Source organism: Amphiura filiformis, chromosome 14, assembly GCF_039555335.1.
Source record: "Amphiura filiformis chromosome 14, Afil_fr2py, whole genome shotgun sequence".
NCBI lineage: Eukaryota > Metazoa > Echinodermata > Ophiuroidea > Amphilepidida > Amphiuridae > Amphiura > Amphiura filiformis.
In genome coordinates this window covers 32790657-32932547 of record NC_092641.1, presented here as the reverse complement: position 1 = coordinate 32932547, position 141891 = coordinate 32790657, and the positions used below count along the sequence as shown (strand labels likewise).

The following is a 141891-nucleotide window of genomic DNA, read 5'->3' as shown; positions in this document are numbered from 1 at the left end:
TTCCACCACACCCAGGCCCGTAGCCAGGATTTTTGTGGGGTGCTGATTTTGAAAAAGTGGACTTTTTTTCCAAAGGGGGTGCAATTTTTTAGAAAAGTTGACTTTCTTCCCCAAATTTGGACCTTTTTTGACCAAAAAAATCAATAAAATCCAAAGCTAACGTTAAATAGGGCGCCTCCGTCTAATGCTCGGATTTTTAAGAGCTCTTGAACATAATTTTTTAGAAGTGGCTCTATACCTCAAAAAATTGATTTTTCTGATATTTTGTGTAATGATGCATGTTAGGGTGTTGACTACTTGTGTGACTAAAAAAAATTCAAAAATCGGCTCGTTGCCATGGAAACGGCCAAAACCCAGATTCTGTCATTTTGGGCCAAATTGGCAGTGAAATTAGTTAAAAAACATGTTATTTCAAGTGTTCGCTGCAACTAAGCCATATAATGCTGGTACATTACATTAAGTTCTTGTGAAAGGACATCTATTCATCTGATGATCAGCATATTTAGAGGTCAATAAGTTATTCTTAAGGGTACGTGCAGAGCCCATCTGCCAGGTGTATTTTCACTTTTCATAAAATGTCATTTTAGCACCTAAAATATAATCATGAAAATCAACAACCCGGTGTTGCCAGGATTTTATCCATTCTAGTGTGGGTAGTACAAGCTAGGTACTTTACATTTTAGTAAAAATCAGCTTGGGCAAGTGTTACTTCTAAATACAGTGTTGCCAGAAAAACCGGTATTTTTGCAAATTGACATTTTGTCAAATTACGCCTTTTTGTCACAATTTTGTGCATTTTGACAAATATTTTCCTTCAAGGTGAATCCAAACAACACTTTTTCGTCTTTGTAAATATCTAAATACTGAAAATTCAAAATTAGTGTTGCCAGAGTTCTTGATAAAACACCCAATATTAGTATTTTACTGATAGTATGATTTGTTGTTGATGTTTTGATTGGGAAATGCTTATTTCTAATTTTCATACATCGAATGTACATAGTATAGATTGTTATATGAATGTTTAAACACCTGAGCACAAAGTAAGTGTTGCCAGAATTCTTGATAAAACACCCAAAATCATAATGCCATGATCCAGTCCTCTCACGCTAAAGTTGACAACGTCAAAATTTGGTTTACTATCATCAATAGCTTGTCCTAAAAAGCGTATTCAAATTGTAAAAACCCCACGGTTCTAGTATTATCTAGTACAAAGTTATAGTCAGGGTAATTATGGGTATTAATTTTGTTCTTTGTTTTCTATTGAATTTTGAACTGGTCACTCAAACCTTACTGGACTGGATCAATAATAATCAAAATATTGATATCAATTTCAGCAATAATTAAAAAATATATAAATATCGTTATCAATAATAAACAAAAATATTATCATCAATATCAAAAATATTAACATCAATAATATCAATAATAATCAAAAATATTAACATCAATATCAATAATTATCAAAAATATTAATATTAATATCAATATAATCAAAAATATTAATATCAAAAAAAATAAAAAATATAAATATCAATTTCAATAATAATCAAGAATATTAATATCAATATCAATAATAATCAAAAATATTAATATCAATATCAATAATAATCAAAACTATTAATATCGATATCAATATCAATAATAATCAAAAATATTAATATGAATATGAATAATAATCAAAACTATTAATATGAATAATAATCAAAAATATATATCAATATCAATAATAATCAAAATATTAATATCAATAATAATCAAAATATTGATATTAATTTCAGTAATAATTACAAAAAATATAAATATTAATATCAATATCAATTATAATCAAAAATAATGATATCAATTTCAGTAATAATTTAAAAAAAAATATATATATATCGTTATCAATAATAAACGAAAATATTATCATCAATATCAAAAATAAACAAAAACATTGACATCAATAATATCAATAATAATCAAAAATATTAACATCAATATCAATAATTATCAAAAATATTAATATTAATATCAAAAATATAAATATCAATATCAATAATAATCAAGAATATTAATATCAATATCAATAATAATCAAAAATATTAATATCCATATCAATGATAATCAAAATATTAATATCTATATCAATAATAATGAGAAATATTAATATCAAAATCAATAATGATCAAATATATTAACATCAATATCAATAAAAAATAAAAAATATTAATATCGATATCAATAATCAAAATATTAATATGAATATGAATAATAATCAAAAATATTAATATCAATATCAATAATAATCAAAAATAGTAATACTAATATCAATTTTAAAATATTAAGATTTTGATATTGTTGATATTGATATTAATATTTTTTATTATTATTGATATTAATATTTTGCTTATTATTGATATTAATATTAATATTTTGCTTATTATTGATATTGATATAAATATTTGTGATTGTTATTGATATTGATGTTAATATTTTGATTATTATTGATATTGATAGTTTTGTTTATTAGTGTTATTGATATTGGTATTAATATTTTTAAATATTATTGATATATTGATGTGAATATTTTTGATTATTATTGATATTAACCCTAGAACTACGAAGTACCACCCCAAGATTTCTTATTCGTCATAAAAAAAAATGCGCGCATTTACGCCCCGACCTAAACTAATCATAGATCCATCCTTTGCGCTCATTTTTGTGTAAAAATGTTTACCAGCACATTACCTGGGGGTAGGACCGGCTGTCAAAGATGACAATAGAGGGGGTGTTGGTGAGGGCCACCAATGGTTTCTACAGTAAAATAAATTATTTTCATTTCGCTCATGTAAAATTATTATAAGCTATTGACTTTTTACTTGTTAGTTTGAGGAGAAAATTCGGTCAAATTCCATTTTTTGTAGAATTTTAGCCGAAAATCAATTTTGCCAATACTTTTGTAAATAGCTGAAATTTTCCAAATTTGCATGGGCGCCCTCACATTATGACGTCACAGCGACATTATATGAGAGGAATGTTTGTACTTATTGGTATCACTGGGGTAGAGGAGACCCATAGCTATACATTGATTCCAAATATAACGGTATATGACGTTTATAATTGAAAATTAGGGGGTTGCAACCCCCTTCGTAGTCCGTGTTACAAAATATGGCTCAGTAGTTCTAGGGTTAATGTTAATATTTTTGATGATTGTTGATAATGATGTTAATATATTTGATATTTTTAATATTATTGATGATAGTAAACCAAATTTATGTTAATACTTTTGATTATTATTTATATCGATATTAATAGTTTTGATTAGTATTGATAATGATGTTAATAGGCCTACATTGATATTATTATTAATATTGATGATAGTAAAAAAATTTGATGTTGGATCATGGCACATATGAATATATATATATGATTTTGGGTGTTTTATCAAGAATTCTGGCAACACTTACTTTGTGCTCAGGTGTTTAAACATTCATATAGCAATCTATACTATGTACATTCGATGTATGAAAATTAGAAATAAGCATTTCCTAACCAAACTGTCAACACAAAATCACTAAAATGCTAATATTGGGTGTTTTATCAAGAATTCTGGCAACACTAATTTTGAATTTTCAGTGTTTAGATATTTACAAAGACGAAAAAGTGTTGTTTGGATTTACCTTGAAGGAAAATATTTGTCAAAATGCACAAAATTGTGACAAAAAGGCGTAATTTGACAAAATGTCAATTTGCAAAAATACCGGTTTTTCTAGCAACACTGTATTTAGAAGTAACATTTGCCCAAGCTGATTTTTATTAAAATGTAAAGTACCTAGCTTGTACTACCCACACTAGAATGGACAAAATCCTGGGAACACCGGGTTGTTGATTTTCATGATGATATTTTAGGTGCTAAAATGACATTTTATGAAAAAGTGAAAATACACCTGACAGATGGGCTCTGCACGTAACCTTAAGAATAACTTATTGACCTCTAAATATGCTGATCATCAGATGAATAGATGTCCTTTCACAAGAACTTAATGTAATGTACCAGCAATATATGGCTTAGATACAGCGAACACTTGAAATAACATGTTTTTCACTAATTTCACTGCCAATTTGGCCCAAAATGACAGAATCTGGGTTTTGGCCGTTTCCATGGCAACGAGCCGATTTTTGAATTTTTTTTAGTCACACAAGTAGTCAACACCCTAACATGCATCATTGCACAAAATATCAGAAAAATCTATTTTTTGAGGTATAGAGCCACTTCTAAACAATTATGTTCAAGAGCTCGGTTCCGAAAAAGTAAATCCCCTCTAAGACATTTTGGTATAGTCCAAAAACGGATTGATCAATTCTCTTGTTCTAAAGTTTGGAACATAGACTGATATGCATCAAGCGAGCAGGTTTTTGTTGCTACCTTTTACCATCCTCATTGCAAAATACAGCCATTTATAACATTTTCGGCCCAAAAAAGTTGAATTTTTCTACATAGGCTTTTTATGCTTCAATTTGTGTTTGACCATTTTTTCCCTTTTAGTGAGTAATTTAATCAAAAAGGAGCATATTCAATTTAAATAAATTTAAGCTTTTCCTGATTTAGGTAATGATAAAAGATGACAACAAAACCCCGTTCACTTGATGCATAGCTATTTAGTCTATGTTCCAAACTTTAAAACAAGAGAATTGATCCAGCCGTTTTTGGATTATACCAAATGTCTTAAGGAGGGACTTACTTTTTTTGGAACCGTTTAATTCATACTGCAGTTACTGTTTATTTTCCTATACACAATACGCAGCACTCTCACCATTGACGCGTGATTGTGTATGTTATAGATATAAGGTATTGCCTAGTTAACGTCACTGTGTGAAAAATAACCGGCCAATATGTTTTGTACTTTCAGAAATTCTAGAAAATATAGTTTTGTAACATGTCCTAAATTTTAGCTAATTTAGATGTTGGGAAATATTCGCACTTTGGTGATTTAGTAAGGAAGGGCACGCATGGCCTGCAAAATTCCCTGTGTAAATCGAATGCAACTTTTAGTGACTATCACTCACTTGTGGACCGCTCTCTTCCAAAGGGCATTAAAGCTAAACCACTTGACGGATATTTTTTGTACTTAATGTCAATCAAGAATAATGTATATATTACATGTAGGCTAAAAACTGAGTAGGTGGGGCTTCTGCAAATGTTCGTACCTCCCTGATATGTAAGTGACAAATAAGAGCAAAAACAACTCCCATATCTGTCCATAACTTTGGTCAGTGGAGCGAGTCAGGGGATTTAAAGTGGGTGATTATTGATTGGCAAGTGCCATATTTGGGCATAAGTACAGTCCACCATTCAATGTGGAGGATGGGCCGCTAGATTTTATCGATTGATTTTGCTGGAGTAATTTCCTGTTAACCAGGTTTAAGTACTGCAAAGGTCGAATCATGTTTGCTGTGCAGAATAACTGCATCTTTTCAATCACCGTACTCACTCTGTTTGCTAGCTTCCCATGTGTCAGGGTTTCGCGATCAATAAACTGGTAGAATAAAATCAGAAATGTTAAGTAAGTTAGTCCTCATTAAATTATGCCAAGATATGTTACATTCGATAACATAATTTACTTTTACTGTCACCAATTATACACAGAATTTTATAACCATTTATTGAATACTTTACATATGTATAATTCAATTTAGTTCAACTGAATGCGTTCATCGTGATTAATAATATTCTTTTATTGATCAAAAGTCGACTTTTTACTCTCTCCATTATGACGGCTTTTTGCACGTGGGGCCCGGATCTGAAGCCAAACCGTCTGCACTGTTTTATTAGACTAACAAATGTGGATGTTTTGAGTATTAACTTTGAATAATGGTCCAATGAACATGTTATTCTTTATTCTAATCGTTTTTGTTTCACTTTGACAGGACAAAATACCCCATCTCTTGGGTTGGATCTGGGGATAATACTTGCAAGTGGTATTGGTGGTTTTGTAGGTCTGATTGCCTTGATCATATGCGGATTTATACTAAAACATCGCTGCAGTGGGTACGTGTAAATTTCAATAAGGCGACAACAGACTAGACCAAAATTTCAAATTTGTACTTATAAAATTGTTGAAGCATTTTTGAGTAAAAGCTAACCTAGCAATCTTTACTAATTTGGAACTGCTGAATTCAACAAGGTCGGTGATCAAGCGTTATTTTGAGTCAATGACCCTCAAAATAACCCGAAAATGACCCGATAGAGTTATACAGGGGTCAAAAAGTACGTGGATGCGCGATGAGTGTATATCACTTATATCATTGCGGACGTGGTAGAGAATAACGGATTTGTGATTGGTTGATTGAAATGAGCAATTGTCAAATGATCGCCTGACGACAGTCGATGATCACTGACCTCATAGGCAAGGGGCAACCGATTTATTTATTTAATAATCACACAAAAAAGGTACGGGGCCGGACAACCTATTTTGTTGCAAACGCTCTGCAGTTGCATTAGCAGATAAGCGAAGTTTTCTGTTGACAAGTGGCAGTCTTCCGTGAACGGCTCTTTTCAGAGCCTTTTACATTAGCGGTTAGGCGAGACCTGCTTGTTCTCTGTTGACAGGGACAGTCTTCAGTAAACGACTCTTAGTAGGCGAACTCGCTGAAAACGTACTAAACATTATGAATTCCGTCGTAAGGAGGATTACCATAACAATGGATCAATTTTTTAATCATTGGCCCGCAAAAGGCAGTCATATTTATCTGAGTGCTCTCTGATTTTTTTTCACATTCTTCGTGGTATGCCCTTCGCCACTATGACTATGCTGAATCAGCGACAATAATGTTATGGCAACAGACGAGAATACGAAATGCACCAATGAAAATTAAAATAAATACAAGTAGGCCTATATTATATCCAGAACATGACAGTTGGCATACTGTTTTACGTGAATGTCAATTTCTCACATAAAGGCAAAGTCGACAGTAATGAGGTTAGAAGTATGCCAAATCCACGATATCTTTAACAAAATTATGTTTATTATGTGTTTCCAGGGAAGAAAATACATTACCAACAACGCTTCACTGTAATTGCAACTGTTTTAACACAGATGGAGCCAGCCCAAAGGAGGAAATAGAAACCACAGGTAAGGCCCGAGACAAATACTTGATAGAAAAGTTCAATATCAAAAGTTATTTTCAAATTTACTCGTGTCATTTATTATACTCTCTTTTAGTATATTTTTAAATAATAGTATTTTCTCCCTTGACAACAAAATTTTTAAAAATTTTGTCAGAATGTTATTGTCAAATAATTTTGCAATCATTTTGGCTAAATATTTTGTCAACACTTAGATAATATGTTGGAATATTTTGCAGTTTTCAAAAATGTTTTTGGATGTTATGTTTTTACCCCTTACATGCATAACCCGGTGTTTAAACGGTTTCTGGCACTTGAGTTATTCCTTCATGCAATTTTACACGAAAATAGGGTTAGGATTCGGGTTAAGATTAGCTCACACGAAATAATTACATAAAGGATCAACCAAACCTTTTGCGATGTGTTTGATGGGGGTATTGGTCTTTCACTTTGTTGTTTGTTTCAACAAGTGATATTTAATAACTGAAACCACACTTAACGTTGGCTCTGCAACAAAATCGAATTTGAAGCGTTTGCTTCATAAAACATTTATGAAGCAAACGCTTCAAATTCGTATGCCAAATGTTAAATATCACTTGTGGTACACGTTTACGCATGCGATTTTCACCGGAGTTTACTAAGTTGAAAGTGTATGCCCTTTGCAAAAATTTCACAAGAGCAAAATGAAAACTACAGGGTTTAATCTAACCCTGGGTAAGGTGCAGTGGGTTTAAATTATTAACAATATTAAAAATGAGCGCAAAAGATGGATCTACGATTATCTGAAGTCCGTGTAAACCGTAAAAGCGTTTCAGTTGTTTATTGTGCCGGATGATAAACCTCATTGTGCACCCAACCCCTCCCCCTTCATGGTATGAGGCTTAACCCCGAAAAAGTACAACAGCAATGCTATACCACATTTCATTCCCATACTATAAATTGGTTTGTAAGAAATATAGGGGAGAGTGGGGCAAGTTGAGCCACTTTTTACATTTACTTTCACTACGCTCAAATAAATAAAGCAGGACCCAAATGCAGTGTTACAAATGAAACATATGTATGTTTACTTGGTTATGATACCACAAAATTTTAATCAATATTTTGCACTTTCTCACAGTGAGACGCCAAAAATCATTTGCAAATTGGCTCAACTTACCCCAACTGTGGGGTAGGTTGAGCCAGTCACGGGGGCAAGTTGAGCCACCATAGAAATGCACAGTATATGCCATTGTTGTGAAATTCAATTTTGCCTTTTTTTTAAATTGTTGTTTTCAGGTATATTTATTTCGAAAAATAGTTTGATATAGAAGTAGTTTAATCTAAATATTGCATACAAGTAATTTCTGACAAGATTTTACTTTGAATAAAAAAATTGGGGAAATTTCTGCAGGTTTTTCCTATGCTCAACTTGCCCCATGGCCTGTAGCTCAACTTACCCCATGTGACCCTTTTTGTCAACAACCAAGCCTCCCGCCCGCCTGACTAAAACTTGTTACAGATGTGAAAAGATTTCTAAAATAGTGTTCATATATTACATCCTCAATACCCAGAATGCCAGCATTTTAGCCCTTTTCTTTCTGCGTGAAACACGAAAAAAATTGGTTTTTGCCAAAAGTTCAACAAAAGTGCGAAAAATGAACTTTCTAATGCAGCTTTCTTACCCTATGTGCAAGTGATTCCATATTACACTTGAGAAGCCTCTGTTATGTCATATACAAATAAGTGGAACTGCAAAGTAAGATAAGTTTTTAATTTTCTTTCTAGAGGGGGTGGCTCAACTTACCCCCTGGCTCAACTTACCCCGTAATTACCAATGGATATTTTCTAATGAAATTAATATTTCTAAATAACTGAATGTTCTATTTTTGATCGAAGTCATGCATGTCATAATTATAGATTACGAGAACTTACATTAACCTTCGATATCATTCAATAATATATAAAATATTATCAAATTAGACGTTAGAACTAACAGACAGATCTCACAGATAATCAAAATACAAACATGACCTAATCATATCACATGTACATGGCGCGAAAATTGCAGAGGTCAACGTAACATTTGTTCATCTTTACACAATGATTTCACCGGGGGTTTTACTTCACTTCAGTTCTTGAGCGACGAATTTGGACCAATCGATTTTCAAAGCAGCACTCATTAACATACCTGGGACTTCATGAAACAGCATGCATGGTATATCATTTCTGATAGCAAGATATAGCTCACAAATTCAGCCTTTCTTTTAGGTCTAAAAACATCGTGTTTTTGACCAAAAGAGTAAAATTGCAAACGTTTTCACACTGGCACATACCAAAATATTCACCTCCAATATGGGCTCAAAAAGTCTGAAATTAAACAATTTTTTGCACACAAATAGTTCAGTAAAACCGGTATAAAACCCCAAACATGCTCGCCCTCCCCTAAAATGTTAATGCTTCCTAGGCCTACTACGTGCGGTTAGGGGTGTAAATTCACGTTTATTTGTCTAACCGTTTAAACGGACCACAATCCGGTCGGTTAACCGTGTAAACGTATGTAAAAAATCCACAAAAAAGAAGATTTTTAAATTTTTTTAAAAAAGTTTTGTTTTCCTTCCCAACCCTTACTTCATTACATACAAACCCACCCAAGCCCAACACCCTTACCCCTACCCCCCCCAAAGGGAACCCCAAAATCGTACATGTATTAGAAGTTTTGTAAATGCATTAACATATTAATAAAGTTTCAATTACTTTATTTAGCCCCATCTCATCAAAATGGCAATTTTTTATGGCTAATTATAGGAAGGAGAACCCTTTTACATAATTATGGAAATTTAAAAGAAATTCTAAAATTCTAAAAATACAAAAAAAAAATACATTTAAGTGCACAAGCTTTTTACTTCTGGGTAAGAATTTTTTTCTTGCATGCAACAGCGTTTATTAAATTTCTAACCTGCAAGAAATAAACTGTTGCATGTAAGAAAATAATTCTTACCCAGAAGAAAAAATCTTTTGCACTCTAATGTATTTTTTTGGTATTTTTAGAATTTTAGAAAAAAATTTAAATTTCAATGTTATGTGAGAGGTTTCTCTTTTATTTTGTTAGCAATAAAAAAAACCAATTTCGATGAAATGAGAGAAAATAAAGTAATTAAAACATTATTAACACATTCATGCATTTAAAAACATAAAAATATAGGTCCGATTTTCAGGTGAAATCAATTTCTCCCAAATTTCCTTTTGGGGGTTAGGGCAAGGGTTTTGGGTTATGTTAAAGGTTAGTTGGGCTAGGATAGGCTTGTATACATGTAGTAAGGTTTGGGGGTGGCTTGGACTTTTTTTTTACGTTTAAACGGTTAGCGATTTTTCTAAACGGATAGTGCATTTAACGGGCGGTTACACGTGAAACGTTTAAACGTAGACACCCTTACGTGCGGTACATGCGAGCAGACTGTGGATTGATTTTATGTGAGATCCACGTGTATAATAAAAGAGGTTGCGATTTGCATCGTCCCGCCCAACGCACGCACGACGTTGAAATTTTAGTTTTGTACTGCATCTCGAGGTATGATGCAACTACATGTATTTTCCCTCAAGAAAAAATATCATTGTGACAATAACGTTATTATAATTGAAGTGAAATATTTTAACCACAATAATGATAATATTCGGGAAGCACTGAAATACAAGCGATTTGATTGTAAGCGGCATGTTTACCCTGGTTCGGTCAACATCAAAAAGACCAGGAATAGACAGTTGGACAGTCGCCTTCATGTGACAATTATGTATGACCACAAAACCATTGGATTAGATCATACTCCTACACTAGCTATGTTTGTAATTAGGCGGTATACGTATGAATCAATGTTTGTACGAATGAACGGCCTTTAGCAGCCAGACGTATGGAACATTGCAACCTCACTATTGACTTTAATCACGATATAAATACCACAAGTTGCCTACTATTAGTAATCATGGTAATAGTGAGTATTACACAGCTTTTCAATGGAAAAATTGCCAATTTCTCATAACTTATCAGTTACCAATTTATTTTGTGCTAAACAACAGGTACCACTTTATGAATAGCTTGTCGGCAAATCAATTCAGCATGAAAGGAACAATGCGTTACGTAATCTATTGTTTATCCATGTTTATTATAACCTCCTTGGTCAGCTCTGGCAAGAAATTTAAATAAGAATAATGGTACATAATAATAATAATAATAATGGAGGGTTCTTAGTAGGCGCACAATCTTCAAAAGAACTCAAGGCGCACAAACAATAAAGACAAACAAGTTACATATGTGAATCCGGAAAAGCACGAAGAAAAAGATGCGTTTTAAGGGGGTACTACACCCCTGTGGTAAATTTGTGGCTATTTTTGCATTTTTCTCAAAAAATAATTACACACTGGTAATAAAAGTTATGTATATTATTGGGGCAAGGAATCCAATTACTACACTAAAATTTCAGTGACTCAAGACAAGTGGTTCAGTATATATGATAGGAAACGAGGTACATCCTAGCGGTACCTTATTTCTTATCATAAATAACAAACCGCTTGTCTTGGGTCACTGAAATTCCAGTGTAGTAATTGGATTCCTTGCCCCTATAATATATATGTACTTTTGTTACCGCTGTGTTATTAGTTTTTGAGAAAAATGCAAAATAGACACAAATTTATTGAAGGGTGTAGTACCCCCTTAAGCTGCTTTTTGAATTGAGTAAGCGAATGTATGTTACGGAGGCTGTTTGGAAGCGAATGAATTCCAAACAGCCGGAGCAGCGAAATGAAAGGAGCGCTCACCAGCCGATTTAAGATTAACACGGGGAGATTTCAATAATCTTTCAGTAGAAGATCGAAGTGATCGAGCTGGTTTGTACGTAGCCTACATACGTACAGAGCGTAGCAGACAGATAAGTTGGTAATGTATCTTCAAAGTGCCGAAAAGCAAGAATAGCTAACTTATACTGAATCCGAAATTCTAAAGGCAGCCAGTGAAGCTCATATATGACATGTAGGCCTAATATGGAATGGAATTTGAGTACATGAATGTAATCTGGTACATAGGCTACCTATTGCGATTGACTTAGGTCCGAATTTACCATAGGGCCAGATGGGCCCGGGCCTCAAGATCCAGAGGATAAATTAAAAAAAAAAATGAGTGAAACACTGGTTTGGAATAAGAAGAAATATATAATCAAGCTATTAATCATAATGCCTCTTATTTCTTTGTTACAGAAAAGCTTATCATCAGTATAGATTCACCCGTAACAACTCAGAGTAGCACTGCGAAAATTTACCCAAAACTTTCCAACTACTCATCTTCGGCTAATGTCTCCATCCAATACACTCTCTCATCCGATGGTTGTTCGACAACAACACAATGCACGCGTGAATATGACAAAGGTAAACAACATACCTTACGTAATATTCAATATGGAACAACAACAGTGACAGCGATTGCTAACGACAATGGAAAAAAATCGGAAGCTTGCACATTTGACGTAATTAGAGGTAAAGCGTGATCTTCTTGTGCTTTTTTCATTACGTTATCTCTGCCTGAAACAAACATTGCATTTTTACTTCACAACTTAAGTTCCACTTTTGGTTTCTAACTTACCACCAAGCTTGACTCCTGATGGGTCAACATAAGACCCGGTTTCATTTGCATACTTCCAACAAGTATACGTTATTCAATTCATTGATCTGTTTCCTATAAATCATGTCGTTTTTTGCTTCTAACAAATGTTTGTTGACGACAAATTATTCGCTATCTAATTCCTTAGCGGCGAAGAGTTTAGAATATAGTCAACTGTATTTTACTCAGCTCTGAGTAGCCACTACTGAGTCCTTATTAATGGTCACACACACACCAGTGATTTTACAGTTGTGGAAGGACAATATGTTGATAGCTATATCAAGTGAAGAATTTTGATGAAATACCTCATACTTTTTAATCTAGTAGCTTTTAGCGGCATTTTTCAAATTGTATATTTTATTTTGATACACCCTGTATTATTTCATAACATCGTTTTTTCTTCAATTTTAATTTACCATGCAGAACAACCTACAATACAGATCGAACCACAGGTCATTGAAACCTACACTGACAAGGCGACTGTTAACCCAATCATACCAGAGGAACACGAGCATAAATTTACCTCCGACGTTGATATCACCTACAAGTACAAACAAGAGGGCAATAGGAAGTCCTTCACGTATACGTATAGGGACAGACCGCACACACTCACAGGTTTCTTTGCTAGGGATAAGACAACTGTTGAAGTCACGGCGGAAGATTCAGAAAGGAATAAAAGTAAACCCTGCGAATTTGTTGTAAAAGGGGTAAGTTAATTACATCGCGGGAACGCAATGCTACCATGCTTTTATTATACACGGTAGAGCATGATGCAGTCATGTCTACAGTAGAATTCATCTCGACCTTTGCAGGACTTAAACCCCATTAAAAGCTATTAAACCAAGATAACACTCATTGAAGCAGCTCAACTGATTAAATCAGATCTTCTCTGGTTGTGCACAAGTGTCTGTTTTACATGTGCGACATCGCAATAAAGCTGGTATTATAGCTTCAGTTGGGTAACCGATTATAAAGGAAACGAAAGGAAACAATGGTATGTGTACCTTTGTTCACGAAATGAGACAATGGCCTGCTTTTTGTTAACCAGCATTCTTCAAAATGAGCAACATAATGATTGTTGACTTAACACGGTTTGGAAATAATTTCTTCATATTTTTGGTGTTATCTGTCGTTTACATATCCTTCCTAAAACACAAAAGTGCGACCCTCTCCAAACATCTAAATTAGCTAAAATTTAGGACATGTTACAAAACTATATTTTCTAGAACATATTTAGAATAGTTTAAATGTAGCTTGTACCGGTTTTTTGTGGCATCCTTCAGAACGGAGCGGTCCGTTACCAATATAGCTCAATATTTTCGGTCAAATCTCCATTCAATTAACACGGGGAGTTGGCTAGCTATGAGCTAGCTATGCTTTGCCCTCACTCATGTTCTACGAAAGTGCGACCCCTTCTGATCATCTAACCTAGCTGTAATTTTAGGTCATGTTAGAGAATTATATTTGCTAGAAGTTTGGAGAATAGTTAAAATATTGGCCGGTTATTTTTCACACAGTGATGTTAACTAGGCAATGCCCATATACCTATAACATACACTGTTTGTAGAGGTCACGCGTCAATGGTGAGAGCACTGTGTATTGTGTATAGGAAAACGGACAGTAACTGCAGTATGGATTACTTAACTGAGGCAGCGAACGAGGAACAATCATTTGTTTGATCGAATTTAATACTGTTTTCATCCAATAATCTGAGACATGAAATCAGTGCATGAAAATATGAGATCAAAGATATGTAAATGTAGCATAGAAAATTATTGCAAATTTAATACTGGTCGTCGTCGTCGATCTACTCATATCTGAGTATTCGTGACCTTTCTGATGAAGTTTCTCCACTCATGTCGATCTTGTACTTTGGTGTAACAGCTGTAAATTGACATTTTGGTTAACGAAATAATCACATCTGTCCACCTGAGTCTCTGTCTTCCTCTGCTTCTTTTCCCCTCAACTTTTCCGAACATTATCCCGGGACATTATCACTTTCTCTAGTTTGATTCCTTCTCGCCTGGCAACATGTCCAAAATACTGTAGCTTCTGTTTCATCACTGAGTTGACGAGTGAGACTGTCTCTCCTATTTCATGCCGAAAATTATTCACTTTTATAGCATTTTTATAGCTTTTGTGGATATAAAATGTATCTATTAATGACAAAATTGGTGGCGCTATTTAGTTACTGGAATTTACTCTTTCAAGCTTTTAATACAAATAATTCATTTTATTTTTTGATAAAATATGTTTATAAAATTTCCTTGTTGCTTGTTTCACCTATTCCAGCTGTTTTAATGGCAGTATTAATCACGTACCCCTTGCAAATAAAGAAATATCATTTAGGATAAATAGCGCCATCTATAGTTTGCATTTAGTTAATAATGAAGCCAATTCTATATACATCAAACAACCGTGTCTCATTTGTCCTTTTGGCGGTCCATGGGATGCATAGAAGTTTTCTCCAGCACCACATCTCAAACGATTTAACGGCAACCCTTCTCTGATCTGCCGCATTGATCACCCACGTACGTTTCACATGCATATGTTGCGATCGGGAAAATCAAAGAGGAGATGAGTCTACCTTGACTTGCTGATGCTTCTGTCCTTCCATAATTTGTGCATTGTGCACATTGATGTTGAGACAAAATGCATCCTTGTCTCACTCCTTGCTCGATTTTGAACCAGGTACTGTCACCACATGTTGTTCTTACAATTGATTCCTGATCGTCATAGTGTCCTAAGCAGTTCTACCACATGTTTTGGGAAGCCCATTGATACTAAGGTGTCCCACAGTTTTTGATGTTCAACAGTATCAAATGCTTTTGAATAGTCAATGAAGCACATGTAGACTAGACGGTTGAATTCAATAGCTTTCTCTGTAACATTTCTGATGTTTGCTATTTGGTCGCTTGTGCCTCTGCCTTCCATTTCTGATGTTTGCTATTTGGTCTCTTGTGCCTCTGCCTTCCATTTCTGATGTTTGCTATTTGGTCTCTTGTGCCTCTGCCTTCCACAAAACCGGCCTGCTCTGGGGGAATATCACGACGCATGTGCTGCCTGATCCTCTCAACCGTAATGTACACCATGGTCTTACTTGCATTCATTTGTTTAATACTGCTAGGCTAGTTTAAAGCCATATTATAACATTTGCTGAGGAGAACGCCCTCAAAAGTTTTTTAAATTCTGGTTTTTAGTCAATAAAGATACTATGCAAAAATCCGAGATTTTGAATAAAACGATGGAACCGGCGTTTTATTATTACGATGGAAATATTGGTCGAACACGTATGCACAGTATGTACATGGCGTGCCGGATACACAGACACACACACCCCGAGGATCGTACCGTGGGAGCAACATGCATGGGCGCTAGTAGTAAATTCCAATTTTCTATGCTTTACCTCACTTGTTCGGCTCAAAATTAAAATGGGACATACCTGACAGTAAAAGCTAACATTTCATGGAAAATAAATTATACTAATCTATTTTTACAGAATATGGCTTTAATATCTTCATTTGTTTATTACACCATATTGCGTTCAACTACTAGTACCAAGTGCATGTTACAGAGATGTAAGTAACAAAACAATTGGCATCTCAAAAATGTTCTGAAAAGCGTCACACATTTACAGTGGCGTAACTACTGTTGGTAGCGCCCAGGGAAAGAAACAAAATTGGGGGCCCTACCCCCCACCAGGGTTAACGAACCGCACAATAGTTAAAATGTTCTTTCAATTGATTCTGTGCTGAAATGCGCGAAATTCATTCCTTTCACTGCCATAACAGCTTATAGACAGTAAGTCTCAAAGTACCGTGACCTTCTACATAGCAAAGTGACCTTCTACATAGCGAGTGGTCTTCCTATACATTTGAATGCAAAGGCGGAACAACATGAGACTACTATATGCAGCAAAATTGTCTATTTATTTTGTGATTATATTGTAAACGTTTCCGTCGTTGAATTACTTTCAAAATGTTGTTTTTGATAACATATTACAAATTCGGAATTGCAAAATGTGTAATTTTGCAATTCAATTAAAACTTAAATTTGATGATATTTATCTACAGACTTCCTATCCCTTTCTGTATAGTGGTCAATGCGTGAGGATTTGGTCACGCTTGCTGGACTTGGTATGTCGTGCCCATGAGTCATAATTATAATTTTATATATATATTTATAAAAGCGCATTTATAAATATAACCGAAGTACACTGATGGATCGGAAAGCAAGTCTTTCTAATCTTCGAACCATTTAACGCTTCACTTAATGTAGTATTCCGTTCTATTCTTTATTTCGCTTGATAAGCTACACCCACACTCATCTCCATGTCACATTCTGGTGTGTCAGCTATTTCAACGGTGCTGTGATGGAGGCATATAGTGAGATATAAATCTTGGAAGGTATTGAGCCATTCCAAGCAATGATAAGACTTCACTGGCATTGATTGGACATTGCACATTCTTGATGCACCCAATCTTCTGCTGATCTGCAGAAAGACCATCTTTGCCCCATCCCCTTCAGATACATTCCATGAATTAAGATATTATGAGATTATAACTATTTTTCTTTTGATTTTCAGATTGGTTACGGATACTACTTGTCGGTGCAACCGGATCTGGGAAAAGTGCTACTGGTAATAGCATTATACTGTCGCAAAACGTGTTCAAATCCAGCTCTTCAGCGGGCCCTGTAACAAAAGTGTGCCAATGTGAAGAAGCATCCATTGGAGGTCGCCATGTTAAAGTTGTTGATACACCAGGCTTTTTGGATGCGAAAGAACCAAAAAAGAAGGACGATGAGATTTTGGTGGGTTTGCATTACATTAAACCAGGTCCTCATGCAATTGTACTGGTAGTAAACAGTACTTATCGGAACCCAAAAGGACATTCGGTGCCAACAGTAAAAGCGATAAAACACATCTTTGGAAATGCTTGTGCAAAGTATATCATACTCCTGTTTACCTGCATGGATATTAAAGTAAAAGAATTAAGAGAGGAGGGAATTGAGGGTACTGTCAAGGTTTTGCGCCAACGTGCAACTGATATGTACGTAAAAGAATTGAAACATGAAGAAGGAGAACAACAGGGATATACTGGCATGCTAGATGAGACTAAGTATAGATTTATAGGTTTCAACAACAAGATAGCAGAAGAAGATCCCACTAACGCAGACAATGTGGCCCAAGTTGATAAGTTACTCACAATGGTAGAAGAGGTTGTGAAACAGAACAATGGACAATATTTTGTAAATGATGATATTGAGAAGAATTATCGACTACTCAAGGAAAACGAACATCTAGTGGAAGAGAAAAGTCTCTCAAATGAAGAATTCGCAGATAGAGTTAGGGAACCACCTGAAGGAAAAGCTTCTGAAGAGGTTTATTTCTCCAATGAGCTGAAAACATGATCAAAGCAAGGTTCTCAACTCAAATGTCAAAAGAATGTTGTTCCACTAGCAACAGCTTAAGCCCTTTAAACTACATTTTTGGGCTATCTGGGGTGAATTAAGAGTACACTGACAATATATAAGCATCAAAGACAATTGGAATTACAATAATATCTTGTTTTTAATTCTGTGTTTTTACAGTTCAGCTTTGTATTGCTGCAGTACATGGTTATTCTGGTTTAACTCAAAATAAGGCATTGTATCTTTTTTGAAACCCTATCTAATATTTCTCTTTTTTGTCTACTCCACTCCCGATTCCAAAAAATAGTGTTTTTGGATTAAAGAGGCATGGTCCAGTTTTTCATGTTCTGTTTTCTACAGGGTTCAAAAGAAATACCACCCCCCCCCAAAAAAAAATTACAAAACAATTGTTTGCATAACTTGACGTACATTTAGTTGATCTGAAAAATTCAAGAAGCTGTGAGTAGAAGAATCATTTTGCTACCCTCCCAAAGTTGTCCCATTTCTGAAAACGATTTTTCTGGTAAAAAATAATCAAATTTTCCAAAAATGGTGCTTTCAGAAAAAGTTGCACTTTTCAACATCCTATACATGTAAACTACAAGGATTGATTTAATGGTGTTTTGGTTTTCTTTAATTTTTATGTATACGATAATCCAGTCACCCATGCAATCATCTTGCAGTATAAAACAATGATTCATTGACACGTATGGGGTTTTCTAGGTTTTATTGAGCCGGTGTTTCAAAAATGGTAAATTTAATAAAATATTTTGATTCCCAAAAATCAGTCCATATTTTTTACGGAATCGGGAGTAAGACTATAAAAACATGTGAAAAGCATTAATTTTCATAAAATGTATTTCTGTCAATATACATTATATACACACGTGTATGTTCAAATTCTTTGGAACATCTTTGTAACATGATAAATGGATCAATTTGGTTTGTCAGTTTTGAACATATATGAATTGTTCAGAATTGTTTATGTTATGCAATTTCACTCAACTTTGAACTTGCTCATTAACAGTAACACGCAACTTTTAAAGAATATATGCTACATTTCAGTTAAATGTACTTGCGCAATGAAAACACATGCCTTTAAGGGGGCACTACACCCCTGGCCAATTTTGTGCCTATTTTTGCATTTTTCTCAAAAATTATAGCTCATTGGTTACAAGTAAGATATGTATATTATTGGGGCAAGTACTACCCCTACTGTACTGAAAATAAAGCAAGTCAAAGCAAGTAGTTATTGATTTATTGATCAAATATTGGTTTTCCCTCATTTTTGACTGTAACTCCACAACTGTTGTCTGTGCTGAAATAAAATTTCCATTGCAGTAGTTGTAGTCCTTGCCCCTATAATATACATATCTTACTTGTCCCCAATGCGCTATAATTTTTGAGAAAAAAAAGCAAAAATAGGCACAAAATTGGGCAGGGGTGTAGTACCCCCTTAATCGGTTAATATGTTACTTTTAGTTACAAAATATGGGCTTGTTACACTAAAGAAATTATTTTTGTTCCTTAAGGGATCTAAAATGAGCGTTTATTGTGTTTTGACAGTATTTTTTGTAGGACATGAGAGCACCTCAGACCTATCGAATTGCATTCTGAATCTGAAGCATGTCTTTCTGATATCAAATAATTTTCATTTTTGAAAATCACAATATAATACAAATTTTATGACAAATTATAAAAATTTGATATTTTTCAAATTTTTGATATATAACAGTCCTCAAGTAAATTATATAAATCTAATGATATATTCTTAAAGTGTATGTAGCAGGGAGGAAAAGCCGACGGTCAATTGAAAATTTTGACCTTTCATATTGAAGATATGGATTTTTTTCCCAAAAGACCTAATTTTTGTTGGTGTTTTGGGAAAAAAAATCCATATCTTCAATACAAAAGGTCAAAATTTTCAATTGATCGTCGGCTTTTCATCCCACCTACATACACTTTAAGTATAAATCATCAGATTTATAAAGTTTACTTCAAGTACTGTTAAATATCAAAAATATCAATTTTAATGATTTGCCATAAAATGTGTATTAAATTGCAATTTCAAAAAATCAAAATTATTTGATATCAGAATGACATTCTTCAGTATTCAGAATGCAATTCGATATGTCTGATGTGCTCTAATGTCCCAAAATAAATACTGTCCAAACGTTCATACCCCAGCCCTTAATAATTTGCTTTGAGATTAAAAAAAAAAGTGATTGTCACTGCTTTAGTTTTTGGTGGCAAAAACTGTTTCTGTAAGCAGTTAACACCACAATTTTTTTCAAACTGTGGCAAAAACATGCAAACCCTGACCGCGGCCTAGCAAGCCAATTTTCTGTGCCTTAACACCGAAATTTTTGGCAACGCTGATCATCAGTTCATCTTAAACCATTGAGAATGAAGTATAATTTCTCTGAAATAGAAACTTGGTGAGCAGGGTTGTAGCTACGCCGGGCGGTGGCGGGCGGACCCGCCCGGCACTCTTAATTTCCACCCGGCACTCAAGTTAATTTTGAGCCCAATTACCCAGCACTCCAGTCTCAAATTTAATGAACAATCAGTACAAAAATTTGCAATTCTTATCAAAATTTCAATTTTTTTACCATTTCATATAAATTTCACCCGGCACTAAGATTTAGCTAGCTATAACCCTGTTGGTGAGTGCTGGAGACTTGTTTTAATCTTATCTAAGTACTTGAATACTGGTTAAAATTTTTACCATTAACCATTTCATGTTCATGTAGATATGGTTTATTTATAGTCTGTCAGAACAAGGTCAAAACAAACACTTAATTATTTACTTGCGGGTTAACAGTATGAACCCTGGACTAAAGTTTGTCAATATAACTTGAACCATCATATGATTGGTTACTCATTATGATACATGTATTACTCTGACCAATGAAATTTCTTCTTTTATAGCTAGGTAAGCACTTCTTTGCTGCATGATACTATAAAAGTGATAAGTCACATTTGGTCAGAAACACATCATATAAGAATACTAATGTTCAAATTCCATAAGCCATCAACCTATTTGGTCACAGACTTTTGAGGTCTTATGCAAAAAAGTGCAAGGCAAAATTCAAGTAGGCCTATAAGGCAGCATCCTCAAAAGTCTGTGACCAAATAGGTTGATGGCTTATTGTTAAATATGTTTATAATTTTCTCTATCATAGTGATCAGCTCATAATAGGTGGGACTCATTACATCCTGGATTAATATAAAAACGGTGTACACACGCATTGCTTATTGTGTGACTGACACATGCTTTTGTAAATGCAGGAATGAGGTTTGGCAGTATTGATACGCAAAATAACAAAGACTGAATAATTGTCGCCTATTACAAGCTGATCCTAGTATAGTTTTGAAATCTGACTTCTATGGCCTCATCACCATATGTATGCAATTTCAGATTGCAATACATATTTGTCCTGAGGAACACATACTCTTGGCAAACCGTAAATATGTATGTTAAGATGAAAGCAGTATTGCTATTGGTCAAATATCCAATTAAATATCCTTGTTATCCAATGATATGCATTGTCTCTTATTCCTTGTTCATTTGCATCATCCAATCAACTGTCTCTAACAGAAGATCCATGTTGTAGTGCCTATGATCAAAAAAGAAGGGAAATATGAAATATATAATCAACAATTCTGAATTCACCAATAAAGCAATAAAGTAAAATCATTTATTGGATAAAACCTTCATTTTGCCTGTAGAGAAATTTGAAGTGTAACTGCTTGAATCCCACTTATCCTGGGTTAGATTCTTTGGACCTAGTAGTGTGTAAATATTAAAGTGGAATCCTGATATTACAGTGAGAATTTCAAATGAATGAAATAACTCTCATTCCTACTGCATGCTGGCTTGTGTAATGTGCTGTGCACAATTTTGTAATACACTAGGTAATTATTTTGGTCCTCATGCATGACAAGCCAGTATTGCAAATTTTCCAGAGTATTATATGTGACATGATCTAAAGGCGGCAAATTTGAAATTGAGATAAAGGCGAAAATATGGAGTAAAGGCAAAAGTATGGAGCAAAAAAACCCAATACAATACCTAAGAAAATAGACATCACAAAACTTCATAACTTTAGAACCAAGTATGCTAGACATTTGGTGTTTTCTGTATATGATAGCCTAATGTTTGTATAAGGTAATAATAATTATAGTAACTCAATTTTTTAAAATGCCTCCTTTAGCCTCCATGGACCAGACCATGTCACATATACAGTTCAAAATCCCAAAGAGCAAATCCCATCTTACCTTGCTATGTTGCTGAATGTCTTCATTTTGTTGACAAATGTCTTGGATGCTGTCGTTGTGTTGAAATAACCCGCACATTCACAATGAGCAGCCATATTTGTTAATTTGATCTGAAAAACAAAACAAAAAATAAATAAATGACAACAGTTCTGTATTGACCCTTAGTTTAGTTTGGATCAATTATCACAGTGTCATCTTGATGATGTAATAATTACTTTGAACTTTTATCCCTATCTCTATCCAGGGTTCACACATACAGATTTTCAATTTTGAATGATTTTAACAATCCACACCAAGAAACAGGACAACACATGAGTGCAACAAAGCTGTATGTGCAATAGTTGCCTTTTTGTCATTTAAAGTGTGTAACACTGTTGAAGGTGTCGAGTCTTGAGTGTAATGGGACTTGAGATGCTTCCAGGAGCAACTTGAATCACCTGATGAGCAATCTTAAAACCCAGTGCCTCACGAGATAAACATTTGGCAAGTTCTGGATTCCTCTTCCATTTCCAAATATAACCTAAGGTAGGGACTTACACAATGATATGATATCATTCAATCTCCAACATCTCATATCATCTCCAACCAGTCTTCATTGAGCCAACCCCAACCTTGCCTCCCAATTCAATTGTACAAACACTTTTGTCCCTTTTCATTTCTGTCATCATTAATTTTTTACAAACTCATTTCAACAACTTTTCCATGAACAAAACCAATATTGATATTTCATCACTCTTTACTTCTTTCTGTAATTTCATTGACCGAAATCAGAATTTCTTGACTTTCCAAATCCCATGGAACCCTGTTTATCCAAACTAATTTAAGGTTAAATGCAATTGATTTTCAAGGCTTGATTCCAGAGGGGCGGAAGTTAATAATGGAAACAGCCATGCAGAAAAGAATGAACTCACAGCGTACAATAGTGTATCAATCTGAACTAGAACACGGACAAACCACGGCTCGTGAGTCATCCTATTGCAGGGATAGGGAAGGGGCGACCATGATAGGACCATTGTGGGCAGCCGTTTTCGGCAATTTTCCTTTGGATTTTCTAAATTTTCAATTTTTAAAATTATCCTGGATGATACCGGTATCTGTCGTAATAAATCAATGCTTCTATAGGCTATAATAGCCCTAGTATGCCTATTTATACCCTGATTATGCAATATATAGGCCTACAACAATAACTACAACAACAGTAGGCCTAACAAAACCAACAACCAATATTTTGTTAATCTAATTTGTAAAAATATATTCATAGGCCGCGCCTAGACTAGTATAGCCTAAAAATTCCTGAATTATATAATGAAAAAAAACGGGCAAAAACAATCAATCGCTGCAGTCAGAAAGAAAGAAACGAACAAGAATAAAGAAAAAAGTGAGAGAAAAATAAAATAAAATAGATGGAATGGACCACATAGGGACTCGAACACGTACCAAAGTTTCCCAGCTCAAAACTATAGAATTATATAGTCGAACGTGAGCCCAGCCAGCGCGCTAACCGATTGAGCTACTGAGTGATCTGTGAAATCGATTGATCTCAAACTGACTATTATGGAATAGTGCATACCAGGCTCTTATGATAAACAATCTCATCACCGCTGTAAATGTCGGAGGTATCGATGGCGAAAAACCTCGATTTTTGCAAAAGTAGCTTAAATTTGGAGTGAAATTCAAATGGGAAAGGAATCGACATCGTTTTGAGAAATAATGTAGGCAGTTAGAAATCAAAATTAATGTTCCACAATCCAGATATCGATAATGTAACATAACAGTGTTTTGTGGTACAAGATTCTCGAAAATTGTTCCCAAAAACGGGCTAATAAAATTTAATCGGTACTGTTTTTTGGTTCTTCCCCATGGCAACATTATTTCTTTGGTCGATTTGTAGTTCAATACAAAAAAGGAGAAAACAATCACTCGGCGTAGTTTTATATGGAGCGAATATTTGAAAAAAACTGCATGGAACGTGTTTTTGATCTTGTGAACACGGTGCGTAAAAATGATTTAAACGAAGGATTTTCAAACGGATTCTAAAATGTGTATAAAGACACAAAAATGATGTTAAGATACGTACATGCACCAACATTTGACTCACTGCGATATTTGATTGCTGAGAAAACGCGGTTTTAGAGAACAACTTTATACGTCTTTTATACGTTTTTTATACGTTTCTTCGTGTAACCTTAAGAGAATTCATGATCATGAGTTTAACAAAGAAACATAATCAACATTTGGCAGTGGCAAACAGATAGGGTAAAAACATGGCAACACACACTATTCCTGTAACATACCTGGTTACATTTGATACAGTTAAGATCCTGTAGTACAAAGCCCATTGATGTCCTCTGAGCTGCCTCTATCAGGGCATTCTCAATGTCTGCTACGTCATACTCACTGTGACACTGAATGCACTGCCACATAGCACTGTAAAGATACAAAGTATAAAGTGCATATTACATCTTCCCAGAAAAAGTAGTGTTACCTTTGTCTGCCATTTAGTAGCCCAGTTGGACAACTTTTGAAGATATTCCCTCAACTTTTGACAATTTCCTCTCCGAAAGAGTACTTTTATGGTTCATTTATCCAATTCTAAAGGCATGCACCACGAGGAGAGCTGAATTCTGAAATTAATCTATAAATGCTACAAAATAAATTCTTATCCCCCTCCCCACAAGCCAAAATCCCACTCCTCACAAGCCTATACCCCAGCCAAGTTGCCACAGCTGAGGATTAAACACAGGACCTCATGCATCAGAGGTGAGTGCCCTAACCACATGCTCTCCATACATATAGCAAAATGTTAATGTAAACTTACACAGCATTTCCATCTTGAACAAGCAGTGGGTCACGACACAAATCCAGATCTCTACAATGGTTACAGTTCTTGCAAATCACCTCCGGTAGAACAAAGGACAGACACGGGTCATTCCACTGTGAATCATCAGAGAATTCACTAATGCCTATAAGACGAAGCAGGTTGCTACGCAACAGGTTGACTTGGTTTGTCACGTTGGAGTCCAGTGACAGAACCTGTGTAGAATATATAAGTATTGTAGAATGTTAAATCATACAAATTTAATCAGGCAGAAATATGATATATATATGTGACACGATCAAGGGAAATAAATGAGTCGGATGTCGCTAATATTGATTTTGAGATATTGGCAAAGAAAGTGTTAAAATTCTTTTGTTTTATATTGTTTTCAGCGATTGATAAATTGATGTAACTTTGCAAAGAAAAGTCGTATCAACATGGGGTTTTCAGTTTCAGAAAGCTCTAAACGTCCTCTTTTCGACCAGGGTCGACATGTGACTCATTTCCCTTGGATCATGTCACATATGTCAGGGGTAAAATTTCACCATCGTTAAGTCCAAATCCATCATAACTTTAACATACAGGGTGTCCCAGAATGATTAGTCAATCCATGTGACCTGTTTCCATGGTATTGCTTAACTCTCTTCACGCTGGTGTCGACTGCAGATTTACACGTTTAAAAATTTTAAAAATTTAAAATTTCAGAAATTTAAATTTTCATGACCATATTTGGAATCGGCATGAAAAATGCATTAAAATGAGTATAAAGAAGCGTAGTCTTGGTTCATTAGTTGTTAAGAGAGCTCGTGATATTTTGAGAAAATATTTCAAAATTTTTTCCGTTTAAGCGCATGGCTAGCACGCAGAGCATTAAGTTTCAGTTGACCATCATACCCAGTGTATATAACTCAACATTCTTGATAAGATAGTTACAGTATAATAAGTTTACCTGGCATACAGCTTTGACAAACTCCAATGCAGGATTGTTAAGAGGCAGATGGGACCCAGGGAGCTGTGGGAAATCTACTGATGCATTCTCTGTGTTACGATTTCCGGATACTTTCTTCTGAATCTTCTGTGTGATGCTGTTAATAGAAAATAATGATCAATTATTTCCTGTGAATATTTTTACAAAAAAATGTGCTTGTCCCAAAGGCAGCTATAATTGTTTCAGTTGAATCTAAAATGCAGACATGAGAATGAATGATCATGATACTGATCATGAGCAGGGATGGTGTTAACTCAAGTTTTGGGGGTGAACCAGATTCAGTTCCAATGGATGCAAACATCTAAAAAAGTATTATTATCCACTCTCCCCAATACTACATTGTGAGGCAGGTGCAGTGAATCACAAAGGTCTCACAGCCAGTTTCGATCAGAGTAACACCTGGCTGTCTGTACACCCTACCCTGGGCATCATGGGAGAACATGACGATGGATGATTCACCCGTTTAAATAGGGACAAAAAAAAACCTAAAAAGAAAGAAGTAATCACAAGACTTGAATTTGCAATAAATGCTTTGGTCTCTCTCACCATACCTATTTTATTAATTAAAACAAAAATAATTCATTTATTCCACCAAGATGTGAACCAGTAATTTAGAGATGTATATCCAAGTCCTAGACACTATGCAACTGACAATTCTTTTAGAATACTTTAATTTGATTCTTAAATGGATACAGTAACTGAAAAATTGTCAGTTATATCAAATGGATATGATATGAAACGAATAGCAGAAAAATTAATTGTGGTACTGTAAACAAGTTACAGTGTAAATCTGCTATATGCATTTATTTAGTTAAAGAAACAAAGAAATGAACCACATTTTAGGTGGTGCATTTTGGACCTTAAGCTTGTTCTCAAAGCACTTTATTTGTACACTTACGCAAATAGTCTCTGCGACAGCTCTCCACTGATCAGTGTCTGTGCATACTGAACCGTAGCAGGCGTAGTAGTACTATCAGCTTCATGGGGTTGGCTGGCCTGGGTCTGTGTGTTACCACGACGACGTACTGGGGTGTTACCAGGAGTATGTTGCCGCTGCTGCTCCTGGGAGTTTTGATAGATTGCTAACATGTAACCAGCTATAATCATCTGAAATATTTTTAAAAAGATCCAATAAATGTGGTTAAAGTGCCTTAGTGGTATATAGTTCTGACACCTCTAACATGGTAAAAGTGGTTGGAATTTCTTATTACAATGTATACATGCCAGAGAAGATATCTCATCATTCCCAGAATCCTTTGCAACATGATGCATCACCTCATTTCATCAAATGACACTCCCATTACTTTGTGCATGCTCCCTTTGTTTTCATTTTAAGAATAGGCTGCATGGATCGAAAAAATAAACATCTTTTGCAAGATCTGGATATGTTGTTCATTGACTTACTTTTGTCACTATCAACCCATGTTGCACTAGATAGAAAATCAGTACAGGAAATTAAAATAGGAGAAATGCATTATGGGAAGTTGAAGATATCTTCTGGTTTCTGGATTAACTTTCTTATTTTATAAATCATCATAACTTAGAAATACATTAATTAAGGGCTGATATTCCAAAGGACAAACCCTAACATCCTATGTTGGTTTTATCTTGGTTGGCACTATTTCTTGCTCAGTAAACCTTTGCAGCCTCAAAATCTCTTTGTAATCCTGGGTATTTCTATAGTCTATATTTTTACTGTCATGTCCAAAATACTTACGTTGAAGTTAGTTTGACAGGCTGCTGCAGATGGAAGGTAGTGCATGAGATTCCAATTCATTTCTACTTCATTCTACAGACAATGGAAAAACACAAGAATATTCATTCCCTGTACTCAACATTGAGTATGTGTACACATGATCATTATGAATTTCACGAAAAAAGGAGTATTTTTTAGAGCAGATCGCAAACATTAAATGTTTGTGATATCTTAAAAATAGGGGTATTTTTCAACAATAAAATATTCAAAATTTACAATAATCTAGGAACACATCTAGGCAGTAAAATGATGTGCCTGTTTTTATTCATGCCCGGGACCACAAGAAAATCTAGCTGCCAGCAAAATGTCTTTTTTAATAATGTTCTTGAAATGCCAAAATAGGAGTAGTTTCTTGAAAGTGTTAGCAAAATATGGGTAGTTTTTCAACCCAAATTCCTATTAATTATACCTGTCTTAGTAAAAAATATGCGTAAACATTGTTCAAATTGTTCTTGAAATTTTAACCAATAGGGGTTATCTTGATTTTTCAGAACCATGCGTTACGCTTTAAATAAGGACTTAGAGGACCGGGCATTCATTGCACACTTTAATATTGAAATAATTATTTTAACCGACAATGATGACTTTAAATCAAACTTGCTCTGTTGTCCTAAAAACACAATGAATTTGGCTGAATCCAATTAGTTGGGACATGTAAAAACATAACAAATATGCCCAAAAAAATCAGGTTTGAAAAAAATTGGCCCAATTCATTTTAAAAGATCACACATTATGGCTTTAATGGGCTATTCCCCTTTAAAATCCACAGTACCCCTGTGGAAGATTTTGGAAATATCTTCCACAGAGGGAGTATGAATTTCAAATGGATTGAACACATTAGCAGCTCCAGTTGAAACTCACTCTCCCACAGGGGAAGATTCAGATTGAATCTTTCTCAGAGGTGTATGAAATTCAAACAGAGCTGCCTAATGTGTTCATTCCATTTGAAATGCAATGGAATAGCCCAATTTTTGGAGCAGTTAGGCAAACAGTTTTGAACAGTAAATCTTTGATAATCCATTAATTCAACTATACAACCATTTTGGACAAAAAAACTGAAATAATATATAGGCTACATTTCAGGACTAACCTCTTCCTCATCTTCCTGAGTAAGATCTTGTTCCTCATCACTTCCTTCCTGAGTCTGTGATTCTTCTCCTGCTTCTTGTCCCATCAATGACTTAGGTAAGCGACCTTTGACCCCTCCATGATTTGCCTAAAAGCAACATATTTGAAAAGGTAAGAGCACTTGAAAAACACAAAAAGATAGATTATGTTTTGATATTTTAACTTCATAGTAAAACAACAACAACAACAACAACAACAACAACAACAACAACAACAACAACAACAACAACAACAACAACAACAACAACAACCCAACAACAACAACCCTAAACAAACTAATATATTTTTGGTAATAAAATAAGATGATGTAAAAAATGTTGCATAATTATGATTTTGTTTGCTGTTGGGAAATCAGGCCTTAGAAAAATTATTCTTTCCGATTTGATTTGTTTGGGTTTGACAACCCTGGATAACTTAAGAAATCCGCTTTATGAAGCTTATTTCTGTTGGGTCCATTCTAACACAGGGATGGACTGGGAACAGTAAGGGGTTAACACCCTACTCTTCTCTAAACTGACTGCGACCTACATATACAGGTATACACCTAACTCTTAATGCACCTGAAAAATCTACAGATGTTGCCACTTTAGGTCAATATCACAGCAAGTGGGAATCAAACCTGGTACCTCATACACCAGAAGCAAGAATTCTAACCACTGAGCCACACTGTCCCAATTCTGTTAATTCTATATTACACACTCACCGGATCTAACCACATAAGCAGCTCCCAACACTGCTTAAACGTCAACTCAATCCCATGGAACAGATCTCTTCCCTTAATACTATTAGTGATGTAATCCATGTATGCAATGGCATCTACGATCCGTCGCTTCTTTGTGCAGATGACCATGCGACTGAAGTCGGCGTGGACGATGTTGGATCCGAGGCGCTTGAATTCAGCAATGAGGAGCATGAAGAGCTTCTTCATATGGTTGTGAAGAGTACGTCTTAAAGCTGGGTCATACAGCATGGCTGAAGGTGAACGCAACCATCTGGATAGAGATGGAAAAATTACATGTTTCAATAAGCCAGGGTTTTATACAGGGTTCAAAGGGAGTCTTGAACCAACCCTCCTCAAGCCCTTTACCTTGGTTCACCCTTCAAAAATATTTTAGGGCAACAATTTACCTTCTGTCCAAAAACATTCAACACTTAGGTCAAGATTCAGGAGCTTGGCGAGTGGTGGTTCTATGTAAAATCATGTATAAAAATCTACACGAGGGCAATGATTAGTCTGTGATTCTTTGTATGGTTGAAGATTCACCGCATCCGAAAACACATTGGTTCAAGAGTCCCCTTAATGGTTTTGTCTAGTAAGGTAAAACCCTTTTCCTTTTCACCAACAAAATGGTGAAGGCTTGAAGAAGGATTAAGATTCCCTTTGACTTTATTAGGACACAGGTTTGTAATGTACCACATTGATGAAATGATGAGCCATATTCCTATTTGCTCAAATTTCACTTGTTATAATTTAGGGCTGCAAAGGATTAAAAGTTTGCTTGTACTAATGTATAAGAGCCAGATGAAGAAATGTCAAATTAGTAAAATTGGAAGATTAAGGCACCGAATGTGTGTGATTTTTGGATCAACCATTGATGCGACTTTGATGCTTATCTATTAATTTAATTTGGCTGATTACACAAACAGCTATGTTAAATCTGGAAATAATGTTATCTTTTTTTTACCCAAAAAATCATAGAAACACTTGGATGACACTGTTCCAGAAAAATATAATTGATCAAATTTATTCACAGTGCTTACCTATAGAAATGTACAATCTGGTAGTCTGCAAACACATTGCTGTATGTTGTCACATCGCGTAACCAACCATGCACCATGCCTTTCATTATTCTGGGGAGGAAGATATATAAAACTGTTAATAAATGCTGGATCTTTGCATCACATCGGACTATTTCAATTGAAATCCTTAAGCCCCTATGGAAGACATGACTAATCTTCCACACAGGGGGTGTGAATTTCAAATGGAATTACCTAAATGGGCAACTCCATTTGAAATCTATGCCCAATGTGTGGGAGATTAAGGTCATGTCTTCATGGGGGTGTATGGAATTCAACTGAAGTAGCACATTTTCCAGACATGAAACTCCCCTAGATTCCACCCAACTTTGAGCTTGTCAAAATTCAAAAATTTTGATATAAAATTGGATCGATTGAGCCCATGTTTATTGGTCGAGCTATGAGTTTTAAAATATTTGACGAAACGTAGTCGAATCCAATATTTTAAAACTCATAGAGAGCCCAATAAATATTGGGTGTAAAGCAACCAATTTTATCATTATTATGTGTTGGATCCAATATTTGCACACACTTGGATTCATCAAAACATAATATTGTCTAAAATTGAATAATTTGTGTATTGATTCTTAATCTTTTTTAATATCTGCAAAATTGGGCAAATTATGGGGGTTGTTTTCAAGTCGCAGGGCAAACAGATCAGTCTATCAAATGATTGGACTTTCAAACAATATCTCTATAAATAAATAATAAAATAACCCTGATAGTTTTATTCATGTGTGTATTACTGCAAATGCCACTGTCAATGAAATATGACAAAAAAGTAATGATATTATTTTAAACAGAATGAAGCTATACCTAAATGCAACAGAGCACAGTGCAGTTTCATCATAGCTAGCTAGCATAGCAGCAGCACCAGCTTGTCCTGTGACCATGTCTTCCAAGGAGGATTGTGGGATAGCATCAAAAGCAATACTCTCTGCTCCGCCTTCTGCTTCACTGATGTGATGAGACTGACAGAAAATAGATGAAAAAATAATAATTAAATCATGCAGAGGGCTGTAAGTGGGCGGCAGAGCCTATCACTCAGGTTTAGAGCCCACCACTCTTGAAACTGCAATTTTAGTACTGGAAACTCAAAGGCCAAAATTGCCATTTTATTTAATTAGTCAAGCATTTGGTCAATTTTGGCAACGATTTGACAAATATGCAAAAAAAATTTTTTATTCAATCCACCACTAATAATATCTTAGCTGCAACTCTGATCATGCAGTGTGATTAAGTGACACTTACATGTAGTTATAGATACAGGGTGCTCCCAACCAAAGTGTAACCGCTGAAAATATTTTGATTCCTCTTTGGCATTCTTTTGAAAATAATCCACTAAATAAACTCAATATGGGTATTATATAAAGGACCATCTCATTGGGGATCTTTTATCAGACGACCCGAGTATTTTTTCAGATTTTTTCCTTATATATAGCTATAAAGTCCTACCTGTAATAGAGTGTTGACAGCTAAACTTGCCATGTCTAGCTCTATACACACGGTTTGAAAACACCCTGCTTGGTTCACCTCAATACTAGAGTTTTCTTCAAACTCTGTCACCAATCTGAATGAAATAATCAACATTTGTGGTCAAAATTTAACAATCACAACACCAAATGCTGAACTTGAATCTCAAAGGTTGACAAAAATACTTCACAGGTTTAGGTTATAATAAACATTGGGCTATTCCAGTTGAAATCCATACAGCCATGGAAGGCATGACCATAATCTCCCACACGTACAGGTGGTGTAGATGTAGAATGTAGATTTCAAGTGGAGTCACCCATTCAGGTAACCCCACTTGAAATTCACACCCCCTGTGTTATGGATCAAGGTCGTGTCTTCCATAGGGGGTGTATGGATTTCATCTGAAATATCCCAATTCCAGGGATGCCAGTTGCCTCCTGAAGTTGGGAAGGAAAATAATATTTCATAAAATAGTAAAGGCGAAGCGGAGCGAGCGTAGAGAGTGGAGCTCTCGCCCCCCACGGCGTGGGGTCCAGGGGCTTTGGTGGGGGGCGAGGGGGCGAAGCCCCCCGAAGCCAGACAGTTTCTGCACATGTTACACCACAGGGGAGGCTATTTTTAGGGGGAAGTTACATGTCAACAGATTAAAAATTAAAGCAAATAATTTACAAATATACAGCTAAAATTACAAGTTACCTATGGTTTCCTGGTATCTTGGGTCTTGTGCTTGTGTTTTTTGTGCTTATTCTTTATCTTCTGTGCACTACTTGAACATATGGTAATGTACATTCGCTAGTACTAGGCCCTGCTTCCTCTCTATCTGTATCTCCTCTCACAATAGCTTGCGATACACTAAACATGGTTGGCAAAGTTTGGTTTGACTTTGAGTTTAAAAGCTCGCGTTTTCTTTATGACCACCTGAGTTAGCATGTTTTAAAATCGCCTTATTTCCACTGCTAGCATACGAATATATACCCTGACAGTAAGTACATTTATACTTCCCTGCAGCATCTACTTTCCGTATGTAATCCGACAAAAACTGTCCTGCATCATCCTTCTGTTCCAGCCATTGCCATTAACCGATTTTTAACTCTAGCATCGATCGTCTTTTATATCTGCCTATCCACTTCCATTGTGATGATTGATCGCAAGATAAACAGCAAATCCGATCGTAATTCGGCCCGTAATTCAATACCACACACGCATGTTTAAAGTTTAAAGTTTATTAATATTTTATTGTCAAAACAAAACGCACGTTCATACGATCAAGGCTTCCGAATTTGCAGCCAACAAGTCACATTTTTCGTGTTTCCGCCTCATCCCTAGAGGTGTACAGCTACAACAAAAACACTGCGTATTGTACCATGCGTATACGGGCACATGCTCTTGAGCATGAGAGTGATTAGTTGACAAATAGTTGACAAAAGAGGGCAGTATATTTTATTTTATTTCTTTCAGAGCCGGGCGGACGCGACGGTATTTTTTTTTCCCTTCCAACCGGAGATTTTTTTTGCGACCGGAAATTTTGTAAAAAAATACGTGCGGTCCGGATTTCGGAAGACTGGCATCCCTGCAATTCTTTGAGACCTACCTGTTATCATCAGCTTCTTTCCCACCCAGATCTGGTCTTTCTGTCGGTGAGGCCCACAAGACATGGGAATGTTTCTGTAGATGTCTTGCAAAGAATAAATCAGCACCGAATATCCCAGAATCCTCTGGGAGGTTGCCGACGGGAACATGGAAGTATCTGCTCTGCTCTAAGTAGCTCTGTGTGAGAAAAAAAGCAAGACAATTAAGAAACTGTAAATATTGTATAAATGATACCAAATATAAAAATTATGACAATGGCATTACAAGGGGTGAAAGGTCAACTTTCAAAACATACAGTTGGACCCTTGTATATTGGATAAAGTGATTAGACTTTAAGTCCAGACTCTGCCACGTTTGTGTTTTACCTATGGAGGGCAATACACTCTATCCATAATCCTATGGATTCATTTACCATGCACCCAGCAATAAACTGCCTTTGGCCTGCTTGGATAATATCAAACATATTCAATTATAGAATTTAAGGGTGGACGAGGTATTGTTGGTCGAAGCAGCCAAAAAAAAAAAATCGATTTCCATTATCTAAATCAATATATTATTGAAAAATAACACTTTGATGCTTTGCAAACGTGTATTCTACAAATCATATACTTTGTAGAGTTGCTTGATTTATTGTTGTTAATGAGTTATGTACATTTAATAAAAGTGTTGTTTCAGCTCTCTTTACAACATAACTCAAGAACCACAGGACTTACACAAGTATATCTATGATATTTGAATTCTTCTATACACTCGCTATGAAATGATCAATGCATCTTTTGCCAAAGCTCACTACCATTCGCAAGATGCTGTGAATTACCAATTCACAACAATTTAAAATAGTTGTTAACCTTAAGTGTGGCACTTCAACAAACTATGGTGTGTGCGAATATGCAGTCTACATATTACTTTAAATGCCAGATATTGGAGTAGCATCAATTCAACTGTCTTAATATACTTACAAGTAAGAGATAGTCCACATTAAGGTAATGCTGTAGTAACCTACGTGAGCCCTGTCTCTGCCAGTCCAATACATTGTATAGGTTACTGCTATCTGTTACGTGAAGATGCACCATGGGAAAGTCATCCAATACCGGTATGTTACGCATTAGTTCAAGATTTGCTGTGTAGAAAAGGTAACACTATTGTAATTAATGGTGACGGCAATGGTGACATTGGCTTTCTCCGGGCAGGTCCACATATAAATCAACTTGCCTAACCAAAAACTGAATTTATACTCCATCACTAAGACACAAGCAATTGGTATTTGACCAATGAGGTAGCACGTTTTCCCTAAGCAAAATACTTTTGCATGGTGTGTTTTACTAAATTAAATTCTGCAATATGGCAAATATGGGGTAATTTTTCCCTTTCTTTATGAAAGTTCATGATTAGCAAATTTTGTTTCACTAAAAATCAGAAGAGGGCATATTTTTAAAATCATATCTATCATATCTAGCTGGTGAACAAAGTTATCAAGTGATTGTATGACAATATCGCATTGATTGATCGGTTATTCAGGCATATCGTTAGGATGCATTTATTGTCACTTCATGTTTGCCCATCAACCAGGGTGAACCAGTAGATCTCAACAGTAAGAGACGAGGTTGGTTTTTGTTTTTCAAAATGTTTTTCCCCATTTTTGTGCTCTTGGGGAAATTAATCCAATTTCTCTTTGTCCTAATAGGTTTAAGGATATGCCTATATCATGTAAAAAGCTCAACACAAAGCCCTGCTGCAGCAAGGCGTCATCTCCTATATGAATGTTGTGTCTGAGTGTACTTAAGGGTATACAAGGTATTGTTGATCGAAGCAGCCAAAAAAATTGATTTATTGTTATTAATGAGTTATGTATGTTTTACAAAAGTGTTACAATATAACTCAAGAACCACAGGACCTACAAAAGTATATCTGTGGTATTTGAATTCTTCTACACGCTTCGCTATGAATTGAGCAATGCAATTTTTGCTAAAGCTCACTACCATTCGCAAGATGCTGTGAACTACATTTTTTCTGCTGCATTTAGGAATAAATCCAGTTGGACATGTCAGTCTGTGATTTAGATTGCCCATGAGCCCTGCAGAAGGTTGCAGGACATGCATCAAACAACTCATCAAGCAGGAAAGGAGTGGCTCTTGGAATTTGGTCCAGTTCCCGTACTATTAATGATGCAGGACCAGCTATGCATTACAGGAAGATGTCAAAATACCAATGAAAATCACTCAAAAGCAATCAAAATCAAAATTTCTTTTCAAGCAAAGGTGACAAAGTGTCCACATGTACTTACACAGAGGTGACTGTACTGCAATAAATGTGGGTCCTCTTTTCTCATCTTTGTATGCAAGAAGTAGTCTATGAATTGCCTTGTGTACCTGAAAAAGAAATCAATTGACTTCTTGGTAAAATTGAACGCTGAAATGGGTTTGTATAGTGAACTGTTGGCAGTTCATTCAAAATCTAGAAGTCACTTAAGGGCTGGGGTATGAACGTTTGGACAGTATTTATTTTGGGACATTAGAGCACATCAGACATATCGAATTGCATTCTGAATACGAAGAAAGTCATTCTGATATCAAATAATTTTGATTTTTGAAATTAGCAATTTAATACACATTTTATGGCAAATCATTAAAAATTGATATTTTGATATTTAACAGTACTTGAAGTAAACTTTATAAATCTGATGATTTATACTTAAAGTGTATGTAGGTGGGATGAAAATGACGATCAATTGAAAATTTTGACCTTTCGTATTGAAGATATGGATTTTTTTTTCCCAAAACACCAAAAAAAATTAAGGTCTTTTTGGGAAAAAATCCATATCTTCAATATGAAAGGTCAAAATTTTCAATTGACCGTCGGCTTTTCCTCCCTGCTACATACACTTTAAGAATATATCATTAGATTTATATAATTTACTTTGAGGAATGTTATATATCAAAATTTGAAAAATATCAAATTTTTATAATTTGTCATAAAATTTGTATTATATTGTGATTTTCAAAAATGAAAATTATTTGATATCAGAAAGACATGCTTCGTGTTCAGAATGCAATTCGATAGGTCTGAGGTGCTCTCATGTCCCACAAAAATACTGTCGAAACGCAATAAATGCTCATTTTAGATCCCTTAATGGAAGCAACATGGAAAAACAAAAATAAACAAAAACTGAACCAACCTTAAACAATTGAAATGTTAATAATTTGATTACCTTTCTGATATCCTTCTCAACTTGTACTTCAAAAGTGTGCTCCTCTGGTGGTAAGTACTCCTCGTCTGTTCCACGATTAAGCTCTAAAATCAACATAATATTGACAAGTTAGAAGCTTATATACTCATAATATTAGTAAAGATACAAGTAGCTTATGTCATAATGGCAAGATTGGTACTACTGGAAACAGTGCTTTATCAATTATGTTGACATCGATGTTTACTAACAAAGGCAAGTGACTGGTATATCAATATGCTTGAGTGAACTGCATACAACCACTACTGTTGTGATGTGGACGGGAGTTATAAAAGCACAGCTCCTGAACATAACATGATGCGTGCACATACCGCTAGGCAAAGAATTAACAATGGCCATTGCAGACAAACTGCCTAGCAATGACAACCCATGTCAACTATAGGCAGGCCTTTAAAAAGGGCTCACTTCATTTCTATACTTTGTTTTATTTTGTTATGTATGTGTTGGAAGTTCGTCTTTAGCATATCGAACAGTTCCTAATTTTGTCTTTTTGGGGGCATAATATCGAAACGGTGGCCAAAACATCTGTGCAAAAAAATTTGCTTGCCCCCCTTTCAACCTGCCAAAAATGCTTGTTCCTCCCCATTTTGCCCCACCTATTCTCCGGGTACACATAATCCTAACAACCTGGTAGTTGTGCTAGTATAGTATATCTTACTTTGCAGCACGTTCCGCCTGGTACATGGTGCTAAGGTTAGGCATCTGATTGGTCCTTACAGTGTCGGAAGCAAAGATGGCTGCCTTCTTGGAAGTTGAGAAGAACAGCCCAAACATAGACTTGTTTCCTCTGTATTAAAATAATCAAATGAAGGAATATCACAGTTTTAGGAATCAGTATTATAACATGGACTATGAAGAATCCATACTATTTCTCTTGTGTGCCAACTTTATTTGTCTCCATACTTGATTGCAAAACACAGCTGGTCATGCTCCCCTTTGACCCACATTAACATTATTACAAGTTTCTGTATGTCTCTCAGGCTCTAAATCTAATGTAACACTAAATCAAGTCTTTGATATAACCAAATCAAGTTTAAAGGTCAAAGTTCAACTTACGAGATGTGATGATACAGATATATTCTTCTGAGACTTCCAGGCTCTAGATACGAATACTGTGCTAATGTCTTGAACTCTAATTGAGAAAGGTCAAAGGTTTCTAGTTCCTGTTGGGAAAATATGTGATTAATAATGTTAGGACTATGTATATGTATAACATGGTGGTCATTGAAACAACCTTTTGTGTGCTGGTTTGCAAAACTTCCCAATCTGGGACATTTTCTTATATTTTTTTATTTTTTTCCACATAACCCGGTACAGCTGAAGTGCATGGCATACCTGGCTCCCATTGTTACTTACCTTACCAGCTAGGAACCTAGCATGTTGTCTGCTGACTGTACAGATACAGCCCAGCTTCACCATTGCACGGAAGAGGAGTGGAACCTGGGTCTCGTACACACCTTCAATCTCTGGTGCTGACAGATCAGCATTCAGCTCACTAAAGAGAAAGTGAATCAAACAAACAACTAATAAAAGATGTTTCTTTTTCAAAAGTTTAGTACTTAACTGGTACATTTATGTTCAATTAACACTGATTTGTTGAATTTGGAGTTTTAAGAACGTACATTGTATAGGAGGAGATGGTATTCCTTTCTGACCGATGTATGCAGGCTTTTTAAGCACTCATGCATCCATTTTTTGAGCCAAAGAGGTTATGGGCTATTGCAGTTGAAATCCATACACTCACCCTATGGAAGATACATGTATGACCTTAATTTCCACATGGGGGTGTGAATTTCAAATGGGGTTACCCAAATGGGTGACCTCATTTAAAATCTACACCCCCCCCCACCTAATAAGATTAAGTTATGTCTTCCATACTAGGAGAATATGTATTGCTTGTGGAGGGGAAAACAGTGTACCTTCCAATTGTTTTGCCATGAATCTGCTTATTGTATTTCTAGGATGTGCACATTTGCAACCTGCAACACACACAAACCTTTCTAAAACTGATGTATGCCAATTCTTGCTCAGTTTTGGGTCCTTGCCGAAGGTTAACTGATTGTACATTTTTTGGTCCCCATTAATGACAATCCCCATGGTGGATTCCCCATAGCCTGACATCCGGGTAAAACAAAGTCCAGACTAAAACGCTTGGTGAAGAGCACATTTTACAGTAATACAATTTTATTGTGCACCCAAGGGTTCAGTTAACTTCGTATTCATTGTGGTAGCTTTTATAGATAAAAACTTAAAATCTATAAATGATTAAACTTACTTGGAATGTTTTTGGAAGAGGTCCTCTGGTACTGTATATTCATACAAGTTGAGTACTGGATTGGAACGAGGAAGGGTTCGGTTTACCTTACGCCACACTAACAAATAAAATAGAAGAAATTGATACTATTAATAATTGTTGTGATTAAGTATTTCCTGGAAACTAGAAAATGCTACCAACATATTGTTGGTAGCATTTAGTTTAAAGCAAATCAGATATACGGTTTTCATAATATATGATTTATATTTTCTTTTGTGCAGGTTGTAGGTGACCTTAGCCTGTATGCTCACAACATTGAGCTGGCTACATATTGTACCAGTACACACCTTGGTCTGGGGCGGACATTTTAAAAATGAATTTCGAAGAGCAGCAACGACATCACTTGCATTACATTCCAGATGTTAAATCTACATCATATGCAAAATTTGAGGAAATTCGCACGAGTCCATTTTATTTTAGGGCCATTTGTCTATAACTGGTCTTTACATGTAGCCCTATGGAGAGAGTGCCTGTTGAGGGCGCTATAACCCCCATTTTAGGAACCAAAATGTGATTTAAAAAAAACAGACTCGTGCGATTTATCTAAAATTTTCAGAATATGTAGTATGAACATGTAGAAATATAATTAAGTAGTTACCCTACCTGCTCTTCTCCGAAAAAATAAAAAGTCCTATACCTCAATGATAATGAAACCTAGGTGATATACATTGTATGTGTTGGAAAGTGCTTTCATCATCCTCTGCATAAAATAGAGCTTTATTATTAATTATTAGCTCAGTTGGTTATAGCCCTAGCTAGATACCCAGGTGTCACTGGTTCAAATCCTGCACAATACAGTAAGACAACCTGTACTTACTTGCACCTTCATTAGCTTCCTTTGGTTGTCTCTGGTTCACATAGAAGATTCTTGGCACCATCAGTTTAAGTCCATGGAGGTCATTGCCAATGAGAGCCCAGAGTCGATACAAACCTGGGTGGTTGGTTTCTGCAATCTATAACAGACAAAGCATTTCATTTTTTTTGTTCATTTGACTACGGAGTAGTGACAAAATAGTAAGGCGTTAATGTATTTTTAAGTCTGTCGGGACAACAGAATAGGCAATAACACATTAGGCAAGTGCAAGATAATATTCTGTTCTTAAACATTCAAATATATTACAGTGGTAGCATGTTCCTTGCCGAGAATCTTCAGATATTATTTCCTACCTTTACAGACTCTTCACAATCACCACACTAATTAGCTAATAGAGTAGAGCATGTGCAGATGCACAATAGGGGCAAGGGCAGCCTAGTAAAGATCAGGGTACCCATGATATCTAGGGGCAACCCAGGAGGGATCAGGGTACCCATGACATGCTGTTCTAAGCATCAACTTTTCTAGGCATTGTTGACACAATGCCTCCAGGAAGTTTCCTATTACTAAGACCCAACCTGTGAGGCACCCTGTATGTTTGAAGGTAAAAAACTAACCAAAAGGCATGCTGTTTTAAACAAACTGTTTCTGAGTTTGAACTAGTTTCTTTATCTCTCGACTTTTATTGCAATCTTCAATGATTAAGTAGAAACCACAAGTGCAGGTCAGTTGGGCAGGAAAAACCTGTGTCATTGGCCTCTGAACATGTTAAAGCAAACACCTCCTATGTAACCCCATGGCAGTTTTGTTTTAAACATGTTCAAGGGCCACAAGTACATACGATTTTTCCTGCCCAACGCAAAATCTTCTAAAGATTTAAGTCAGGAAAGTAACAAACCTGTATGATCTGCCACGGCATATCAAGAATTGACCTCGCTGTACGACGCAGGAATCCCCCAAGTCCAGTGGTTGGCCCAGCACGGATAGCGCCCCCACCAATGCTGTCACCATCATCTATACGTCTTCTCTTGTGTCTTTCTTGTCTCTGTTGTCTTTGTAATTCCCACTTCTTCTTGTGATATTTCACCCATTTCTTCAAAGATTTCTGGAAGAAAATACATTTAAATAATAATGAAGATGAAAAAAACAAAACAAATATTTTTCTTTTAAATATCACAACCAACATTACAATACATCCTGTTAAAAACCTTTACAATCCAGAGTTTTAATTTTTCACCATTTAGTTGACAGAGAGGGGTTGTGATAGGAATATTTGGTTCTCAAACCTAAAGCCACCTTTGCCAATTCTTGGTGGGGGGGGGGGGGGTGACAGTCACTTCCTCATACTTGTTCACCTATGTATGCTGCCATCTTGTTTTTTTCATGGTCAGAGCTCAAATCCCACTTTCACCAAAAAATTCCAATTTCATTAACCCTATTTGACCTTTGACCCATGACACAACTCCAAACTCGACCACTGCCTACTTGATATACATCTATGGTACGAAGATGTACACCCATACTTGCTTAGATTAAAAGATATTGTGTTATCGGGCGCACAGAGGGATGAATGGACAAACATACACACGGATGCCTAGCATTTCTATAGCCACCTTACCCAATTCTTGGAGGAGAACTAAAAATAACATGGCATAAATCTTTGATACATTGAAATAAGTAAATACAGGCTACCCGGAGCTTTTAGTTGTTGTTTTTTATTTTTAAACATACCAAGTTTGGTTCATGTCAAATTGACTTTCATGTTGTGCATTACACTTCTGAGATCATGAAAGAAAAAAAACAAAGCTTTTTCTTTTGTTTTTATTTCTTTTCATACTTGAAATAAATAAATTACAACCAGTTCTTTGGGGTTTAAAATAAAATAAAAGATCAGTTCTAATATCCCAGTTCAATTGTGGGAGCAGTGTGGCACACTGGTTAAGGTCTCTGCCTTTGGTGCAAGAGGTCCCTGGTTCAATTCCCCACAGGACCAAAAAAAATCTTATCCGCTCTCTCTGTGGCTCATCTGGTAAAGGCGGGGCAGATGACCCATGATAAAAGACCTCGTTACAATCGGTTCCAATCAGAGTAATAAAGCCGATTGTTGGCTACACTTGTCTGTCCTGTAAAAAATTGCCCGACCAGCTTCTACAGCGACCCCCTTCGTTCACCAGGTCACTTGTGCCTAAAAAAAAGTCCATTCAGTCACTTTTAGCATTAATCTGTGTGTCTACTTACTCTAGATTTTCCAATTTCAGGAGGTGTCCCTAGTATTTCCTGCCATGATCTGGTGAGATCCATGTCATTTTGTCTCTGCTTAGATGAATGCCCTCCATCATCATCCACACGTTTCCTCTTGGTGGCTATCGCCCTCATTGTTTCAGTACCTTTTGGCTTGCCTGGTGTGCCAAAGTCCTCAATGTCACCAACCTCAACTGGACTTCCATTTCTGGGAGGAGGTTGTTCTTCATCATCAGGCTGCAAAAAGTGGCACAATTGTATTAATTATGTTTTACTTGAACAAAATATCTCCGAGATACTTTTTCTGGACTGACTGTTTAGTTAGATTTACACTGAAGAAACAATTACCCATCATGCAATTTTATGCTGTCGAAGTGGAAGTTTCAACAAAGCCTTTCACCTTTTATCTAATAATTCTTTATAACCGGAGACAAAATGAAGTCACCTGTCAATCAAACTCAGAAACGATTTGCTTACGACGCTTCCAGTTGTCACACGCATGGGACCCGTCGTTACGAGACATTCCTTCCCGTCTGACGTCACAACATCTGACGACATCACATCATCTTCAATCAGATGCCTGACGAAGTCCGATGCTTTCGGACGCAACGTAGCAAAGTGAGTTGCAAATTTTAGTTCCAGTATTTGATTTAATTTACAAAATAATGATTTGCTTACGAGTTGTTGTGATGATTGAGTGTATGAACATGGTGGTAAAACAGCGTGCCTGATGGTTAATTTTCCAACTCCAAACATACTGTCTCAAAAGTCTTAATAATGGAAAGTCTTAATAACGGGTAACTCTTTCCTGAAGGCACCGTAAAGCCTTGTAAAGGTACTGTAATCTTTTGCCATTTTCTGCAATTCCTTTTCTCAGATGAAGGCACCAGATAAATCACCCTTCCTTTTCCACTCTTCTAACCAATGGGTTGTGGGGAATTTGATTAACAATGACTCAAATTCTGTCTCAGATTATAATTCAATTTGTTTTGTTTGGTTACGTTTACAAATACTTACATTGCGCCTGGGTGCTGGAGCAAACATCTCATTAATCCTCTTCTGCTTGAAGACATCATTCTTCTCCAACAGTTTCTTGTGCAACCAATCTGGATGACGTACACGGGGAACCGGGTTGGAAACCTGGACGGGGTAAAAATATGGACAAAGGTCAAATTTTGCATCGATTTCTTACAGAGTCCCTGATTGGTTAATTACATGATATAATCATCTGAGTAACCAATCAAAATAGAGCTTTTAGATTTCTCAGCAATTTTAAGTAATCTCCTTCAGCACTACTGACTTAGGCAACAGAAACCAATTAGTTTGTTCTTTCGATCAACCATCGAGGCTTGGTCGATCCTTATTATTTGTAAAATCAATTAATTACTATTGTTAATTGTGATAACATATATATCCCTTGGGATTTTGGGTTTTGTTTCCTAGCCCAGGGCCTAATAGTAATTTATGCCTGTAGCAATATTGACCAATATCAATTTAGCATTATTTTTGATTAATTAGTTGATAGTTCATCAATGACAAGCATTGAAGCAGCATCAACGGTCAATCCAATGCGAAGTCTCAGAATCTCCAACAAGCGAAGCCCGTACTCAATCCATGGGACTGCACTCCGAACTGTTGATGAGGCGAAGTATCTGGGTGTCACTATCCACCGTAACCTCAGCTGGAAGCCGCATGTTCAGAACATCTGCAACAAAAGCAACAGCACCCTCGGCTTTCTCCGCCGCAATCTGAGGAAATGTTCCCCAAAGATCAAGGAACTGGCCTACAAGACATATGTTCGTCCCACACTGGAATATTCATCTACGGTGTGGGATCCACATACGCAGGGCCTGATTGCCCAGATTGACATGGTCCAACGGCGTGCTGCTAGGTTTGTGACGGCCGACTACAACCAACAGAGCAGCGTAACCCAGATGCTACAAAGTCTACAATGGCAGACACTCTATGAACGTAGGGCCCACAGCAAAATCATCATGCTGTACAGGATAGTACATGGTCTTGCCGCCATTCCTGCTGCTCCACCATACTTGTTCCCATCTTCATCAGACCAGACTAGAGGCCACAACCAACAGTTCAAACAACAACACTGCAGAATCCTGTCTTATCAACACAGTTTCTTCCCAAGTGCCATCTGTATCTGGAATTCACTACCAATCACTGTGGTGTCAGCTCAGTCACTGGATATTCTCCGAACCGTCTGGGACCACTCACCCTCCGATAGTCTGCCACAGGGTCATCTTTTTACTTGCACCATGTTTTAAGTTATCTGCACATTTCGTTGAAATTTGTTCCCGTGACCAAGCACCTTTTGCACCCAAGTACGACTATACTCCACTACGGAGGGATGTACTCAATGGAAGAAGAAGAAGAAGAAGATCAAACAAATTTGTTTCTGGTGTCTTACCATATCTCTGATTGGCTGAATGCATGATATAACCATAATTTTAACTATAGAAAAATTATTAAATTCGTGTACATCGTGGAACATTCAACTACGCTTGTTACTCCGCGACTAATCATGCTAATACACAAGCGCGTATAACGCTACTCTCTGGCGTCCATATTATGAGGTTATCTGCGTACAACAGCTTACTACGCACAGCCACGCAAAGAGTATGTTCCACAATGTACACAAATTAAGTAATTTTTCTATAGTCAAAATGGTTCTTATAAACCGAATAGTGACCAAAGGCTTTTTAAGCCCTAGCTGTTTGAACTGAAATTATAAAAACATTTTAGTTGTTGCTTCATTCCAAACAAAACAAAACAAACAAAAAAGCAAATAAATACAAACATAGTGGGCAAAAAAAAAAGAAATTCTGATTCTACAGTACATCCACAAAATGGCAACAATTATTTCTATCTTAAGAGAAATGGTTTCACTTTCCACATACATACATGACAGCCAGGAAACAAGTCACGGACTATCAATGATTTGAACCTGGGACCTATTTTATCTTACTTGCTGTAGTGCAGCAGGAATGGTAATAATCTTCTGAATACAGCTTCCAAGTCTCTCTGTGTAGTACTCCCAGTCAAGAATCTGAAAGGAAAAAGAAGACAATGTCTCATCAAGGCCAGTGTTTCAAGTCAGAGCAAACCTTCGCTTTTATGGTTAGCCAGAGACAATTTATTGTTTGTCATAGCTCTCCTGAACTATAGACCTTTTCATATCGAAGTTTTCCGAAGTGATGACCCAGTTTTTAAAACGGGTCATCATACGCAGTTCTTGGGCGCCCACTTACGCCAGTTGTGCGTTTTTGTGTATTTACGCGGGCGTGTAAAGACACTTGCATCCATGTGATTATTTTGCGAACATTTCCGATGCAGTTTCACACGATATGAAACGGTCTTTTATCATGGACTGCCCAGCTGACTCCCAGCCATCATCTGTAGAAACATTCAGCCAAGTAACCTGCATCATACATGGTCAAGCATATATCTTCACTCTCTCCTGCAGAGACTCGAACCCACAATCTCATGGTTGCGAGACGAGCCTGCTAGTGCATAGACCCAAAGAGGACTTCAACATCTGGCCTGTGACATAACACACTTATATACCTTGGTGAATCTATAACAGGTAGAGGAATCTGCCTTGCCTTAAATTCAGGGACATCATAATTCCATATAAATTCCTCTTCTCACAGCCAGCTCTCATCCCCACCCTCAGAAGATCTATATCACATGTCTCTTTGTCAAGCAGTTCATTTCCTGCTTATTAATATGGTTAAGCCTATATATAGGAGTAGATATCTCTCTCTTAAGGGATCTAAAATGAGCGTTTATTATTTCGACAGTATTTTTGTGGGACATGAGAGCACCTCGGACCTATCGAATTGCATTCTGAATACTGAAGCATGTCTTTCTGATATCAAATAATTTTCATTTTTGAAAATCACAATATAATACAAATTTTATGACAAATTATAAAAATTTGATATTTTTCAAATTTTGATATATAACAGTCCTCGAAGTAAATTATATAAATCTAATGATATATTCTTAAAGTGTATGTAGCAGGGAGGAAAAGCCGACGGTCAATTGAAAATTTTGACCTTTCATATTGAAGATATGGATTTTTTCCCAAAAGACCTAATTTTTTTGGTGTTTTGGGACAAAAATCCATATCTTCAATACGAAAGGTCAAAATTTTCAATTGATCGACGGCTTTTCATCCCACCTACATACACTTTAAGTATAAATCATCAGATTTATAAAGTTTACTTCAAGTACTGTTATATATCAAAAATATCAATTTTAATGATTTGCCATAAAATGTGTATTAAATTGCGAATTTCAAAAATCAAAATTATTTGATATCAGAATGACATTCTTCGTATTCAGAATGCAATTCGATATGTCTGATGTGCTCTGATGTCCCAAAATAAATACTGTCCAAACGCTCATACCCAGCCCTTAAGGCTTCTTGTTGCTAGGTCTTACAACCAAGCATGCAACCCACCAGCTGCACAGTGTGCTTTATTCCCTGAGAAATTAATTGTCCTTCAATCCCAACACCAGTAAATACCACAAAATACCACAAGGATAACCGGGGCACGCATGCATCCTATGTGCACCAAGCACGAGCAGCAAAACCCCTGTGGCTACCGGTCGGTGATCGTGTGCTTGGAATTCGAGGAGACTAAGGTTCGAATCCCGGGGGTACCAAGAGACTTCTTTATTCATCTTCTCTCCTTTCTTCAACTTCCGATAGCAAAAAACAGTTTTAGTGTTAGGGTTAAAGACTTCAATAGAGGGTGTAATGCAGACAAAGGGCATAGCATATATCGTCGCTGGGCAGGAAAAACCTATGTGATTGTGGCCCCTAAACATGTTTAAAACAAAACTGCCGAAAGGTTACATAGGAGGTTTTGCTTTAAACATATTCAGGGGCCAATGACACTTGGAAGATTTTTCCTGCCCAACGACATAGTTTTACCTTTCCCACCCCTGAAAAAAAAAATTTCTTAAAACTTACCGATCTGATATCAAAGTCAGTTATGGAGGGGTGTTTGAGCCATTTCTTGAGGTAATGCCTCTTGACTCCATGTTCAGCCTGGAATATAGCAAGTGGAACAGCTCTCTCGGTTACAGGAGCACCCTCTGGTTTCTTTGAGATGATAAACTTGCAGGACAAGCCTTTGTCTTTCACCATCTGATCACCTAAGAACTGGGAAAGAATAAAATAAACTAGAATTTTGTGGTTCTCGTGTTGCGCAGTTCTTGGTGGTTGCAAGCATTATATTCAGAGAGCTTATTCACATACAGCTTATTCACATATAAGCAGCTGTCGAGTGGATTAATGATATTGCTTTTACCGGATCAGCCATCTGATTTTTGTTCTGGTCAAATACTTCCCAACACTTCATACGAAGCCAGGCGAGAAGGTACTTGTGCGCAGTACATTTGAAGATCTAGTTACTTTGAGCTGTGTTTTGGTAGAATCTTAGGATTTCTTTTTGAATGATTTTGGGTTTCTTTTATGTCGTCAAGTCTTTGAGGAAGACTCAAAGACATCTACACCATAACCCCCACACAACATATTGCTGTGAGGGCCAAAAATTATAGACAAATAATTCTATTCAATCTGGAATGCACAATCTATTGTTCACATTTAACCAATTTGGTTGAAGCATGTTATAAAATTACACAATGACCTACCTCAGCAAGACGCTTGGCCGTACTGATAGACGTTGACTTCTGTGCTCCATAATCTTCAAGTTTACGAGACATGCTACGATTCTCTGAGATCAATTCAAACAGCTCTGAGTCTGGTAAGTTGGCACCCTGTAAAATTAAGTAATTTATTCATGATTTGTTCATTTTAGTCCAGATCTTACAATGTTCTTAGCACATCGATTTAGCCACTGGCCCTGGTCAGTTAGTTTACTCTTTGGGCCAGGAGATTTTCTGTCTGTGGACCAGTTGGGATTTTGGCATAATTATGAATTTATGACATGTTAGAATATTAACAACAAATCTGGGCCAGTGGATTTCCCCTTCGGCTTCCCAGCTGGCCCTTGGACCAGCTGATTATTGCTCCTTATGTCTACCCCTGGTTTTATGCTGGTAAATAAGAGAGGAACAACATGTTTTAAACAAAACTTTTCCACCCAATATATTTGTATCACCCTGTACTGTATATCAACTTGCCAACTGGCAAAATTGTCTCACTTTCAGCTTGATGATGATATATGGTTCTGTAAGTTTCTGATAAACCTGAGATGAATTATAATCACTTTTGTGTGAAAGCATGTTTGTTTTTCTAATATTGAGTATATAACACACTATGCCCCAAATTCATAGGGAATGGCCCTGAACATTACTGAATGAAAAAACTTGTAATGCTTATTGCATATGATCAAATTGGTCTATTTATGCTAATTAATATTGATCATGGCTTTTGTTCCATTAAAGCAATATTGTAAAATTTCCATAAGAAATAGATTTTTATTTCTTGTCCACAAAATGTTAGTTTTCACTGTCAGATATGTCCCCCATTAATTTTGAGCCAAACAAAAGAAAATCACAATTTTTAAATTAAAATTAAATTAAAATTCCATTGCCTATGTTGCCAAATCATGCCCCCCCCCCCCCCCGACACTTGTGACCGAAGTCGGTCCTTTTAATGTGTTATGACCATCCCTATAGTTACAGTGTTATGGGCATTGCTTATGTGTTCAACTAATATTTTGAATGTCTAAAACTATGGGACATTGTTTTATCAAAAATCTCAGATTTTGTTATATACAGCACCTAAAGCCCTGATATTTGCAGGATATGTTAGTTTGTAAAAGTACATTACAATCATGTAAAAATCAGAATTTTGAACATTGAGGGCATCCTCCTAAGCAAATTTTTACAATTTTGCTTTAAATTGCCTTCAAAAGTATAATAGTACAAAAGCAGTTGGGTATGTACCTTACTGTAGAGCACATCCAGCCAATAGTCTGCCACTTTAGAAACTGATGCATAACACTCCTCCAATGTTGTGCCTTTCAAGAATGCTTCAAAGACGGAGGCTTGGAAGATTTTGATGAGCTGCAGCTCTCCTCTGCGCTTCACCTCAAAACCTTTCAACTCTGCTAATGATCCATCAAAATTGAATACAGCATATCTGTTGGCGAGTATCAAGAATATAGAATCAACAGGATTTCTTGTTTTTACTATCCTTTTTTGTGTCAGAAAAGATAGGCAGGTCCAATATATTAACCCTAACATGGGGCAGCGTTACTTGTGTGGCTACCGGTCCGTGATCATGTGCTTGGCATGCAAGGGTCTAAGGTTCGAATCCCGGACCCACCAAGTGACTTCTTTCTTCATCTTCTCTCCCTTTTTGTTTCTTCTTTAATTTCCGATAGCAAAAAGCAGGGTTGGGTGTTAGGGTTAGAAAACATGAATTTTCCTAGATTGAAGCCTATGTTAAGTAGTTGATGCAATAGTGGATGCGGTATCCACTACGATAATAATCATTAATTTCAAACAATCTTGCTTTTCAGTCATCAAATTTTGAGTGAGTCCCGCATCTAAAAAACTTTTTTTTTCGCCAACAAATGCAGCAATTTTTTTTTTCTATTTTAATGTGCATGTATATCCTTATGCAGAGAATTTTTTGTACTCATCAGTGATGATAATATTTCTTACCTCTTCTTCAGTTTCTTGCCTTCTTCTTTAGAAGCTGGTAGGATCATGGCTAGATACGGACCGTCAACTTCAAAGAAAATTGAATTCTCACTACGCTCTTCATAGGTTAGGTTGGAAGGGTCAACAAGCTCTTGATATTGATCATTAGTGTAGAAATCCTTGAATTAGAAATATACGGATAAATAATTAATATTGTCTATTAGTAATTTCTCTTAAATATTTTGTCGATCTATTCCAATATATAGCTCAATTTGTCTTCTCTCTCCGTTGTGTTTTTGATCAGAAAAGCGGAAAACTGTCCTTACCTTAACCAAGATATTCAGCATAGCACCTGGGTAAGACACAGCTACTTTAGGCTTCTTGGGGTTGGTGGTCTTAACATTGTAGTTCTCTGGAAAACTAGCAGGCATCACACACCAAATACCATCGGTGTCCAACTCAAGAGGGCGCCTGTCATAAATGAGAATTAACTGTTACAAACTGCTTACTAATCAGAAACGTAGAAGTAATTTGACAATATATTTGTTTTCAGATTCGATGGAATTACATTTTAGGCCTGGGTAAAATCCTTTCGACCTTGGCCTGTGCAAGAACCAGGTAATGCCATAGTCATGCTATGGGGCTTTGCTTGTTCAGTTGAGATTTCATGATGAGATTCAATTTAGATGTGAATCAATAACCCTAACCCCCCTGGATGCTACAAAACGCTACAGCACAAAGTGTTCGACTGTGAGCCCAAGCTACAATTGTGCAAGAATTCAAGCACATATATAGACCCAAATTGGTTGGCTGGCCAGGTTACCACACATGGCTTTGCTATCACAGGCAAGGTGCTCAAAACACCAGGAGTCGGTAGATCAAAATTGGGCAGAAAAGACAACAACAACTTTGCTCTTCATCTTCTTTTCTTCTTCCATCTCCCTTCAACCACAATGGCAATTAGGATCAAGGTCTACAATCAGTTTCTGAGTTAGGTTTAAGATAAACATTGGGGTTAAATTGCATCATAATTGATAAATGGTCAAGTCATAAAATGTGTGCACTCCTTGGACACCTACTGCAACACAACGCAATGTCAGCTTTCAGTCATTATACAGGTACAAATATTTTCGCAAGTACACTATACTATTTCCATAGATACCAGATAATTTAGGGCAATAATAGAATTACTGATGAGTAAGAAGCAATTGAAACATTTCTACAGTGCTTATAATGTAATATACACAGACCTGCCAACCTACTGAAGTCAGAAAAAGGGACATTGAGACCAAAACCTTGTACATGTACACAAAGCAGGTACCGAAAAAATTCAAAGACTTGAGGTGTGCAATACTTTTAGAATTCAGAAAAGGTTTTGCAGGTCTGAATTTATCACAATAGAATAGCAGATTTTAAAGAGAACTTTTCATCATTTTCTGCTGGTCTTTTATTTAAATTTACCATCACTGAAATTTTCAGAAAACAGGACTGTCCCTCATTTTCACTTTGGTAAACCCCAAATGAGGGACAGTCCCTCAAAATGAGGGACAGTTGGCAGGTCTGTATACAACATGCTTCAAATAGTTCAATGGACAAAGCATTCATCACATGACAATATACATTGTAGCATTGATGTGGACCATATATGCAAAGCCATCCAATATAACTGAAGGAGAAAAAGCTGCTAGTCATTATATTTTCTGCTTCCCCCACCCTTTCATCACTTACCCAATTTGTTCCACAAGCTCTCTTGCTCTTGTGATAATGTTGGCTCCTGTGAAACACACAATACCAGCCATCTCCATGGAATACCAACGGGCACTGGATGAGAACAGATAAACAGGAACAAAGGTAAGTCTGTTATACACATACACAGACTGGTGTTATACACTATTATATAAGCATGATAATACCATCACAATTATAGGGTCACTTTCTAAATCTGCTGCTTGAGACACTAAGCTATTCCATTCACATTCTCCCTCTCCTTTAATGAAGATTTTGGAATTCCAACCAAATTCAACAATTTTAGTGTGTCATCTTGTTTTAGGGGTGTGGCTTTCAACTGAAATTTAGCCCATTTTACAAACTTATAAATTTGGGTTCCTTTTTTTCATGCCTAAATACATCACTTTGTAGTATGTGTGTGTTACATCTTTGTGCATTCTTATCCTTTGCTTACACATTATGAATAGAGCAATCTGTATAAATACATCAATGTGCATCTATCACAGTGCAACTTACACCCCAAAATTCACATGTTGTGAAAAGACTTTAAAAGAGTTAAGCACCGGGAAAATGCGCGATTTTTGAGAGCAAATTTCGCGCACCAGTTTTAGAAAATTCGCGATTTGTCCATAATATTCCCAAAATGCGTGCATTTTCCCCAAAAAGTTCAAATTTGTAGTTTTAAATTTTTTTTTAAATGTCTTCTTTTTCTCCTCGGAAATTCTTTCCCCGGCAGGGGTGGAATTTCAACGCGTTTGTAAAATTTCGATTGTAAAATATATGCAACAATTGTTAAATATGTCCATAGGGCAGCTATTGCATATCTGTAGTTCCTTCTTACAGTAACCCCTCAATATATCTGTTGTCAAAAGCACCTGTGCATGTATGTTTATATTTCCAGATATCTTACCCTTTCCTCATGACATATCCATAGAATGAATTCAGAATACACTTATGAGCCAACTGCAGTGAGTCATACAACACTTCTTTACCCCTGGCACTCTTGATCTCTGCAGCATCACCTTTCTCCACAGCAGCTGTGACCTTTCTTTTCCAAACCTATAAAGAAATAGGAAGTTTGGTATAAATATGAATACTCTGTGCAATATTGATAGGAAAGGCTTTGGATCAGATGCAATGATATCAATTGACCTTTTTCGGTAAATCCCATGATTACTTGTGGTTAGACCAGAGATGTCATCATTTGAAGTCACGCTGATGCACACATCAAATGTCAGATGACTTCCGGGTTTAACCGCAAGGAATTATGGCATTAACCACAAGGAATTATGGGATTTACCGAAATGGTCAATCCTTTACCTTACCATGCTTACCAGATTTGTAGTTTTTTGTCTGTCTTGGGTACGTCAGACTTAAGAAATCATTTAGTCTGGGACACTGGGTCTAAGCCTGCCACCTCATACAAATTCAGGGACTGCCTTTTTAGAAAAGAGATGTAGAATGCTCTTCTGATCTCTTCAAGAAGAGCTTTAGAAGAGCTGTTTGCACTGTGGCCATTAAAGCATAATGCATTTAACTAGTCATCTAGAGGAGCTATAAATCACTCTTGCAAATGCAACTTAAGAAGAGCTGTAGAGGAGTGATTGTTCTCACTCCTCTCAAACGGCAGTCCCTGCAAATTAGTTTTGTACATATAAAGGGGAATCTTACTCAGAGCAACTTGGCTCCTACAAATATACAATTAGCACTTCTCTTCCAGCTCATAGCTTTCATTCATTTCAAACTGGCATCAACAGTTCTGCATTGCCTGCATGGGAAATGTAGATCATCCAAGCCATTTCAGTCAAGGTTGGCGATGCTGCCTCTACAGCAGGACATTGTGCCCACAATGACAGATTTAAATAGGCTGTTAGATCAGTAGCGATCAAATGAATATATGCAATGACATAAACTAAGGATGCCACACCTGTATTATTTGATCATACCTTAAGCAGCCCCTTGAATTCATATCTTCTATCTCTGAATGCTCTGACAGTGTCCACATAGAATGAGTTTTCTCTTTGGCATATGGTGGTTGTTCTTGGTTCTTCTCTGGTAACTTTGGTCTTCCTGTAGGCACGGCGACAGTATTCTGAAGGAGGGAAAAGCAATGGGTGACCCAAGTAAATATCACATACATCCAAACACGTATGAATGCTCATTCATGGATAAACAGTCTTGAATTTGTGTGATTTGTCAAGTTGAAACTAGCCCATATTGGTTTGTCACACTTGGAGACTGAAAAATTGCACCTCTGGCATTTATCGGCAGAAGTCCAAAATCCAAAGATAATTAGCTTCTTTTCGCTTGAGTTATACAGAGGTTTGAACATGTAGCACAGTGTTGGCACAATGTATTACCCACAGAATGCATACCTGCCAACATTTGAAACTCAGAAACTCCCAGCCATTTTGTATCCTGGCGATCGGCACTCTACAAAATGCAAAGTATCAAAAAAATGGGACAGGGACAAACCCATTTTTCAATGTTCGGACACACAGAAAACAGGTCAAACCTGGGTAAAATGACACAGTTGGCAGGTATGAGAATGCAAACATGAAGGCACAATAAATTGAAGTTTGCCACATGCAGACATGCATGTCAATTTCCAGACAACTCAAGTGTAATATCTTTGCACAGACTAGAAAACTTGACGTGAGCAACCAAATTATCTGGTGGTCATAGAAAACCTAAAGTTGGTACACGTACGTATAGTCTCTCATAAAAAAAATTTGGTTCTTAAAATTGATACAATCACTGTACAGAGTTTGAATTCTTTTTGGACTTACCTCCTAATCGTTTCTTTTCCAAATTAGCTTGTTCTTCTTTGCGTAGATGATGAAATACCCTAGGTGGGCCTCCTGGAAACTCTGGAGGATTCTCTCTGTCTCAAGCTGCTGTTTGATTCTGTAGTATTCACCCCGACTGGCTGGCACTGTCAAATAAATAAAAATCAGTATAAGCAAGTTTGATTTTTTAAAGCACTTTTAGAATAAAGCACTATATAAATTATTGATATTGTAACTTTTTGGTTAATTTTGGATTGGATTGGGTTGGGATGCTGGGATTCCCGAAAAATACCCCCGAAATAAAACACAATTTGAGAGACCAAACAATTTAATTTTCATTATTTTTTATTCAAACTTAGAGTAAATTTTCTCTAAGTTTTGCTCAAAAACAATGAAAAATCTGTACTTCTTCAATTTTTTTTTTCAACTGAAAAATTGAGACCTGAACTTATACCAAGAACCTTAAATTGCATAGTCCTAAACGGTATCCATATTCAGAGGCGATTACACATGGATTGGGGTGGGGGAGGGTGGGTGGGTGTGTCCATGCATATATATATTTTCAACTTACAGTAATCTCCTCTCCACATCCATGTCATTTGCCTCTGGCAATTTGCTCCTGGTTTATTGTAATCACACGCAGCACACATGGCCTCATCCACCATTGCTGATGGCTGTAGTCTGTTGGTCAAGATAATATTAGGATACATAGCACCTACATCCAGATGGTAGATGATGGGGTTCTCAAGACGGGCTGGAGTGTCTCGGAGAGCGGCTAGTTTCTCTTTGATGTCTGCACATATCTGTGAAATATTATAACAAAATATCATCAATATAAATTCAGGAACATTTAAGACAAGGAACATATCACTTTGAAACCATTTCAATGCGGGAATTGTATAAACAGATGATGTTTTTTTCTTTGTTTTTTTCCAGACAGTTATATCATACCAAGTGCAGTCTCATTGTAATGACAATGCACATCAATAATTTTACAAATATTTTTAAAAGTTTACACATTTTGCTTTCAACATCATTGGTTCCAGAGCTAATAAATAGTGAAATTCTTCCAAATCTAAGTCTCATTTAATTCACCCTGTTGGTCGTACAAAATGTTTGAACAAATCTAGAAACAGGCCGACTGCCTGAACTAATTGCCTGAAACCCTGTAATTTTGAATGAGCAATAGGGGTTATTAATCTGTATCTACATTTGTGACCCAGTCTGATCCACTTGAAAATGAGTTACTACCACTATTAAACTTGCTCAGTACCTGCACTTACTGATGTTGAATCCCCAGGTATCTTGAATACTTCGTTGCAAAGTTATGAACCTTTCATATGTCAATTTTCTTATGTTTTTCTTTTTTTTATGTTTTTTACTCCTCTCTTTTTGCCTATATCTCAAGTTTTATTATTGCCAACTTTAGCCTGATTGGATCAGATCTGGTCACATTTGTTAACCTATTCATACGACATGCATGTTTATGCTCAGGTCTAAATTAACACTGGCACTTTGGCTAAATACCCTTAAATGCTTAATATTTCAATGTTTATTTGTGCACTGATAATGGGTTGCATGTCTTTCTGAAAGCTGATGACAGAAGCATTCTTACCTCATCAAAATTGGTGACCGTTTCCATGGGAATCTTCTCCTCTACCTCAATAGTATGCTTCATTGCTCTCTCCACATCATCCATTAGCTGCTGGAATGCTTCAGGAACCTGCGAAAGCAATCAATCAATTCAAAACCACGCAATCCATCAAAAATTCATCATATTTTAAACAGAAGCATTAAATGATCAAATATTTGATCAAGTATTTGATTACAAGCAATCATCAATCACCCTGAAGTTAACAATGTTATTAAGTGTTTAATTAGCTTGGGAAAAAGTATTCGTTGTTGGGAAGAAAAAACCTCGTACATGTTTGTGGCCCCTGAACATGTTTAAAACAAAACTGCCAACCAATTACATAAGGGGTTTTGCTTTAGGCATGTTCAGGGGCCAATGGCATATAGGTTTTTTCTGCCCAACGATCGACATATTGTTTTAATGAGAAGTAGTGTCTGTTATTTTCAACACTTGCAATAAGAAAGAGTGTCCCAACATGTTGTTGAAGACCACTTAATATATTTAATTGTACCTACCAAATTCACACTGTTGTATTACAGCTAAATCCAGCTAGCTGTTTAAAACCATGGCAACTGCAGCTTATTCAAATTGTATTGATTTTGATGTAAATATTTAGAATACATTTGCTCAGAAAAGAAAAGATACAAAAAATTATTTTCCTTGATGACATCTTAAAACTATGAATAAGTTTTCAAACACAATACTCACCATACGGAATCTGCATGGCAAATCACTGCGGAATACTCCAGATTCCAATGCTTCAACATGGCCGCCAACATAGGTCTCAGTATCCAAGACATGCCCATCATCTGTCAGTTTATTATACACTTGCTCTTGTTTGTTTGGGAAGACTATGTTAGCATGGAAAGCCTGCACCATAAGAAGAGCCTCACAGAGGGTACCAGAACCCTTCCTTAGGACCTACAAATGGAAAATTACAACACATTCTTAGTCAGTAGTTATGCTTAAGATTGTCATTGGTTCCTGCATTTGTCTATCACACGGTAGACTGCAGTGTTCATGTCATTGAGGAACTCACTTGTCGAGGTGTGCACTAGCTGCGCATCTTTAGCATGTTGTAAACGCAATGAGTAATAAGAGCAGTTTTCATGACTATAGTTTCAGTTATTAAAATAATATTAACAGACTAAGAATGAGTATAAATTTAAGTTTTCACTATCCTCTACTGTGTAGACAACAGGCAGGGCCAATATTTTATAGTACTATGCATAATATTCTTAATTATATTACTCAAACCATTCAGTATACTGACCTTTTAAGTTGATTTATGAGGAAAATATTCATAGTTTTGGTGACAGTCTGGTAGGCTAATTGCTTTGGTTATTGAGTCCATAAAAAAATGGTCCTCTAAATGTATTTGTTTTGTTTTTTAAATTTTTGTCAATTTGGGGGCCTAAAACTTTGCTTTTTGGTCAAAAAATTGCATTTCACTATTCCAGTTGACACCTCTTATGGAAGACATTCAGGTAACCCCATTCGAAATTCCAACTCCCTGTGTGGGATATTATGGTCATGTCTTCCATAGGGGGTGTATGGATTACAACTACAATAGCCCAACCTTGAGCTTTTTAGAAAAATTACTTCATCCATTTAAAAGTCTTTTATGGTCCCATTTCTGAAATTCTAGTCTGACACACATTGTCAGAATATATCTTGGTCTAGATTATTCATCCAGTAGTTCAAAACATTATTTTGTAAATTAAATCTAATACTGGAACTAAAGGCCTATTTACATGAGGACTTTACCCTTGCCTACATAATAACCATAAATTTGATTTTGATAGATGACTTGCCCTGGCGATGCAATTTACATGGGGACATTTGTTTCCAGCAATATGATCTGAATCAACTATATCTGGGGCCCCCCTATGTGACCTATAAAACCATAACCAGGTAAATACATAACAAAAGTGTGCAAAAGCCATCAACATTCCAGAGAGTGTAGTACTGTCTTGAAAAAATAGCCCCGTTCTATTTTGAGGAAACTATGGAAGGTCAGAGGTCCAGAGGTATTGCCTGGCAAAATTATCAATATACACGAGGACTTTCCCTTGCTGGAAATAAATTTCCAGCAATAGAGTCCTCGTGTAAACTGTGCATAAAGGATAAACCCCCTAGAGACAAACAGTGCAAAATGTAGTGTACGGTATCACCTGTGCTGCCTCAGACTGTGACGACTCCTATGTAGGTGAAACTAAACATCCCTACGAGCGTGATTAAACCAACACAGACACCCAAGTTCCAACAGAGTTTTGAGCTTAAATGTTTGTCTCTGGGGGTTCTCTGAAGACTTCTATAATCCGGAAGAAGCAGAGTCATCTTTGATAGAGAGGAGACGTGGTTCGAAAGAGGAGTCAGAGAATCAATTTGGGAGAGAGTGGAGAAGCCCGCAGGGGGACTCCGCTTTCAGTTTGTCACACGCATGGTATCCGGAGTTACAAGACATTCCTCGCCATCTGACATCACAACACCTGACGTTATCACAACATCATCAATCAGATGCCTGACAAAGTCTGAAGTTTTCGGACGCAACATAGCAAAGTGAGTTGCAAATTTTAGTTCCAGTATTAGATTTAATTTACAAAATATTGTCAGAATACATTTACCATTACTTAGCTACAAGCAGCCTAGCATTAAGTTTGACTATTTTTAATCATTTGAGATAGATTCCTTGGTCCTTACCTCATCTGGCTCCATAGGAATAATTGTACACAATGCAAAGATGAACGGGTGCACATATTTCATGTACAGATAATACGTTGCTACCGCATCAGAGACAGAATAATTGGCCAGAACCTGTGGCTGCTCACTTGCCATACGACACATCTCTTCAGGGTCAAGTTCTATGGGGTCATAGCGTAGCTTAGCCTTGGTGGCTGCTTTCAAACCCTGGGATCCTACTGGCAGGTAACTGTCTCTCTTCACCCATCTGTGAATAATGAATAATGGGATGAAATGTAAAGTGCATGAAACGTTTGTTTAAAACGTGATTTAAAATGCCCTATGCACAGACATAAACCCACAAGCCTCTCGCACACTTGACATGAATTTCTGACCACTGTAGCCCAAGACACAAAATATAATCTATATGGCAACAATCGGGGACTTTCAGCTTAGAGCGCACCCTATTGTTACCACAATAAACCATCACAGCCGGGATCAGCTCCCAGAGTACTTGTACGGGTAACCAAGACAATAAGCAGTTAGTTCCTCTAGCCCAGGGGAATTTCCAGTTAGCTCAATTATATCACAAGAACAAGCAGGGACTTGGTTGGGCTCAACTCGCATTGCCAAACACCATTGCACCAGAGTCTAATGCCTTACTGATTTAGCTAACAAAAAAAAAAAAAAAAAAAAAAGATAGTTTGCTTGTCCTCCATAATTTCTTGGGTTGGTCGGTCGGGATTAAAAAAATATTTTTTAAGGTAATCATAGCCAAAACATGACATATGACTTTAATTAGCTTAATAAATAGCCCAAATAGTTGTGAATTGGGATATTTCTCTACTGTATACCACTTCATGTTTTAAAACAGTTTAGAAGTGTGTAGAAAACTTTTCAGGATGTCAAAAATGTTCCAAAGAAAAAAAAAATTCTGGAATTTCCAAAATTAGGGTCAGTAGGCCTATTCATTTGTACATTAAAAAAAACACCCTTTTTACCAGATTTTCCAGATTAGGGTCGGTCGGTGGAGGACAAGAACACAATCTTTTTTTTTTTGGCCTAATTTGACTGCTTAAATCAAAAATGTTTCTGGCTTTGTATTCTTCTTGTGCATCTTTGTGAAATTTTCGTTAATGCAACCATCACAGTTAATACGAACATGACCCCCTTACCTGTATGCATCCATATGTATACAGTTCCTGGCTTTGTATTCTCCTTGGGCATCTTTTTGAAATCCTATTTCATTGTACATATCAATGCCATGTACGGTGCAGCGAGCCTCTACAAATGGCCTAGAAAAATAATATCAATAACACAATTAAAATATATATGATAATCCATTACTTCAGAGTTTGTAACTCTTATATCAACTTGTCAAGGTGTTAACCAGAGACATGTCCACTCGTCTTTTGGACATGCAATTGACCTTTGTGGTAAATCCCATAAGCCTTTGCGAGTACACCTGAAAACTCGTCATTTGACAACACGCCGACTTGCAATGTGCAGTAACGTTGTTCAATAAACGATGTGCGCATCGGCGCAGATCAGCGTGACGTCAAATGACGAGTTCTTGGGTGTACTCGCAAAGGCTTATGGGATTTTCTAAAAAGGTCAATCTCATAAGCAGACAGTTGGAAAAATTCTTCACCTGTCTTATGGATAGGCACTTTTGGATAAAAATCCCTAATGAGATCAATGTATTCACCATTGTAGTGTGACATCAAAATCAAATAGTTACTTGGTCAACTGGTTCACACTATTAGTATTCAGAACCATAATCAAAATGATGGCAATACAAAGTCAATGGGTTGCTAACAGGTGTTCAAACCGCGTGTGAACCAGTAACTAAGGGATGACATATTCACTATGACAACAAATAGTACAAAATCTTTTTTTAAATCTCTAAATGTCTGTAAAACAGCAATTGCTAATGCATTATCACAGTTGGAGTGTACTAAAGTTTGTTCGGCTTATATAAGGCGGAAATTATTCGGCTTTTGTTGCTGCCCACATCAATAAAATCCCAATTCATGCTCCCGTAAATTCCCATAAGTGTGCGCCAGTCACGCATTACGCAACGCACAACTAACGTAAGTATTGCGCCCAACTGCGTGCCCGCCATTCTTTATCAATACACGGTGTTATGAGTCTTATTTTTTCCGCCTTATATAAACCGAACAAACTTTACAAACAGTTCACCATTTTATATTGCAAAATATGAATTTGATAACTGTGTTTCATAACCAAATAAAGCACAGGTCATCGGTGGTGATTGTGGCCTACCTAAATCCAAAATCTTGCCTGAATGAGTAAATGAATAGAAATGAATATGACTGAACGAACAAGGATGGGTGGATTAATATAAATCTAAACGACTGACTAAAACTTACCAATCAAAACTATCTCCATTGTATGTCACTATGATGTTAGGCTTCACTTCCAAAACATGGTCAATAAATTTCTGTAATGTTGCTTGTTCATCGGCTTCATTAAATATAATAAAAGGTCCCTCGTATTCCGGTTTGGGTGTGTACTCAAAGTCTTCTACATCTTCTGATACAATCTCACGATTTGTTATCAGATAGCCCTGTAAAAGATTAAGACCATGCAAGAGGTATGGTCACAGACTGAATCAAAATAATGGGCTATTCCAGTTGAAATCTATTCACCCCTATGGAAGACATGACCTTAAACTCCTATACAGGGGGTGTAGATTTCAAAAGGAGTCACCCATTCAGGTAACCACATTCAAAATTTACACTCCCTGTATGAAAGATTAAGGCCATGTCTTCCATAGGGGGTGTATGGTTTTCAACTGGAATGTCCCTTAAACTCCTGCACAACATATCTACGTACTCCCCTTGTATGCTGGCACTGGTACCCAATGTAACACTTGGGTGAATGACACAACAGTATTTTGATTGCTCATGTGGGAAATGGTGAAAATTATCTCCCCGAGATGATCTGGAAGCTTGGGTATCCTACCACTGCCCATGTTTTTGGCTCTCGGAAGGGTATTGCAACCTTAACTACACTCACCTGACCATCAATCATGTATGAAATCATCATCACGCTATCAGTCTCCGCATCAGGAAACTTCAGAGGTAGTTTAGTTGTCTCTATGTCGAATGCAAGAACTACAGGATCCTAGAAGGTAACAAGAACAATATATTTTAGTGTAAAAACCACAACTTACTGATATTGCAGATTGGCATTTGTTATAATTATCCATTATACATACTAAAACTTTCCCCAAATTGACAACATTATATCCACCTCAACTGTGTAACTGATTGAAAAAAGTATACATTAGGTAGTAATATGAATTGGTACAGCCCATTAGTTTGAATAGTCATTAGCAAAGAAATGCTAAAAGTTAGGGTTATGGCATTTTAGGTTAGGATAAGGGTTAATCAGTGGTCTTGCCACAGAGGCATGAGGGGGAAAATGTCCCCCAGTCAGAACTCTTTCCATCTGCTGCCCCCCAGTAAAAAACCCAAATTACTTAAAATTTTCACTTTTTATGGCAATTTTGGATTTGGATTTTGCCCCCCCCCCCATAAAAATATTGCTGGCACTGCCAATGGTGTTAATGTTAGGGTTATACAGGGGAAGCATACGATTGGTTTCTTCTGATCTGTGTTGCAGATTATTTGCTCTCCCATTCATTTGTGTATGGCCAGATTTAATCCAATTACAAACCCGTCAAGGCTTTCGTCCTACACAAAAATTCTGACCTGACTAAAATCTGAGGGAGTCCAGTATATGATACTTCGACCATGGGTCTTATTAATAAAGAAGAGCATGAATAGAGAAAAAGTAAGGAGGAAGACTTGATCAAGGCTACATCAGGGGTAGAGTTAGGCTAGGGCTAGGGTCAGAGTTAGGATTAGAGTCAGGTTTATGTTTAGGGTAGGGATTCCGTTTACGATTAAGGCTTACATCAAGGGTAAGGATTAGGTTATTTGGTTTTCGGACTTGGGTGTTGATTTATGACTTATTATTGACCTAGGGTAACCATATAAGTGGGTCTGATTCCAAAACATAAATTTGGTAGTAATGTGAACAAATGGTCCGTATCTACAGAACTTAGGACCAAAATCTAATTAACAGGTTGAATGAGCAAAAGGCTGAATTGATCATTTTTAAAATCTATTCTACTCAAACTAATATATACCGTAAAAACTTGATAGTTAGCATAATTATGTGCTTACTATCAAGCGCTTTTCATGCAAACATGAAGAGCCCCATCCACAAAAGTGTAAAGGGTTTTGAGCAAATCATTGATATACATAGTTATATACGAACAAGTAAACCTGCAAATTATGTGTGTCTCAACCCCATTAGCTCAGTTGACAAAGCGCAGGACTTTTGGTACAATTTCATGTTTTCAAAAGCGCTCAACAGTAGCACATACGCTAACTATCACATTTTTACAGTATTGGATTAATTAAGGTATCAAGATGCACACAACAAACTTATCATGCATCTGTTGGGCTATTCCAGTTGAAATCCATACAAGGCATAACCTTAGAGGGTGTAGATTTCAAATGGAATCGCCCATTTAAAAATTACACATTGTGTTGCAGATTAAGGTTGTGTCTTTCTTTTCCGAATTTGACGGTAATAGCCCAATTGTAGTGTTACAATTCCTTTTTGTGCCCGGTTTACACAACCTGATAGAATGATATATTTACCGGTCTATCCAAGAGATCGTCTCTCTGCTTGATAATGGGTGCCATGGATCCACGGCCTTGCACTGAATACCAATGACCCTATGAAGAAAAGAATAAAGAATATAGTCAGCGATGATTGATAAACAAAATTGACAGTATATAAACTCATTAACTACAGGGGTGTGATTCAAAGCTTGTGAAATATCCATTAAGTAATAGAAAATCCTAAAAAAACAGTGTAAAATTGGGCTAAAATACCCCCCAAACGGGCTGAAAATCAATAAAATTTTGTTAATTTTGGCCACAAAAAATCCAAGAAATCTGGATAAATCCTGAAGAATTACACCCTTGTTAACTCTCTCTCTTCTCCCTGCCTTCATCTCCCCATTCCTTCCCGCTCTTTCCTCCCCCTCTCTTATCAATCCTTGAAGCCTTTTACTTTAAATTGTAACATTAATTAGCTATGTAAAATCAGTTTTGCCATATAGCTCCACAAAACAGCTTGTGCTAAAAAAAAGATGTAGCACATGTTTCTGAGAGTGAGAGAAACTTGTTTCCCTTTGGTCTTACCACATGTATCTTTTCATCAATGGCTACTCTGACATGATAAGGTACATCATGTTCCCTGATGTCCAAGATATTGTCCATCTGGTCAGACAGCTTCTTAGAGGTCGATGCAGATGAGGCACCTTGATTTTCACCACCAAAATGACTACAAAGTTTGGATAAGAAACATAACATACAAAACATTAAGAGGATTTCTATATAAGACGACAAAAAAACCCTGTTTTAACAACATGACCGACCCAGATTTTGCATTTTGGGACATTTTTATTTTGTTAATCATTTAAAGCCAGCCATTTTTGCCCAAAATTTGGTGATTTTGACTGAACATTTTTAGAAATTCAGATCAAATATTTGCCAGATTTTTTCAACCGAAATAACAAGGTTTAGTGAATGAAACACCACTAGCTATTTTGCTGTTTAATGTTGAGTTCTGTGAGGGGGGGGGGGCTTAATGTCTGAATATGACATTATGTCCTGACTAACACCAACAAATTTGGCTGTTCCATTTACATCTAAGTTGGGACAAGTGTAAACATCACAAATATGCCAAAAAATCAGGTTTTAAAAAACATTAACCAATTTCATATTTTAAAATTGATATGTTAAGGTTTTAAGCATGCATGCCTTTTATTCTGATTTGCAATTTATATCAGAAAGTTGACTTTATATCAGGATTAGTTCTGGACCTGCCAGCTGATTTCATTTAAATGTTTTTTTGTACCTTGTAAAAAACTAGGAAGACTCATCAAGAGTTGGTCCTTGACATAAGAGGGTAAATTGTCAAAATAAACAGGAAATCTATTAAAAACTGTGAATTTAAAACTGTCAGTTCTGGCATGTGGCTGTCATCTTACACAGGTACCATATTCATTCCATTAACCGCCCAAGCCCTATAAATGCCCACCCAGTGAGTGACTTTATAACACGCAAACTGGTAATATTTACTGCCCATGTAAATCTGAATCATCGTCTGAAACATATGACACACTGATAATGATAGATGAATATTTTGGGCCTTTTTTACATCTTGTTGGCCTCAACAATATATAAAAAAAAGTGAACCACCCACAATGATTTTGTTAAGCGCCCTGGGCGGTTGATGGAATGAATACGGTTATTCTTCTTTTTCTATATCAGGGACAGTCTTTTGGAATTTGCAGGAGAGCATTAAATAGCTCTTCTGGACACTTCAAGGAGAGCTGTTTAGAGCATTTGCAATAAAATGTAAGGAGAGAGTGGTCAACTAAGGAGAGCTAAAAATCACTCTCCTAGATCAGATTTAAGGAGAGCAGTACTTAGAGAGCAATTGCTCTCGCTCTCCTCAAATGGCAGTCCCTATATATTACTCACCCCTCTCCTTGAATTTAACATTTCATTGGGATATTCCAGTTGAAATCCATACACCCCTTCCATAGGGTGTGTGTGGGTTTCAACTATATTAGCCCAAATTTAATGTCATAATGATCTAATGATCAGAAAAAAATCCTTTACCTGGTAAGCATAGATGTATAGGCATCATTAGATTTCTCGCGTTCTTTGTTCTTCCTGATGGATGGCATCACATCTCGTTTAGCTTTCATCAAATCCTTCTCACTGTTAAATGACAACTTAAGGTACTTTCTCTTCAAGCCGACAAGATGATTGGGCTGTGAAAACAGTTCAAATTGAGTGCAAAATTAAGAATTTATCAGCAACGTTGCAAAATGGTTAACATGATGAGGAGAGATTATTTTTGAACTGGGCCTTACCTTGACCAATTTAATAGTAATAATAATGAAACAGCATTTACATATAGTGCATTGTGAATTACAAATTCTTCAATGCACTTTACACTATTATAACTCTTATAACTTCAATTTCAGCACTGGAGCCCACCCCTCAGAGGCCAAAATTGCATAATTTTATTGAATTAGTTAAGAATTTGGTCCATTTAAGCAAAATATTGCCAAATATGCAAGATTTTCATCAAATGCAACCCAGCACTAAAAATATCCTAGTTGCAACCCTGTTAACATATATGCATAAAAAATAGCAGACCAGCGCTAGCAATAATCAATACTATAAAAAGATACACAGAGTTTCTTGATAATGTTGTTATGGCATGCAGGTAACAGTTTCAAGATTACTGATACAAGCTTGAGTACATGGTAACACTCTCTGACGATGAAGTGAATACTTACCAAATCCAAGTCTTCTTTTGCTACAGTCTCAATAGATGCCATAGTCCCAGAAAATTTACGAGTCAAGAATGCAGACACTTCTCTCTCACAATCTGTCTTTGTTGCCAGGTAGAAATATGGTTTGAATGGTAGAGACACCTGAAGGTTAATAAAACATGCATCTTTTGTAAGTAGTCAAAATACTATAAACATCATGGTCAGAGCCTAAATGTCCGAAACAAACAAGGTGCATCTTGATTGACAGATTTCGAAGGGCATATTATGCAGCATGAGGACTTCATGATGTACCTATCCTCTGTGATCAAATTATATTTTGTATTCCTCAAGAAACTACATTACTGTATAAAATTTGCATTAGGCTAAAAATCCATACACCACTGAACCTTAACCTTCCACACAGGTGGTGTGAATTTAAGGTTTACCTGAATGGGTGACTCCATTTGAAATCTACACCCCCCCCCCTTGTATGGGAGATTTAGACTGTGTCTTCCATAGGGGGTATGTGGATTTCAATTGGAATAGCCCAATGTCCCGGTACCCCAGGTCAACATAAAAAGTGGTAACCATGTGTGTTCTAAATTTCGCGGAAAAGGGGTATTTTGTTGACTGAAATCGCGGACCGCGAAAAAGCGAAAAAAGGGGGTATTCTGAGCATTGTCTCCGCGAAATTTTAAAAAAAGGGTATTTCACAGGTTCGTTCGATCGATGTCTTCAGCCCGAGTCTTCAGCCTCCATCCTCTGGCATTTCATTGATTCCGCCTCAATCGTCACAGCGAGAGCGCCAGAAGGCAGCTTTTTACTATTGGCACGGCGGTTTCCCGGTATAGTTGTCTAGTGGGTGTTGCACGTATGCTCCCGCACGTTTTGAAGAGAGCTGTATGAGCGACGCTAACATCGATGGTGTCAGATGTAACCGCTTTTGGCTGCCGTATACACTTTTCCATGTGGTGAATTGAAAACATTGCGGGAAACATTGGCAGTGATTGGAGCGAATTCTACGACCGACCGAAAGTGATATTTTTCCTTGGTTTTAATTCTGTTCAATTCTGATGCATGTAAGTTTTATTTTGTATCGTTGTTTCTCTTCCCCTGTTGCACTTGAAGTTTGGTGTGCGCCGGTTCGTTCGTGAAGTAAATAAATCAAAGTAAGCTTACCGGGGCATTTGACATGTGTCAAACTAACAAAGCTGCCGAATTTGGAACCTATCATGCAATCCGTGAGTTTTTTTCGAAAATTTCAAGCTCAGTTTTAAAGAAACACTCCACCCACGACACTCTGTACACAAAACTTCGAGGGATTGTTCCTCTTTGGTTCATTTTCAATTAAAATCAGTATACAGGCATTGTAATTACCCCAGTTAATAACACAGGATCATCTGGGAGTACAACAGACACAAAGTAATGTTCATACTTGCACATTTTGTACTTAATATATTAAAATATTTGGAGTCATTGAAAAGGGGTGTCTGGAAATCTTCTCATTGAAAACCTTGAAAAGGGGTATTTTTTACCCTGATTTTGTCAGTGATTTGGCAAAAAAGGGGGGTAAAATCAATGAAAAATCAGTGAAAAGGGGGGTTTTGAAAAAGGAAGAACACACATGGTTACCACTTTTTATGTTGACCTGGGGTACCGGGCCCAATGTATGATAAAGTACAACTGCAATGAGAGCACATTCAGAATATACACAATTACACTCCTAAACAGTTTTTTTTCTTTTTCGTTTTTTGCCGTAAAATCATGAAATTCTGAGACCAATTTCGAAGAAAAGTTACTTGAGTGGATACTCCCATTGTACAGATATAAAACAATTGATATTTGAACTTCAATTGTGTAAATCAACCACAATCTTATGCTGTGTACTCGCTCAAAAATGATATCTTAATTAAAAAGTTTTTAAAAAATTCAAAAAGGCATTCCGCTTTCATTTGTGAAACTGCTATGGACTTTGAGACATAAGTATTTTTTGCACAGAATAACCCCACAGATTAAGTATACAATTAGAGACACTTATTTTGAAAATATCCCCCCCCCCCCACCCTAAAATGCTCCATAATGTCCAACAACCAAAATTTCTGCCCACATTGGAGGCTCTTGGGCTACCGGAATAAAATATTGTTCAATATTTCTGAAAATTTTACAGGTAAGTTTTTTATCAAACTGAACAGTTCTAATCGAGCATGGTATTTTCAACATTTGGAAAATAAGAACCACCCGGTTACGGGCAACAAGTGATTGAATAGAAATAGAATTACTCCTCGAAATGAATGATTAATTGATTATAGATACTAACCTTGAATCTACTGCCATCATCCTGTACAAAGTAGTAGTCTACAGCGCTGATTAATTTCTTGTTTTCATCCAAAATGTCAGCCTACAAGAAACAAGTTTTAATACATGTACTTGCTATCAGTCATTCACTCAGAAAATCTAAAACATCATCAAAAATCAAATTTTTGCATCAATTTTGTAACAAGGATAGGTGCCAAGTGTGACCTGCTACCACAAAATGAGCATAAAGTCGTAAGTTGGTAGTTTCGAGACATGGCTGCTTCCATCTTGAAAAAAAAAGGGAACATGCCAGCTGCCGGTGTGGGATGGGATGGATGCCGTATCCATTAGGCTACCAGCTCCCACTGTTAAACGTTGGGTTTTGCCGGTCAGGATTTGTGTTTGTTTTCTTGTACTATAATTGTAACACTTTAGGTTGGTCATTAAAGTAAATAATATTCAGTTTCCTCTTGTAGCTAGCAATCGTTTCCCATATTGTGTTTATTGTATGTTATTGTGCAGGATGCGTACCCCGTTACCAAACTTCATCATATATTATACCATTATTCAGTAAATTGTTTACTTACTGGATGCATGTTAATCAACCATCCTACTCTCTCTGCTGGCTCCTTGTATCTATCAAACCCAAATCTGGAATCCAACTCATCACTTATTACCGCTCTCTGCAAACGGGCTTCAGATGAATCATCCGGTCTGATCATGAAAGAGAGAAAAGAAGAAATAAATATCAAAAGTTAGTTTCTTTCAGCTGATGACTGCAACCATCAAATGTGTGTCATTGGCACTAAGACCAGGGAAGTGATACAGATGGAAAGACTGCGGTACATCAAGTGAGTAGCTGCCATTGAATGTCATGAAAAACATGAATGCATACATGTATCTCTGACCCCTGTACCCCGGCCCCTGTAAGGTCAACCACATAGCGTCGATTCCAACCAATCCGATCTACCTATTGAGACCACATGATCGGGTTCATGAATATGAGCAGCTTGATACTGACGTCATGATACGCATTCGCTATTGCAAGGTTAAACAGTAATATCAAACAAGTTGAAGCCAAGGTTTAATGTACGGTATAAATGAGGGAAATTATGGGGTAAAAAACAAGGTTTTAAAAACAACTTTTTGAAAACGAGTGAAAACGGATATTCTGCTACTGCTAGGAAGTTTGTCTCAAAAAACAATTAATTTTTTTTTGAAAAGCAAAAAACATACCGTCGTAAAATCAGCATCACTTCCGTCACATTTAATATTTAAAAAAGATGATCAGATCAGTGGAAAGTGACAAAGAATTTGTGAAATGAGGGATCTCTGTAAAATCTGTCAAATGCGCTTGAAAATGCTTGATGATACGCGAACGTAAATCATCGTCAAAACGAGCGTACATAAGCTTTGCACTGATGGCTTGTGCTACACGCATGACACGAAGCCGAAGTGTTGGAGTACGCATCACCGGCGCTCACACCGGTTTTGCAATCAGCTCTTTTACGTCCAAAATTGCGATTAAAACATGGATTTTGGAACAAAATGAAGCTAGCTCGAGCTCGATGAAATAAAAGGTATGGTTGTATTGATAAAAACATGTTTAACCTTGACATGCATGACATGCTTGATGCGAAACCGAAAGTTTAATTCATAAATTCGTAATTTTAACCTTAAGTTATTCTCTCGCGTGAGTCTCGGGGGCCCGGGTGTTCACTCGCATACCAAAGTGGTATGCATGCTCGTCCCAGCACCTCAAAAATGGACCCCATGGCGTAAATCAGTGTAGAAAAATTTCACCCCTTATTCACGTAAGGCTATATAAATCTTACCCCGCGTAATTTGGCGTAAGAAACTAAAATGGACCTAATGGCGTAAACTATAAAACAAATCCATTGAAGTTGAAAAAAGATACCCTAAATAAACGTCAAAACTTTACCTGAAAAGCACCCTTTTTTCTAAAAACGTGTTAAACATTGACGCCGCCACAAGGTCAAAAATTGACCATTTTTCGACGTTTTTTGGGGAACGAGCATGCATACAAGTGGTATGCGACTGCGAGTGACATGCACCCCCGGGCCGGGTGGTCTATAATTTATTTATCATGTTTATCATTCATGCATTGGCATTGCATGACACTCACCATGCTCACGGTTCGTCGAATCGTCGACATTCACATTGTCATCATGACCATGATGAAGTTTTAACACTGTAAGCTTTACTTTATCAACATTCACAATCAACAATCATCATGACAATGCCAATCAATGCATGAATGCACACAGTTAGACATGATCACATTTTGAACATGTGAGGGCGGGCTTCATTAAGCTTACTTGTGATCCAAGATCCTGTCTTAACTGTGTAATCCAATAGGAAAATGAAAAAAATTTGGATTTTGACCCTTAAAACTCCAACCTAGCATGATTTTTAGAAAATCTGCATTTGAATAATATTTGATACTATCAAGTAATGAAAGCCACATTTCATGAAACATTTGCGAAAGTTTTGTAAAATGGCCCTTCGTGCTCAAAAATTTAGCCATAAAATACACACACCCATGTTTATGACATGATAGGAAGCCATTGATAATGCTGGGACACACAATTTGGCCCATTTCATGATTTTGGGACATTCAGGCGAGCATACTTTTCCTCATAACATTGCCAATTATAGGCCTACATACATGATTGACCCCTCATTTTTTAAGTTAAATGATTCTCTTTTTAATGAAAGCAATTTTAGATGAATTTATTAAATTTCAAAATTTTATGAACATGCCTAACACAGTCATGCAGTAACTCCGTATCGTGTCGTCGTGCATAAAAGATAGATTTTTCGATCAATTCACAATCATGATATTGATCATGACATGACATTGTGATCATGTTGAGTTGACGTTGTATTGCAACTTTAATACAATTACAATTACATGCTTGCTTAGACTTAGTAGGCTAAGCCAAAAATTTGAATGGATCGAATGAACAATAAATAATTTCGCGCTTACCTTCCCCCTTTGAAATCTGTCTCCTCGGTCCGATCGGCCTTATACCGACCACTATTTTGAAGCACCATTTTGTAAAGATCACATCAAAAATGACAGCAGCAAATTACAATCAGATGATCAAATCATAAGGTACTGTGCAGTGTGGATGTTGTACATTGAATCAGCTGGTCACTCGTCTTTTGGCGCGGAATCTCATGAAAACAAAATAAAGAAGTATTTCCGGGTCAAATTTACTTTTTCGGTCATGAACATGTGAGGGCGCTGTCACACACCGGACTTCGCTACAATTTTGTGTGTTTGTGTGTCGAGTAGGTGTCAAAAAGAGGTAAAATTTGGGTATTGAGATAATAGTTTATATAATCTATGTACATTTTCAAGGGAACTGGTAGTTCATGTATTTGTACAGGGTGCAACATTTTTCAAACTTCTGAGGTTTTTGTGTAAAAATACAATTTTCGGAAAAACATGATCGATAAATTTTAGTGAAGTAGCCAAATTCGGAAATCGTGCATATGCACATGCATGAATCATGATCATGATTTCATGATGCATGTTTTTAACATTTTTATGATTGCACTTTTTGCAGCAAGCACTTTTTATTATAATTTAGCCTACAGGTAAAACAAGTATTTCTTGGCCAAACTGGAACACTGTGTCTGAACGCTAAGGGCAAGGCCACACGTTTTGAACTCGCCATCCCAGGACGTTAGGGACGTACAGCTCCCGGGTACAGCTACAGTACAGTACAGGCATAAAAATGTCAAATTAATTCTATTAACATGAATTGTTGTTTATTGGAAGAGAGAACTTCTCAGAAACAATTTGACACCAAAACCAATCTTCTACTGTATTGCTAAGTGAAGTTATGATGAGACTTACCATAGGAGTGCATGGGGGGACTGTCACTTGATAATTTTTGTGCCCCCCTGTCAATTTTTTGTTTTCACTGTAATGCATTCGTCAATTGCAGTCCCGGCTCCTGGGTACCCGGGGCACTACGGGACCTAGCCGGGACATGGCGGGAACTCGTCAGCAATTTCCGCCCGCTTAGCCGGGAAGATTTCAGTACTCGTCATTGGAGTCGGAGGAGCCGGGTGGGGCCCGGGAACTTGTCGGGTACTTCGGCAGAGACTCGTAATCGGCAAAAATTTCGTTGCTGTGGTATAAATGATTTTTTTTTAACGTCATGATGACCGACGACCATACACCATTCTATGTAGGCAATGTGCTGCTGAAAATAGTGCCGTGATTCGTGAAGATGGAAACTTGCGAAAAAGTTCGCTTTATTCTTTTATTTACTCAATGAACTTGTCCTTTTAATATATAAATATGCGTGATATATCAGTTTGAAATATACTCACTTGAATAATCCAAAGTAATGGAATTTATATTCAAAATTGGCGATTTTTTTCAATCTGTCATTTGGATTTCATAGTACTGAACATCAAACCTTGATGACGTAGTAAAAGTGTAAGCCCTTTCTTATCAAAGTAGGCAACCCCTGATACTGTCAATCCATCTCGGCTTCAGGGAAATGCTACAAGAGCGGCCGATCACTCAATCGGCGAAAAAAAGTAGGTCCGATTCACTGCTTCGACAGTACCAAACGAAGTTCGCTGAAAATGGGAGGAGCAAGTTCTGTTCATTCATAAAATGTGTAGAAACTCTCAGGGCGGTGTTTCTATATAATTTATAGATGATTGGAAAGAGGAAGACGCTCGTCTCCAGAGGCCGCAAGACGAAACTTGGACAGATTTCGATGGTCCCGTGCGTGGACCCAATTTTTACAGACATCTATGTTTCAATACGATTTTTTCCGTAAACTATAAAAACCGGGGACCAAAACGTAAATCTGGCCAAGTTTTATGCTTCGAGCTCTGCTTTTCAGATTTGTGATAGATATTGTTAAACGATCCAAATTTGCAAAAGAGTGGGAGATGAGGCTGTAGATCATGAAGTGAAACATTTAATGAACCCTATCTATGTTATCAAGTGTTTTATTTGTTTCATTCATAAGACCATTTTAGGATACCGAAAGGAATTGTATACATATTGTCAACTCTAACTTTAATTAATTGTGTGTGCTTTTACAAAAGAAAATATCATTCCTGCCAAAGAAAATGTACATTTTATCTAAATATATGTCTTATTATTTTTGTATATTATATTTGCTGAATAAATTGAATTGAATTGAATTGAATTATAAATTCTGTACTCAAGTGTTTGTTATTTTGTAAATTTTAGAAGTCATTGTCCATAATAAACAACTTTGACAACAATTTAAACATTTTGTTTTGCATTTATACAAGAAAAGGAGGGAAGCAAGACTAACAAAATAATGTTATGTCTCAAAGCACATGTCGATTTCAAAATTGAATGCCGAATCCATTTTTTTTTCTCCTTTTAAAAAACTTAAACCTATATGAGCCTGCTAGGAAAAACAAGAATGTGCAAAAAGCTCTGAGACATAACATTTCATTGTTTAGCCTTATGCTGGTTTCATTGAGTGTTTGCCGCTTGCAGTGCTGCTCCGTGAACGATTTTACTGTTTCAAAGTTCTAACGGCACTCCCAAGTTGAGTTCAATTTGTATTTGGGTAATTGGCTTGACGCAGTCAGATTTTTTTTATGGCAAAGTTTGGCTTGCAGAGTTACTCAAAATCACCATCAAAGCGGCAGACAATCTGAGCCAGTATTTATGATCTGCGACTACTACAAGCATTGACTTCAGCTTGACGAGAACACTCAGTTTCTGGTACATATTCTTGGATATGTCATGCGGCAAAAGGAAAGCATTACTTCCTTCTTATAAATTGCCAGTCCGATATTTGCTTCAATGCTTAGTAGTAGTTTCGGACCTAAAGTTAGTGTGTTAGCGGCAAAGTTTGTGTTGTCCAGTTTTGACTTCAAAATGTCAAAACTACTACAAGAGTTCTTCGGGCAGTCGCACAAGACCATAATACGCCAACACTATCAGTAAACTCTGAACAAGCAAGTGCAAAATGCAAATTAAATGTGAAGGCAAAATTAATAATATAAACATAAAATAATGTTAGAAATTCAATTTCAAAAGGTGTAAAAAACAAACGAACAAGAAAATTGAAAAATTGAACTTGATTAATTTAAGACAAGTTTAAGGCAAGATTTCCCAAACATGTCCTCAATCACATTCAATTGTATTCATAAAATCGGCAATGCATTTTATCACAATCGGACATCAATCAATGTCAATACACATACTACGTCATTTATGCTTAAAACAAGTTGTAGTCGCACAATGAAATTATTGACATTTATATAGCGAATTCGCAAATATTATTAAACATTGAGGGCAGAAGGGGTTTGATGCTCATTTTCCTACCACCCAGTCTCTTTTTTCAACTTAATTCGACCATGGTGTGTCCACACAAATAAGCCAAATCGCTATTGTAACTTCCGGTTTTTTTAGGACACTTTGCCCTTTGACCTATCTGGAAAATTCGGGTTTTGTGCGTACAAAATATAATTTAAAACTTGTTACTAGAATAAAAACAAACTTAAAAAACATTATTATTAAATGAATTAATTATTTAAATATTTTTAATGATAACATTATGGATTTATGACAATAATAAATAAATTATTAATAATTACAGCAATTTTCCCGATAGGTCAAAGGACAAAGTGTCCTAAAACTGCAAAAACTGTCCCACAATGCATTGCAAACTTCTAATGCCGATTGGGCTTATTGTCAACAAACAAAGTTTTGGTGGTCACGCAACCTTTGACCTGTGTCTGAACTCCCCGTGCATGTTAGCCAATCAGAGCGCGATTTGCACGTGATCGAAATTGCTCCGCTTTTCCCGATTGACCTTGTTTGGAACTAGCGAAATATTGCTGGCTCCTGATCGTTTAAACATTTTATAGCTTTCTATTCGAATATGACAAAGCAGAATAGTTTATTGAAGCTGTGATAATCATCTCAGGTTTATTCTACAACTTTTACTTCAAGAAAATCCGTGTATCAGGCGCTGCTGTTTTGCTATTCACATTTTGTGCCCTTTTTTGTTATTTTTCTCGCTGAAATTAATTTCCAAAATCACATTTAAAAAAATCATTTTCAATTCTAATAACTGTTCGACGAACAATAACTATCGTACATGCAATTTATTTGCATGGTTTCTAAAAATATTTTTTCTAGGACTTTTGTGGGATTTCAACCGATATCCCATCTCATTAAATATTCATATAACGTGTGACACATAAATATACACAAAGCACACACAGAGCGTGTTATGGATGTTTGTCACATGCCGTTGACAACAAATACAGCTCAGAAACTCTTTTATCTAAAATGATGATGAGGAGTCGCTATCTAGCACGGTACTCACTGACACGTCGGCGGGACTTCGTCGGGAGGTCGGCGAGGACACGCACAATTTCCCCCGGGGTATAGGGCCCGAGACTTCGTCGAAACTTCGTCATCAAATATTGCCCCGCATTGCGGGTATTCAAGGGGTACTTCGTCGGGAAGACGTCAGTTACTCGATTTTTCGAAGCGAGTTGATGCCGACTTCCCGTAGTGCCCCGGTACCCAGGAGCCGGACTGCAATTGACGAATGCATAATTTAATCTAATTTTTGTTGAATATTAGGCCAAATAAAAAAATAAACATGTTTCACGTCCCCTCCCGCTTCCTTTTTTGAGGTTTCTTCAATTTTATTTTTATTTTTTGAAATTCAGTTATAACTTTTCAAAATATGTCTAGGAAGTAGAGATGCTTTCTATAGCCTTGCTAATATACAAGAAACACTTTTATAAGGTTTTGTGATAGTTAGAGGGGGCCTATCTCTCAGAACAACAAATAAAAAGAGGCCTCCTTTTTCCACTTTCAGACCAGACATTATTGTATACGCTAAAACAGCTCTTATTATGGGTATTTACACCGATTTTGCGATAAAAATAAAAAGTCCCTCTTCCTCCTTTTTTTTTCAAAAACCTGGACGTGAAACATGTTTGTTATTTTACTTGGCCTTATGTATGTTATCATTTTCAACACATCTGTGAAATTTTGTATGAAAATTCAAATTTTAACTAAGGTGGTAAAAAAGGGCCCATTTTAGGCAAAAACAATGATTTTTCCCAAGCGATAACAAAAAAGTGCTTTCTCCCAGCAAATAAGTAAACTGGAATTGTTATAAATGTGAAAAGGATGAAAGTTTTTGTCAAACCATGTTTCCCTTTTGTCAGAAGATGAATTTTGGGTCAAAATATAATTTTTTCCCCAAAATGCCCCTTCTTGACCCTCTTTTTTGACCAAAACGGTGATTTTCACCAAGGCATATCTCACAGAAAAAAATATTCAAAAGTGAAGTCAATGTTGCATTCTGCTTCCTAAAGCATTGAATCTGTTGTCAATGCAAACTAGAGCATCTGAAACAGATTAATTTTGGTTTTATTCATCATTTTCTCCAAAAATGGTGTTTTCAGTGGCACAAAATGGCACAGATTTAAATAGCGCCCTCGCTCAGATGTGCCTGTCCCTACCCAGGTGGTTTTGTTACCCTTTCAAATTGAGACTCGTTCAAATTGTTATATCTCTTGAATACAAAAGATATTGTAGCGTGTTTGGTGTCATTTTTTAGCTAATTGAGTGCCCTAACAGACCTCCAAAGGAGAATTGTTTATCAGCTAAGATAGTGGAGTTATAGTTGTTTGAGTTCAGAATGGCCGAGGTTGTTGTTGCGGCGGTGGCAGTATGTGCAAAGTCTATGGGAAATAAAGATTTTGTGTGTCTGCGCATTGAATCAACTGATCATATCTTTGCATCCATATGGGCTACAGACATGGTTAAGAGCTCTTTTGAACGATTATTAATTCTGCTAATTGTTTTTAATCATTTTGAACACTTTATGATTGGTTTAGTCTATAAAATACAAACTTTTACGTACCGGTACAAAACTACCCGTTTTCATTAGGCTATTGAAACTTGATGTTGAGTTTAGCGTCCCATTTTTTTCAGCTCATAATGAGGCAACTATTTCATTATTCATTATTTTCAAGGTTGCATATCAGCGGCCTTTTACCGATGCTAAATGCGCTTTTGTTCATTTTAATTGGGTATCGCCAGTCGCAATATAATGTCACAAACACACATAAAGGCGCAAGAAAGTCGATTCGAGTTTATCGTCCCCCGCCAGCGTCACTTTTTGGTAACCAAAAACACCCGCGTCAAATTTTCAAAAATGCCAAAATAATTCATTATTTTCAAAGTATCAGTGTTTTCACCAGTTTTAGCATTAGAAACATATTTTATTGTTTGTAAAACATATAAATTCATAACTTGGAAGCAAAATGAGGCCCTTTTCTAACTTTTTTAGTCCCTACCCATATAAAAAACATGTTTATAAATAACATGTATGAGTGTGGCTTTAATTCAACACGCATTTTGGGTCAATAATGAAATCTGATGAAATAATGAAAAATGAAAAATGAAAAAGTCACCTCACCAACCTGGGGAAAAAAAGGGACGATAAACTCGGAACTAACTTTCATGGGCCTAAAACATTTATAAAAGTATAATAATTTATCTTGCTTTTTGTTTTTCAAGTTTTAAAACAAACTAAATGTATTCCAAAGTATACCATGCCATTCTTCTTCACTCCAATTTGTACTAACCTCTCCATATATATATACATTTGGGGATAGAGGGAAATGGGGGAGGGGGGAGGATTGACTCATTTATACAAAAATAACAATCATGCAGAACATTATGAAATAAATTTTTGGCACCAAGTTGTCAAAACTAGTGCTTTTATTATTTACAACATCAACAATGTCCATCTGGTAAAAACATTTTGGCTAGGTTCTCTTCTAGTCTACATCCCAAAGGTATAATTGAAATAATTAGATAGAGCAAGGGTCAAAAACCTGTATATTTTTAATGCTAAAATATTTAGATGGCTTCACTAAAAAAGTTCTCAAGGCTTTCTATACAAAAAAAGGGGTTTAAAAATTTTGCAGAACAAATTTTCTTTCTGGTTTTAGTAGTAATTTGCAAAATAATGAATTATTTTCAGATTTTACATCTCAAACGCAGCACAAATTTCATAACGCGGGCGGTGGACGCTAAACTCAGAATCAAGTTTCAAGTGCCTTAAACACTGTCACTGAGGCGGATGTCTTCAAAATCTAAAAGTTGCTGTACATTTTTAATTACCGTATTGGTCCGAGTATAGTCCCACCCGTTTTTTATGTGAATATTTTTCACAATTGGGGGTGGGATTATACTCAATTTCAAAAAAAAAAAAAAAAAATTTTTTTTTAGGTCAACCATGAATGATCCTAGCATCTAGGTCTACAATCAAGTGCAAATTTCCCTGGGACACTTGTTCATATTTCGCGCCTCTGTTCAATAAAACCGGTCATATGAAGTTCACCATGTGATATTTTATTTGTATAGTTTCCAACCTATTTCAATCCTCCTCCCCACCAACCAATGTTGGAGCAAAAATATAGGCCATTTAAAAATGAAGCGTTTGGTATACAACATTGAATAAGGGGCGGGAGGGTCATTGAACTATGAAAGTGTCCCAGCAAATTTGCACTTGAGTGTATAGGGGATGCGGAAAAATAATCTATTAATATCAATAAAATCGCCATAACTCTCGAACGCGTTGCTCGATTTGCATATTTTTTTCAGTGATGTCAAGATAATTTCATTATGCATTACATGATTAGCCAATTTTTAAAAATGTATTAAAATAAACATTTTTTGAATATCAAACCCGCAATGCATGCATTTTTCAAGGAATATTTGACACATTGATTGCTTATATTAGAGTGGACATATAAATTCTCCTTTGGAAGAATTTACAAACATAATAAAAGCAAACCAAATAAGAAATTAAGAAAATATAGAAATAAATAGAACATAATCATGATGTTTGTCTCATCATTGATCTTTCAAACTCATTACCCTATTTCAAATGCTATTATCGGAATGCAAGTTAAACTCTTTAATATAGGCCTTCAACTACCCATCACAGACACGCTAATTCAACGTAACAATGTCATGCCAAAAAGTGTATATACAATTATATACAATTACACATTTTAAATGTGTTTATTATTGGTATTCAAAATAAAAAAAGAGATAAAGAGCAGGATTTAAAAGTAAACATATCGGCGACAATGAGCTTCGAACCGTAGCCCTCATGATCAGAAGCCAGTAAGGAAACCACTACACTATGGTAGAGCTGTTGTTATTCATGCGAATTAATTAATAACAAGGATAACAAGAATTAATGACGCAATAACGGTCTACCAGAATAATATAACTTAAAAAGTAATATATATTTATTTAACATTATGGTAGACCGTGCTCATTTGGCTTAAATGGAGGAATAATTACCAATAAACATATCAAAGTTAGGAAGGTATGTATAATGTGACCGTGTATATTCAAAATATACGTTAGATAAATGCTGAATACGACCAAAACATGAGTTTTAATGAATGATTTCATTGGATCGAAGCTCGATAACACGATACAGTAGCATTGCAATGATAGGATTAAATACGCTGAAATCGAGTGCAATTGTCATCAGTCTCCCGGTGGCATATAGTTACTGGCCTTGCTTCTCGCCCGAGATCTCGAGTTCAAACCATGTAATGCTATTTTTCTTTCTTTCTTTTTTATTCTTTTTGTCTTTCTTTCTTTCTTTCTTTTTCTTTCTTTTCTTTCTTTCTTTCTTTCTTTCTTTTTCTTTTTTCTTTTTCCTTTATGTTGCCAATTTACATTTACATTTACCAATGAACTAAAGGGAAACAATTGTTTTGTTTTATGTTTTTTTTTTGTTATTTCAGTAGGTATTTTTAACTGATTGTACTCTATATTTCCAATATGATTTAATTTTGATTAGTTTTAAATTGTTTTAAAAGTGAATTTTGAGATAATGCGCTTATAATAGCAATCATGTGTCAAATATGCCTTAAATAATGCATATATTACAGCGTTTTGATACCTACAAATATTTAGTTTAACAAACAATGACAATTAAAGTAACCAAAAAATGTGCAATGTTATTTGTTTTAAATTAGTGAAAAAATCATGTCAATCGAAAGCAACGCGTTTATGAGTTATGGTAATTTTACTGAAAGTAATAGATTATTTTTGTCTTCTTCAATACAATCAAGTGCAAATTTCCCTGGGACACTTGTTCATATTTCGCGCCCTCTGTTCAATAAAACCAGTCATATGAAGTTCACCATGTGATATTTTATTTGTATAGTTTCCAACCTATTTCGAATCCCTCCTCCCCACCAACCAATGTTGGAGCAAAAATATAGGCCATTTAAAAATGAAGCGTTTGGTATACAACATTGAATAAGGGGTGCGGGGAGGGTCATTGAACTATGAAAGTGTCCCAGCAAATTTGCACTTGATTGTAGGTACACTCCAAACCCAAAAAAAACTTCTAAATAAAGAAAAATTTTTTTTTTTTATTTATTTTTTTTTTTTTACAATTTCTGAAATTTTTCGAAAAATGGGGGGTGGGATTATACTCGGACGTGGGACTATACTCGGACGAATACTTACCCTATCATAGTAGGGTGGTCACATGAAAATTTCAAACCCACCCCTGGAATTACTTTTTCTGTCAGGATTGTTCCTTCTGCAAAATGATTCAAAAAACCTTTTGAATCAACTCAATCGGACAATCCGTTGCGAAGATACAGCCTTTTAAAGATTCACAAAATTGGCCATTTTTACTCCATTTTTAGGAAAATCCTGATTTTGTCATATATTTGCATATTCATGAAGTGATAATTGTGGGAATAAAGCCAAAGAAGGCATGAGATGTATTGTTTTTGTTTATTTAATGTTCATTTATGCAAATATTAAAAATCCAGGGTCAAAATTGCTATATTTGCTTCTTTACAGCATTTTTAAAATGGCTGAAATCACAAAAATAACTCTTTTGCCAGGACTTTTAAGGTAAATATGTGTGATTTTCACCATTGAGGGCGCTATTATGTGCCAATTATGACCTTCAAAGGCCTGTATTTCCTAAACTACATAACCAAATTGTCTGATTTTTGCACAGGATTTTGCTCTGAGGGTCTAGATTGTAAAACTGAATATAGCATAATTGTACATCTTTGGGAAAATAGTTTTATTTGATTTGTTCCCAAAATTTCAGTTGATTCCGATTTTGCGTAACTTGGGAGTTATACATGATTATGTGTATTACACTGCTCCATAGACAATGTGTTGTAATTTCGTTCTGGTATACCAGAACAAAATTCAAATTTCACGATATCTTTGCTAAACGAATTAATCTGCAAGAAATTATTTGTGTACATAAACATTATGTAGCCAGAGGTTTCCAGTGATATAAAAATCTCAACTTTTTTTGAGAAAAGTGGGGCCATGATGCTGTGGATCACGAAATACCCTTTTAAGTGACCCATTTTTTATTTGGAAATATTTATTCCACCCTGTTTAACTTCAAGGTCACCCTGTACAATGAGTTGAAATGTGTATATTTAAATTGCTTTTGCCTTCAGCTTTCCAAAAATGTATACTTTCGCTAGTTTAGGGTTGATAGTTGTGGAGATATTCTAATTTGAAACTTGATTGGTGTAAAAATTCATAATATTTGTGATGTAACGCTAAGGGTAGGGGTGTAAATTAATGGTTATTTGTCTAACCGTTTAAACGGACCACAATCCGGTCGGTTAACTGTGTAAACGTATGTAAAAAAAATCTTTAAAAAAAAAAACTTTGGAGAACCACTGGACCTACCGTATTATCTGTAATAAACAATCCCCCTCTGATAAACGCCCCCTCCAATTTTTCAATGAAAAATTGACAAAAAAACATTTCCAAATTTTTGACTTTGAGTAAGCTTAAAACTTGCATCAGTCATGTCATTGACGATCGCTAAATTCAATTGCATGTGGACAAAACCTACTACGACTCAAACTTCCATCCATTTCATTGCCTAATTATGGTAGAATTTCACCAGATCATTGCTTGATGATGCACTTACAGGTGTAAATTTGTTGTATTTACCACAAAAATATCATTAATCACACTATTCTGTGGGCGCTGCCATTATTAGGTGTACTTGTAAATCCCTCCTTTCTACAGGAGCACCATCAGGAAATTTAACCCGATTTTAAAGTATTTTTTTCACTTTTTTCAATTAATTTCCAATAAAAATGCCCCTTTTGGAAAAATGCAACGCCTCCGGGGCGTTAATTACAGGCAATACGGTGTAGGTCCAGTGGTTTTGTTTGTTTTATTTAAAGTTTAAACTGTTAGTGATTTTCCTAAACGGATAGCGCATTTTACGGTCGGTGAAACGTGTAAACGTAGACACCCCTAGCTAAGGGTGGCGAGTTCAAAACACACGGCCCTAATGGCTTCGCGACACAAGCACCACAAGTAAACTTCTGTACAAATCATGCAAATTCAACTACTTATCACCACACCACATCCGGGACCACATCACTAACAAAACTGCTCCATTGACACTGTACATAATTTCGATCGGCAGTCTGGGCATGCGCACATTGAAATTTGCATAGCTAATGAGCTTACACGTACAGAATGGCGCACACAATACGTTTTACCACATTGAATTATCGTCGTCCACAATTCAACCATTTGGTCCATGCATCCGGCCATGCATAGGCCTATTGTCTCTCTGTGCTTGTTTAAATTTGCGTGTGCCTTGCCGAATTTGGCACCAAATGAATGCTTGAAACACTAACTTTCAAATAAAAAATACTCCATTTCCTCACAAAAATATGAAAATCCACTAAATCTGCTAAATCTTGGATAGGGTACATATTGATTTACGTTAATTTTACCGACGTGCGGTCTCAAATTGGGACAAAATCGCTGTAGAAAACTTACGATATCTTGGTTATGAAAGCCGTGATATGGATTGATATGTAGTCTTTTTCACAGTTCTCTTGCCACCCCACCCCCCCCCCCACAGTTTTTAAAATGAGCAAAATGCAACCTGTACTGGAGACTAGCTCAATCGGCAGAATTGAAAAGCCAGGATATCGATGACGCTTATGATGTCATTTAATGAGTGGCACTGTTCCAATTTCTGCTTCATTTGCATAATTTATGTTTGTGAAATCCTGTGCAGTGTTTTGGAACTTGGAAGTGCACATTTGGGTGTGTAAAACACTTACACGGCTGGCTGCCTGCCTAAGCCCTTGCATTCGAGGCTAGCCTAGAGACCATTGCATTTGAAATCTAGTCTGATTCGTTGAAGCATGACATAGTGTAAAGCAATGGAAGTTCAGAAGTAAACACAGCCGAACACGACGGGCGATAGCATTAAAAATGTTGCTAAAATAGCACTTCAACAAAATTTTGGACTGTACAAAGTGGGCAATCTTAATCAAGATACAGTTTACTCATCAAAATAACTGTCATCAAAATTTCAACATTGTTTTGACAGAATAAATAACCTCCATTGTAAAAAATTGCAACGCTGGCCGACCGAAAAACAATAGCAACATACTCTAGCATTGAATGCGTAACTATCACAGCTCGAGTTCTTGAGTCCAGTACTGCATTCTATGCATGATGAACTAAATATAAAATCACACATATTTCTATCAAGGCTCTTTTTACCCCATGGTTGCCCAGTTTTGGCTGGTGCATGGTGTGTCCAATATTTTACACTGCAAACTATACAATGTATAGTATACATACATAGGACCAGGTTGACCAGCTAACTGGTCCAGGCATACGTAAAGACCCATTCAGGGATTTGCTCATCCAGACGATTGTAAAAATCATCAAAATTCAGATTGTGGTACACTTTGGATATGAAGGGATCTGCAAAGTGGGACTGTGAATGCACAAATATGTGTGATTTGTGCATTCAAGTAAACCCTGCTCCCTCTCCCAACTGTAAATGGCTGCCACAGAAAATCTGAAAGTAGTGGTGGGTTATAGAATGATGATGCTTCATATTTCTTAGGGAACCAGCTTATTTGATGCAGTATGATCTCCTGAGCATTTTGACACCTTTTTCATCCAAATCGCCAAAAAAATTAGAAGGTGCCGCCAAAACAAGTATTTGGGTTGGGGGGTCTGAAAATCAATATTTTCATCAACAATCATTATTATATGCCTGATTCTGTGAAAGTTGGTATTGATTTGTATGTAATTGATGTTTAGAATTCCATTTTTGAAAGTTGCATAAAATTGGACTTGTCGTTTTTCTTAAAATGGCCATTTTACGTCCAAATAAGGATATGAGGGCGCTTCACATTTAACTTGCAAACGATCTTTAAAACGGAAATTTCAATGGTGTATGTATGAAGATAATCATAGGTAGTACCTGCTCAAGACATTTGAGCGATTTACATTGTACGGTTTGATTTTGGCAGCCATTTGAATATTTCATAAAACGCTGCCATTCAACTGTACAGGGGTCAATGCACTTTAAAATGTGTACGTTTCACTGGAAGGCTTCCTGAGAATACGAAAAATGGTACCACGGTCAAACGAAAAGAAATATAATGCCCAAATTTCTTGAGGATGTGCCACATGTGATTATCTTCATACTGACATCATAAAAATTTCATGTGAAAAGAACGTGTGCATGTTTTATGCAAAGCGCCCTCACATCCTTATTTGGATGTAAAACAGCCATTTAAAGAAAACGACAACTCCAATTTTTATGCAACTTTCAAAAATGGAATTCTAGACATCAATTACCTGCAAACCAACACCAACTTTAACAGAATTAGGCATAAAATAATGATTATTGATGAAAATATTGATTTTAAGACCCCCAACAGACCCCCCCCCCTGTCCAAATACTTGTTTTGGCCGGCACCTTCTCATTTTTTGGTCGATTTGGATGAAAAAGGTGTCAAATTGCTCAGGAGATCATGCCGCATCAAATAAGCTGGTTCCCTAAGAAATTTGAAACATCGCCCTTTTTAAAAGGCTGTTTAACCTACCCCTACTGAAAGCGCTACAGACCTCAAACTTGTAACATTTGAGTAAAATATACGGTGGGTTCCACTCCTTGACAGGGGTAGCGCTTGGTGAAAAAGCTTGGAATGAAAGGGAAAGGAGACCCTCTCTTTGTGTTTTGAAATACATGTAGTTCTAAGCAAGTGCTGCATTTTGGGACTTCTGTTTAAGATGAAGCTAAATTTGACTCCCTCCCCTCTCCCACAAACTATTAATTATACTTATAGTTGTTCTGATTTTGCTGATTATTTCTTTGACAGGTTCACCATGTTGCAACATCTTCTCAGGCTGTCTCCCCAGGCTCAGAATGTGACCTGTCTGGTGCTGAGGCGGAACCTTGCAGCTACATCAGCCCTCTATGCCAAAGGATCAGATGTCCATCCTATACAGAAACTTTACGTGGATAAAATCAGGGAATATGCAAAGAAAAGCCAGTGAGTGTACTTTTGAATGTCATTCTGCTTGTACTGGAGTCATTTCAATGTTTCAAATGTAAAGGTTTGACCCGCTTGGCATCTGAACCGTTTGACCCGGTGAAAGCGCTCTCGCGAGTGTACCAAATTTGGGTAGCATAAAAGTATAATTTTGCTTTTTATCAACCTCTAGGCAGTTTTGTAAAACAAGTTCAAAGGCCACAAATACATAGGTTTATCCTGCCCAATGACACCAAGTTACTTCAGCAAAGTAACTGTAGTGTTAGTATTTGGCGGTCCTACTGTAGCATCCTGATTGAATAAACCTTAAGCCATCTTTGCAGTTTAAAGAACTTGAAAAGTACAGGTGGTAACTGAAACGATCATGTGATTTTGTTATTTCAGAGCTGCAGGTGGTGGAATGGTAGATGCAGACCCTACCATCCAGAAAGAATTGGAGACAGAATCAGCTAGACTAAATAAGATGTATGGCGGAGGCGATTTATCAGCATTTCCTGATGTTAAATTTAATGGTAAGTTAAATTAAATTATAGTTTTGATACAGTAAACGAATAAATTCTCTAGATATATCCAAACTAAAGCAGGATTGGAGTTGTGTACCATCGGGAAGCAAAGGTGCCTCTGCACCGAGTGGCTGTTTTAACAAACAAATAACCCTACACATAGCAACCCATCTACCCATTACTTTGAACAGACAGCTTGCTTAATTTTCTTATTTTCTTTCCTTATATTACAGAAATTGATTTTTCCGAGACAGTAGCCCAAAAGTAGCCACCTGCAAGACTCCATATCCTCACCAATATTCCAGATGTATTTTGCTGTGTTGACATTAATCATCAGACTTTTGTCAGAATGACACATTTGGGTTCAGAACTTCAGGGCAAAGAGGTTAGATTAAGTGAATCCATACTCTGCCATGTTTACACATCTCACATGGAAGGGAAAATAATCTCAATATTATTTTAACTCAAATCTGGCAATCTTTGATTCTTTGGTGATTGCTTGTAATCTGTGTGTTATCGTTTTAGTGGTAATACTTCCACTTCAAAACACCCATCATTTGATTTTGATTTTGGCCCTGTGCTGAAAAGTATGGTCCCTAATTTTGACAATTCAGAATGGGAAATTTCCCATAGCACTACGCACAGGGCTATACATAGTTTGAACTCTCTTAGTGTAACCTCTTTAATTCAGGATCAGTGTAGCGGAAACCGATATGCATTGTGTTACTGGAAGTGGACATCAGGGATTTATTTTGTAAGCAAGGCTGTGGAATCTTGAAAGAAAATTTGGGGACTCGTTAGATTGTCAATAATTTGTTGTGTGTGTTGAACTTAATTCTCGTCAATCTTTTCAAAAAGAATCTGCAGTAATACCATCTCAGCAATTCTGTACTAGAGTGTATTAAAGGATTTTAATGCAGATATCTAAGCCCAAGCTTATAATTTCAGTGTTGGTAATGCTACATTGTAGACTGAAACAGTGCTATATTTGTCATTTTAGCAAAACAATTGTCAATATTTATGTGAGGAATGATTGCATGTGATTTTAGTTATATGATCAATTGTTTAAAAAGATGTTTATCAGATTTATTTTGAAGTGATGAAAGATTTATCTGCCAAATGCAGTGAAAAACTAGATTTCTATTGTGCATTCATGTTTCATTGAGACTACATGTTATTTGGATGTGAAAAGCCACAGGAGTTAGAGGAAAACAACTATTATTCTACAGGCTTCAAATGGGCTGTTCCGGTTGAATTACATACACCCCCTATGGAAGGCATGACCTTAATCTCCCACACAGGGGGTGTAGATTTCAAATGGAATCACCCATTTAGGTAAACCCATTTGAAATTCACACTCCCTGTGGGGAAGATTAAGGTTATGTTTTCCATAGGGGTATGAATTTCAACTGGAATAGCCCACTGAATGCCTGTTGATGCATGTAAAGGAAATACTGTATCATCTGTTAGTAGTGATACTTTATCAACCATCAGGATATCTGCCTACCAGGCTGATTCACACACACCAGACTCCCCAAGTAGAATTGTGGTATACGATATGGTATTTATTGACAGATACATCATTTTCATGTGGGTGGCAGTGCAGCACTTGGCTTGAGTTTCGGTCAGTTATACTATTCTGTATTTCAATCCCAAGATAACCAGGAAATAATTAGATTTGCATAATTGATGCTCATGCCAAGAGCAGCATTGGCTTGAGTTTCAAGTATGCCACTCCACATTCTCAGTATTTCATTATCAGATTTGTAGAAACTTTGATCAAATCATAGGTTTGTGACCACTAAATTCTTTTAAAAAATGGTAACTGTCACTACCGTACACGTTTACAGATTCCAAAACAGATAAAATACTCCTTTTTAGAATCGATAATCAAATTTTATAATAGGGAAGATAACATGTTGCAATGTTCAGTATTCAATATCAGATGACAACATTCAACTGTGCATTGTTATGAATCGACCAAGAGTAACAATAAAATAAATTATATGGTTTCTTGCAATAATTATAAAGTTCTTGTACTGTAGACTTTGCTTTCGTTGTTTTATTATGTTTGAACTATGTTCAGGAAGAGACTTACCCAGCGAACATAAAATGTGGTACAGACTGTCGGGTTATAACGTTTTGACAACATTCAGAAACGTTTTTGAAAACTTGATGCAAAACATGTTATTAAGTGTTGGTAAAATATTTTGCAAAGAATGTTTGCCAAAAATATTTTTTTAAATATTTTGCAATAAATTTTGACAACAGTTTTCATATCAAAGGTTTTTAAATGCTTTCAAGACCTTTTAATAGGATAATATTTTTTTAATTCAAATGGGGAGTAATTCCAGTCATGTAGGCTGAACTTCTATCAAACGTTATTTCTTGACTTTAACTGCACAGGACGTTGTTCTACTGCCAGATATTCGACGTCAATACAAGTGATTCAATCTTCATCAACAAGAAGATAAAAATGAATTGAATCAGATTGAATTACAAATACTTATAAGCCTGCGATATTTAACATGTTTAATCCTATACCAAGTATTATTAATATTCCTTCGTACACTTTTATCTTTAATTCCAACAAACACAAATCGTTATACAGAAAACGTTTAAATGTCGGATTATAGACTAATCCAATTTCACGCATTCCTACACCTTAATGGCTGCCAAAGTTGGGTCCCCGTCGGCTCCATCTCACCTAAAATGTGAAATGATTCGGCCTTGGAGGGTATTTTAAACTGCATTCTATCACCTGTGCTACACGTAGACAAAAGAATAATTACAGTGTACAACACAAAAGAATCTAACATCGAATTTTAAGCGGCTTTAATCCACCCAATTGGGCAGTCACTACACCAGTTTGGTGCATGCGGGGACCCGTCATGGCCGACCAAATCCTGACCATGACTTGGCTCGTTGGATTCGTCTATAAAAGGGTATAACACATTTCAATAACATTTTAAAACATTTAATTTTAGGCTTACCGCAAAACGTTCTAACAAAATGTAATTCAAAATGTTTGTTTGTTTTGCTTTGAGAAATTTTTAAAACGTTGTTGTGGTGTTGTTGTTTTTTCTTAAATGTTTTAAAAATGTTTTCATTACCTTTATACAACCCGACATTTAAATGATATTATTACAACGCTTTGACCAAAATTAAAACACGTTTATAATGTTTAAACAAGTCATTTTTGAGTTTGCAGGGTGTGTTAACAAATAGCATCATAAGTTCATAACACCATTATTAGCGCTAAAAGATATTTTCGAAAAATGTTACTCGATGAGCTTGATTTTCATTTCGGTTGCTTTGAGCGCTGTTTTGGCCTTCCACGAGTCCCAAACGATAGCGTTCCAAGTAGTCGCTGCAGAAGTCAGGTACGGTCCATTGAGGTTAGAGTCATAGCACTTATTGTACCACCAAGCGCCGCCATATGTTCGAGCACAATTGCTGGATGATCTGTCATTGTCTCTGTTTATGGTCGTAAATGCCATGTTCAGATGCTTGGTGTTGAATGCGTTCCCGGCTGTTCCCGCGTATTTACCAAGAGATGTTAACGCAAAGTTAGTGGATTCATCACCAATGGCAAAATCGTCATATTGTGCGTAAGCCGAGCTGTCGTTAAAGCCCGTCAATTCAACTCTGAGCATCCACGATCCAACGCTCGTAAGACGATTCAGCTTAGCGAGTCCTAACCACATTTCGCCATTGATATCCCCGAAGCCATTCTTGTACTCTTCCCATCCGCCACTGAAATCTACAGAACCGTCAAATCTTTTCTGAATCACAGTCCATCCCTCTCCGCCTCCGACAGTGTCCATATCGCAATAAACTTTAAAAGAACCTTGTTCGTCCCATGGTGAGATCGTGTAGATTCCGCTTCGGTATGGACCCTGCGAGGCAATACCAGAACAGTCACGTGCAGTAAATGGAAAATTCCGCGATAGCAACTTTTCGAGAGCGACTGAAATGGTCTCTAGAAGTTGGGTCTGTTTTGCTTGCTCATGAGCAACAATGACCGAGATATTTGCAAGATGCTGGGCCTGATTTTCTAACAAATCGATGACTCTGGGAACGCCCAACTCTGCTGATGTGCACGTCGCCGTGATGTTGTCCAGGAGTTGCGTTTGTTTTAATTCCTCTCGTAGTCCATCAGAGAGGATGTTGGTAATTTGAGGCATCAAATCTCTCTTGTGCGTGTAACATTCGTATTGAGAAATGTTGAGAACTATGAGAAGTAGGTCTAGGCCTCCACATATTGCCGACTTTGGGCTGTGGTAACGTCCTGTCATGGTTATGATTAAGCGTTGAGTAAGGAATATGTATTTGATCCTTATTTATATGAGTGAAAGACTCGTTATACTGTTGTTATTTAAGGAAATGGAAACATATAGTCATGTACCGATTTGTACCATATACTAGTAGGCCTATAATAATACCTGGTAGAGATTGAGCTAAAATAATTCGTGTTTCAACCCTGGTTTTCAATAGCCTTGATCAAGGCCTCGTCCAATTTCTCTGAATATGCCGCACTGACATGTAAGCCTGTGGCATGGCATACGGTATCTCAAATGCATGTATCGGGCCGCGGGGTCGAGGGAGTTGAGCTCGTTTCCCCTGCAATACAGTGCACACTGGGGTACTGAGTATAATAAACAGGCCCGTACGCAGGATTTGGGGGGGGTTGCTGATTTTGAAAAAGTGGACTTTCTTCCCAAAATTTGGACCTTTTTTGACCAAAAGTCATGATAAAGGGATTTTCACTGTCTGGTCTGAACATTGAAAAAGTCTTTCGTGCGTAATTATAGAGTGCCAGGGAATTCACTCTATCATTATAAAAAATATTTGAAGAAATCAAAGAGCCCTAGGAATAAAAATTGTAGTGTAATTCACGCCAGACACACTTTCTTTTAATGACAAAAATTAATTTTGTAATCAATTAAAACCAAACGTTTTATACCAATTTTGAATTTAGCCTGAATCCGTAAATATGGCACCTCTCGCCCTTTTTCAGGTCAAGGCTGTTTTTACCATTATGCAGCGAACCATTGTTGAAGCTATTTCACATACATGTTCAAAACACTCCAGAGAAAGAATATGGCCATATACTGCTGAAATGTCTTTTGTTGATTTCGAATGATAACTTAACGTCGTAAATTTTAAGGTCAAATTCCTAAAATCAAAACAAAAAACTGCGACGCAGATATTCCCCGACTTATGCAATTTCATCATGGTATCAGTGTCTTTATTATTTGGTTGAGGCCTTTTCCAAACGTCCGGACTATTTATGCATAAAACGGCCAATCTGTCTTTACAAAATGCATCATTTTTATGTAAACAAAAGACTAAAAATAGCATTATGAGATTTATCTTTTATTATCCCCACTGATCATCTGCCTCCGTGGCCGAGCGGTAAAGACCGGGACTGATAATCAATGATGCTTGAAATCGTTGGTTCGAGTCCCATCGAAGCCTGTGGAATCTTTTTTTTTCCTTCAAAATTCATGATCGCATTCCGAAATGAGTAACTTGTCGGTAAATCGTGTATCGTATCCTTAAATGTATAGGCTACTTGTAAAGTTCATACAAACGTCAGTACTACAAGCGGCTTGTAGACGCATGGGTAACCTTATCAATGAAATACCAGTGTTGTGTCCAATACTTATTCCCATGGAGCTATTAAAGATGGGGAAGCAATAGATTATGTAACGCATTGTTCACTTGTGCCGCTTTGATTTCCGACAAGCTATTCATCGAAAGGTATACCTTTTGTTCGGGACAAAGGGCTTCCGCCATTAAATCGGTAAGCTGACCTGACAGTGTATTAACGCTTTACCTAGCAGGCTACTGTCAATAAGTGATCAAACGAAAGTCGCATGAAAGCGCCTACTGGAACGAAAAGTACCTTTTGTTACCATACAACCTAAGGGTGTGATTGAGTAGCCATAAGCACAAAAGGCACATATTAGCCGCCGATGTACAGTTCGTTGACTTTAGGTGCTTCATTTGAATAAATTGAATGCGCTTACTGATCCATTACACATCAGAATGTAATAAGGCTGCCATGTCCGCATGTCTATAGTAGGCCTATTGTATAATGGTAATAGCTACTTATACATGTAACATATAATAAGTACTGGTATGCCTTGCCTTGCCTTGCTGGCTACGTCAGCCCATGTCGGCTGTAGCCCTCCTCATGTAGCTTCCATTGTACCGGTATATAAAGCCTATATAAAAGTTGTTTCACAAATTGACATTTTATTTTATTTATTAAGGGATCTGGAATGAGCGTTTTGAGCGTTTCGACAGTATTTTTGTGGGACATGAGAGCACATCAGACATATCGAATTGCATTCTGAATACGAAGAATGTCTTTCTGATATTAAATAATTTTCATTTTTGAAATTACGATATAATACAAATTTTATGACAAATTATTAAAATTAGATATTTTCACATTTTTATTATATAACAGTCCTCGAAGTAAATTTTATAAATCTAATGACATATTCTTAAAGTGTATGTAGCTGGGAGGAAAAGCCGACGATCAATTGAAAATTTTGACCTTTCATATTGAAGATATGGATTTTTTTCCCAAAAGACCTAATTTTTTTTGTGTTTTGGGAAAAAATCCATATCTTCAATATGAAAGGTCAAAATTTTCAATTGATCGTCGGCTTTTCATCGCACCTACCATGCCTACATACACCTTAAGTATAAATCATCAGATTTATAAAGTTTACTTCGAGTACTGTTAAATATCAAAAATATCAATTTTTAATGATTTGCCATAAAATGTGTATTACATTGCAAATTTCAAAAATCAAAATCATTTGATATCAGAAGGACATTCTTCGTATTCAGAATGCAATTCGATATGTCTGATGTGCTCTAATGTCCCACAATAAATAATGTCCAAACGTTCATACCCCACCCCTTAAGGAGATTGGCATAAACAGTGACGTACAGAAGGGGCAGCTCTTCTGTGAGAGGTCTTGGGAGGGGATGAGGGAGGAAGAAGTGGAGAAAGGGATATGAAGAATGAGAGGGGGATTGGAGGAAGAGAGAAAGAGGAAGAAATGAAGAGAAATAAATAAATAGAAGTAAATAAATAGAAAGTTAAGGAAAATGATACGAATGAGAGGGGACAAACAGATGGAGAAGGGAAGGGAGAAAAGAAGACGGAGTGAATAGGGAAATAATAGGTACAGAAAAAGGAAAAGAAGGGAATAACAAATAAATGTAGGCCTTATAATAATTATTATAGAAACTAAATACAGCCCTCCCCCCTTCCCACATAGGCCTAAAGGTTCGTTCATACTACCACCGCATTTGCGATGCGTTGCTTTGCGATGCGGTGCGTTGCCGCACTGCATCGTACTGCAAACTACTGCATTGCGATATCGCAATGAAATTAAATACATTTTAACTTGGAAATGCGACGAGTTGCGTCGAGTTGCGGCAAAAGTAATCGATATATCGGCATCGCAAAGCAACGCATCGCAAATGCGGTGGTAGTATGAACGAACCTTAACACTACCAGCACTATATAGGCAGCCATTCGATGATGTCAATGCCTTTATGCGTTACGTACGGTAATTAAAACGCCCAGTCAGATGTATTTCACACCTGCCAAGCACAAGTCACCCAATGTCGAAAATTGGACGTTGAATGTACACTCTTATGAATATTGATTGGCAACATTTTCCAATGTCAGCGCTCAAATCGGACACAATAGAACAATAGACATATATTTTGGTTCATCTCAAGTTTGGTAGTGACGTAGGCCTATGTGCGTATTTCGCTCGCCGCAGTTTCAAATCGCGCGCGTAAAGTTTTAGCCATATTATAACATTTGCTGAGGAGGACGCCTTCACTGATTTTTTAAAATTAATTTTTCACACGATTATATTGTACTTTATTAAACCAATATACCCTGAAAAAATCAAGACTCTAGGTGCTGTAGTTTTGTCAAAATCCGAGATTTTGAATAAAACGCCTGAATCAGCGTTTTATTATTACGATGGAATTATTAGTTGAACGCATATACACGATGTTCATAACACACAGTACGTACACGGCGTGCGCGACGGTGATCTACACAACAAAGGGCCGTACCATAACATGACCGAACGTGGTACGTATTGGCGACATATATATATATGCGCTGGTAGTAAATTCCAATTTTCTTTGCTCTGCCGTAGTTGTTCGGCTCAACAATAAAAGGGGATATATCTGACAGTAAAAACTAACATTTTATGGCAAAGAAATGCTAATCTATTTTGTATGAAAATGTTATAATATGGCTTTAAACATCCTGAGTGTACACGCACATGTACATTGGCGGTTTGTTGACATGCTTGCGGCGCAAACGCGAAGTAGTATTGACGTCACTACCAAACTTGAGGTGAACCAAATTATAGTTTGATTTTATAGATGTTTGGACAATAAAATCACTATTATGTTCGTGTGTTACAGTGCGCAGTGGTAGATTTTGTATCCACTCTTGCATCTAGGGTCTTTGATATTGATCAATCAAATTGATCGTGTATGGGCCGCATTATACGTGCGAGTGATTAGTATTTCTTTGATATCTATGGTTCAATGTAATAGGTGCTGCTTGAACGTTGTAGTGCAGGGCGATCTATTCAAATATTGTATTAATCTATTGCTATGGTAGCCTTACGTCACTTCTACAGCAAATAGCGTTCTGAGTGTATAGTGAATCATATTAATATAGACTGGTTCTATTTTGGAAATACGGTATGTGCTTATTAAAGGGTATGTCTATTGCAAAAACAAGTTTATCTCGTTGCAATTTTTTATGCGTATTTCTTGAAATTGTGTGGGTAAAGTTCGGGCTCGTACGTGTTTTTCCTCCGTTTGAAGCGAAATTAATTGTCAAGGCAGCGGGCTATGACGTAAGTAAATGAAGTGGACACCATATCATGCTTCATCATACAATCACAATCACTTTGACAAGTTTAACATTAGCAACAATGAGTTGTACTTAGAGAATAAAGGTATTGTTTTTAGCCGCTGGAGTGCATCTATCGTTTCATATAACACGGGCGACATCATTATTTTAAGTAAAACAACGAGGCGAAGCCGAGTTGTTTTACGCACGTTCCTCAAACTTGGTGGGTGGGTGCATCTTGACCCCAGACTGAACAAGTTTGTATTGGTTAGTGGTCAAGGTCACCCAAGGTCATCCAGGGGTCATCTGAGGTCAAATTAGCAAAACCTGCTGTATGGGCATGAAACTGGGTGGGTACAGTCAACATTTAGAGCCAAATTTTGCGACGGTCATTTTGGGGTCATCCGGGGTCACCTAGGGGTCATCTGAGGTCAAACTACTAAAAACTGTCATATGGGCATGAAACTTGTTGGGTTCAGTCAACATTTAGAGTCAAATTTTTGAAAGGTCATTTCGGGGTCATCCGAGGTCACCCAGGGGTCATTGAGGTCAAGTTATTAAAAACTGTCGTATGGGCATGAAACTTGGTGCGTACAGTCAATATTTCAAGCCAAATTTTTGGAAGGTCATTTCGGGGTCACCAGGAGTCATCTGAGGTCAAATTAGTAAAACTGTCGGATGGGCATGAAACTTGGTGGGTACAGTCAACATTTAAAGCCAAATTTTGGAAGGTCATTTTGAGGTTACCAGGGTCATCTGAGGTCAAATTAGTAACAACTGTCAGATGGGCATGAAACTTGGTGGGTACAGTCAACATTTAAAGCCAAATTTTTGGAAGGTCATTTCGGGGTCACCAGGGGTCATCTGAGGTCAAATTAGTAAAAATTGTCGTATGGGCATGAAGTTATGAAATTTGGTGGGTACAGTCAACATTTAAAACCAAACTTTTAGAAGGTCATTTCGGAGTCACCAGGGGTCATCTGAGGTAAAATTAGTAAAAACTGTCGTATGGGCATGAAACTTGGTGGGTACAGTTAACATTTAAAGCCACATTTTTGGAGGTCATTTCGAGGCCACCAGGGGTCATTTGAAGTCAAAGTAAAAACTGTTGTATGGGCATGAAACTTAGTGGGTACAGTCAACATTTAGAGCCAAATTTTTGGAAGGTCATTTCAGGGTCACCATGGGTCATCTGAGGTCATATTAGTAAAAACTGTTGCATGGGCATGAAACTTGGTGGGTACAGTAACCATCAGCCAGATAATCGTGCCCAGCCGATAACCGCCAAATTCATTTACCTCTACCAAAAGTAATCGCAAAAGCAGGCGGTCACGAAAGCAGGCGAGACTGGTGGTTCGAGAACCGCCTTGTTTTTAAACTTAACATAACACCCGATGTGCCGGGTTGAGGAATATATCAGCTGTGACATACTTTTCGCCAGCCCCGCATAGGGTATCTAATTCTGAGATGGGATTTGTGTACACTAAAGATTAGCTAAGATCATAGCCTTCTTCTATTGGTATGAATTATTTGTTTTACTTCTTGTGGTGGAAATGTTTTTGATGTCTGCTAATTCGATTGGCAAGGAAAAGAAAGTATGTTTTGTCGTTTCAACGAACGAAAACAATTGAGTATTGCCAAAGTTATGTTTGAATTAATTATGACTTAAAAAGTTATCATATATAGGTTAGGCCTATTATGATAAGGATAATGAACTGAGTGTAATGCATTCGTCAAGATAATCGCACGCGCCGTGGAGTTATTGCATTTAGCTTGAGAGCCGATAGGCTCGAAAGCTAAATGCAATAACTCCATGGCAAGTGCAATTATCTTGACGAATGCATTTGCACGAGTACATTATCCGTCATACACTTTGAGTGTAGGCCTATTAAAACAATAGGCAATATTAATTGCTGCATTCATTATATTAGTTTTAATATTAGGAAAATATCTTACATTTTAAAAACACCGTCAGGACATTGACCAGCTACGTAGCATTTAACTGGTAAAGAAAATCAATCCCTGTAATCAATGGTATCGATTGCGCCATACGTCATACTTAGGTAACTTATTCACGCATTGACTTGACTTTATGTTGTGATCATTTAATATCGTGGTTTCGAACACAGAGAGCACTGAACCAGTTGGAAACGATCGATTTAGATGTCAGACTAGTACTACGGTGAATATCAACTGGACTTTATAGCTCTATAATTTGAACTACTTATATTAAAACACACGACATTGGGATTTAACAATTTGTTCAGTATTATCATAGGCCTTCAAACACATGTGTTTGAAGGCCTATGGTATTATAAAGCATGATCATGATATTATGCGCTAGTGTGTGTTTCCTGGCCCGGCTATGTTATTTTAGATATAGGCCTACATGTATTTCATTTGTAAAATGCTGAATATTTTGCAATGGTGTCATCTTGTATAATTATGATCCACCTGTTTTTGGCCCTTTTAATTAATAGAAGCTCGATTATTCTCATTTGATGTTTGATTTATTTGAGGTCATTAATCATAATTTATGACAATGATATTTGCAAGGGTGCAACTCTACTAGTCTTATTACAAGACTGCCCTATCCCAACCCTAAACCCTAATCCTAAACTCCGTAAACGAGGACTGGACTCAAGTCTAGCGAGTTGCACCTTATTCGGTAATTGTACACTATTATAGAACACCGTTTGTAACTATACCATTTTAACACCACAGAATGTATATTCGTACTTTTTGTTGGTATATATATCGAACAGACAATTATATAGTTATGTGATCTCTGTGTCTGCGCCACCTAACTCTACTTTATGGTTATGTGAAAGTAGTATTTCTAGTATTTGAGCGTGCACGTATTATCTAGAATCTATTGTTTAGCGTGCAGGTTTTAGATAATGCATTGTTTAGCGTGCAGGTTTATATAATTTGGGCTGTGAAGGGTAGTTCGCGAAAATAATGCACAGGAGAAGAATACATAACGATGAATAGAAACGGGCACTAGAAGTGTATATAAACATAAACTTGTTCAGCAATCAGCATATCAAAAAAAATGACATGGTCAACAATTAGTAATTAGCGGGCAATGATCACTGGAACGAGGTCATATCAGTGGACTATATAGCATGATGTTTGGTTGCCTGTGAGTGCATAATTGATATGTTGATAACAGATCTAATAATGTTGTAGAATCAAAATCTTCATTATATGGACCACATTCAAGTCAAAGTAATTATCTATCTATATCCTGTATCGTTTTATGGATAAAATTGACTCAAAATGTTATTGATGATATTATTGCTATCTTTAACATCAGTTTTGTCTTTTCAACGGGAAAAATCCGATGGAAAATAAAGTTTTTAGGGGTTAGCTATAATATTGAACAATATATCCCATAGTTTGACATGCACTTACAGAAAATAAATAAATTATTGTCTTACTTTATAAATTATAAATACTGTAAAATGACACATAACTAAAGTGAGGCCACTTTCTATCTTTTTTTATTTGATTCATAAAATTACATTCAACAAAATGATTGAAGACTGAGAAAACACAATGCAGACTATTACAGAATGGAGTAGGTAAGATGCCATGTCCATGTAGCTTTGCAGGAGTTTCGGACTAACAATCAACACATTCAAAAAAATACAGTTTAAAAGTGAAGATTGTAGTGAATGATCAGTCCCTTTTCATGTGCTTGCCACTATCTACTTTATAGTAAACTATACATTGCGAAATAATATAAAATCATTTTAAAATAAAATGTGCATGTAAGTTGAGTTTACATAGCGAATTAACTAACAACTGCAGTGTATTTCTTGATTTTAATAATAAGCATGGGTAAAAAGCAGTAAAGACAAAAATACAGAACAATTTGGAGTAATGAATTAAAGAGTTGACAGGAGTTATATAGGAGTTAATGCTTTTTGCTGTTTCGGTGTGCATGTTCTCATCATTGATGGTTTGGTGGACTGTCATGTAACATGGATGTAAGCGTGATCCTAAAAAATGCCTTTCACGGCGACCCAAACTATTTACAAGACCTCTGCTGCATTGAGGCTGGTCTTCCCTTTTAAAGGGAATTTTTATTGAATTTTTACACTAAATGGTCCGGTTTTTGAAATACAACAAGTTTACGAAGGCTCCTTTCATGATCCGTTCCATGGAGTCAAATATCTATCAATGACGAGGCCTCATGCGCTGATGATGCACAGTGATTGCCACTCCGAATACAGATCATTAATTGAAATTTGAATCCGTGGAAAGGTTTGAAAATTCAGGAGTTAAGTTTCAACAAAGGTGTGGTCAATTGTCAAAATTCAAACAGTTTATGATAGCTGATTTTTCCCCCCAACCAGTGTGTTTGTGTTAAAATACCCAAACAACTCAGTTAAGTAGGCCTACTACTATTAACATTCTTTCATACACTTTTATGTTAAAGACATCTTAATTCCAACAAACCACAAAACGTTTACAGAAAACGTTTAAATATCGGATATAAGGGGATAACACGTTTTTCAAAATAACATTTAAAACATTTTTACACTTGCCGCAAAACGTTCTAACAAAATGTAATTTAAAACGTTGACAATTTTGCTTTGTTATATAGTGTTGTTGTTTTTCTTAAATGTTTTAAAAATGTTTTCAAGACCTTTTATATATAGACCGATATTTAAATGTAATTATTACAACGCTTTGACCAAAACTAAAACAAGTTTATATGTTTTAAAGTCGTTTTTGAATTATAGTGATGTTATAGGATGTGTTAACAAACTGCATCAAAGTACCATTATTTTAGCACTAAAAGATATTTTCGAAAATGTTAGTCTGTGAGCTTGATTTTCATTTTGGCTGCTTTGATCGCTGTTTGATGCTTCCACTTGTCCCAAACGATAGCGTTCCAAGTGGTCACAACAGATGCCTGACAGTCCACTGAGGTTATAGAGTCATAACACTTACTGAAGTTTCTGTAGCACCAAGCGCCGCCATATTTTCGAGCCGCACAATTCAGTATTGAAGTTACGTAATGTTACTATGTCAATGGGATCACGCGCTTGAGTAATGAACCACGATCGAAACAATCGCCACACAAAATATCGAAGGCATACCAAAATAGCGTGAGCCGGTAACCAAGATGATCTGTCATTGTCTCTGTTTATGCATTCCATGGTTTATGGTCGTGAATGCCATGTTCAGATTGGTGTTGAATGCGTCCCCGGCCGTTCCCGCGTATTCACCAAGAGATGTTAACGCAAGTTCATCTCCAATGGTAAAATCGTCATATTGTGCGTAAGCCGAGCTGCCGTTGAAACTCGTCAGTTCAACTCTGAGCATCCACGATACGCTCGTAAGACGATTCTGCATTGCGAGTCCTAACCACATTTCGCCACTCCCGAAGCCATTCTTGTGCTCTTCTGAAATCTACAGAACCGTTGAATCATATATTAGTCCACCCCCTGTTTCAGTGTCCATATCGCAATAGACTTTATACCCCTTAAACGAACCTTTTTCGCCCCATGGTGATATCATGTTAAACTACAAACTACAACATAATATGTGATGCGCGCGATCAAGCAAAATCAGTCGGAACTCGGAAATATTGATTTTGAGATATAGCCAAACAAAGGCAACATTTCCTTATGTTTCCTTCTGTTTTGGAAACTTTTTAATTGCTAATATCTTTGGATCAGGTTGTTCAGTTTCAATGGGGTTTTCTGCAAAATGCAGCTTTGCAAATGCTTATTACTATCCTATAAGAAACTGAAAATTTAATATTTCCGAGTTCCGACTGATTTTGCTTGATCGCATCACATATTGCATGGAATTTTAGGATATTTTTGAAAATATTAGTTAATGAACTTGATTTTCATTTCCACTGCTTTGAGAGCTGTTTCAACCTTCCAGCTGTTCCAAACGATAGCGACATAAGTGTTCATTGCAGATGTCAGGTACGGCCCATTGAGGTTAGAGTGATAGCAATTATTGTACCACCAAGCGCCTTCACGGTATCGAGCACAATTTTGAGGTGATCGGTCATTATCTCTGTCTATGGTCGTGAATGACATGTTCAGGTGGTTGTCTAACGAGTCCCCGGCCGTTCCCGCGTATTCGCCAAGAGATGTTAACGTAAAGTTAGTGGATTCATCTCCAATAACAAAATCATCATAATGTGCGTAAGCCGTGCTGCCGTCGAATCCCGTCAGTTCAACTCTGAGAATCCACGATCCTTCTTTAACGCTCGTCAGGCGATTCAGTTTTTCAAGTCCTAACCACATTTCGCCACTGATGTTCCCGAAGCCATTCTTGTACTCTTCCCATCCGCGAGTAAAATTTACAGAACCGTTAATTCGTTTCTGAATCACAGTCCATCCCCCTGCTTCAGTGTCCATATCGCAATAGACTTTGAATTCCCCTTGTTTATCCCATGGTGAGATCGTGTAGACTCCACTTCTGTATGGACCATGCGAGGCAATACCCGAGCAGTCACGTGCTGTATATGGGAAACTTCGTGATAACTTTTCGAGAGTGTCCGAGATATGTGATAACAAGCTGATGACTCTAGGAGAGTCCGACTCTGATCCCAGGGACTCCGATGTCACTGTGAGGTTACCGAGGAGATACGTCTGTTTTACCTCCTCTCGTAGTGCATCATTGAGGATGTTGATAACTTGAGGGATGCTATTCAAATCTCTAGTCTTGCGCGGGTAACATTCGTATTGAGATATGTTGAGAACTAAAATGAAAGTTAGGAGAAGTGGGCCTAGGCCTACACGATTTGCCGAATTTTGGCTGCGGTAACGTCCTGCCATGGTCATGATTAAACGTTGAATAAGGAATGTGTAGAGGTATCTGAGCCTTATATAAGTTAAAGACTTGTTCTACTGTTATCATTAAGGAACTGGAAACATCACATCTTTGTACCGATTGGTAGGGGCCTACAACTTGCGAAAGGTATATAACAATCATGATAATATATCTGGTAGAGATTGAAAAATGAAACGCGTTTTCAACCCGGGGTTTCAATGGCCTTGATCAAGGCCTCGTCCTTTTATACTTTTTCTCTGAATAGGCATTAAACGTATGAAAAATATATGGGGTATTTGGGGGCACTAGATAAAAAGGGGATATAATGCAAACATCAATATACAGTGCCCTCCCAATGTGTATTGTGGACTATTTGTTTGAATTGAGGCAGTTTCTTGCCACCAGTGCTCCTCTGAAAAAAGGGATTTTTATCAAAGTCGAAAACACTGCAATAAATCTGGGCAATAAATGCATAATTTTTGATTGGGGATTTTTATAGGGATTATTATATTTACAACCGATCAAGTGGATTTCACCTAGACCCAAGATGTACCTATGGAAATAGGTCTATTTTTTGACATCTTACATCATGCAGCTGTGGTCTCGTATGCCATCGGATATCGGTATGGCCGATGATCTCAAAACATGCATAAACCGTACAATTTTACGGTAGTTTACCGTAAACTGAATTACTATTTCTCTACAAATAGGCATGTAGTACCGTTAAATTTGATTATTTTGTAATGTGTTGCATCATCTATAGATACATTTTTTAAATAGCAAAGAGCCGTATAGGCCTATTTGTCTTGACAGATTGTGTTTAAAGACTTCATATAATTTATTGAAATTTTACTGTTTTTACCGTAATTTTAACGGGCAAACGTAAAAATTACGGGCTTTCCGCCGTATATACCGTACATTATACCGCATACCGTATATTTTACGGCGCTTATTGGAAGTTCAAAGCACCAAAAAAAAATAATAATAATAAATGTTGATAAATATAGCGCCTTTCACATGTATCAAAGCGCTTTATTCCGCCGTCGTTGCCATACAATGCCCAAGGCATGCTCATACCTTTGGGCGGCGCTCAATGGACAATATCCCTAACAGCTCCCCATTTCACCCTGGGTAGAGAGAGGCAAGTGAGGTTAAGTGCCGTGCACAACACGATGGCACCGCCGGGGCTCGAACTTGCAACCCTCCTGCGAGGTAGAGCCCGTACCGCTGCGCCACCGTGCCCCCAACATGACCATTAACAAATCTGCAAAGCAATAGGTTTTGATACAGACCAAAAATAACGGGATTATATGATTTGAGATTATATTTAATACAAAAGAATATTACACCACTAGACCACCAGTATCTGGAACTTGCTTTAGTTTCCAAGATAAATTTTACCAAATGCCATTATGTTGTCCTTGGACATGGGACACGTCCAAGAATATTTTTTGTGTGGTTATTTAACTTTCGCATGATAAAATTAAAATGACCCCTATCTTCTTGGAACCCCACTGAATGACCCCTCCCCCTTTTTCGGCAAAAAATCGCCACCGATAGACCCCTAGTTTTGTACTCCGATAGCCACAGGTACGTCACTTTCATTTTCGAGTGCCCACCCACCCCCACCCCCAAGGAAGGGGGGGGGGGAGGGCTGAGGCCTAAGTAATTTTCGTTGAACTATAAACATAATATAGCCCATAAAGGACTTGAGCAAGTCTTTAAGTTTAAGTCTTTAGCTGAACTTTTAAGGAACGGAAAACATCACCTGGTAGTGGTATACAATCAACTCGTGTACGGCCTAGTCCTAGTACCGATGGAGTGATAGAGTATGGAAAATGAAACGTGATTCCGGGGACAATTACAAAAGACTGACACAAACATATTCAGATATTAAGTAGGCCTATAATATAATATATCCGGAAGTTTCACTCAGTGCAATCATTATAGGCCTACAGCAGATATCTTCAAAAAGGAAGTGTCGGTGTATCGTCTGGTGTTGCATTTGAAAGATGATGTCTTTAAATTATCGAAAACAGGAGTATAGGTTTACAAGTGAAAACAAGTTGTAACTTCCCGGGGGGGGGGGTCTTCGAAAATGTTTGTACGTGGATGTGCACGCAGACTTTTGGATGCTGACTTTCTCTATACCTACTTTTTGCTGTTTTTGCTATATCAGTCTATTATACCAATTCTCACCAAAAAACACTAAAAAACACCCAAATTTGCCATGGGCGCTTTTAAGGACACTTTTACCCAAATTCCCATTCAAAAATTGGCGCCGGGCGCCGCGCATTGGTCCCCACTGAAAACCCGCCCATCATTCATCAATATACCAAAATCGCCGAAAAGATATATACCCCAAAACCTGAGACAAAACACGTGTTGTTTAAAGATGCAACAGAACAGAACTTTATTTTATTCAACACTAACACCAATCTTATTTTAAGTCTAAACAAACGTTAATTATAACATTTCGTTACTTTTATATCAAATTCTGTTATTCAGGGTGTCTCAAAATGATCAGTCTAGGATAGGCCTACCTATTCATCTGATTGTACTCTTTGAGTTTTGAAGTTTATCTGACACCCAGTATCAGAAGACTTCTTCTTTAACGTAATAACCTTTTTGGTAAATCACATAATTCCTTGCGTTAGACCCCAGATGTCGCCATTGACGTCACGACGAATTGCAATGCGCAGTAGCGATGTTCGCTAAACGATCTGCGCATCGGCGTGACGTCAAATGACGAGGTCTAACGGCAAGGAGTTATGCGATTTGCCGAAAAGGTCAATTCATACGACCAATCTTATCAGATGTATCGTGTATTGAACTTCAACCTTGCAGATAAACCGATGAATATGAAATGGTTGTGTCATGTACCAGTACTAATCATTTCGAGACAATAGGAGATAACTAACAACAAACTATATTTATAACACTAGCTGGAGCGCTTTCACCAAACTGGATGCTTCTTCAACGATTGATACAGTTAAGTTGGTATGACAATCAAGATTACCTGCAAATGCTCTCCTGGGATACTATCATGGCACTATAAGACTGAAGATGACAATTGATATGGCGAAAGCACTCCCTCCATAGTGTAATCAGAATTCTATAGATTTTAGTACCGCTTGTGCGTGTTTTATTTTGGATGAAATCCAAAAGCTCTTTGACGTTTACCCTGCCCGTTTTTTGCTCTCTGTGAAGTTTAAGTGAGAAATTTGAATACATAAAATAAAGCTGTGATACCGTAGCTACCATGGTTACAGATTTAGTGAAGAAGTTGACGCTGAAGGGAGGGTGGGATGTTAAAAATGAGAGCTTTTCCAATATCCAGCAGATACAAAGTGTGGTATAAGTCAAAATATATGGACCACTGACGAGGAACATACACATTTTCGACTTAAGGTCATGATATTGTGGCTAACATAAGAATTTTGCGATGTTTGTATGTCCATATTTGGATACCAACATAAATTTACCACAAATATTAGCATAATTTGACGATCACAAATGGGTTCTCACGACGACAGTCGGTCATGGTATTTGTATTTAAGGTAATATCGGATTATTTTAAGACACGTTTATATATTTAAACAGAAATTAAAATAAGTAAATAGAAAAGAAAATTAGGAAAGAAATAACCTAATAAAATCCGGGAATATTTTAAAAGATGTAAGAGCAACTTCAATTAAAACTCTCGATATGTGTGCATAATTGTATTGTTCTAACGGCTCATTCTTTGAAATGACTGTTAAAACCGGTTCAGATGAGATAAAATCCTGATTATCGTCCACGGTAAACTGGTTTAATGGTTTAAAAGTTGGAGGTACCAGAATACGATTGATGTCGATGGCCGGTGGTGGGTTTTGATTGGTTTTGGGGCAGGGATTTTCCCGTCAATAGTAAGTTTCCATTTCCACCCATCCGCCAGGATTACGACGCAGGATATAACGACGAGTCTCATCATAGCAGAAGATCAGAATGCTGAATGGAATAGCGGTGAACCAATGACCAATCCTGAAACGAATGATATATATCATTAAAAGAAAATGAGTTGTTTTTTTGCAATAGGTCAAGTGATCAAGTTTTTTTACATTGTTTAAATAGAATCAGTATAATTATAGCGGCGCACTAAACTTCATAACGGACGGGTATGTAACTGTCAATAGACCCCTTTTTGAAATCGACTATAACCGATGACCCCCTTTCTAAAGTCGTACCCGATGACAAGGTTGCCCCCTTATCTTTAGGTAACTACCAAATTACTCCACCCTTCAGAATTTAATCATCAAAATGCCGCCATAAAATTCAGAAACTTTAAAATTATATGTTCAGCAAATTTGTATTGTCAATTTGGTAACATTGGGAAAAAATAGAAAAAAAAACAACGATAGAAACTGCAAATGAGCTAACTTCACTAACATCCTCCTTTGCACAACAAAATGGCTAGTCCTTCATTATTTAGGAATATGTGAGTTAGTCCTTCATTATGAAGGTACATTTATGCAAATAGGGTTAGGGTTAGGGGTCAGATATTATATTTGCATATATGTTCCTTCATAATGAAGGATATGCCAATAAAATGCATAAAGCCGTATTATTTATTTAATACATGTTTTAAAAAGCTCTTCAAAGTGCATACCTGAGAGGGTACATTTTAAGACCATTCTCGAGTCCAGGAGTGTATGATAAAGTGGCAGCGAGACAAGTCTCAAAGATCAAACCAGTATTCAACACCCAGTTGCTGAAAGAGAAGGAGGAGAAATCATTAAAATCAAAGAACTAAATTCTACTCTTAGTTTTAATTTAAAAGTATACTGTTATACCATTGGTCTCTTCCCGTTGAAATCCATACATCCCCAAAAATTGTCATTTTAAGCTAAAATGGTCAAATAAATTATGATGTAAATCCGAACAACTTTGTGCGAATTGCGGCAAAATTTGAAAATTTTAACCATGGATATAGTATAGGCGAATCCAACGAGCCAAGTGATGGTCAGAATTCAGTCGGCCTTTACTGGACCCTTGATATAAATGCGTGAGAAGCCACAAAATTTTATTTGTCATTTTAAGCTAAAATGGTCAAATATGATGTAAATCCGAACAACTTTGTGCGAATTGCGGCAAAATTTGAAATTTTTAACCATGGATATAGTATAGACGAATCCAACGAGCCAAGTGATGGTCAGAATTCAGTCGGCCTTTACTGGGTCCCGTCTGCACCAAACTGGTGTTGCTACTGCCCAATTGGGTGGATTAAATCCGCTTAAAAATCAATGTTGAATTGTATTGTGTTGTAAACCTTCATCATTCTTTTGTCTACGTGTAACACGGGTGATGGAATGCAGTTTAATATCCCGGCCATGGCCACATCATTTCACATTTTAGGTGGGATAGACCTAAGGGGCCCAGCTATGGCTGCTATTGAGGTGCAGGAATGCGTGAAATTGGATTCGTCTGTTGGTAAACCCCATACTTTTTTTTTTTTTTTTTTTGCGTTTCTGTTGTTCAATTTTGATATTTTTTAGCTCTGGTACATGCTAATTTTTCATAAATACTCCGTATTCGCTGGCGTATTTGCACGTTAGAATATGTAACCGTTGCTAGGTCAACTGGCTCACGCTTTCTTTGTTATGGCAACAAATATATTAATATGGGGCAGGTGTATGATGAACACTACGGCAGCGTATAACAAATGCAACTTACTTCATTCCCTGGTGGATAAGAGAGTTACGTCTGGTCTTACAAATGATGACATCAGCCCACTGTACAACCACAATACTAACGAAAAACGCAGTGTGACAGGTATACTCCAGAACTTTACGCTGATCATAAGTCTATAAGGAAAAACGACAAGGGTGACATTTGATTACACTTAACATAAAACCTACTGTGATTTTGGACCCAAACAGATACCAGATTGCTAATTAAGAAATACCAAGTGCCACGCGAATCACACTACAGACAGGATGATACAATGGGATGTTTTATAACTGTCTGGGCTTAGAATGAAAATCGTAAAAGTGATTATATCGTTGTAGTTCTTCATACTGACAATTCGGTGATTACTACAAACTGTCCCTATGTAAATATAGTGACCGATGACTGCAAAGCCGTTTTGAACACTACCACAGCTAAGACAAAACACTTTATAATTTTGTATTCGTCTAAAAAATGAAAAGCTCACGACGATTAACTTTTAATGAAAGGGCTCTACAATAAGGCCAAATAAGGCCCATCGACCCTAATCTGGAAAATCTGGAAAAAACCTTTTTGTTTACTGTACAAATGAATACCGACCAATTTTGGGGAATTCCAGGAAAAGTTGAGGAGGAAAACAGTTTTAAACTACACATCGCACATGGCTTGTTTTTTTAAACTGTCAAAAGTAACTTTGTTACTTTTTTAGCTTTTTAGAAAAAAGGTAAAGAAATGTTTAAAAAAATATCACTCGGAATATAAATTATGTGATTTAAGTTCCAAAATACAGCGAACGTAATTAGTGATATTAACTAGCACTTGTTCAGTGCGTATGGGACCATGAGTGACAAGCCCTCTCAGATAGGATAGGTATGTTCATAAAATTTTGAAGTTCAATATTTTTAGCTGAAAGTTCTTTCATTTGAAAGAGAATCAAATTACCTAAACAATAAGGTAATATGTTTCTAGTGCATATACTTTTGAAGTTACAGACAAAAATAGTGTCACCAAATTGACCAAAATTTTGTGTGTGAAATTGTGACAGCAGGCACATGTACAATGTACACTACTGTATGTGACCCCAGATGACCTCCTATTCTTTACTGTAAGAAAGCTGTTTTGGATGGTCTTGATTTACACACAAATTGCTGTTGAGCTAAATCGAGTGTCAACTTGGTGGAACATGGATTGCACTATGTGATAGTTTATGAATCCAGTATCATGCCAGTACCAACATAAGTCAACATCACTTAGGTTTTGGTTGTCAAAATTAATTTTTAGTAATTTTTTCCATTGAGCCCCACAGTAAAGCCATTTTTGGACTGTACAGGCACATTCCACTTCCCTATGGACGAATAGCGCCACCTATAGTGTGTGATATGAGCCTGACTATCTCAGACACTACAAAACCTCCAGTCCTCGTGCTTTGCGTTCTAAGGCCGATTTGCGAGCACCCCCCCTTGAGGAACTGGATACAGTTCTAATATTAACTTACCCATTGTTGTCCATATGAGTCTTCAAGATCATTAACTCGTGAATTATCCCAGTCAGCACGTAGTCCGACCAGGTCATCTGGCAAGAAGCCGTTCTCCGCCATGATGACGAAGTAGGTGTAGAAGCCTGCCGAGGCCTGCATCATACCAATCTGACCATACGACATACTGATCAATCTGTAAATCGAGGTTACAAAATATAGATTAGAGGCTATTACAGTATTTTGCAAAGACGATCTTATACGCACTGCCCAAGGGCGTAAACAGCGGAGTTCTGATTGGCTAATTGAATCACGTCATTTTCACAACGGCACCACATATGCCGAAACCAGGTTTAATCGTATAGCTCATGGAGTGCTAACCCTATGCTCCTGAAACACTATAACCCTAACCATACCCTTCGTAAACACATAGTTGTAGTCCTCCTGGAACATTGTGGGTTGATGATAACACTATTGAGCTAAACAATCACACACTCGCGCGCACCCCATAGATACCCCCCCCTCCCTCAAAAAAAAACCTTTTGTATTTTAATACAACATACCTTTCATTGACGAGCCTGTCTTTGGTAGGATCACGTGGCTTTCGCTTCATGATGTCGCTTTCAGCACGTTCGTAAGCCAGGGAGATCGCAGGCCACTGCAGAAAACAACATCGATAACAAACTTATGATTTCAAATAATAAAACATTCAAACAACAGCAAACGAAAACTTTACAATAAAAAAAGGTATTTGAATAATAATAGTTTTTGTGAAATATTGCCAAATTGGTTCGCAGGCCAAAATGTTTAATTTGTAAATCGTTTTACAGACATAATTAATAACAGTGGTTGAACTTTGTAGGTCATCATATTGTAGGCAATAAACATCATCCGTCCACACTCACCAAATCAGTTCCCAAATCGATACACAAGATGGTGACGGTACCCAGGGGCAACGGAATACTGGCCAAGATGAAGATCAGGAAAGGACTGATTTCAGGAATGTTACTAGTCAAAGTGTAGGCAATAGACTTCTTCAGGTTGTCGAAAATAAGACGTCCTTCTTCAACACCAGTGACGATGGAAGCGAAGTTGTCGTCCAGCAAGATCATGTCTGCAGCTTGTTTACTCACGTCACTGCCAGCGATACCCATTGCAACACCTATACGAAAATAAGATTAATCAGTATGTCGTATGGTCAGATTGGTATGATGCAGGCCTCGGCAGGCTTCTACACCTACTTCGTCATCATGGCGGAGAACGGCTTCTTGCCAGATAACCTGGTCGGACTACGAGCTGACTCCGGCAAGCTTAGTTATTGCTATCACTTATTTTGGTATTAGTACCACATTAAAATGCAGACTCTACTCCCTTCCAGAAACAGAACTAATTTGTTTGGATTAAAAAAAACCTGTTATCCTGCTTTGTTTCAATGAAAACAGTAAAATCTTAATGCTTTACTTAGTTCTAACTGGCAATAAAAGTTGAAGGCTAAGAGTTTGACCAATTAAAGGTTGACTTTCATTCATTGCCAGAGAGAACTAATTGAAGGATTAGAATTTACCTATATTTCATTTGGTAAAACAGGATAATAGATTTTAATCCAAAATATTAGTGTTGTATTTTTCTGGAATAGGGAGTAGCAAAGATAAATTAAGTGGTAGGTCTACTACTTTCCACCAGTGTATTATGTCGTTATAAAATATATCTAGATACTCAATAGCTCTCAATGCCTGCAGATGCTAACGGATACATTGTATATCCAGAACACTTACCAATATCAGCTTTCTTCAAGGCAGGGGAATCATTAACGCCGTCGCCAGTAACGGCCACGATCTGATTGGCTCGTTGGCAACCTTCCACAATGATAAGCTTCTGCTGGGGTGAGGTACGAGCAAACACGATCTCGGTGTGATTAGCTAAAATATCGTCCAACTCTTCACTTGTTACATCTTTGAGCTGGCTACCGTGAACGACAATGGCTTTGGCGTCACTGTGAAATAAAACAACCAATGACAGGTGTTCAAAATAATTGAAGTACATAGCTGTATCTTTGAAAACATGTGAGGAAGCCTGGACTTTTTTCTGGGCAACTTTCCAAGGGGGAAAATTGACGAAAATAGTCAAAACCTGGCTACAAAAGTACCCAAAAAGGTCTTAAAATATTAGGGCGGTAAGTATCACACGGGGGTGTAAGAGGGGAGAGGGAGCAATGTTTCTTGCAGGAAATAAGCTTCCGCCCTTGGTGGTATACGCCACTGTTTGAGTGTTACTTTAATCTGCAGTATGTACAATATGATTTCCGTATATAATATTATATGAGCTGTGGTTGCAGGACATAGTTACCTGACAGCCGCATGACAGGGAGCAAGTGGAGGACATTCATGACATAAATGGGCAAAGCGGCTGGAATCTTGGAGCGAAGTCCAATAAAGGTTATGGATTTCAATGAATTTTCATAAGAAACCCTCAGCAACTCCAACCGAAGACAGGCTTGTCAATGAAAGGTATGTCTATACTGTAAATCCCAAGTGTTTAGGGTTTCTGTAACGCTTTGTAAACGCTGCTAGGCATTGAATTCGCTTCGGGAAAATAGTATGGTGATCACTCTGAGCAATATAGTTTTGACCATTCACCTCTTGGGCAGTCAATATTTGTATACGAATAATTTTTTACGTAACTTACCGCTTGTTGACCTTTGACACATCAATGTTCATACGTTCAGCAATATCTTCCACGGTTTCGTTGCCTTCCGAGATGATACCGACACCTTTAGCAATAGCCTTGGCTGTGATGGGATGGTCACCAGTTACCATAATAACCTGTTTGCAAAAATACATCGAGCAATTTTATGTTAGACTATCTTATATAGATAAATATCTTATAGGAGTATTTCCTGATCTTAGTAAAAAGCTTATTCTGAAAACTTCACAAAAAATAGCATATATCATCTTGCACCTACCTTGATACCAGCACTACGGCATTTGCCAACAGCATCTGGGACAGCGGCACGGGGAGGATCAATCATGGACATAAGACCGACAAAACAGAAGCCTTCCAATGGGAAGTTGACATCAGGCTCATCAGCGTCAAATTCAAAGCCCTTGGGAAACTGATCCAAAGGTAGGAAGTAGTGACAGAAACCTTCACAAAAATAAGACATGATAAAATATACATTAAGACTATTAGGCCTAGACATACTTTTAAAGGCGAGTGTATATCGGAGACTTCTCCAAAGCTATATATACTGTCAAACCCAGCATTGTAAACCGCCCTTTATATGATACACTCATTGGCTATATTCATCGATCAGTATTTTCGGTATAGAATACCTGGCAAATAAGTTGCCAGCATTCTACCGTAAAATGATTTTCCAAGTAACTTCCACATTCATTGGGAGACTGGCAACCCAAGTTAGGGATTTTCAGTGACCTTTTGGACACTTGACCCCAACTCTTTGTCGTACACTCTTGGTAACTGGTATCGGCCCCTGTCACGGTTGAGTAACGGTTGGTTAACTCTGTGTGTATAATAGCCTCCTCAACACCATTTTCCCAAGTATTTCGACAGGGGCCGAAACTAGTTTTCAAGAGTGTACGACAAAGCGTTGGGGTCAAGTGTCCAAAAGGGCAGTGATCCCGAACTAGGGTTGCCAGTCTTCCGATATGAAGGTCGAATTTACGACCGATAAATTGAGGTAATCTAATCATGTGTAGAGATCAAAATTCCAAATTATTATTAATATTGTTTAAATAACAACAAATAAAGTGTGCCTATTTTTTCACTTACCAAGTACACGTTCCCCTAATCCACCAAGTTCCATATAGGCGTTATTGAATGCCGTTTTCCACTCCTCGGTCATCTCCTCTTCCACACCCTTATTTAAGATGGTCGTACAACGATCCAGAATACGCTCAGGGGCGCCCTTCATCACCAAAAGGTAGCGTTCATCTTCTTCACATTCGTGGATTGACACCTAAAAACAAAAGGTTGCATGGTTCCGTTACAAAGTGGCGATAACTCATTCCCAATTAGGATCAATGTACCACTAATACAGCACAAGTATATACGGTGTAAAAGAAAATTTGACAAGCAAATGCAGGCAATGGTCACTTTCCGTAAAACCTATTCCCTTGTATCCCTTCTGCATGTTTAAACTTTTAAGTTTATACATGAACCTAACCTTTGTTGAAAAAACCTGAAAATGCTGAAAAAAGAAGCTGAAAAACAGCATTGGGCTGAAAATCCGGGGGGGGCACTCAACTTTAGAAGTGACGGGTATGTGCCTACCGGCGTCACGAAGTAGGGAAGCGTTATTTAAAAAAAGGGGGTCATTGGGTACAAACAAAATCAAAAAGGGGGCCATTGGGTATAATATTTTGAAGAAAGGGGGTCATTGAGTATAAGATTTCCAAAAAAAGGGTCATCGGGTAGAAAATTTTGAAAAAGTGGAGCAAAATTTGAAAGTTTTGGCATCATTTTGTTGCATTTTGATGATGCTATTCTAGAAAATCTAGAAAAAAGGGGGTCATTGGGTAGCCGCAACCAAAAAAAGCTGAAATCCGCTAAAAAGATGAAACGTTTCAGGTCTGCCTTTAAACCTCTACTCTCCAGTCTTATACCGGCTTGATGACAGCATTAAGAACTAGCCAACTCAAATTTGACGAAGCATCACAAGATGAATATCAACTCTTGGCTGCCAGCATACACAGAGGCATAGTACCGTATGGCATGAATGATCACATAAATTGATAATAATTATGCAGAAAAATTGGCAGGTAGGCTTACCTGATATTTGTTGGTAGAATTGAAAGGTATCTCGGACATCTTCTTGTTCTTATCTCTGAATTCGGTTGTATTGTACATGCAAAGTTCCACGCATTTTACCAGGGCAGATTCAGAGGCATCGCCAGTTGTTTGTCTGGTAAACGATAAAGGAAAATGCAATGAGAATTAAAGAGGAAGACCCACCAGAGCAGTTCTGGGGTGATCCAAACCTGCCTGGTTATCAAATTAATCAGTGACAAGGTTATCTTTGAATTTGACATGTGCTTATTGATGCAATAACATTACAACATCAATTAGCACCAGTCAAATTCAGAGATAACGTTGTCACCGATTAATTTGATAACCAGGCAGGTTTGGTTCACCCCAGAATAACTGCTCTAGCAGGGCTTCCTCTTTAAGAATCGGAAGAAGTTCGTGGGTGGTCATCTTCGAAAATAAGGCCTAGTTCATTTCACATCGATATTTAATCCTTCCCATGGTTTCGAGGCAAATTTGAATTTATGTTCTGTTAAGGAAACTGGAATGAGCGTTTTGAGCGTTTCGACAAAATTTTTTGTGGGACATCACATGAGAGCACATCAGACCTATCGAATTGCATTCTGAATATGAAGAATGTCTTTCTGATATCAAATAATTTTCATTTTATGAAATTCACGATATAATACAAATTTTATGACAAATTATTAAAATTTGATATTTTTCACATTTTGGAGATATAACAGTCCTCGAAGTAAATTTTATAAATTTAATGATATGTGACCATCCTCCACAACTGAGCCCGGATGTCGCCAGTGCCACTATTAAGATATGCTCCATTGAACTTAACAATAAACAATAGGAAACAAAGGATTTATTGACTGTTTTATTGATTTTCACTACTTAAATGTCAAGTACTATAGACATGATATACATCATTTTAAAGCTAATTTCAAGCAAAATATTTTGGTTGAATATCTCAAAAATGATGATTGGCGACTTCAGGGCTCAGTTGTGTTGGATGGTCACATATAGTCTTAAAGTGTATGTAGCTGGGAGGAAAAGCCGACGATCAATTGAAAATTTTGACCTTTCATATTGAAGATATGGATTTTTCCCCAAAAAGACCTAATTTTTTTTGGTGTTTTGGGAAAATAAGTCCATGTCTTCAATACGAAAGGTCCAAATTTTCAATTGATCGTCGGCTTTTCATCCCACCTACATACACGTAGAAATCATCAGATTTATAAAGTTTACTTCGAGTACTGTTAAATATCAAAAATAAATTTTTAACGATTTGCCATAAAATGTGTATTACATTTCTAATTTCAAATTATTTGATATCAGAAGGCCATTCTTCGTATTCAGAATGCAATTCGATATGTCTGATGTGCTCTAATGTCCCACAATAAATACTGTCCAAACGTTCATACCCCTTCCCTTAACAGAACGCGAAATTGCAATACATTGACCTGTGCAGCAATGTAGGCCTAATACGCATAATAATTAATAGAGAGCTTGCGATTTTCAAACATAGGTATCATACACTCGTGCATTATTCTATTCAAAATGCCCTTACATGAGAGTGATTTTAAATAGATGCACGGGCGTACGTTTGGAAACCGCAAGCTCTCTATACATAACCCGGAAACGAAAATCGGAATCAACTAAATGTTGGTAATAAGCTTTTTTCGTGGATATGTCCTGAAAAATGAAATAATAACATGATGCTAGGACCCCGAAGTTCTCCTGCACCACGATTAAGATTGTATTACAAAGCAAATCTGTACCTTTTCAAGATTGGAACATTTTCCTGGCCAGCTTTGAACTGTGATCTGTTGCAAAGGCACGCAATACGAGCGAGACTTTTCCATGTTACAGCAGTTTTGTCAAAACTTTCACCTGGTACAGAAGAACAAAGTGAAACATAATCAATTAATAACAATGATATGTGAACGCAAGGAGACTACGCCTCATTTGGCGAAATAGCATTATGCTTCAGATATATTTTGCCAAATGAGACGTCATTAAATCCGGGGGGGCACTCCAACTTTGGAGGTGACGCGTATGTAGGGCTGTTAAGACCCCCTAATTCAGCATCACTGTCACCCAAAGACCCCATATTTTTTTTACGAACACAGTGCTCTGTAGCTCTCTGTCACCCGAAGACCCCATATTTTTCCATTTGATCTGTCACCCAAAGACCCTTACAAGTTCAATTTGAACAGCAAATTTCATTTATCACTGATTTTGTTACTTACTTTGAAAAAACAAAGAAATTTGAAGCCATTTAGTACTAGAAATTCGATTTTGGAGGTTTCCGTGGCGCTGTTCCGGTTCTCACCCAAAGATTCCATTTAAAAAAAGTCATGTTCTCACCCAATGACCCCATATATTTTACATTTTGCTCTCACCGAATGCCCCTTAGTGCGAAAGTGCCACCCCTACACCTATATCCATTTCAAATTGAAGTGCCCCCCGGGCATTAAATACCACAAGCAGTTGACACTGCCAATACTTGACAAATCAATGTCTCGGCATTCGAAGATCACGTCCTATAGGAACTACACGGCAGACTGTTACTATAATGTAACTCTTGACGCATCTGGGGTGGCCCTGGGGAATGGCTATGCATGGAAATATGCAGTGACAGATTGAACATCTGAGGGAAACTTAGTTGTGAAGTGAAAATACACACTTTGTTGAAAAAATTTAAGGCCGAAGCAACGTATTATAATGTATTCAATCTACCTGATTGGTCCTCAGTTGTATCGGCTTCGACGATGGTGTTATCAAACCACAAATGAGCCACAGTCATTCTGTTCTGTGTGAGAGTACCGGTCTTATCAGAGCAGATGGTAGAGGTACTACCAAGAGTCTCTACAGCTTCCAGATTCTTCACGAGACAGTTCTTCTTGGCCATACGTTTGGCAGTCAGGGTAAGACACACCTGGAAGAAATGAAAATAATAAGAAACATAACAAATGAAAACTTGGCGAAATGATAAAAAAATTCTAAAGTGTTAAAAAAACCCTCACTTTTTCCATCACAAAATAATATGAAACATAAAAAATTTGCAAAGTGAGGGAAAAAGTGATGATTTTTTTTTTCTGATTTTTAACTTCCCCTAAATCGTGCCTCAGCTGGAAAATCCTCAGAAAATAGTTTTGCAAAAAGCTTACAATTTTTTCAGATTTGTCAGAAAAAAAAACCCCGACCGACCGACCCTACTTGAAAGGGCCGTCCGCCCGTACATGTAGAACAGGGTTTTTTTGTCTTCGTTGCCTTAGCGGTATTAACATAAGTTTTCATTATTACTTTACTCATGTTTTTTTCAGAAATTTGTATATACTGTGTTTCAAAATTCCACTGGAGTTCCTGATTTTTAGGACTTTATTTCGGACATACCTTTGGCTCTAAGCCCACAATCTGTAGGAAAACAACTACACTGTGTTTATAGACTATCATTAGTAATTTGGTGACATGACCTAAGGTCAGGTCACAGGTCATGATAGTATAGTCTAACTTACGGTGACAGTAGCCAGCAGACCCTCTGGCACATTAGCTACAATGATACCAATCAAGAAGATGACGGCCTCCAACCAGTTGTATCCCAGAGGGAAAGACAAGCAGAAGAAGCTAACACCGAGGAATACAGCTACAGCAGAGATGATATGAATGAAATGTTCGATCTCAATAGCAATTGGGGTGTCTCCGACAGCGAGTCCAATTGCAAGGCCAGCAATACGACCCATGACGGTACGATCTCCAGTTTGGATGACGACGCCGTGGCAAGTACCTGAATGGTTAAAAGAAGTAAGAACACAGAAAAAACCCAATATAACTTGAGTTTGTTTGTTTGTTTGTTTAAACGGTCGCTCCGCGTGGAGACACGCTTGGGTCCTGATGGGACCAGGCTCAAACAAAATGCTCAAGCCAGGCTAAAAAGCCTATATAAGCATGCTGGCCTATATGGAAAGAGAAGTGAGAAACAGATTTGAAGACAAAGAACAAGTTAAAGAAGGCCACTCCCAACAATCAAGTGAACAATTTTACTGTCAGCCTTTGAGTACTTAAGATATTATTCTAATTTTGTGAGGCCTCTTGGTTGAGGTATTGTGCTAACATTTTAGGCCAAAGGCAGCGTTAAATTTGAGAGTTGTCATCTTCTTTATCTATTCTTACATTTAACATTTCTGTTCAATTCTCATGAATTAATGTTGTAACCACACCTGACTTTCGAAGAGCATGTACATGATTACTGCTTTTGTAAGACTAAATCATGAACCATTAATATAACATGCGCGAAATGTGTCATTTTAAATGTTTTTCCTACATACCTTCGACAGCATTAGTGGAGAAGAAAGCGACATTCCTGGTTTCCAGAGGGTTTTCATTGGTGAAATCTGGAGAGCGAGATTGAGGTTCGGATTCTCCAGTCAAAGAAGAGTTATCCACCTGTCATGACGTAAACATGAACCAATTTTAGTTGTGAAGTGAAAATATTCACTTTGTTGGAAAAAATTAAGGCAGAAGCAACGTATTATAATGTTTTCAATATACTTGATTGGTCCTCAGTTGTATCGGCTATGTGAAGGACTATAAATGAAGACCGAATTGAAAAGACTAGTTCAGTTTGCGTCTGCCGTCAGGGCAAAGGTCCGGTTTTGGATTATTGTCTTGAACAGCTAAGTCAATAGAACATTTTATTGTCAAATTAGATTAAATTAGGAATTAGGGTTATGATTAGGGCTTACTAGTATAAGGTAAGGTATAAGGTGAAGTTTAGGGTCATGTGGATAAGAATTTGTGGTTTATAATACCGCCCCTTCAACGGCCCGAAAAAGTTGGCTATAAAAGATAAGAGCGAAAAAAAGAAAGAAAAACGATAATAGTCGCTAGCAACCTAAAACCAAAAAAATAAAATTCTTTATGTAGAATTCCATTAGTTAAACAACTTTTAAACATATTTGACAATTTTCCGCCCTTCTATTTGCCGCCCTTCTCCTTCCTTTTTGCCGCCCGATTTAACCTCGACAACGGTACAAGTACATGCAGATAATATGTAAGCTTATGTAGGAGACTTGTGGGTGCCGATGCCAGGGTATGTGCAGGTATAGTATATATGAGTAATGAGTTACGTGTTTCCAGTACAAGCCATTATATTTGTTTCGCCAGCTCAACCATGCATGACCTTCTTAATAACTGACAAAGTGATTAACTAACATATTATGATATTATATTATTTATATAGTATACAGGCTGTATCAAAATGATTGTCGTCCATTCACGTTTGAAAAGCCTACTTTTTCCAACCGCACGATCCACCCGAATGACTTTATTCTTCATACTTTAACAGTCTATTCATTTCAAGTTTATCCAATGGTGCGTTTGGAAGATGCGGGCAAGAACACCCAATTTAGGACCTACGCAGACGGAGAATAGATAAAGAACAATCATTTTTGATACAGCCTGTATTTTATCTTCATTCTTTGAAACACTCGTTCTCATAACTAAATGACATGACTAGAATTGCTGCATCCCCGAACCCGAACTTCTTAATATTTACCTTGAAACTTTTGGATTCAATAACACGAATATCAGCAGGTATTCTGTCACCACCTTTGACCTCTACGATGTCACCTTGGACGACCTGTATTGCATCAATGGAGCTCCATTCTCCATCACGCATCACAAGAGCTTCCTGTCAATCAAAAGGTTTGTAACAACATTAAAATTATTTTAAAATTTCATCCGACGAGACTTTTTAATATCTATATGGTACCGTAAATTGCGGAATATGAGCCGCGGCTTAGGGCCCTATGCTTCTCGATGCTTCTGGAGCCGCCGAAGTTCATAATAGGGCATATCATTTATTATTCGGACATGATGTTACTTTAAAACATGCACGTTAACTACTTAAACTTCTTTACTACTAATGACGACATCCATACACACGATACCAGACATTCTAAAGACTTTCACATCCAATTATTTAATACGGTTTTTGCTAGCAACACCATCAAAACACATGGTGCTCTCCTCTGGAATGATCTTGACCAATCCCTTAAACTCACCCCGTCTCCTACCGTATTTAAAAAAACATTCAAACAAAAGCTCATCAATGGATATTTACATGATGATGTTTAAAGTGCTTTCTCCTGCATGATGGATTTACATGCGCTGCTTTAGTTCGCATTTTATGCTTCATTGATTTTTCGGACTTTATGTTGTCTGTCTATGGCATTCATAGAATTTGTAACCTTATAAATATCGAATATTGTATTTAAGCTATAGACTTGTCTGTAACCTTCAAATGGGTGCCACAACTTTGCACGCTTTGCGTTTCTGTGGCATCCACATCTCTCATACCACATTATTAAAATATTATTTTGTAATATTAATATTGGTATCTCAATTGTAAATTATTTGGCATTGCATTGTTACTAATTTATTACAAAATGTTTCTTTCTATATCATGTTATTTATGTGTATGCGTGTTGAGATGAAAATAAAACTGAACTGAACTGAACTGAACTAAATGTTGAATAAAACATGTTAGAGAGGAGACCAAATATTGGCTCTATCAATTTCGTATAGACATATCAATTTAGTGTTGAGGAAATTAGACATCAAAAATGTCAGTACTTTTTTCTGAAAGAGATCCAATAAGCCTACACGTAATTGTCGGTTAAAATCTATTTGAGGTAGTCATATCGTAAAAAAGTAAAATCAACGAATGACTATCATTTAATTTCTTTCTTCTTTTAATATCATTTTAGGGGACACACCAAAAGCCCGATGACGTCCTATAAAACGCGAACGTGCTTTCATTAGGAGACTGACCCCCCCTTACCTGAAACGTAATTGTAAAACGTAAAGGTGAAGTTTGACAGATATTTGAACTAGTAATTGAACTTTTTTTACCAACTTCTAACGATTTTCGTAGTTCATAGACGTCGTCGAACTTTTGGTCTATTCATGATGTGTTGGGTTTCTTTTTTACTGAACAATTTCACAATTTGCCGTGGCATCATATTTGTCCAAGTTAAAATTAAACTTTCTTGACAAATTCTATTTGTCAGCACACTATATAATGTAACATAATTTTAATCCTATTTTGACCTACCTGTGGGACCATGCCCGCAAAGCTTTCCATAATCTTAGAACTCTTTCGTTCTTGGAAGTATGAGAAGATACCAGTAATGATGACGACTCCTGACAATACCAGACCCAGCCACAACTGTAAAATTGAAAAGACCCAATCATTAGTTATAGCATAATATGTAATAAATAATACAGCACCTTGATCAGACAAATCGTAGGTAATCTGAATCAACTGAAATACCGTAAAAACTCGATAGTTAGCATATGTGCTTAATATCGAGCGCTTCAAAACATGCAAACATGAAGAGCCCCATCCACAAAAGTGTAAAGGGTTTTGAGCAAATCATCCATACACATAATATAGTTATATACGAACAAGTCAACCTGCACATGTGTGTCTCAACCCCATAGCTCAGTTGGTAAAGTACCGGACTTTGGTACAATTTTATGTTTTCAAAAGCGCTCGATAGTAAGCACATATTCTAACTCTCGAGTTTTTACAGTAAGCTTTTTTCGAGGATATCTATTTAGAAATGTCATAAACAGGCATGAGAATGATCATCCATGAAAAAAACCTGAAAAGTTTAAAAAAGCCTGAAAAAGTGCGTGAAATTAGGCTAAAAAGGCCCAAAAAGGGCTGAAGTTAAAAGAGAGTGCGGAAATTTGGACCACAAAAAAGAAGGAAATCCTGCAAAAGCCGGAAAATTCTCATGTCTGTGAAGAGGAATTAGAGGATGCTAGGATCACGAAATACTCCTTTAAAATCAATACTTACGTTGTCTTTCTGAGGTTCATCTTTAGTACCGACTTCAATACCGAAGGCGAAGAAGCAAAGAATGGCACCAATCCATAGCAGAGTCGCAAACCCACCGAACATTTGAGACAAGAATTTCACCCATTCTGGAGTTGTGGGCGGCGGGGTGAGACAATTGAGACCATCACGATCAAGAACTTCCTTAGCTTTGTGCTTGGTTAAGCCCTGAAAAAAAGAAAATTACACCAATGGTCTATATTTTATGCAAACTGTGCAATTTACCGGTGATTCTTTTTTATCTTGTTTATTTAGTTTGCTTATTTCCGATTCAGTTCCAGAATGTCACTTACACATTTGTCAGATTTTCCTTGAGGGAGGAGGCAAATTTCCACGTTATTTATTTTACTTGAATCAGTTCGTTGTTGGGCTTTTAGTTTTTACTCATTCACCTTTTCAGGTTCTTCTCAAAATTTCGATTCTGTTTTGAACTGAAGGCCCTATGCTATATCGTTGTCAGATATACGGATTGGTGCAACCAAGTGCATGCTATCCCACATCTTAGTATATGCATAACGTACACTGATGAGTTCTTTAACAGATTATGTGTCATGCTGGGATCATTCGTACAATTTTTAAATGCAAACCAGTCATTTCAAGTTAGAAAAAGGGTCCTTTGGGTATCTGTCCAAAGGAGAAATAAAGGGTCTTCCATGTAGTGGCGCGTGCAAGGGTGGGGGGGGGGGGTTGCATGCACTTGCACGTGTCCCTCACCCCCACTCCCCACTTTTGTCAGTCAGTCGGGGGAAATGCACCCAATCGGGGGCCAAATTGGGAAACTAGCTATTAACAGCCCAATATGTCCCTTTCAGTACGGTATTTAGCTGTAATATTGAAGTCTCAAATGAAAATAAGAACGGTTAATCGTTATGGTAACAGCTGGTTTGATTGAAAATTATTTGAAATATAACATGGTAAAATCTTACCGTTTGAGGATTCGTACAAAGTCTGTCGAATAGCTCTTCAATTGGAATCTTGTGGTCATCCTGAAAAGTAACAAATCATAGAGAAGTTATAAATAGTTATATACACATACAAAGGTTTACACACGTATACGGAATGACGCATATACTATATACATCTGTAGATCGATCAATATGCTCTTATTTCACGAGATTTGAAGGTGAAGGTGGTTTAGTGACTTTAGTCCGATATTGTATGGTGTTTTTATACATTACCATGAGGCCCGCTATCACAAAAACAACCCAATTCCACGTTTTGAAGTATTGAAGTTGAAGGTTTGTGGATAAGCAATTAGGCCTATGCAAAGACACACCACTATGGCCCGTGTATGCATACTTACATAGGCCTACTACTGACTACTGTATAGTATAGGCGGGGTTATTATAGGCATCCCAGCAAACAGAAAACGTTTTACAGAAAAGGTTTAATGTCTGGTTATATGAAGGGTATAAAAACGTTTTAATAACGTTCATAAAACATTTTTGAAAACGTGATGCAAAGTGGTGGTGCGGTGGCGGTGCCAGATGGTGATGATGGGAGTGAGGTACCGTAAAATGGGGTAACTTCGGTCAGCGGGGTAACTTTGGTCGGTCAAATATATTTTTTTAAATGGTCATATTTTCGTACAGCAATATTGTTTTTAGTCATATTTGGTGTCAATTTGTTAAGAAATATATTTTGAAGAAATAATACTCACTCATGTCCAATTTCCTCGAAATTTACGAAAAAATCATGATTTTTGACCAAAAATGAGCATTTTTTTCAGAAAAAATAAAAATTGATATTTGTGAGCAAGGATGTGCGCTTGATTAATTTTGCAAGGGGTCAAATGTCACAAAAAACAACAACTTGCCCATATACAGCGAAGATCAATTTTTTGTTTGTTTTTTTCTTCGTGGAATGTAATACTCGGTCCAAAGTTGCCCCAAATGCGGGATAACTTTGGTCAGGCTTTTTTTTAACCCATAGGGCACCCTTAAAAAATTATTAAATTTTTTTTTTCAACTTCAAGGTGAAGAAGGGAACTCTAATGTCACAAAAAGAGATAATTAGAAATATAATTGGTTTTGTTTGGAAGCAGTGGTTTAAAAACTCTCAAAAGTGCCCAAAGTTACCCCATTTTACGGTACCATGTCACCTACTTTTAATATCTTAGAATTATTGTTACATAGATTTAAAAGATTGAAAAAATTGGGGTACATTTACATAAAAATTCAAATCTATATTAGTTTATGCACTCTCTAAAAGGAAAATAATGACTTTCAACCTAAAAGACGGTGGTGAGGGAGAAAAATTGAATATTTCATTTGTTTAAAGATCTAGGCTATACCTCATTGAGTCACCACTCTATAAGATTGAAATCCTTTCAGAAAGCTATAGAGACAAGGCGCCCGGCACTACAGTATTAGCTTATACTTAGTAGGCCTATATTTCAAATCGCATGTTAATTAATATCTACTTGGCCTTTATAATAAAAGCAAAAAGTCTACTCACAATTTCCAATTCCTTCTTCAATTCATTTAAATCCTTCTTCGCTCCTTTCTTCCCCTTCTTTCCCTTCTTCGATGGTCCATCGTCCACGTCCGTTTGGATCGTCACATTCCCCTGAAAAAATGATGACAGTGACAGTAATACATAATAATAATAATTTACACAAATATTTGTCTCTGCCAATATATCATCGTGTATATATAACGGTATATACCGGTATATAATAGGCCTACAGCTATTTCAAAATACAACTGAGATGGCTGCCGATGATTTTACTTTGGTATTTCTCATCAGCGATTTCCGTTTAATGAAGTAAAATATGTTATCCAAACGGTTCCATTTCAAGCTACACGTATTTCAGCACATTACATCAAAGCTTCCATTGGTCGCCCCATTCCTTTTTAAAGAAATTTTTTTTATTAACGAGTGACTCTGCCATAATCATTTAAGCATGATATTTAAAGCATGCAAGTGATACCCGCACTATTTAGCACATCGTAGCGAGTTTAAGGTGACGCTAAGCGAATTTTAAAAAGTTCGAATATTAATGTGTAGGCCTATATGTTTTTTTGTTTGTTTCTTCATGGTAACATACAATGTAGGCCTAAGTAATATCAAAATTACAACATGGTGAAGCTATACAGAAATCAATACAATCTTTCAGTCGAACAGGTATAGGCCGTAAAATTTTAAAGAAATGTGAACATTGTCCGAACGCAGGAACAAGAACTACAGAAATGCTGACAATTTTGAACTGAGATTCCCTTTGTTAATATTAACACATTATTTTGATTGATATAGACGAAACCACCAATCGTGATTAAAATTCTGGTTTTGCGCAAAAAACATTTATTCAATCTGTTTCTACAAACCTAATGATTCTATTCAGTGATTAACACACTGTTACTATCAAAAACAAAAAACAAATTGACTTGCTCCTTATTTAAAAAAATAAAAACAATTGAGGCCTCAACAGGGAGCAAAAAAATCACCGCACCGCACCTGTCACAACTTCCTATCGAAGGAACTATAGTGATGTTCGAGTCTCTCAGATAGCTTGCATATGCAGAATGGTCAACTGCAGATCCGTCGGACCCGCCGTCGGATAACGCTTTTTCAATGGGAGATGAACTTTGCTGCTTGGGATGATGTCACGATGAGGTTAGCATTTATTCCGTATGAAAAGCGTGTTCCGACGGATCTGCACTCGAGCGGTATGACAGGCATGAGAATACATTTCAATTAAAAAAGAGGGCAATTCTGGAGAAAAAAAATGAAAATGCGCATAATAATGGGGAAAAATGCTCAGAACGGGCTAAAAAGAAATACTTGAAACGAGGAAATTTGGGCAAAAAAAGGAGATCCTTTGGAAAAATTTAAATTCTCATGCCTGATATACTAGTAATATTTTTGTGACCAGCCGACCCTACTTTTTGACCGGCAAACAACCTGAAACAAACAATTATATTTCCATGGCCTAAATAAGGGATAATACAGTCATTTAATTTCCAAGTTTTTAGTTCTGCTTTTTTTTCCGACACCAAAAAAATATATCAAGTTGTGTTTAAAACAAAAAACTATTATACTGAATTCGACTATTTCCCCCCAATTATATTTATACTAATAGCCTACTCATCGTACGTTAAGCTCTGTACGTTAAGTAAGCCACGGCTGCGCCTCCCTAGCGCCTACACGGGCTGGCAGGTATTTGGTTCGGTTTGTCGTAAATCCCTCATTTTGAGGAGCACCAAACTCATTCAGATTGTTGTTAAATAAGGTAGTCAGTCAAAGTTGACATCAAATAAAATAGTAGTTAAGTCAAGCAGATGATTCAGTATAGTAACTGAACGCAAGTACGCTCCAGTTCACAAAAACAAGCTCTACATTTTTTTTGATATTGTTCCCACGCCTTGAATTGAACTTCTGGAGTTTTAATGTGAACTTGTAGGTTTGATTTTCATTTAAGGTAGCCAACTCGGCTATTTTATACCCGAGTTGGCTACCTTAAATGATTTATATTATATAATACACGGCTATATGCTAATTAGTTCAAATTAAAACCTGTTAAGATATTAACTGTGTATGCCTGCACGGCTATCGTAACCTTAATGTACACGCCCACCTTAGATAAACATAAAAATACTTGAGAAATATGGGATTTATACGCAGAGACAAATAATTCTCATCAAACAAATTATCGCAATTTTGTTTGAACAAAACAACCTTTGGACTTCGATAAATTAGAAGGAAATAAAGCATGGCATGCCATGCAGCTGGATCTACATTATTAAAACATAATTATCACAGGGACCGGTGTACCATCTGACACACAAATAAAATCGTAAAATGTGCAGTAATATACAACAACAAGTGAATAATATGGTACATGTACAGTTTGCAAATAAAAAACAGGAAATTGTATCAGTTATTATTTATTATTATATAGCCTATAGGCCTATACTGCCACAATAATTTCATTTAATATGCATTTTATTAAGGCGGGTATTAAGCCTATAAATACCACCATGTTTTATGAAATTGAAAGCATGCATTGATAAATGAAATGATTGATTGGGCTCATGCAGAGTATCGACTAGCAGATGATAGCCATAAAATGTTAGATAGATACCTCTATTTTGTAAACTAGCATGTAACACTGTAGCCTATTTTACATTAAACTCAACTGGGAACTCAACTCGTATTATCTTTATGACCATTGGTTAAAGGATGATTTCGTGATCCTAGCATCCTCTTTTTATGACATTTTTCAGTAGATATCTACGAAAAAAGCTTATTTCCAAAATTTCAGTTGATTCCGATTTTGCGTTTGAGAGTTATGCATGTATTACACTGCTCCATAGACAATGTGTTGCACCAGAACGAAATTCAAATTTGGCGATATTTTTGCTAAACGAATTAATCTGCAAGAAATATTTGGTACATAAACATTATGTAGCCAGAGGTATCAAGTGGTGTAAAAATCTCAACTTTTTTGGGAAAAGTGGGGGATGAGGCTGTGGATCACGAAATGCCCCTTTAAGTTTCAAACACTATAGGAAATAAATACCCTCTCATGGAATGCTTGTATATTAAATATGTAATTTTATCATCGAGATAAATAGTTTTATCTCGATGATTTTATGTTACTATTAAAATTAAGTTTTAATATTACGGTAAGTACTAATTTAAATAAAAGATTTGAATTTGTGTGATATAGGCCTATAATACCAGAGAAGTTGACCAAAGTTCTCTGATATACGCAAGATATTCGCCTCAAGGTAGCTGTATTAAAATTCCATGTACAAGGTAAAATTATTTAGCCTACATGTAAATTGTGTGTATTTGTGAGTGAGCTGTAATCATGTGAACATCGAAATTGTATAAACGCTTGATTGGGATTAAATGAACCATAAACGTAACAATAGACAACGACCTTCAACGGAACCAAAAATCAATAAAAACTATTTGAAGCAACTGTTGAAATATGCAAGATACATACAATTTTACACATGCACGGAATAAACTGTGATTCTATGGGTGTGCGTGGTGCATTGTGTATCACATATTTATAGCATGGATCATATCCGTGTGTTGCTGTTGTATTATTTTCTGTATTGAGATTTTAATTAATTTTCAACAAGATACGTTAATTAACTGAAATAAAGGCAATTCCAGCACAAGAACCACTGATAATTATTAATAATATTCCCATATGATATCATTTATAGCCTACAATTTACATTATACATGCCCTTAAGAATTTGCATCCATACATGTATTAGGCCTATTATGTAGGTACATCATAAAGTATACCAAATTATAATTAATACTAATAGCGCGCATTTAATATTATATTAAATATTTAAATTCTTACAGATATGAAGTTCTCTGCAATATTTGAAACTATTTTATCCCCGGTATTTTAGTCCAACAGTAGACCCATTTTTAAACATCAAATGAAAACAAATGACACAACATAGTTTGATAAATTATTATTATAATAATAAATGAAAAATTATTATTTATCATCATAATAATAATTGTCAGAGTTGCATAAATAAAAGCATGCATTTAGTGTCCCGGATTTTGGGTCTGTACCGATCGGAAGACCCGCTAGTACCGCGCGATACCGACTTTACCGAAAATGGGGTACATGTATATGACATAGCGACGGCGCGGTGTCACTTCCTTGTCATGCTTGTTCACCGTTGCACTAGAATTCGAACAGTTTGTCTATATAAACTTCTTTGTATTATAAAACAGATAATACTCTGATCTTTTACAAAAATTATGGAAAAATATACAAGAGAGCAAAAATGAATTGATCTTCTTACCTCACCGCCCTTCCCCGCAACTTTCTCATACTTGCTACTGCTCATCGTGGTAGTCGGACGTGCAGTGGACTACAATCATGTAGTGTCGTGGTCTTACCGGCTGATTGAGTAAAGTGCTGCAATAAAATAAACAACTGTTGGTGTTCAAAAGGCAATAAGTAGAATAGCTGCTGTATGGCAATAATTTTTGTTCTGGGCCAAAATTCTTTCCCGGACCTTCTTTAAGCCCTTTTAAGGGAGTGATCGTTATTTACGACAGGGGGAATGGGCGTTTTGAGGGGAAATCCGAAATTTTTTTGGGTCTTGAGGGGGGGGGGGGGAACGCGAAATTTTTCGTTGAACCAAGAGGGGGGAATGTTAAGTTTTAAATGGAGAAATTCGGGAAAACAAGGGGAATCCGAAAATTTTGAGCGGACGCGAGGGGGAACGCGAAATTTTTTGTCGATATTTTTTCCAAAACGCCCATTACCCCCCCTGCCGCAAATAACGATCGGTCCCTAAGGGCTCGATGACCCACCTTTGCACAATATTTTTTGTGGGAGCTGAGCGGGGAGCTGAGAGCACACCAGACCACACCAAAGTGCATTCTGTAGCCTACTCTATACCTTTGCACAGTAATTTTTTGTGGGAGCTGAGAGCACATCAGACCCGGGATCAGACCACACCAAACTGCATTGTGTATAGAGGAATGTCCTTCTCATATGTTAAATTGCGTAAAAATACAAATTTTATGGCAAATTTATTAAAAATCAAAATGTTCATTTGGTGGTCGGCTTTTCTTCCCAGCTATACACTTATCCGGAACACCCCTACGCGCATTATAGATTGATAAAGTTTAGGCCTCCATCGAAAAAAAAAATGTAAATTTTATTTGCCTTAAAATTTGTATTTCATGAATGACACGAAGCAGCTAAAAGTTGCTGAGCGTTCTAGATAATGACAAAATGAACTTTGATCAGGCGACAATTTATCATCTCGCTTTATTGACTCGTGTGTTGATAAATCATGGATATTGTATCATTATGTAAATTGGGTCGGGCAACAGACTTAAGGGTTCACAAGCATCGTATAATTGTTCATTGACCGAGACAGGCTTAACACCCTCATGTGTTCTCTACAGAAGAAACAACTTGTGGGAAGCTGTACTCAACTGAGGACAGAATAACCAGCATCCTGCGTTAACCATCCATGTCAACTATACTGGGATGATGTACTCGACTGAGGACTGGATAACCAGCATCCTGCGATAATGTGAAATTAGGCTGGGATGCTGTACTTTGGCTGAGGACAGAATAACCACTACCCAGGATGCTGTACTCAGCTGATGACAGGATAACTAGCATCCTGCGATATGAATAATGTCAAACTACCGCCTGTGATGCTGTATTCAGCTGAGGGCAGATAACAAATATCCTGCGATAATCATGTCAAACCAGCAGCCACGCATTTTAACCATCACGTGAAACTATACTGGCATTGAAATGTGTACTAGCCGTGAATTAAGAATTTGTTTGAATGAAAAATGAATTAATTTCCTATTGAAATAATTTATTGCGAACTTTAGAATTTCTGATATTTCAAAAAGTAGGTCATGGACGTTTAATGTGTTTTGGTATCGATAACAATATTGATTTTGACAACATGCATTCGTGTATTGTTTAACATCCAGGGATAAAGAATAAAGGCCATTGACGGTGCCACGAGGAACAAGGGGGGCCTCGTCCCCATTTTTAATTTTTCTTTCCCGCAGTCAAGACAAAATATCGCCGAAAATCCACTCTTTCATGCCATAATAGCTCATAATCGCCAAATTTGAGAAACATTTTCCAATTCTTAATCACTTTGTTCCCTCCCCCCCCCCCTTCTCCACAGAAAAATATTCCTGGCGCGGCGCGTGCCGCTGATAAAGAACTAATTCACATTCAGTCATATTTAAATTCAGGGCATCATATATCACTGTGGGAGAGATTTTTGCCATACATCAGTTCACATCAGTTACGCTTGCTTGGAAGAAAAAAGATAAAGAGCACCATGTCAGAAATGGATACAGTTCCCGGATACAGTTTGGACGTATACATGTACGTACATACTAATCATGCTAATTGAAATGCCTGGTCAATTAAAAGAGTATCTATACTGTAGAAATAAACACATTAATAACGGTAAAGAGCATCTCGTCTCTGTGGAGCTAATTAGCGGAAGAGTAATTGGCAATTTATTTCATCAATTGATATATTCTTTTCACTGTAAAATAATTGTAGGCTACTGGATATATCCATCACGGATGTTGCCGGTTGAAAACTATGTTAAATTCCGGGGTTAAATTATATAATAAAATAAGTTTATGGTACAAATGCACGCGAAGCCATATCATGATAATGATGCATAGCCTAACTGGTGAAATGTGGTACAAAAAGAGAAATAAATTTGTGCGAAGTCGGCGCAAATAAATTGGTACTTTAATTTTAGAATAAAATGGCCAAATATGCTAGTATGAGATGAATTTGGTCAGAAACCCACACACAGGTATCAACATAGGAGATGATTGCATGGACCACCCTTAAAAACCAACATTTCCTCCAGAATTTCTTTTTTTTCTATCGAATTTTGTCATGTGTGGATGATGGACTTGATCCTCATTTTGTGGGAGCAGATATTTGTGAGTTTAGGCTTTCTGGCTAGCTCGCAACCCTCGATATTTTTTATTACGGTGTATTTACATGGATGGTCGAGAATATTCACACAAATAGATCTGAGCTAGAGTAATTAATACATTTGGTAACGAAACCCCGGAATGAAACACCCACTTTTAATTAACGGATTCCTAGTAAGGGACCGCTCACAAACACTTGTTGGGGGGGGGGGGCTGATGCAAGAAAATTTAATCGCGAGAATTTTTCGGCCCCCTTTCGAGATCTCAAAAATTTCAGAGCCCACCCCTTTTTGACATGAAAATTATGGGTCAACCCCATAGAAAAGCATATAAACTCAATTTTCCCAGGAAAATTTGTGGTCATTTTTTTCAGGGCCCCCAAAGATTTAAGGGCCCCTTTTTGCATCAGCCCCCCCAACAAGTGTTTGTGAACGGTCCCTAACTATCCTACCTCGGACAAACCATATCCTGGAAAGAAACCAAAGAATTCTCTTCCTTTCCATGAAGTTTTGAAATAAAAGTCTCCAATTATTATCATATAAACTTAAGCTCATCGTCATGCAGGCAATGTAAAAATATTTCGAATCGAGCGTTTTTGAAAAATGGACGAACGGAATAATTAGCCTACTAATTACAAATTTCATATATAGGCCTATTTGGTGAAGTTCTGAGACGAATATACCTAAATTTAGGTATATTATTATTCGTCTCAGGTGAAGTTGATCAATTAAAAAAATAAAATAAACAAGCCCTAAATATTCTTATCTAGCTTTTAATTTTTTTTCGTTACGTGTTCCGATAAAAAAATGACCAAAAAAACAACACCCGGTTTTGGGGGAATATCTCCAAAAATGAGCATTTTTGCCCAAATTTGACCTCACAGATGAACTCAGCAAGTCTTTGCCATTTTTATAGGCCCAAAAGTTTCCATAATTCCAGGGTGACAATTCCTGAAATTACAAGCAGTAGGGCCTATATTCGTTTATGATCATTTATCAACATGCAGCAATTTATATTATATATATCATAAATTATATAGACCCATCAGACAGTGTTCCAGAGTTTGATGATGATGATGAGCAATTTATTCATCACGACGACACGACCATATATATCCATGATAAATTTTATTATAATTTATACACTCTAAATAGGTCTATTCAAGCCTGTTATTCAACTGTAATTGCACGCGTAAAGTTACCATGCATGTTTGCATGTACTATTTTTATTACCATTGGTTTTTTTATACAACTAGACCCGCTTCATTTTATTTATATTCAATACAATTTGGTAAAGTATAATATTTTTCACACAAATTACTAATAATTATAAAATTTCATACTCACATTTTACTCCGGATTATTACAACAACCAAGTGCAAATCCCAGGGTTTTCACGTGTACATGTACGTTCCGTACACGCCTACTACATGTACCATACCACATAGATCAAACAGTGCCTGTTCCCGCTTTAACTTCCTTCCACTTGTGATGTAAAGTGGAAGCATACAGAACTGAATGATATGTCGATATCTAATCAATATGTATAGACTTTTGCTTTCTCCATTAGTGACGTCATCATTGATCAAATAAGTGATTTTCTCAAGAGGCAAACATTGGTCAATGTGTTATGTAAGCTTATGTAAGCTGTAATAATGTGGAAAAGCGAGGGCGTTAATATACTTTAAACAGCGTTCAGGGGCGTTTTTAGGGAAATATTTCCACTTTTCATTCTGATTTTCATTGTGATGCGTTGTTTTTCTTGGTTTTCTGATAGAAAACGTTTTTTGAGCTTTTTATAAAACCGACAAGTTTTTTAAAAATGTTTTGACTATGAAACCCAACCTAAATGATAATGTTTTATCGTATATTTTGACAGCGAGCTTGAACTTGAGCTACTTTTACGATATACCCTGGGCAAGGTTTAACCCCGACAACTATACCCTAGATTTTTGATGCCAAATTACAGTATCATTCAGGGAAGGTAACCATCTGCTCGTGTTGTGCTGACCTGAGTGGGATCATAGTGCATGATAGTGATCAGCTGCATGATTGTCACAACTTCTGAAATAGTGGAAAAGAAATCGCGTGGGACATGGTCATGATGCCGCGCCGCGCAGCTACTGAGCAGGCACTCTACGCAGGAGTTGTTTTTTTTTTTTTTTGGGGGGGGGTGATTTTGAAAAAGTGGACATTTTTTTCCAAGGGGCGATTTTGTGAAATTTGTGGGTTTTTGGAACTTTATACTTTTCAATTTGAGGTGCCAAAACATCTTTGCCCCCCCCTATAAGTATAACACTAACATTTTTTGGGGGAGTGGGGGGGTCACTAAACCTTAAATTGTCTTATCATTTTGCATATTTGAACGTCTTCCTAATACTTTCTTACACCTAGGCCTCTTTAGGGCGTAATATAAAACGATGCCGTGCAAATCGGCCCCCCCCCTTTCAACTGGGTGTTAGTAAAGGCTCGAAAAAAGCTTGTTTGGTTCAGGCCTCGTTTTTCGAGCCTCGTTTTCCTAAATACCCCCCGGGTAATTAGTAAAACGAGGCCCGACCATTATTTCATTTTTAATCCATAGTATATCTATTGAATGTTGATGTGTTGAACCAAACAAGCTTTTACGGGGACACAACTGGATACTTTTTGCCCATATCCATTCTAAGATTATATGAAAGAGCCATTTTTGATAAGTTTTACACTTATTTAAATTCTCATAGTATATTTCTCCCAATCAGTCTGGTTTCCGACCTCTACATTCTACCTCAATTTCACACTTGCTTCCATAACTGAAGACTGGTATGGTGCTATTAATGATGGTAATATAATTGTCGTTGCTTTAATTGACATAAGAAAGGCATTTGACACTGTAAATTACAATATTCTGATTCAAAAACTGAAGCTCAAGCTGCTTTTGTAAATGGTACACTTTCTAACTTTAATTATATACGGTGTTCCTCAGGGCTCAATCTTAGGACCACTCCTTTTCATTTTATTTATTAATGACTTGCCTAATTATCTTCACTTGGTTATCTTTTGATAAGATTAGAAATATTCATCTTGCTGAATTTATGTATAAAGTGACAAACAATATACTTGTACTTCCTGAAAATATATGCAAGTTATTTACGGAAAAGGAATATAAATACGACCTCAGGCGTAATCCAAGAAATGTTAAAATTCCTGTTCCTTCAAATAACTATAAGAGCGTAGTCTTTCTTACAGAGGTGCTACTATGTGGAATAATATGTCATCTTCAGCACAGTCCTCTGTAAATCTTACTTCCTTCAAAAGACATGTTATTCAGTGATTATGATTTAAATTGTACCTATAGTTATTATGCAATATTTATTTTTTCCAACTGCTTATATATATGTTTTTAATTTCATTATATGTTTTTAATTTCATATTGTATCTTGTAAAACACGGCCCCAGTGAAGACCAGCTCAGGGCTGATCTGGGCCTTTCCGTGTATAAATAAAAGTTGAATTGAATTGAATTGAATTGTAGGGGAGATTGCGGTTAGTTGGAACGCGGGGTAAGTTGAAACATTGTATTTTTTTCTGACACAAAAAATTAATTTGGTAAACTACTGGCACCTATAGTAATAGGTATTAGTAAGGGTCATCCACCAAATTAGCAACAGCACTGATGCCCCACCAGTGTTGGCTTGGGAAAGGAATATCTGTTTTTTGACTTACTGACTAATTTTTATACCCCTCAGAAAAGATGCGTTATCTCCATGTTGTTTGAAGATTCGGGGGATTATTTTTTGAGTATCATAAGCACTAGTAGTAAGTCCCAGAATAATGTTAAATAAAAGTTTTATTGTATTTCTTATTTTGTGTAATGAACTTTGAAATGTAAAAATAGGCATCGGGGTTAGTTGAAACTTTTGAGGTGGGGCTAGTTGACACGTGAAAATCGCATAGAAAAATATGGTTAAAAATTTGACTTTTAAAAATTTGTAACATGTTTACCATTTCTTCAATATTGCTTTAATATGGTTAAAAAGCAATCATACAAGCAAAAAGTGCACACAGAAAGTACATTTTATAATATTTTAGGCTTCTCATATTTTGGTCCACGCACTCCACGGTGACACTCGTCACCTTGTGTCCAAAGTATTGACCCGCACTCCCACATATTTATTTATTCATTTTTTCACACTGATTGTATGCTAAAGGGTGCCTTCAAGGGAAGTATATAACCCTAACAACACAATAATAATTATTTTGAAATTTTTACAAACCGTGTTTAAACTAACCCCACCCTATGTTTCAACTTACCCCAGGGGTGGGGTTAGTTGAAACACTTTTTTTCAAATTTTCAAATTGGATTATATGAATAATCATAAGCAGATCCAATAAAGTTTAAGGCTGTATTTGTAGCATGTATGTATATGCTTATACTGATATGGTTAGTGTTTCTTGAAAGTAATCGGTTTGCGTTAAAAAGACGATTTTGTGAAAAATGTTTCAACTAACCCCAATCTCCCCTACTGTTACCTTGAATTCAAACTTCGCTATCTTAAAAACCTGAAATTGTTTTCAATTAGAGTAAAAGAATTATCTGAGCTTATAGTTTTGTGAAGAAAAGGCGACGGCTTTTAGCTCTTTTTATAAGCATTTTCTTGAGAAACCGATCTTTGAGTAATGCAAGGTGATTTTACGGTAAAAAAACCCACAAAATTGGGAAGGGAAATATGCAGTTACCTGCAAATCGATTAAGTAAAAACAAAATGGTGCGCAGCAGAGAATCACCATATTGTGCGTCACATGTGTGCAAACGAATGTTTAGATTCGAACTTTAATTAAGCAGTAATTAACAAAATATAAATTTTTTATGAAATTGCCCCAAATATCACATACATACAAAAACCGTATTGTTTTAAGTAGAATTGGAACTTTTTAGACCAACTGCTTCTGCCCTATAAATATGGCAATGGTATGTAAGGAATACTCTTTTTCAATTTGGTCAGTTGTGAGCCGTTAACGCAGTCAAAACACAAGCAAACACACCCACAAGCCTCACACACTTCCCACACCCCTTCCAAACCCGCAGGATATCCCCCATACACACACCCACAAAGACACAACAACATTCAATAGATTAAAAATGAAATAATGATTGAGCCTCGTTTTTCGGGCCTCGCATATAGCGCACTATAAATCACTGCGCTTTTTTTTTCTTCTTCTTTTTTTTTTTTTACCATTAAATTTCCGGGGTATTTAGTAAAACGAGGCTCGAAAAACGAGGCCTGCAACGGCGTTTAACGCAGTCAAAACACAAGCACACGCATCAAGCCTCAGACACTTTCCACACCCCTTCCAAACCCGCGGGACACCCCAACACAACCCCACAAACCCAACACCCACAAAGACACAACAACATTCAATAGATATACTATGGATTAAAACTGAAATAATGATCGAGCCTCGTTTTTCGGGCTTCGTTAACCGCGTTTTACTTATTACCCTTGGTAAACCGAGGCTCGAAAAACGAGGCCTGAACCAAACAAGCTTTTAACGCAGTCAAAACACAAGGAAACACACCCACAAGCCTCGCACACTTCCCACCCCTTTCCACACCCGCGGGACACCCCACACACACCCCACAAACCCCACACAGACACACCCACAAAGACACAACAACATTCAACAGATGATGGATTAACAATGGAAAAATGGTCGATATTTTCTATCTCGTAATCCTAACCCTATAATCCTAACCCTAACAGCTCCTAACCTTAACCCTAACCGTAAAGTTCGTGTAAAATTACATGAAGGAATAACCAAGACATTATTATATAAATATTCTGATGGGGAAGTATTTCTTATCCTGGCTCATTTAAACAGGCCAAAACTTCAATAGATAATATACAGGCATATAAACAATAGTGCAGAAAGTGGACAGCCTTGATATACATTTTCTCTAAACAAAAGGGATGATACGATACCATTTTGAACAATACAACTTTCGCTTCTTTTCATTTCATTTTTAATTCTGTTCCTTGTCTTTCATTGTAATTTTAGAATTTCTTAACTTCTTTTGCTTCTTTTCTTTTTCACTTTCGGTTTTTTATAGTGTATTCTTTGCAATCCTTTCTTCAAACTATTTATTATTTTTTGTTTTCTTATTTACTTGCTTACTTGCTTATTTCCTGTTCCTCCTATTACTTTCTCTCTTTGTCTATCTTTATTGTTTCCCCACTCTTCTCTCTGGAACTGTTTTTCATTGATTCTGTACTTTGCTGCGCTTTTCCTTTTTAGCTCTTTTTTTCTTAACCTCAAAATTCTTGATAGAAATAACGGGAAATGCGAAGGTTCCTGGTTTGTATGGCCAAAACCATTTGTTTTTCTAGTGGTCGAAGCGTTTAATGTTTTTATGTCTATCGATAAATTTACAATTGAAACATTTTATGAATCAGTGATTTCCATAATGTTTTTATTTTCTTCGCATTCGCGAAAACATCGTTAAAATTTGTTTATAATTTCTATTATGTTTTCCTTTCTTTCATACTTGAGTGTCATTAATTAATTAATAAAATTTTTGAAAACGTGCATTATTTATAAATAATTATTATCTAGTAATAGACAGCAGGCCCTCTATAGATGCCCGAGGGAAGAAAGATGAAGCGATGTTTGATGGCGCTCTACAGTGTATGGCATGTGCAAGTTTGATTCCGTGCTTGAGCACTTATGACCATTTTGGTGGTGTGAACAAAAATACACCCCACACAAAACAAACACGCCTGGAATTTTCTACTTATTAGTTTCATTTTCCCAGTAGGGGCTACCGTAAAGCCACGATTTCTCCGTGATATGGAAAAACAGAAAAATTCACGGAATTCGGGGTTTGCTCACGGAAATTTGAAAATGCCACAAAATAATGGAAAACTGTGTAAAATGTCTAACTTATGTGTTGATTTGCAAAAGAAAACAAAGAAAAGAAAAGTGATAATTTAGCAGTAATCAACCATTAAACAATCCATTCTAGCATTTATTCTAGACCTACGATGCAAAATCAGACCTCTTCCCATAGTCCTGTCCCGTCATATCTGGAGGCATCCCTTGAATTTAGTAGCCTCTGAGCACTATTGGGTTTAGACTGGCTTCGGCCGAATGTTATTAAAAAAAAAAAAAAAGATCTTGGCCGATACAGCTATCGGAAGTACACACAAGACAATTAATGATGCTTAATTTTAATGGGGATTTTGAGGGGAGACTACAGTAAAAATGTACATATAATTATATAGGACAAATTACACTTTTAAAAACATGCTTGTATTCACTTTTCAATGCTTTATAATGTAAAACGGAAAATCACGGAATCGTCCAATTTGTAACACGGAATTTAGAGTATTTTTCAAAGCATATAGCGTAAAATAAACTTTAAATTAGTGGAAATAATTTTTAATCGTCGCCAAGCTCCTGAGACAAGATGGAGGGGGTTGCGGGAGGGGAAGCTTTTGAAATGCACACATGATACATGAATATTTTTGTACCTTATATTATCGGAATTATATCTAATATCTTAAATATATGCATTTTACCTTAAAATTTTAGGGTAAAATTCATTATTGTAGGGTAAACTTCATAATTGTAGGCCTATAGGGTAAAATTGAACAATTTTAAGGTATTCATAATTTAAGGTACAATTCATGCAAAATGTTAAAAATAGGCCTATATGATTCAGATAATAATCATAAGTATATATCAGAGCGACGCAGCTCCCGAGTTGACTGAAATTGAATTCAACTCCTAGACCTAGCGATCTGTCGCTTTGGGCAAACTGGTAGAGTGAAATAATATCTCGGCTTGCTACTGGTAACCGTAGCTGGTGCGACTGCAGTGTGCAGTAAAATTGTTGTCAGAGCAGCAAAGCGGCAAGTGGCAGGAAAGTATGAAACCAGCATAGATAGTGCCACAGGTGCCAGTCTCTCTAGACTCTACTGCTAGCATTGGTAAATCCTTCAAATATTACAGCTGCACCGAATGTTACCGGTAGGCCTACTGTATTTTGATGGCCATGAACTTGGAAGCTGCATGCCTTCGAACCTAGTAGAGTTCTACGATAATTTATAAACACAGACTATCCTTAAAGAGATTTAAGACAAGTAAAGATTCTGAAAACATAATACAAAATTTGATGGTTTTTCCCCCCAATACTACAAATTTATTGGTCTCGCTATGAGTTTTAAAATATTGGACTCGACTACGTCTCGCCCAATATTTTTAAACTCATAGCTCGACCAATAAATTTGTAGTATTGGGTTCAAACTCATCAATTTTATACCAAAATAGGTCTATGATCACCCATATTATCCTGTTCTAGACCTAGAACCCCGTAAAAACATATGCCTACTAACCTGACTTCAGCCTTGGCCTTGCGAGACCTAGGCGTAGGCTATGGATTAAACATCGTAGCCTGACCTAGGCCCCGGTACAACATATCGCAAACATAATGCCTAGGCCTCATTATCATCATGCTAGCTTGGCCTAGGGTTAGGCACAGTACATACATGTTAGCGTGACCTAGGCCTAGGCCTAAGTATTACATAGCGCAAAGAATCTTGAAACGCAAAGTATTGCGCCGTAGTGGGGCACACCACTAAATCAATGCGCCATTTGTGTAACCCTAATGAGTTCCGGTAAAAAACAGAAACTTTTTGAGGTATTTTGGGCTGGTCTGTAGACTTATTAATCAGAAAGAGTGGCGAATTATAGCTTAAATAAAAGTGTAAAGCCTATACATAAATTGGAAAAAAAAAAAAAGTCGCATTTTTATAATTATTGAGAAAATAGGTCCGCGAATTAAAAAATGGCAGAATCGGGTTTGCAGTCTTGAGAGCATGTCAAAAACAGTGAGGGCGCTGTTCGCGGCCTCCTAGCGGGAAAACGAGATGGAAGAACCCCATACATTGAAACATATGTTAAACTTTCATCGATTTGCAATCGACTGGTCATCATAAAATATTTTAAAACGAGCCCAAAAGGCCTCAAAATGAGCAAAGAAAACCGGTGTTTTTACACGTGTTTCAATGGGAAGATTATTTAGTGGTGTGCGCCCTTCGAAGGGCCTAGGCGTAAAATCGTGCTCTTGAGAGATTCAGCCAAAATTGAAGTTGGCTTTCGATTAAATTGCGGTTTTTGATTTATATAGATAGTTTTTATGTTAGTGAATATATTTAATGCGTTTTAGATGCAAGTCGCGCTAAGTTTATTCTCTCAGAGGCCTTCAAAGTTAAAGAAACTGTCAAAAATTGTGAGAAAACTAATATTTCTCAGATTTGAAGCAAAATTGTCTTAAGGTGACAAATCGGCACAAGTCTTTAAACCTCTCAAATCTTAATTATTTTATGGGGGGGGGTGATTGTTGTAAAATCATTAATATATAGACCTTTGCCATTATGAAACCTAATTTCTTTTCATTTTAAAGCGGTTTTTAGCAGATAAACGGTCTAAAACTATATGTTGAGAATTGGTATTTAATGCAAATCTAGGGAAATAAGCACAAATGGTCAAAATGTTGAAAATGTGCACATTTTTGGAATGCACCATGTATCTTTGATAGGACATTTCTCTTGATGTGGATGTCACAGAGCACTCAAACCTTGAGTGTTTTACTCAAAACATTTTATATTTCAAGAAAAATATAAAAAATTCGATTTTATGAACATCATTATTCCTTGAAGGGGCACACCACTAAATCAATGCGCCATTTGTGTAACCCTAATGAGTTCCGGTAAAAACAGAAACTTTTTGAGGTATTTTGGGCTGGTCTGTAGACTTATTAATCAGAAAGAGTGGCGAATTATAGCTTAAATAAAAGTGTAAAGCCTATACATAAATTTGAGTCGCCAAAAAAGTCGCATTTTATAATTATTGAGAAAATAGGTCCGCGAATTAAAAATGGCAGAATCGGGTTTGCAGTCTTGAGAGCATGTCAAAAACAGTGAGGGCGCTGTTCGCGGCCTCCTAGCGGGAAAACGAGATGGAAGAACCCCCATACATTGAAACATATGTTAAACTTTCATCGATTTGCAATCGACTGGTCATCATAAAATATTTTAAAACGAGCCCAAAAGGCCTCAAAATGAGCAAAGAAAACCGGTGTTTTACACGTGTTTCAATGGGAAGATTATT

The 141891-nt window shown here is 36.7% G+C and overlaps 4 protein-coding genes and 1 pseudogene across 4 annotated transcripts; 1 reads left to right on the top strand and 4 right to left on the bottom strand.

Moving 5' to 3' along the window:
• Nucleotides 1-20328: 20328 nt before the first annotated feature.
• Nucleotides 20329-71952, bottom strand: LOC140169995 (DNA polymerase epsilon catalytic subunit A-like). The gene is given in 49 exon segments (XM_072193308.1): nucleotides 20329-21760; nucleotides 22422-22531; nucleotides 24716-24848; nucleotides 25240-25454; nucleotides 26189-26324; nucleotides 27126-27334; nucleotides 27945-28016; nucleotides 29074-29199; nucleotides 29815-30103; nucleotides 30873-30962; nucleotides 31725-31879; nucleotides 32364-32478; nucleotides 33973-34148; nucleotides 34931-35091; nucleotides 36256-36340; nucleotides 37180-37262; nucleotides 37875-38002; nucleotides 38272-38378; nucleotides 38572-38710; nucleotides 39491-39587; nucleotides 40347-40482; nucleotides 41242-41448; nucleotides 42582-42821; nucleotides 43602-43724; nucleotides 45568-45648; nucleotides 47584-47775; nucleotides 48267-48392; nucleotides 49527-49722; nucleotides 50250-50407; nucleotides 50555-50699; nucleotides 51957-52049; nucleotides 52867-53015; nucleotides 53903-54048; nucleotides 54746-54835; nucleotides 54838-54891; nucleotides 55317-55548; nucleotides 56361-56468; nucleotides 57087-57299; nucleotides 59082-59328; nucleotides 60236-60355; nucleotides 61454-61650; nucleotides 62103-62210; nucleotides 63761-63838; nucleotides 64310-64451; nucleotides 65798-65952; nucleotides 66487-66624; nucleotides 68780-68860; nucleotides 69345-69471; nucleotides 71768-71952. Coding segments are annotated over 49 exon segments (6840 nt in total). The 5' UTR covers nucleotides 71836-71952; the 3' UTR covers nucleotides 20329-21696.
• Nucleotides 71953-72005: 53 nt separating this feature from the next.
• LOC140169993 (ATP synthase-coupling factor 6, mitochondrial-like) lies at nucleotides 72006-87908 on the top strand. The gene is made up of 4 exons (XM_072193307.1): nucleotides 72006-72092; nucleotides 86032-86205; nucleotides 86590-86717; nucleotides 86942-87908. Exons 2-4 carry the CDS (start codon nucleotides 86039-86041, stop codon nucleotides 86974-86976), a joined length of 330 nt encoding a protein of 109 aa, XP_072049408.1. The 5' UTR covers nucleotides 72006-72092; nucleotides 86032-86038; the 3' UTR covers nucleotides 86977-87908.
• A 2081-nt stretch (nucleotides 87909-89989) lies between these two features.
• LOC140169368 (microfibril-associated glycoprotein 4-like) lies at nucleotides 89990-91006 on the bottom strand. Its single transcript, XM_072192625.1, has one exon. It carries the CDS (start codon nucleotides 91004-91006, stop codon nucleotides 89990-89992), a length of 1017 nt encoding a protein of 338 aa, XP_072048726.1.
• Nucleotides 91007-99119: 8113 nt separating this feature from the next.
• LOC140169980 (microfibril-associated glycoprotein 4 pseudogene) lies at nucleotides 99120-102578 on the bottom strand (annotated as a pseudogene).
• A 2248-nt stretch (nucleotides 102579-104826) lies between these two features.
• On the bottom strand, nucleotides 104827-133245 carry LOC140169979 (sodium/potassium-transporting ATPase subunit alpha-3-like). Its single transcript, XM_072193293.1, has 22 exons — nucleotides 133091-133245; nucleotides 129092-129207; nucleotides 124761-124871; nucleotides 123230-123289; nucleotides 122268-122471; nucleotides 121515-121628; nucleotides 119955-120089; nucleotides 118726-118843; nucleotides 117916-118184; nucleotides 117137-117335; nucleotides 116176-116287; nucleotides 114410-114542; nucleotides 113411-113597; nucleotides 112584-112765; nucleotides 112307-112443; nucleotides 111397-111614; nucleotides 110527-110783; nucleotides 110185-110279; nucleotides 109643-109817; nucleotides 108154-108284; nucleotides 107090-107191; nucleotides 104827-106464 (listed from the first exon to the last, which is right to left on the bottom strand). Exons 2-22 carry the CDS (start codon nucleotides 129134-129136, stop codon nucleotides 106344-106346), a joined length of 3105 nt encoding a protein of 1034 aa, XP_072049394.1. The 5' UTR covers nucleotides 129137-129207; nucleotides 133091-133245; the 3' UTR covers nucleotides 104827-106343.
• Between the last annotated feature and the right edge of the window lie 8646 nt (nucleotides 133246-141891).

Bases quoted from the DNA above. Each gene is read 5' to 3' on its own strand.
- LOC140169993 (XM_072193307.1), top strand. From the start codon at position 86,039: ATGTTGCAACATCTTCTCAGGCTGTCTCCCCAGGCTCAGAATGTGACC. The intron at 86,206-86,589 runs GTGAGTGTACTT...TTGTTATTTCAG, and splicing joins GAATATGCAAAGAAAAGCCA to AGCTGCAGGTGGTGGAATGG. The intron at 86,718-86,941 runs GTAAGTTAAATT...CTTATATTACAG, and splicing joins TCCTGATGTTAAATTTAATG to AAATTGATTTTTCCGAGACA.
- LOC140169368 (XM_072192625.1), bottom strand. From the start codon at position 91,006: ATGACAGGACGTTACCACAGCCCAAAGTCGGCAATATGTGGAGGCCTA.
- LOC140169979 (XM_072193293.1), bottom strand. From the start codon at position 129,136: ATGAGCAGTAGCAAGTATGAGAAAGTTGCGGGGAAGGGCGGTGAG. The intron at 116,288-117,136 runs GTAGATTGAATA...CTTCTGTACCAG, and splicing joins TACAACTGAGGACCAATCAG to GTGAAAGTTTTGACAAAACT. The intron at 112,766-113,410 runs GTAAGTGAAAAA...ATTTTTGTGAAG, and splicing joins ATTAGGGGAACGTGTACTTG to GTTTCTGTCACTACTTCCTA.